General features: G+C 45.3%; 1 protein-coding gene across 1 annotated transcript; it reads right to left on the bottom strand.

The window, feature by feature from the left end:
• Positions 1 to 50,455: 50,455 nt before the first annotated feature.
• Positions 50,456 to 139,886, bottom strand: LOC147710208 (E3 ubiquitin-protein ligase TRIM39-like). Its single transcript, XM_086919951.1, has 6 exons — positions 139,409 to 139,886; positions 83,088 to 83,183; positions 81,772 to 82,002; positions 72,442 to 72,464; positions 62,782 to 62,831; positions 50,456 to 51,261 (listed from the first exon to the last, which is right to left on the bottom strand). The coding sequence occupies exons 1-6, from the start codon at positions 139,820 to 139,822 to the stop codon at positions 50,849 to 50,851; spliced, it is 1,227 nt and encodes a 408-aa protein (XP_086776077.1). The 5' UTR covers positions 139,823 to 139,886; the 3' UTR covers positions 50,456 to 50,848.
• Between the last annotated feature and the right edge of the window lie 4,293 nt (positions 139,887 to 144,179).

Raw genomic sequence — 144,179 nt, 5'->3', positions numbered from 1 at the left:
GATCCTAAAATAATTGATAAAAGCCAACAAGAAATTAACTCATTTATCTGGAACTATAAATCCACCAGACTTGCCTGGAAAAAGCTGAGGAGGAGAAGAGAGAAGGGAGGCCTTGCTTTGCCGGACCTACTATACTATGCTTGGGCCTTCCAGATGTCACACTCTAGGATGCTCCTAAATACTCCATCCAACATTCCAAACGGGTCAATGTACAGAGCCATGTTAATTGGGGCAAGCTTATCAGTAGACGGGTTTTTGTTTAAATTTGCTAGCCAGAAATTTTTCAAAAAAATCAAACTTAAAATACTACAATCATGGGCTAAGACGTGGCTTATCATCAGAAAAAAACTGGGTCTGTCTTATTATTCAAACTTTGCCCCAATTTGGGAATCCCCTGGGCTTCCACTATGTATGAAAGATAGCTTGTCACATATATTAGAACATGCAGGGATAACAAGATGGGGGTCAAATACTGAAGGAGGGTGCATTAATTACATGGGACGGGTTATACGACTATACCGGCCCCGCACTGTCCAGATTTAAGTACTTTCAACTGGAGAGTTGGATGAGAGCCCAGCGTAGTAAAGACAAACATTTGGGGAAAGTAAGCTCCTTGGAACAACAGCTAGTAGAAAAACCAGCAGGAAGTAAGGAGATAGCCCTATGGTACTGGCAGATTCTTGAAGAAATTGATGGTGACTTTACCCTCCCGGATCAGCTTTGGAGTTCAGTAACTGGCCTTCGCTGTGAGGAGAGATGGCTAAATTCCTTTGCTCTTTTACATAAGATTGTAAAACCATCTTGGCTAAAAGGAAATCATCTATTCTCAGTACATCGGGCATATATCACGCTACTTAAACTTTCCAAATTCCTCCCCGATAAAAAATGTAATAAATGTAACCTTATGGGAGCATCCGACATCCATATGTTTATGGAGTGTCCTGGAATAAGTCAGTTTTGGGAAGAAGTGAAGGTCACGATAAACTCTATCTTGAATATATCACTCGTGATATCACTATCACTCATCATTTTTGGTTTGGAAGACAATCTTACTGGTAAAGCAAGGTCATTCCTCTTCTATGCAATATTGCTGGCTAGAAGACAAATCTGCCTGCATTGGACAGAAAAAACAGCCCCATTACACTCAGGATGGCTCACATCGTTATATGAAACAGCTAAGGCAGACCTCAATAGATCATGCACTAAGCGCAATCTAGCATTTTGGGATGTGTTGTCCGAGTGGAGATAGAATCCAGGTTTTTTTTTTGTGGTTTTTTTTTTTTTTCCCCGGGTCCTATGATTATGCCGTAAACACTCCGTGGACTGGGTCTGGCCTCGATACGATATTTGGTCCCAAGGGTTGAAATAACCTTGATGGAGTCAGCTTAAACACCTCAAGTCTCTGGGATTTATCTTCCACTTCTAAATAACTCGAGTTCTGGTATAGGAAAGAGGGCACGAATACCACTTTGGCTTTAAATTGAAGGACTCGCTAGGTGGTTGGTATCTCATATACTGAGGGCATAACAAATGAGAACACAAAAAAAAACACAAAAAAAAAACGTTAAGTCTACGACAATTTGATCCATAACTATCCTATATAGTTCCACCGGAAGCCCATCTGGGCCTGCCGCTTTACCATTGACCATCTTCAAGATTTAAACCCTCACCTCTCCTCCCCTGATCTCAGAGCTGAGGAAAGATCTATCTACCTCTGATAATTCAGGAAGCTGCACCTTGCTCAGCCAGTTCCCTGCCTGCTGTCCGCTCTGGGATAAATTAGTTCTGTATAGGGATTGCATATAGATTTTGGCTTCTTCTCTAATGAGGTCATCATCATGCGTAATTTCCCCTGTACTAGCCCGGGATAGGCTATCAATCTGGTTCCTGGTTTTATCAGCTCGAGCTTTCCACGCCAAAAGGCGGCCACATTTATCCCCGTCCGAGAAATGTTGGACCTTACTCACGTCCCATCTGTCTTTTAAAACGTTATCGAGTGCTGCTTGGTACTCTGCCCGCAGGGTGTCTAATTCCTTTTGTAGAATGAGTCTAGTCTCAGACTGGTCTATTGACGCTCTCTGGAGCTCCTGTTCCTTTAATTTAAGTTTGAGGAGGCGTTCTTCCCTCTTCTCCCCGTCAGTTTATTCCTCCTTATCATTAGGGTGCTCAACAAGCCTCTAGTAGTAGCTTTGAATGTCTCCCAAACTATCTGTTTACTGGTTGACCCATTGTTGAGCCTAAAGAACTCCTCCGTCTGGGTTACTAGATCCTGCCTGACCCCCTCTTCCAGTAGGAGTGTTCTATCTAAAGTCCACCTCCTCTGCTGTGCCTTTTGTTTGAACTGAATTACCGTCTCGACGGCTGAGTGATCAGACAGAATAGCAGGGGTATAAGATATGGAGTCTACTGCCGAAAAGAGAGTTTTATCTAATAAAAAGAAATCGATTCTTGAATGGTGGCCATGTCTTCTGCTGTAAAAAGAATAGTCCCTTTTCCCTGTGTTTTTGAGTCTCCAGATATCTATCAGGTTAAAGTCCCGCATGATGTTTTTAAGCTCCAATCTGGATTTTTGGGGAGGGGTAAATCTTACTCCAGAAGTACGGTCTAGGTTTTCATCAAAGATCTGATTAAAATCACCACCCAATATTACGGGTCCATCGGTTTCTACAAGGCTAGTTTTAAGTTTCGTGAGAGCCCCTGGAGCATCCTGATTAGTAATACACTGCACATACGAAGGGAGTCTGACCAACTATTAAGGAGGCCACCAACCATCTCCCAGAGTGGTCTGTCTCAGATTTCGTAAGCCTGATCCCAGCGTTTGCTCTGATTAATATGGCCACACCTCTCGTGCTGTCGCTTTGTTCTGAGCAGAGAACATCCTGAATCCATTTTTTAAATGCGGACTTACATTCCTCTCTTTCTAGATGTGTCTCCTCAAGCAAACAGATATGTGCTCCTGAGTTCTATACATAGTCGATTTTTCTACGTAACTTCCTCCTATCCCTTAAGCCATTCACATTCCAACTGATAAGTTTTATCTTACTTGTCATGTTGGCCAGGTAGACCATCTTTCCACAGAATGGCTAACTGCTTAGCTCCCAACGAAAGTATAGTGGATATCTTTGTGTACATGAGGATTATTTTTACCTTTTTTTCCCCTACCACCCATACAGTTACCCACCTCCCCTGAGGAACCCCTCCCATACCTACGTTGGCGATCTTGTCGCCTGTTGGGGCTCCCCTGATCCGGCCTGGATCACTCCCACCGTTTAATGAGAGAAATCGGGCACCTGTGTGTAAAACTAGTATCTCCCTTACCGTATCTAATAACTAGTGATAAAGTTTTTTGTTTTTTTTCTCCAATTCAGTGTGTGAGTGAGTTTATTTTTATTCGCATCAGCTGTATCATCGCTCCCCTTTTTTTGTTTTATTTTTATTCTATTCTTCTTTTTTTTTTCCTTCCTACCTTACTTCCTACATTTTCCCACCTAAGTGCTACAGAGCGTTCCTTCTTTTTTAGCCCAGGCCCTCCCTGCTCCCTTCTCTCTCTCTCTCTCTCTCTCTTTCTTTCAGTTTTTTTCTGCAGGGAAGCTCTACTGGGAGTTCTCTCTCATTAAAGTTATGAAGGAATCAACTTCATGGGCTGATAAAAAATTATGAGTTTTATTCCTCCAAACAACTTTTAGAAATGCAGGGAATTTTATTTGAACCTGGGCGCCCAGGCTCCTCAGGTCAGGCATCCTGTTGCCCAACTCCCACTGCCTTTGCGCTGTGGCCTTCCCTACATCTAACCGTATTAAATATTTGGTGGAATCTACCTGAAGAGTTGTGTCAGATAGCGCTCTACCCAGAATTAGCTCCTTGACTGTCTAAGTAAGGAAATTGACAAGGATCTTCCTAGGCGCTTTCCTCTCTTTTTGTAGCCTGAAAGGGTCCCTGTGGGCTCTCTGGATTTCGGCCTCCAGATCTATGTCCGGCCTGTCCTTTAATATTAACCCTGGGCGTAGTTCGCGTAGTAGTGCTACGCGAAGCTACGCGAAGTGCACTTCGCACTACGCAAACTTCACGTAGCACTACGCGAACTGCGTAGTAGCATGTTCGCACTGTGCAAGATGCATTTTCAATGACTGCACAGTGCGAACAAGCATCCGGCACTGTGCAATCATTGAGAACGGCATCTTGCACAGTGCGAGCTGTAGTTTTCTGCTGCTCGAGTAGATTTTTACTCGAGCGGCAGCTTTCTCAACGCGAACTGGTAGTTTCTCATCACGAGCTGTCGCGAGCATGCACGACCACTTGCAATGAGAAACCTGACCTCCCCGCATTGAGAGTCTCGCCGGGATGTCATTTTGCTTGCTCGCGGTCGCAAACATGACGTTGAGGACCGCGAACAAGCAAAAAATGACCGCTGCACTACGCTATGCTGCGCTACGCGTGTTCGCGCTGTGCTACGTGCAGCTCGTGTAGTGCGAAGTTGCACATACTCGTGAACTACGCGAGCGTAGCGTAGTGCTTCGCCCAGGGTTATTTAATATCCCTTCCCTAAGGAGTTTACAAATAAATAATTTGACATCCCCATTCTCGGCTCCCTCAGGAATCTTTAGAAATTTCAAATTATTCCTTCTGGAATGTATCTCAAGTCTCTCAATATCCATTTGGAGGTTTTTGTTTTGAGATCTAAGAGCCTCTAGGTCTCTCTCGTGCCGCTGTGAAGCCCCTGTGAGCATTGACACCTCTTCTTCCAGTATGCCAGTCCTTTTAATTACTTCGTCCAATTTGGCCTCCAAACTCGTACATTGTTCATGTATGCTTCTCTGATTTGCCTCAGATATTTCAAATTTAGATAGCAAATCCTCCCTCATAGTATGTAGTAGGGACTCTAAATGGGAGAGCGCGGGACCAACGGGGCTATCTATTAAAACACGTGGGGCCTCCTCGTCTACAGGGGGGGTCTCCTCTACTGCCACATCGCAAGCCAGGACAGAATATCTATTGGTTAAAGGAATTGGTCTCGGGGCCGTGGCAGAAGCAAGAGGCTGTGGGGGTTGTGAGATAGAAGTGGAGCCCTTTGGCGGTTGGACCGGGATTTGCGAGGTAGGCGGAGAGGCCATTGGTGAAGGTAAAGGGGGGGTAGACAAAAGGGGCGGATTGCCTCCCTTAGAGTCCATCGCCTGCTCTAAGATTTTGAAATAAGATTTTAATGAAGGAGTCGGTTTACCTTGGAGAGGCAGATTCTTCTGTAATCTCAGCTTAGGCTCCCCAGTCCCTGCCTTTGGGTTTCTCCCCTTTTTCTCCTTCCTCCTCCCCTTAGGTGAAGATGCAGCTATCCCAGATTCTAATGAGGTGCCTGTCGCCAAGAGACCCACCTTGTGTAGCTCGGAGTTGGATCTGAGCTGATATCTATTTCTATTTCTTGAAACCCCTGCTATAGGGGCAGTAGAAGCTAGAGGTACTGTTGTTCCTTTCTTACTGCTTCTCTCAGGTAAAGGTAAAGGAGCACCTGGCACTCCGGGATAGGCTGATAGTAATGAGCTAGGGGATTGCGGACAATCCGAGCTCATCCCCCTTTGTGGTTCCAGCTGCAGGGTAGCAAAGGCAGACACGGCGAGGAGGTGTTTATTATCAAATTTACTTATGCAAAGCCCAACATCACAATGCCCTGAGGATATCTCATTATGATTTTTGTGTCCCAGTACACTACCCCTCCCTGTCTTGACTGACCTTAGAAGATGAGCTCCTGCAGAAGTGTGATGGCTGACCCTAGCCAGCACCGACCTTACCCTGTGCCAAAGTTTTGCTCGCCCATGCAACCAATTTTCATGCCCCCCCTCGGGGTCGGTCGCTTGTACTCGTGCTCGTGGTTGTGCTTGGGTTGTAGAGCTGTTGCTGCCGCTGTCGCTGCTGATGCCACTGCCCCCCGGCGCTCTCACAGCCAGTTGTGCAGGTTCTCTACCGGATGCAACAACCATTAGGAATGGGCCCCCTTCGGACGCCCCGTGGTCCTAGCGCCACCGTTAACTTTCTCTACCAGTGCAGATGCGCTGGCAAACGAAGCTGACAAGACATCGCAGCGTCCCAATGGAGTAGGTCGCAGATAAGGAGCGAGGCCAGTGGGGGAGCGGTACAAAAACAGAGAAAAAAAAGGCAGGAAATTAGGGAGTAGAATCATACACGAGGGGGGAGATCGCAATCATCCGCTCACCGTTTAGGCTGCCCCTGCAAACCGCGTTCTCATGGGGAGATCACTCGGCCGGATCGGAGCTCCCGCGGACGGCGTCAGCCCTCCGCCATGTTCCTCTGGACACGCCCCCTCCCAGAAACAGAACCAGTCAATTCGCCACCGAGCAAACGCTCATGTTTCAGTTTTGTTCCTCTTGTGAAGCGCTCGCCTTACCCAAGCAGGACTTCTATCAGATTGGCCAATTCCCCCATGTCATAGGATGCATAGATGGGACACATGTGGCAATCTCCCCTCCCTCCCAGTCCAAGTACGTGTACAGGAATTGCAAAAGCTACTATTCCCTCAACATACAGGTGGTGTGTGATGCCAAACACATAATCACAGACATGGTTGCAAAATATCCAGGCAGCACGCACAACACTTTCATCTTCCGCCATAGTGGGATACACTGTAGACTCACAAGTGGGGAGTTTGGCGAGGGATATTTACTAGGTAAATTCATTTGAACAGAGGCCACATTTTGTAGAACTAGCATGTGCAGAACTGTGTGTAACCATATCCATTCCACCTCACAGGTGACAGTGTGTATGCGGTCCGGGACTTCATACTGACGCCCTACCTCAATCCTTCCAATGCAGCGGAGCGGCGATACAACAGTGCACCCATAGCCACCAGAGGCACCATTGAACGTACATTTGGGATTCTGAAGAGCAGATTCAGATGCCTCCACAAAAGCGGAGGGGCACTAAAATAGAGCCCCCAGACCAGTTGCAAGATAATTGTAGCATGTGCCATGCTGCACAACATCGCCACCAGGAAAGGCACACCGGTGGAGCTCACTGAATCCAATTCATCTGACGTAGAGGGGCCTGGCCCAGGACGTATGCCAGCTGGTGGAGCTGGTGCAGCAGCTGGGCGCCAGAGGCGAGATGAGATTAAGCGCAACTATTTCTAGGTAAGAATTAATTCCACAATGCCAGATCTCATGTGTGCGACTGTTTTCAATTCCTCAACTGCAGGATCCAATTTTTTCACACAGCCTGAATGCCACTCAATCACACTCCATATTTTCTGCATATGTTAAAGTCACAGTGCAAGTCTGTAAACATGAGGTAGTGTACAAGTCAAGTAGCTAGCTGCCCCCTTCCAGTGGTCACAGAATTTGCACCTCACATGTGGCGCTGGTGAGATGAAGCCCCTGTTGGTTGTTGCACAGTGTCCTCTGCATTAGCCGTGGTAGGCTGACTGTTTTGGCCACCACGGCGCCTCTCCATGATGGGTGGGGGGGTGCTGCTCCGCCCTGACAGTGCGTCCTCTTCAATGGGTGTTAGGACTCCTGGCCCAGTAGTACGCACTGCCCGCAGCTCGTCTACACAAGCTGTAACCTGCAACAGTGCCCTAGCTACGTCCTGGCTACCGTGTGCGACCTTGCGCTGCACCTGTATGCTGCGCCTGGAGAGGACATTGGTGCAGAGGCCAGGCGGTTCATGGCCCGTGTGTAGAGGTCCATGAGCTGCAATTTCGGGCGCCTTGCAGCACGGTCTGCTCTTACTTCTTCACAGAGTGCCTGCAGGGCACCCGTCAGTTCAGCCGTCATGCCCCTGAAGCCTGCCCTCGCTTCTCTCTGTAATGATTTTATGTTTTTTGCTTGAAGGCGCTGCACCTGCAACATATGCATCTCCAGGCCGGCAAAGACTGTTCCCTCCCCCGGATCTGCAGCACTGCTGGATGTGTGAGGCCTGAGCCTGGTTGTGCCTTGTGGGAGTTGGTCAGCACGTGCACGGACTTGTTGCTGTGGCTGTGGCTCTGGGTGCACATTGACATCGCTGTCCTCTGCCTCGCCCTCCAATGGGGGTAGTGGTCTGACTACATGTCTCCTGCGTTGCTTCGGAGGGATGACGGGATTGTCCTCCCCATCTGTGTTCTCCTCATGCCCTGCGTCTCCTAAGTTTGGACTTTCGGCCAGTGTCCCACTGCCTGTAGGCTGTGTTCCAGATGGTGCTGTGGACGTAAATGCACACATTTATTAACTGTTCTCACTTTCACTTGGCAATTAATACATTTCACTGTTTGGTGTTACATGTGTCATGTACTTTCCTTTCCGGACGTGCACATGCAATTGGGGACTGGCTGGGTGACAAGGCACCACTTCACTGTTCATGTTACTACATCTCCCATAATGCATTGCTGTGTGTGCCTGTGTACCTGCTCTGGACTACAAATTTACTCCTGCCCCTAGGTCGCTGCTGGGGGGTGTTTGGGGGGTGTCAGGGGTCGCTGCTGATGCCACTGCCCCCTGGCGCTCTCACAGCCAGTTGTGCAGGTTCTCTACCGGATGCAACAACTATTAGGAATGGGCCCCCTTCGGACGCCCCGTGGTCCTAGCGCCGCCGTTAACTTTCTCTACCAGTGCAGATGCGCTGGCAAACGAAGCTGACAAGACATCGCAGCGTCCCAATGGAGTAGGTCGCAGATAAGGAGCGAGGCCAGTGGGGGAGCGGTACAAAAACAGAGAATGCTTCTTACCTGGTCCTGGTACTTGTTGCTCGGAGCTGTCGAGACCAGCCACGCCCATGACACTTTCTGGTTGCAGGGTCCCCTCCACCAGTTCCTCCAGAGGTGGAGAGTCAGAGACTGTTGAGGTCCCTCCACCGGTTGTCCTGGACTGCTCCAGCCTGGTAGCCAACTTCTCCTTCGAGCGCTGGCGCAGATCATACCATCGCTTTCTCAGTTCATTGACACGCCTGTGTGTCACCCCCACTGCATTGACTTTCTGCTGGATTTCAGCCCAAATGCGCCTCTTGCGAGTCTCCGCAAAAACAACAACGGGTATGGCTCGAATCAGTAAGGCTGAGCCCATAAGCAATTAAACAACCAGAAATGCCAATACTGATAACTAGTCAACACAACTTAAACGGACACGAAAGCCACTGGTCAGTCTGTGTACTGAATAATCAATAATCTTTATTTCATTTGAAAAGACAATACCTGACCGTTTTTAGGTCGAGCCTAGGCAGCGCACATGTATTGTCTGCAAGACCTTTTGTTTTCAACAAAACAACTTTATTCCCGCCTGCTATTAATCATTGGCTCACTGCTCTGTTGCTCTTTTTTGATGGACCCGGAGTCGTTCACTCAGATGATATGTCACTTCCGGTTAAGGCTGAGGAGCACCGACTGAGCACAGTCTCCTTACTCTTAATGTCCTTATCTGGGTATTAGCTAACTTTTTTTTTTTAAGTCCCTGTACCTCCGTTGCTGCTTCCGCCCTCCTTCCACCGTTGGACACCAACTGCAGAGTTCAAACATTGCAGGCTGATTACTGCCTGTAAAGAAGCTTAATACAGTTTATTACTTGTGGGCGGACAAATATAGGACTCGAGGAGAGACAGAACAAAACAAGCATTTGCAATGCAATAGGTCTCGCATTTGCGAGAGTTTAAGCTATTGGCATTGTAAATGACAATGCCTTTTATTTATGTTTTAAAAACCAACACGTAAATAGAAGGCATTGCCATTTACAATGCCAATAGCTCAAACTCACAACTGCGAGTTCTATTGCATTGAAAATGCTTGTTACTGAAAGTGGCAGGAACTATTGATGGCTCGAAGAAGCCTCCTGAAATACAATAAGGAATCTCTCACAGAAAAATTGACTCCTTCCTCACTCCTGGTTTTCTTTATGGTGTATGGATTGTCTTTAAGGTGAATAAACCAGAATTTTAACTTTACTTCTCTTTCCCTTCATTCATTTGCATATTTATTTCATTCAGCATAATGGATCTCCTCAAAGCCTCTTAAGAAAGATGCTATCAACTAAAGACCGACTGCTTCAAAATGGATGTATGGCTAAGAAAAACAGAAGCTACTTACCTCAACAGAGATTGGGGGGGGGAAATCACCAAATGAGTGAGAAAATAGACTTTAGAACAGTATACAATTTACAAAGTAGTCATCAGGGCAGCTAAAAGATCTCAATTCTCACCACATCTTAAACGCAGAACATCAAAAGAACTCTCAAAATTGTCTCGAAATGCACCAACCTGCCTTGGAAACACCACAACTCCTTCCCAGAACATTTCATCAGAAAAGCTATTAATTTGGACTTAGGCAGTCTCTAGAACGAAGGCAATGAAGTCATTCTCTTGTCATCATCACCCTACTGTGCCACTTCGACCACACAGCCTAAAATCTGTTCTTTGGAATTGTTGCAGCCAAAGAAAATAATTGAAGTAATCAAAGCTATAACCATTGCAGGCTGCCCCCCCCCCCTCCGGTACCCGCCAAACGTATTGAAAAGCATTCCCCTAACTTCATGTGCTGCAGTGCAACCTCGAGTGGCTATTCCCTATTTCTTACCAACTGGAGCTTCACCTAGTAACCTGACAACTTCTTACACCGGACAATTCTAAGGCAGCGTGTATGGCGCAGCGACCTGAGCAGCCTCCTGTCCCCTCCAAACGTATTGAAAAGCATTCCCCTAACGTCATGTGCTGCCATGCAACCTTAAGTCGCTATTAACTCTTTGTTACCTGCTGGAGCATCACCTAGTGACCTGATAACATCTTACACCGATCACGTTCTATGGCAGCGTGTGGCGCAGCAACCAGAGCGGCTGATCCCGGAACGCCGGGCTCCCGGTTCGACCCCCAGCTCGGCAACATGTCACTGTGGGCAATAGCTCACTTAATCTCCCTGGCGGGCCCTAGCGCCTTGAGAGCTGATATGTTCGCACTTTACAGATGCCAATTATTATTATGAAGCAGCACGGACTTACAATCCTGTAATACACATCAATATATCCAAAAGACCAAAGCAAGGTTGTCCTTCAGCTGACCTTGCACTACCGCATTTTCTGTAGTATGTGAGTTGCAGGAGGGTACCAGACAGGCTTTTTGGGTGTTAATGCCTACACTAAAACGAACAACATTGTTTTTGAACATACATGCCCGAAATGTAACTGCATTTCACAATAATAACCAGCCCTGCACTGCTCCAGGAAGGACTTCAGAGGACTCACCTGACGGCGGCGCCGCTCGCTGTCACTGGGGTCCCGCTGCTGGGGGGCTGCTGTGTGCGGGCCCCGCTGCTCAGCTCCCGTCGCTGCTCTGCCCGCAGCTGGAGGTAGCCCCCGAGGGTGACGAGGTGCAGCGCCAGAGATAGCGCCAGGAAGCCCAGCAGCAGCCGTCCTTCGCCGGCTGGGAGCCTCGGGGGCGGGTCGGGGGGGTCATGGCACCAGGATGCAGGGGGGCTCTCCGGGATCTGCTTCAACCAGCAGCTACTGCCCCATGTCGCAGAGCCGTGGAGACACTGCTGGGAGAGCCTGGGAGCCGGGACGCCAGGGGGTGGGAGAGATAGGGAGAGGGGAGGAGACCGCAGGGAGGAGCTAAGGGAGGGACGTGAAGTTAAGAGGGTGGGGCCCTGCTGGAGCCGAGGACGGGGCAGCGGCGACTTCCTGCAGAGGAAAGTTAGCAGCTAGGACGGGAAACGACACCGAAGAGATAGAGGAGCACCGCGGCCCACGAGACAGAGAGCGGAGCATGGAGAGGCAGGTATAGAAAGGACCTGGAGAGAGCCTTAGGCAGAGGGAGGACAGTAAACTACAGAAGGGGAGGCGAGAGACGCCGAGGGAAGGATGCAGGCGAGAGAGACGCTGAGGGAAGGGGACACGAGAGAGGCGGAGGGAAGGGGACACGAGAGAAGCGGAGGGAAATAAACGGGAAAGACACTAACGCGGCATGGATGCGAGGCACTGCAGCCAGTTTCACTTTCATTCATTGAAGAGCGCGCACCAGGCAGGGGATGTGCACGGCGCCGGCTGGGCGTGCACGCTCACGAGGTCAAATCTCGGCCTGAAAAAACGCGTGGCACTTTGCTGTCCACATTCCCCCAAAAGTAACATTAGTTGTCTTGCCCTAGACAGCAAAGCTTCGCTTTGTTTTCGTCTAGGCGAGACCTAAACATGGGCATGAGCCTGAAGAACATTTCACAGATTGCTGCAGTCAAAGGGAAAGATGGTAGTGTTGGCAGAGAAAGGAGGAAGAGCTAGTAGGAAGCAGAGCTGATAGTTGTCCGTCTGTTTTCACATTAGTTGCTTTTACTTATTACTTTCCCTCGGACTGCAGATAAACCAAACCGTGTAAATGTGCTTTAGGTGATGGATGGAGCGTTGAACAATGCAAGCACTCACCCCCAGTCAAGCGATCTGTGTTTAATACATCATTATTTTTTAGCTCACTCCGCCACCCCAGTTCAGACAAGGCCGTATGCAAATCAGTCTGACCCTGTGCCTCATGGGAACAGTCCAGCCCGAACTGTCAAGTCATGTCTTTCCTGTAACGGAAACAAGCATCCTGGGACTGGTTTCTGGCTAATCAGCCGTCATCAGCCAGGCTAGCTTGAATAGAGTGTCAAAATGAGCAAGGGACCCACGTCTGGGCATACCCTGCCAACTTATGGAGAACAAAGCAAAACCAAAGGGGCTGATGGACGGAGCGTTGAAAAATGGAAGCACTCACCCCCAGTCAACTGATCTGGGTTTAATCCATCATCATTCTTTAGCTCACTCCACAACCCCCAGTTCAGACATGGCCATATGCAAATCCATGGGCGTAGGAAGTGTGGGGGATGAGGGGGATATATCCCCCCCAGATTTTAAAGTGGGGGAACACGGGGGACAAGCGTGGGGGGGAGGCAAGGGGGACAAAAGAATTTCCCCTCTCCCTTCTGTTATTCACAGGGCCATTAGCACGCGAAATCGCTACCTAATGGCCCTGCACTTGACCTGCCTGGAGTCAAGGAGGCCACCCGCCCTCTGCTCTTTGTTATGCTGCAGGAAGGCTCAGCGTCCTGGGAAGGGCAGAGAAGGAAAAAAAACTCTGTCTCTTTTCTTTCATACTCAGAGAAGGCAAGGACAGTGTCAACTTCTCCTGAGTCCTGATCTGCCTCTGGCAGCGGCCCTCCTCCCCTCTCTCTTTCTTTTTCCTCTATCTCTTTCTGTCTCAGTCTTCCTCCTCGTTAAGTTCTGATTTTGAGACAGCTCTTATGTTCTCTCTCTTGCCTCTCTTTGTCTTTATTTGTTTCCCTGTGAAATGGATCCAAAATAGGAAGAACACTTTGGCTGGAAATGTCCCCATTTGCTGATCGTTTTATAATTCCAAAGAAAAACCTCAGGACGGAGAGAAAAAATTATTAAATACCTAAATAAAGCGATACAGAGTGGTCAGCAGACAGGCCAGATTGTTATTTACACCCACACACATTAGCACCACTTTACATAGTTTGCCAGTGAAAGCGCTACTTTCTTTTTTTCTTCTTTCTTTGAAGAACATTGTTTTCCCAGGGTGGGGAAGTGCACCATCCCTAAAGGAACTGCAATACCTGGTTGATGAGTGGAGTAGAAACGTTTAATAGGATCGTTTTCAACTGTTTTAATTATTTTAGCTTATAAAATGTGTACTGCGGCTCTGTGTTCGGGGATGTGGTCTTTTTTTAAACCAAACTGCTTACATTTTGAAAGGATATAAGCAATGGACATTGAAACGGGTCCCTTCCTGACTGGTCCTGTAGCCATGTCCTGAAATTTACAGGCAAATTCACTTACTGATTTCTAAATAATGAGTTTAAAACTGTTAAGGTAACCATGTTGTTCCTGAATACATTTCACATGTTTTGCTTATTCTTGCATTCCTTTTGAGTGTTTGCTTTTTCCAGGGTGTTCTTTGTTTTTTTTTCAGGCCGCATTTTACTGTTGTCTAGTGCATGATTTAAATTTACTTGCAGCACAATTGAGTTGTAGCTTAAGGCAGTGCAAGTTTCTCTCAGTGGGGCAGTATGGTGTTCAGTGTGGGAGAGGATGTGGCACTCTGACCAGAGCTGCTGAATTTGGAACTTGAGCACCATTTTTAGCCTTCATGACCAGTACACCAGACGACACTCCTGACAGAGCTCATTCTGATGCTACACCTTAGAAGGCCCGATAGACCTTAGAAGCCCTGGTGTCTTAGCACCCGTAGGTGGACCCTAATGGTGGCAAGTGTGAGTTAACCTTGAAGGCCTGTCCACCACAATCCATACTGCAGTTCACCTCCAGTCTTGCGAGTAGGCATACAAAGAAGCACACCCTAGACACACCATCGACAGTGACTGTCACTGAGGTCACAAGATCCTTGAGGCCAGTTCCCCGCACCCATTGGTACCTCCATTGGCCTTTTTTAGCAGTAGCGGTGAAACTCACCAGGGATCAGTAATGAAGGATTTGCATGCACACCAAACTTAGGGGGTGATTTTAATGGAGGTGGGACTGCCTTGTCACCCTGTCAGTGGCGCTTCCACCTCCATCGTTGACTGCATTACCGCCAGCAATATTACAATGGCGGGTGGTTCCCTGGCAGTCGGAAAGACCACCGCCACACATCCAACTGGCACCTTGAGCCCGCCAGTGTGGCGGAGGGGCTTGTGGTTTCTACAATGCTGGTGGTGCCTACCAGCTACCACAGTAGGGATTACGATACCCCTTACCCGCCAGCCTATCCATGGCGGTTCACCCCCCATGAAAAAAGTTGGTGGAAAGGGTCATTGGGGGCCCGTAGCAGACCCCTATCCCCTCAGCCCCCAGACATGGGACCCAGGTGATATCTAAGATGCCCCCCTACATATCACTCCACGATGTGGCAGGCACCTGATTGTGCCTGCCACCTAGTGCAGTGATATATGTAACATGTCCTTTTTCACATTGCGGCGGATGATGCAGCCATCAGCACCTGCTGCAATGTAAAAGATAGGCACTGCGAATGCCATAGTGGCGGTCACATTGTAATGCCTAGCGTGTGGCCGCCACCTTGAAGGCCAGCGGTCCCATTCCCCAATTCGATGGCGGATGGACTGAAGTCCTCCTGCCATCGTAATCAGCTTCTAAAATTGCAAACTTCATGGTCTCTGCTTCATGCACAAACACTTTTAACATGTGCAGCCTGCTTTCGGTCCACTGGAGTTATGCAGCAATGGAGGCCAAAAAGATTTTGCAGTGTTGACTAAATTATGCAACAATAAAAAGGCTGCAGCGTAATGCAGTGCATTTTATGATACTTTATTATTTTGACATATTTATACATACTAACAGCCTCTGCAAAGCTTTTGCCTCATTAGTACCTGTGTAACATACAAATGCAGCAGTAGGAAAGGTGACCAGTCAACCTTTGCAAAGGGCCCTACACTTTACAGAAACATAAGTCACATTTCTCTAAGTAATTTTTGATCCGTTTGAGCAACAAAATTGTTTTGGGTCAAATCGTTAGATTATGCAGCAGATGATGTATTATGTGGCAAATATGATACAGCCATAGTAAAGTGGAAAACATTTTTCCACTTAACTTAATTTTGCCCTAGCATTGTAGTTGATCAATTTGCAAGTTCCCCAAACCCAAACGTCGAGTTTGGGCACAATTTTCATTTTAAAAGCAGTCCTACAACACAGGGCTACTTGTAAACTGACCTCAGGCTTCAGCAGTGCACACATGAAAATGCAGAAAGGGCTGCTGGCCTCAAAACTGCCATGCCCTATTATATTCTAGGGACTTAAAGGTAGTTCTAATCCCCCTGCCCTATTATGTAATAGGACCTTATAGGAGCGGCCATGCCAATCATAGGGGTACCCTAACCCATAGTGCACCCTAGTGTATGTAGGTGTTTTCACAGTATCTTTAGGTGTCTCTTTCAGAATAGCACTGGCCCTGTGCCTGTTCAGGCAGAGGCCAGGGTCAGTCAGGTACCACCAGTACCAGTCAGCAAAACGTTGGGGAGTGCCCAGGGCAGAGGATGGCTTTGCAACACTAAAGTAGCACAAACTCAGAATTTAAAACATAACACCATGGTTGTGGGGTTCTCTTTAATAATCAGAATTGATTTCTATCCTAATGAACCCATTTTCTAACATTAGGATAAGGAAAGACTGGGGAAAATCATAACGTTCTAATCTATACCTTGAAGTTTTCATGCAGCTCTTTGATGACGCTTAATAGCTCACTGTTCAACGTTAGGATTTTAACTTATAAACTGCAAATAGCAAAAGAATCTCTCAGACAAAAGCAGTAACTCACTGACCTATTTACATGATATGCATTTTGTGATCTGCATGGTACACCTTCTTTGCAGCAGGCATATTACTCCACTGTGGCTACCTTACCAAGAGTCAAAACTTCCACTAGACAAACCTTCGATCTCTCTCAATAAAGGACATTAATCACCAAAGTTATCTTCACATTTTTATTGTTGCCTGAAAATTGCTGGAGAACAGGAATGCAGCAGGTATTTTTCAAACCATAATGCACTTGCAAACACGACGCCCCACCCTAAGTCCGGGACCTTTGTTTGCTTGGTGCATGAAGATGCAGGATTCATATACATGTTTTTTTAACATTTGGTCTGATTACTATATGAAATAACAAACAAGCATACATGCAAACTGTGACAACATTCCCGATTTTCTTAATATTTCACTTCAAAAGTATGCAATTGTATTTGTTTAATGGGCGGTGATTTGTATAGGGTCACTGGGAAGTCCACAAGGTTGTCCCTGTCCCCCCCAGAATGTTAGTGTCTCCTAGCCCCTGTGCAAATAAGTCTGACCCTGTGCCTCATGGGAACAGTCCAGCCCGAACTGCCAAGCCATGCGTTCCCTGGACCGGAAACAAGCATCCTGGGACCAGCTTTTTTGAAGACGGGCGTTTTCTTCATTCAACTAAGTGGGCTAGGAAAGGAGGGTGTTCGATAGATAAGGAAGTATGTTTACAATAGATGTAACTTTCTTCATGGAGGCAACTACCTTGTTCCCATTCATTCTAACTACTTCAATTTACGGAAGAGTTTTATCCCGCTGGGCCAATCATGTGCATGTTTACTTCAAGTCTATGCCCGAAGTGTATGATGAGTAACAGAAACGGATGAAAGGTGCGTGTTGCAAGCGGATGGAATGCGCCTGGCTGAACTCTGCGAATAGAGGCGCTAGATCCCAGCACAGCTTGCCGCGGCCCGGGCCGTAGTGCCACCGATCAGGCTGGCATTCAGTTCCACTGGGCTTTGCTGCCATGTAGAGGTGCGCCAGGGAGGTCATGGGCATAGCTGGGCCATGGCGGAGCCATGGTCTGGCTTGGCTCTAAGAGCCTAAGATCAAGCCAAGCCAATAAAATATGTTGCACATAGCAAAACATTACTCACAAGCTACCTTGTGCTAAGTATGTATTGTAAATGCATATTACATTTTTTTATTATGAAAACACATTTTTGAACATCTGGGTGCCTTATTTGCAAAGGCGCCACATGTTTCCCACAGAGAGTTACACTTCCCTTGCCGCGATATTTAATCCAGGGAGTATAATGAAAAGGGGGGGCCCTCGGCCCCCCCGCACGCATGGCGGCGCGGCGACCGTCGCCCCCCCTTTCCCCTTTGTTGTCATTCGGCGGTGGGGGCGTGCCCTGGGGGGCGCGACCCACCGCCGATTGGCCGGCGGCCTCCCTGACCCGGAGCCAAGGTAGAAGGTCCGGGTCAGGGGGGGCGGGCTATAGGAGGGGCTGTTGTGTAGTGCGCGAGTCAGCGCGAGTACATGCTTGGCACGAGGTTTCCCTCGTGTGCTCACCACATGGACTCGCGCCGACTCGTGCCATTGTTTTTATTCAGTTTGGTCTCGAGTGATATTATTGTTCAATTGTGCATCACTCGAGACCATCCCCAGTTGGTTACTGCTGTACTGTATGCCCTAACTGTATTGTGATCAGTTACTGGATATTCTCTCTGTGACCGGAGCTGCATGCAGGGAGTGCTTCATTTCCATGAATAAACTTATATCTTTGACTTCATTTTGTTGATATTTACTCAACAAACTTGGCGACGAGGGACGGAGCACTGAACCTGTTCCTGAACGAAGCACTTCCTGTCCATTTAAATACTTATTTACCATTTTTTTTGGTTCTTCAAAAAAAAAAAAAATATTTAAAGCATTTAAATGCTTTCGCTTATGCTCCAACTTACATTGAAAGCGGCGCACAGTCTCTTGAAGAGCTGATTCCTCGAAGGATTTGAGGATTTGAATTTCTTCTGAAAGCCGATTTCTTTTCACTCGCGTGTGGAGGTGCGCGTTTCATCGTGCTGGTTAATCAAAGCCGACTTTCTTTTACTTGCGTGTGGAGGTGCGCGTTTGATCGCGCTGGTTAATCCTTCCTGTACACGCATTGGCTGCCTGTTAAGTGGAACGGCTGGCTGTCCATTAAGCGGTTCTGCTACATTTTCTACGCTGTGGCTAATTGGATAAAACGTAACCAATTGCTGCATTTCCTGTGGATATTACAGACGCCGCTCTCTATTGGTTTTCTATTTTTAATGAAACTGACAAGGTGACTTCGTTTTTCTTGTCCTACTAAAAAACGGAGAGATTTATTCAAATTACGGAGCAAAAACCTTGAGGACAGAGGAATGGATTGTTTTTAAGATCTTGAAAAACAGAGAAAAAGATGGATGGTGATTAATAGACACAGGAATTTTTTTTTTTATTCTTCCATTATTCCTTGTGACTGCTTTGTTTTCCTCTGCAATGCTCTAATATTTCTTTATTTTTGCTAAGACTATTTTTGATTGTTATTCCATTTGCCATTAGTATTCAGTATAAAGTATTCTGTTTATTTACTTACTTCTTTTACAATGTGTGCTCAAGGATATACACTTTCACCTCCACAAAGTTATTGGTCAGCTGGTAGTTCTCCTTGCATGCCTTGTATTGAATGGAAAGCTTACTTCTTAAACTATATTGAGACTTTAGATGCAAATGGCAAAATGAAAGCCCCAGAAAAAAAAGGTATTTTCTTACACAGTTTGGGACCAGAAGGACTAAAAGCCTTCAATCAACTTCCTATTTCACAAGCAAGTGGTGACATGAATGTATTTGATAAGGCGGTATATGATTTTGATAAGTACTGTTCTCCTAAAGTATGCATAGGAATTTCGAGGTTTAAGTTTTTTCAAAGAAAACAATTAAGTGAGGAGACTGTGGATAATTTTGTTTCATCCCTTAAAACATTGGCGCTAGATTGTAAATTTGGTAACTTACAGGAAGATCTTATTAGGGATCAAGTGGTCATGCACTCTAAAAATGAAACCATACAGGAGAGACTTTGGATTAATGGTGATGAGAATTTAGATTTTGTTTTATCCATTGTCAGAAAAGCTGAACTTTCCTGTAGAAGTGCACTACAAGTTAAAGGGAAAGAAATTTCCGTCAGTAAAAATATTGTTGCCAAAATTAATCAAAAGTATGACAGTAATAATAGGGATGCTCTCAAAAAGAAGCAGACATTTTCTTCCAAACCTAATTCGGAAGTTTCAAGGAGTAATTTGAAATGTTTTAGATGTAACAGCAAATCACATTTAGCAAACGATAAAACTTGTCCTGGTTTGAGACAAAAATGTTCAAAATGTGGGTTAAAAGGGCATTTCACTTCTGCTTGCAGAAGAGGTAATGTCAATCAAAAAGTCAAGTGTATTGAGTTGAATGAGAATAGTGATGAGGATGATTTTACAGATGATTCCAACGACTGTTTGTTTGTTTTGAACATAAAGGATGCCGATGTTTTAAATGTAAATGACCATTCCATCAAGAAAAAGCCTTTGTGTGATATGGTTATTGGAGGTGTAAAGATTAACATGTATGCAGATTCTGGATCACCCTATTCTATAGTGTGTGAATCTGTTTGGAAAAAATTATTTGTACCTAGACTTGGCAGTCATTTAGAAGAGAGTGATATCAATCCTGAAGGATATTCTGGTGGAAGGATAGATATCTTAGGATTCAGAACCTTAGTTTTCAGATTTAAGAACAGAAAATGCATTGCAAAATTATATGTTTCAAAGAAGGGTCCCTCAGTCCTTAGCTGGTTTGATTTTGGCAAACTTGACATTGTATTGGATCCTAATAGTCCTACTCCAGTGATGTTGATTGATGAACAAAATGGTATTTCTTCTCTGATGTTAAGTAAATTTCCAAATGTTTTTTCCAAAGACATTGGAAAGTTAACCAGTTTTAAACATGAAATCCGTTTAAAGGACAATGCTTGTCCTAAAATACATACGGCTCGCAACATTCCCTTTGCTGTCAGAGAGGAGGTTAGGAATGAATTAAATGCCTTAGTGGAAGGAGGAATAATAGAGAGAATAGAGTCCTCTGAGTGGGTTTCGCCCATAGTAGTTGCCAGGCGAGCTAATGGCAAGGTGAGATTATGCATTGACCTTCGCCATCTCAACAATAATATTGTTGTAGATCAATTTCCCCTTCCTCGCATTTCCGAAATGTTATCTGTGGTTGGGGGGTCTAATATTTTTTCAACAATTGACCTATCTGCTGCGTATCACCAGATAGAGTTAAGTGAGAAGAGTAAGGATTTGACGGCATTTATTACACCATTTGGGTGTTTCAGATTCAATAGGATGCCTTTTGGACTAGCGTCCGCAGCAGCTATTTTTCAGAGGGTCATGCAAGATATTTTGAAGGATTGTAACAGTGCCATTTGTTTTCAGGACGACATTTTGGTGTTCAATGATGACAAAGATAAACATATTATGGCTTTAGAGGAAGTTTTGAATGCACTTAACGTACATGGCCTTACCATTAAGCATGAGAAATGCAAGTTTGGTGTTCATTCTGTAAATTATCTAGGTCATGAATTGTGTGCAGAGGGTGTCAAACCCAAACCTTCACTTTTAGAAGCGATTAAATCAGCTCCTCACCCTTTATCTAAGGATGACGTAAGGTCCTTTTTAGGGTTAGTTGAATTCTACGCTAGGTATGTACCTGACTTCTCGTGCAGGACATATAATATCAGGCAGTTAATTAAAAATAGGGTTGTTTTCGAATGGACTAGTGAATGTGAGAAAGAGTTCAGTGATGTGAAGAATGCAATCTGCTCTGCAAGCGCATTATCTTGTTTTGATCCTTCTCTGGAAAACATTATTACTACCGATGCTAGCGCAAAAGGTCTAGGTGCTGTGTTTTCGCAAAAGAATAAGGAGGGAAAAGAGGTTATCATTGCGCATGCTTCAAGGGCACTTACTCCTGCCGAGGAAAAGTATTCCACGATAGAAAGGGAGACTTTAGCGTGCATCTGGGCGTTGGAACATTTCAGAGTGTTTGTCTGGGGTAAGGAATGCACTCTTAGGAGTGATCATAAACCGTTAGTACGGCTACTTACTACAGAAGGTATGTTAAGAGCTTCAGCACGCATTGCACGCATGTCCATGCGTTTGCAGGATTTTATTTACAACATACAATATTTACCGGGAAGAGAGAATGTCTCTGCGGATTTCTTGTCTAGAATGCCTTTACCTATTCAAGAGGATTTACATAATGAATGGGACAATTTCCAGATTGCCATGATACATGATGAGGGTCCCATTTCTATTGATCAGACTTTGTGGAAAGAGAAATTTGAGAGTGATGATATTTTAAAAAGTGTTGCCAGATATATAGTTAGCACTTGGCCTGAAAAGAAGTGTTTGAGTCCGGAGTTGAGAAGCTTCTGGGAAGTAAGGTCAGAACTTTCATGTTGTGGGGACATCATTAAAAGAGGTGAGCGCATAGTACCACCAGTAGGTGTAAGGAAAATTATAGTTTTACAGGGTCATGAGGGTCATAGTGGCATGGTTAGAACCAAGCAACAAGTTAAACATTTATTTTGGTGGCCAGGGATGGACATGTTTATTGAAAGGTTGGTCAGAAATTGTGTGACATGTGCCAATTCTGATAAGTCTTTAGTTACTTTGAAACCCAATATGGGTACACATAGTATTCCAAATAATCCCTGGGAAACCATTGCTATAGACATTATGGGTCCCATTGGCTGCGATTCCAAGTATGTTATAGCAGCTATTGACGTTTTCTCAAAATGGCCTATTATCAAAATTGTCCAGAAGATAGATACAGATTCAGTCCTGTGTTTCCTAGATAAAGTCTTCATTGAAGAAGGGTTACCAGTAAAGATAATATCTGACAATGGTGTACAATTTATCTCCAAGAAAGCTAATGACTATTTTTCAAGACTTGGCATTGTCCACTCTACCACTTCTTTATATAATCCCAGTGGGAATGGGGTTATAGAGAGATTCAATAGGGTTCTGAAAGGGGCCATACAGATCACTAGTAATGATGACAAAACATGGGAAGTAGAGATTTTTAAGAAGGTGTGGATGTACAGAACAACCACAAACTCAATGACTGGGTATTCTCCTTTTGAGATCATGAGAGGAAGAGTTCCTAGGACAAAGGCGAATCCCTCGTGGTTGGTGAAGTCCACTCCTTCCAAAGTGGATTTGGGTATAGTCAAGGAAAACCTTATTCGCACCCATTGTTCAAACAAAAAATACTTTGATGAGAAATGTGGTTCAAAAAAAGATCCCAAGGTAGAAGTGGGCATGATGGTAAAGGTCAAGAAACCGTGGAAGGTCAAGAAAGGTGAAAGTTAATTTATGGGTCCTTTTGAAGTTTCAGAAGTTTTGAAAAACTCTGTGAGACTTTCTAATAATAAAGTTTGGAATTTGGGTAGAATTGCTGTCCTCAAGGCTGACAAGGATGTCTACTGTAAGGAAGTTATTCCTGAACATCCTGATTTTTCCTTTTTGGATGAGGATTCTTGTACTGCTGACGTATCACCTTGCTGTTCAAATAGTTGTCTTACCAACCAAGATACTGTTCCTACTGTAACTCCCTGTCCAGATAGCAGTGTCATCAACCAAGATGTTATTGTCCAGCATGGGGTTTCTTTACCTAAAAGAGTCACTAAAAAACCGAAGTGGTTGTCTGATTTTGTTGCTTTCATTACCAGAAAAGTGTAATTTATTGTGTTTTTTTTTCCTCTTCTTCTCTTCTCTCTTTAAGGGGGGAAGGTGTGTTGTGTTGTGCGCGAGTCAGCGCGAGTACATGCTTGATGCGAGGTTTCCCTCGTGTGCTCACCACATGGACTCGCGCCGACTCGTGCCATTGTTTTTATTCAGTTTGGTCTCGAGTGATATTATTGTTCAATTGTGCATCACTCGAGACCATCCCCAGTTGGTTACTGCTGTACTGTATGCCCTAACTGTATTGTGATCAGTTACTGGATATTCTCTCTGTGACCGGAGCTGCATGCAGGGAGTGCTTCATTTCCATGAATAAACTTATATCTTTGACTTCATTTTGTTGATATTTACTCAACAGGGGCCACCTGGCCCCTCGGGAATAAAGAGGTGGGGAGCGCCCAGGAGACCCCCCTTGTCCCTGGACGCTCCCTCGCTGAACGGTGTGCCCCGCGCTCGGGGCTTCTTTGTCTCTATGATTATCTCGCTTTCTTTTCCAGGTGCCGATTCGGTCGGCGTTGCAGAGCGGGACCTCGCTGGAAGCTAACCCCTTGTTTACAGGAGGAACATTGCCTGAACGTCGTGATCTCTGTTTTTGTGTTTACAGGCGGAGCAGCTTCGGGGGAGCTACAGGCCGTCGGATCGAACGAAGCGGAGGTCGTCCGGCGTTTTTTTACAAGCAGAGGTGGAGGTCGTCCTGTGTTTAACAAGTAGAGGCGGCGTTGACCAGGGTGCGGGATCGACGGTGGTCGGAGCGCGAGCATAGGGTGCGGAGCTCGGAGGAAGGCTGCGCATCGGAGGAGCGGGTCGACTTGTGATTCCGGAAAAGTTAAGTTGGGGAGCACAGCTGTTTCAAGTGTACGGTTGAGAGGCCGGTTATTTTATAATTGCTTCTTGGATGGGATGCAGGGCAGAGCCTCTCCCCGGTTTCTCCTCGCTAGCCCCCGGCTCTGCTTTGTTGTTTACCCTTCAGCATTACAACGAGCCTAGGTGGGGCGGGAGTGGCGAGTTAAACGATTGCGCGCTGAAGTGGGTTAAAGGGTTGGGAAAAGCTCTCTGTGTAAATGAACATGGAAATGAGGTTTGTTTCGATTTTTAGATGGTTGTTTTAAAATGTCAGCATGTTTGAAAATATGAAATTCGCAGTATCTGCCCCTTCACACCCCCCACATGCTATGTCTAGTACTCCAATGCGTGCTTGGATGGGAGATGCACAGTTGTTATGTATGGACAATGAACACGTATTTTAGTGAAGGATTGACAAAGTGTAATACAGCACAAGGATAAATCCAGAGTGGATTTTGTTAGCCCGCCTCACACCCGTAATTTTCGCACACGGTGACGTTGCGTTGCAATTTTCAAATCACAGAATTAATGTCAGGGGCATTGTGAATAGGGCACATAGATTGGTGTGTTGCGCCTTTTGTCCGGACAGTGCGGGGCCATATCGGAGGTTCTGTGGTACGTACCCCGGTGGCTTTGAATAGTTGGCATCAGCCCCACATTTATTGGCAGTTTATTTAGTCAGATAGTTACCGGGTCCATATAGTTTAGCCGGTTTCAGTCCAAATTAATGCCCACCAGCACTCGCATTCATGGCACATTTTATCACTTCGTTAGTGGTGTTGCACTTGCAGTGATAAGAAATTAAAGAGAGTTATGAACTCTTTTTAGTGTTACATCGGTCGGGTCAGTTAAGCATAAGTCCAAGGTTATGTCTTTCATCCCAGTACAGCTCAGAAGGCAATACTTCCCTCCCTTCAGAATTCAATATCCCTCTTCGTTAGCTGAGTGTGTTCACCCGGGTGTTTTTAATTTAGTTTGGTTCAACTTCTAAATAATATGTCAACGCTTTATTAAATTAACGATACTAAATATGTTTCCTGACCTCTGTAAATAGATATAGCTCTCTGCCCCTTATCTCAATGTTGGTTCTTTGTTATCTGGCCTGCGTTCTCCCTCCTCCCCCTCCATAGGTGCTTTCCGGAGGTCAGTAAGAGGAATTTATGCATGTTCCTCTAGCATAAGTTCTCGTTTAAAAGCCCACCAGGTGCCGCACAAATTATTCATCGGCGCGAGTGGCGTTCACGGGGTGCCTTTGTTGCTTCCTCGGGCCAGGGAGCAGTGTGTAAGAAGCCTCGCAAAGCCCATCTCCTACCTGTCTGCAGAACAATTAAGCCTGGCAGGGGGTTAGAGGCAGCCTTGATTTTAATCATTAATGGCGGGGAATGGGTGGAGGAGCGGAGAGCCCAGGCCTAAATTTTTACCGATGCCGCCGCCGGTGATACGGTTTAGTTGAGGCATTTGAACCCCGGTTGCAGTCTTGATGCTGGGGTGTCTGTGCGCGCCTCTTCAGGGAGGCCTCTGTGTTTTCTTACATACTCCTCGTAGGATGAGGAGCCACAGCGGCAGTGCCCACCTTTACCCTGACTTTCGAGTGATGAACACAAGAGGTGTACCCAGCACGACGGCGCTCTGATTCATGTACACGGCATACGAACGGGGGTGTGGGTTCGAACCTCGGTACATCCTGTGAGTCATTAAAGAGGGATGTAAGGTCCCAAAGGGAAGGTTTTTTAGGTAAGGTAACTGGCGCTTTGTACGGCGCTCTTATGCATGATTCCTATAAAAACCATAGCTATCAGGTTTTTCAGATTGCTATGGGTAACGTTAAACACTGATTTCATGTGTGAGGCAGGTTGTGGCCATGTACTAATTTTTATTAAGCAACTTCATGGTGGGGAAGGATGATTTTTAAACACAGCGCAGTTTGCACTGCCTTTTGCGAGATTCATGAACCACCCGTCTGCTCCATAGGACATTTTTGGCATAGATATGGGGACAGGGCACTGTTATCAATGCGTATTGGGGTTACAGCTTGATAAGTGGCTGTGCAGGTATTTCAAGGATTTCGCCAATGCGTATGTATGGGATGCAGGTTTAGTAGTGGACTGTATCTGAACGTGCTGAAGGATTCCCCTGCACAGCGAGCGTATAATGCATTAATATAGCATAGAAGGTTTAGTGCTAGGGACATTTACAAAAATAATTCCCCCCCTTCTCAGACCTTGCCTGGAAATGCGCTTTTGTCCTTCGGGTAAAATAAGCGCTTTGTGTTCATTCCTGGGCTTCTTTATTGATGTCCGCCAGGCACTTGCAATATTTTATCCAAGCCATGGTTGCCGCTTATTTATCTTACGCAAGGAACAGCCATTGACGTAAGTTAAATTTTGAAACTCTATAATTACTATTATTGGTGTCTGCTGAGGTGATAGTTAGAACAATCGTGGAACGATTCACGAATAGGGTATACCCCCCTTCTCTTGGGGTCCTCCTGGGGATTAATGCACATCTAAGGGTAGGGCGGGACGAGACTGGGGAAGCCAGTTGACCAGGGCCCACATTCCTTGGCGAGCTAAAGCAGAAAGCCAAACGAGGGACTTATTCCATTGTGAAGGTTATAAACATCTGAGGTGCTGTTCACTATTCTAGGGGGGACATTACACCAGTCCAAACGACCCTTCATGGATGATATGTTAAAGTCAACATTATTAGTAAGCTATCCTAGTGGTAGCTGTATTGCGTGCAGCCTTCAGGCTAAGTCTTGGGGGAATGTAGAGCAGCTTGTTTTACCAGTCTATAATCTCAGTAATGAGTAAATGAAAAAAGGAACAGGTGTATAACAAATATATGTATTTGTTCCAAACACATCCCTTTAGTTCCTTTTACGAGGCTAAAGGCACTGAATTACAGTCAGTAAACTTATTTAACACACAAGTAAATTGGCACAATATACGTTGAGCCTATGATGACATTAGAGGCGAATAATCACTGTGTGTAAACTTATATAGCACACAGTAATTTAGCACCATATACGTGGAGCTCTAGGGGTATACCAACGCCATATATTAACAATGTGGTAGGGGAACCACGAATGGCATAGAGACGGGGCCTAGAGCCTGTAGAAAGTCTACTTGGGGTCCTGATAATCATACACACCCTGATGTCACACATAAAAGGTGCCCATGAGCCTAGTTGCGGCATCACATAGTTCTGGGGATGCATGTGATCATGTCCGGTTGGTTAGGATGAGATTTCCCAGAGGCCAAAGTGGCGAGCGAAAAAGGCCCTTGGGCCAGCTTATGGACTGGCGGAGTTAGGGCTTTGCTAATTCTTTTAGCTAAAGACTGTGATGCTGCACTAATAAGTAGACTGTCTTGTTGCACACATAAGATCCTATGCAAGAAACGTAGGTCGAAAAATAGGACTAAGAGGCGATGTCCTCGCCTGCGGCACAACTTTCTTGTAGTAACAATGAATGTGAAATTAGGAAGCCAATTGTACAGCCTAGCAGGGTTAGGGCGGTGCTGATCCTATGCTTAAACGACCTAGTTGCTGCACTAGCAAACAGACGGGCCTTTTTTAAACCTAGACCCGATGGCCTAAAGATTTGGGTGGAAAACCAGGAATAGGAGGTGAAGTCCTGGTCTACAGCAGAATTTTTAGTAGCCATAAATGTGCCGTGGCACTGCCACTGGGTCACTGTACTGCACACGGGATATGGTGACACTGCCGCTGGGTCACTGTACTGCACACGGGATATTATTCCTGATAGAGGTCATTCTACAGGGCACTCTCTGTAACACTAATTCAATCACAATACATGGGACACAAACTGAGGCTCTGCTTAACATTTACTGTCGACGTGTTAAGGAGTAGTCATCTGGCGCTAATCTTATCTACAACTTAGCAACTGATGGTGATGTAAGACTAGCACATGTACAGCAGTTATCGCCAGAAACACTAATGGTGTGTGTTTATCTTTCCATTTTATGTATGACCGGGTTCATGGTGGATACCGGGAGTGCTCCACATCACAACAGCTCCAACAGGTGGACAGCCCAAAGGATGCTTACGTCAGTCACGGCTGGGTCCATGGCGGATATCTGAGGGGTGCTCCACACCGCAACATCACCAGCGGGTGGACGTCAAAAGGGAAGCATATGTCAAGAAAGAGGACACCTAGGGCCCAAGTATTGCAGGCAGGTGTAAGTGCTACCCATTCCCTAAGGTGGAAGTGGGAATTGTCCCCCTGGCAGGTGTAAGTGCTACCCATTCCCTAAGGTGGAAGTGGGAATTGTCCCCCGGGTTTTCTTGGTCTTTTTCTGGTTATTGCAGTTTTTCAAACCTGTGACGCAGGGGAGGAATGCATCACCAGAAGTGGAGGAGCTACAACGTGCCAGCACAAGCAACAGGCTGGACGTGGGACAGGGAAAGATTTGGTTTGGGGGTCTGTGCCTTGGTCAGTTCAGGAACTTCTTTCAGGGACTCTTAGCGCAGCAGCCCGACCCCCCGTCAGTGGTGATACTTCACCTAGGGGGGAATGACTTGGCCAAACTTGGGGGGCGAATACTCAGTGATGAGCTCATCTCCACTGCAGGTGGGTCTCCTGGACATCTCATTCTTCGGGAGAGGGGGGGTTATGTCTCAACCAGTTTAGGGATTACTTCCAAGGGCTGTTAGCGCGCCTGCACTTTCCCCCGTCAGTGGTGATACTTCACCTGGGGGAGAATGATTTGGGCTAAACTGGGAAGGCGCATTCTGATGGAGGAGATTATCTCAACTGCAGGGTGGAGTGCCAGGATCTGCCCGGGTTGCACGGTAGTATGGTCGCAACTCATACCTCTATTGCTGTGGCGGGCGGGGGATTCGGTCAGGGCGTCGAATCACTCGGTAAAGAGGATCAACACACAGTTGGACTAGCTGTTTGGAGCCCCCCCTGTTGCAGACGATACCTCATGGGCGTGTCGGGGGTGGACGGTATTACTTGGAGGATGGAGTTCACTTGAATGGAGCAGGGAATGTCTTGTGGTCTGACAATATCTGGGCCTGGTGGGAGGGATTTCCAGGCGGAGGAAGGGAAGGTCCCGGGGTCTGACAATGTCAGGGCCTGGTTGGAAGGTTTTCCTAAAGTGAGAATTTTCTAGGGTAGGTCAAGGCAGGGGGAGGCCAGATCGTCGGTTAACAATGCTGGCCTGTGGCGATAAGGTCATTATCGGTGAGCACATATTTGAGGTCTGAGGGGGCGGGCATCATCCTATGGAGGTTCCCGCCCAGGGGGAGGGGCCTGCGGGCCACTCCCAGAACTCCAGGGGCAAGGTAATGGATGCTGCAAAGCAAAGGAGCGCGGGTAGGAGTAGTTCACGCTTTCCTTAGGCTGGTAGCCACCCCGCGCGCGTGGACTCATGACGCCACCGGCGCAGAGTAAGGGCCCTCCTTTAGTGGGTAAATGGAGTTCAGGGCGTAGACCGGGCAATTCCCGGGGTAACACTGCGCATGCGCACGTCTCTAGGGGAGGCGCAGCTTGTAGGACCCGACACCGGTAGTGACCCTGCCATATGGCCAGAAATGTACAAAAATCAAGATGAGGATGTTTAGTCTCGGTTAGGAAACAACATGTATTAGAGTTTTGTTAAGGTCAGGCTCTCAAACTTGTTGATAAGAATTGTGTATCTAAATGTCCTGCTGATTTTTGTATAAATTGTTGATTATGCAATTAAAAACCTTTTTAATTTCATACTTTAATAAATACGGCCGGGCGACTAGCGCCCGCCTTCCAAAAAGTAAAGACGTCTCGTGTCCACGTTCCTGGGTGTTGGGTGCCGGATTGGGGGGGAGGCGGCAGCTAGTCTCTGACCATGTGAAAAGGGGGGGCCCTCGGCCCCCTGCACGCATGGCGGCGCGGCGACCGTCGCCCCCCCTTTCCCCTTTGTTGTCATTCGGCGGTGGGGGCGTGCCCTGGGGGGCGCGACCCACCGCCGATTGGCCGGCGGCCTCCCTGACCCGGAGCCAAGGTAGAAGGTCTGGGTCAGGGGGGGCGGGCTATAGGAGGGGCCGCCTGGCCCCTCGGGAATAAAGAGGTGGGGAGCGCCCAGGAGACCCCCTTGTCCCTGGACGCTCCCTCGCTGAACGGGGTGCCCCGCGCTCGGGGCTTCTTTGTTTCCCACCCACCATCCCTTGGAACGAAAAGTTTTGTAGCAGTTCTTATGTCTGGTTGAATGGTAAGTTTGAAGGTACGGTCCACAGGTCTCACAGGGTAGTAGAGATGGAACTGTTGGTATATTTTGTTGATGCTTTTGTTTAGGAATTTTTTCCCCTTTTTAGCAAACCATGTGTGAAGTGAATTGTATTTGATGCCATGTGTCTTTAGGCCTTTTTTCCCTTTGTAGCTATACGTTGATACTGTTATTTATTAGCCAGTGTAGCTGTCCTTTAGAATTTTTCCCATAGGTCGTCGTATTTATTAGGTATGGGGCATGCGGTAAGGTCATTATCGGTGAGCACATATTTGAGGTCTGAGGGGGCGGGCATCATCCTATGGAGGTTCCCGCCCAAGGGGAGGGGCCTGCGGGCCACTCCCAGAACTCCAGGGGCAAGGTAATGGATGCTGCAAAGCAAAGGAGCGCGGGTAGGAGTAGTTCACGCTTTCCTTAGGCTGGTAGCCACCCCGCGCGCGTGGACTCAAGACGCCACCGGCGCAGAGTAAGGGCCCTCCTTTAGTGGGTAAATGGAGTTCAGGGCGTAGACCGGGCAATTCCCGGGGTAACACTGCGCATGCGCACGTCTCTAGGGGAGGCGCAGCTTGTAGGACCTGACACCGGTAGTGACCCTGCCATATGGCCAGAAATGTACAAAAATCAAGATGAGGATGTTTAGTCTCGGTTAGGAAACAACATGTATTAGAGTTTTGTTAAGGTCAGGCTCTCAAACTTGTTGATAAGAATTGTGTATCTAAATGTCCTGCTGATTTTTGTATAAATTGTTGATTATGCAATTAAAAACCTTTTTAATTTCATACTTTAATAAATACGGCCGGGCGACTAGCGCCCGCCTTCCAAAAAGTAAAGACGTCTCGTGTCCACGTTCCTGGGTGTTGGGTGCCGGATTGGGGGGGAGGTGGCAGCTAGTCGCTGACCATGTGAGAAATATTAAAAACTGCAAGTCCCTGAGTGCGAAGTGCTGTTTGGCAAGAACCAGGGTTGACTGAAAGTGTCACACAGCAGGGGTCCTCTTCGTATCTTAAGCAGGAGATATCACAGACAGGCTCACGAGTGTCACTTTTGCCTCATGTAACTTAACGTTTGCTTTTGTAATTTGTTCACTTGTAATAGTTCTCATGTATCAGTTCTGTTCCTATTGTGAAGCGCTCTGACGCCTTCTAAAGTCCGCGCTATATAAAAACGCATAAATAAATAAGTAAATAAACACAGACATAGTCATTAGGTCGAGCCTCTGCAGCGCGCACATGTGATCCCATGTGGCAGCAGCCTCCTCATATTGTCAGTTTACTGCCCAGTAAGTCATCCCTTTCTATGAGCAGAGGCACTGGGCTTTGTGTACTGTTTGGGGAGGGGAGAGCCTGTGCTACCCTACTTTTGTCCCCACCCTCGTGTTGGTTCCACCGTTCCGGGCCCGGCCATCCCTGCACACACACATCACCTCCTGCTAGTCGCGACTTTACACAGGCATCTACCTGTCATTCTAACGGCAGCCGCGCACTAAGGCCCCGATGTAGGTAATCCTCATTTACCGACTCTAAAATACCGAATTTTACCGATTCGGTATTCTGGATTCGGTAAATGAGATGTAGATAAAAAATCGGTATTTTTTACCGAATCGTTAGGAGTCGGTAATTACCCAATCGTTATTTACAGATTCGGTAATTGCCATTGATTCCTATGGGCCTTGAGGCCCATAGGCATCAATGTCAATTACCGAATCGGTAAATACCGATTCGGTAAAATTACTGATTTTGCAAGGGGGACAGGGTGCCACTTTGACACCCTGTTGCACCCCTGGTTTTGGCTTGTGTGCCATGTGGCACACAGACATGCCCTTACGGCATGTCTGTGTGCCACATGGCACAGGTGTACATGCACAGGTGTGCATGTACACCAGAATTTGTTATTTACCATGCAATGTTATTACATGGTAAATAACAAATCGGTAAGGGCCTGTGGCACTGTTTGAAGTGCCACCTAAATCTGGATTTACCGATTCAGTAAATTTACCGATTCTGTATTTTACAGAATCGGTAAATTTACCGAATCGGTAAGTATACCGATTCTGTAACTTACAGTCCCCCTACATGTCAAATCCCAAATACCGGTCGGTAACGGCCGAAATTGGCCGTTACCGACTGGTATTTGGCGACCTACATCTGGCCCCCAGTGATTCTCAGCAGATAGGTGGCAGGTTCTTGCGTTGGGTTGTCTTGTTTGGGAGATTTCTGGAAGCTTATACGGGAGTGAACCACTGTGAATCTGGTGAGGTCCTCCATTAGGGAGTAGCCAGGTCCTTACTGCCGTCATGATTCACAGATGGTCTTTAGTGTGTCTTATCTGGAAAACGGTCCAGAATTTTGCTCCCTGCACGGAGTACAAAGTACCACCACTGCGCATCCTTTTAAAGGAGAGGCATTTGGTGGGGGTTCTGGTTTTTATGTAGCACCAAACTTTTGTGGTCCAGGTTCATGAATATCCCAATGGGCAATGCAAAGAGCTAAAGAGGAGGAGCACTTAGACACAGGGAGCCGGTGAAGTGCTTGGGGAGCTGTAAGGAATGATGTGATGCAGGTGTAGGTGAAACGTTTGGTGGCTGATGCACTCTGTATTCTTTGTTTGCTTCGGAGCAGGCAGAGTGGTGAACACATGAAAGCGTTTCTTCTGCTAAATAAATTGTGCGGACAAGGGACACTTGTAGGCAATGGCTTAGCGAGCTGAAGCACAAAATATGCAGCTACGTGAAACCTCGGGATAGGGCGCTTCGCACCGGATGTTCAGTTGGGGTTATGGTGCAAAGATGGCGCTTGATACGATGTTGGTGGCACAGACCTCGAAAAAGCTTCATGGAGGGCAACTGTTTTCAGAGTATTAAGAAGAGCAAGGCTGATGCTTGGCTTCCACCATCATCACGTGCTATCATTGTTGGGTAACAGCCAAAGCTGCAGACTTTGAAGGTGGGGAGCCAGGTTCGAGTCGCGACGTCGGCTCAGCATCCTGTAATTCTGGGCAAATCACTTAATCTCCCGATACCTAATAAAAAATAATCTGTCCTTTTGTAATGTGACTGGTGCTCATGTAAAGCATTCAAATACCCTCAGGTTGAATTCACACTATACAAAACTAACAAAAAAGCATTTTCAATGCAATAGGTCTCGCATTAGTGAGAGTTTGAGCTATTGGCATTCTAAAGAGTATTGCCTTTATCTTATCTTTCTTTTTAAAACATAAATAAAAGGCATTGTCATTTACAATGCCAATAGATTAAACTCTCACAAACGTGAGACCTATTGCATTGCAAATGCTGGTTTTACTGATTTTTCCTTCGTTTTCCTTGTTTTTAGGTCTCGCCTGGCATCGCAGCGCCAAGCCCTGATCGCTGGGAGAGAGATATTATGAGAGAGATTTCAGAAGGGGACTTGAAGCCCCGCCCATCATCTTCGGGTGCTTGCGGCAGGATTATGGAACTCGCTCCCGGTTCACATTCGAGCTCTTGACGACCTGCTTGCTTTCAGGCAGGCGATTAAAACCTTCTTGTTTCCCATATCTGAATAGTTGCCCTTTCTTTTACTGTGTGTTATGTTGTAGTCTCTGTCAAAGCGCCAGGACGCCCCTTTGCTGGGGCAGCTGTGCGCGATAAAAATATAATTAACATAACATAACATTGGGTCGCAGCAGTGTTTATGCTAAACGCTAGCTTCCCATTGAAAAGGATGCTTTTTGGCCACTGCCCTTTCTCCCTTTCGTCTGGCCCATCTAGACTGGATTGTATGCTTCACCGCTGTCGTGATGCAATTTCTTATCTTTATAGCGCCATCTGTTTCTAATTAGTGCACCTGGTTCACGGCAGACAATAAAGTTGCTCGGCTTACTCTGCTCTCTCCACCCCCCCTCTCCTCACATTGGCTCTGGAGTTGCTCGGCCTGCCCTCTCCACCCCCCTCCCTCTCCTCACACTGTCTCACCAAACCCAGGCTTCTGCAGGCACAGATATGTCAGAGCCATTCAGTTGAGACCGATTAGGATTTTGTCCCTGCTTGTCTCCTTGAATCGGTCATTATCTTTCGCCTCTTTGTGTGTTTTAGAACTTTATTTTCTCTCCCTCCCTCAATGTCTTCCTCTTCCCTGTGCATCCCGTCTTTCTTTCTCTCAGTTTTCGTTTCTCTCCTAGTGTTGTCGTCCTCCCCACCATTTTCGTCTCTCCGCCCCTCCTGTATTGTCACTCCTCAAGCAAGGCCTCCCCGGGGCCCCGGTTGTGTCATGGGCTGAGTCAGCCCCCATCCATTCCTCACCCGCCTCTTGCTGGATAAACAATATCCACAGTAGCCATGTGCGTCACCCCATGTTGGGTGGTGCATGTTGGAAAGAAAGTTCTGGTCATGTGTAATCTATTGAAAAGGAGCCATTCAGTTGAGACTGATTATGTCCCTGCTTGTCTCCTTAAGTCGGTCGTTATCTTTCGCCTCCTTTTGTGTTTTAGAACTTCATTTAATCTCCCTCTCTCATTCAGTCTCTTCCTCTTCTCTGTGCATCCCCTGTCTTTCTTTCTCTCAGTTATCGCATCTCTCCCACTGTTGTCGTCCTCCCCGCTGTTTTCGTCTCTCTCCCTCCTGCATTGTCACTCCTCAGGCAAGGCCTCCTGGGGCCCTGGTTGTGTCATGGGCTGAGTCAGCCCCCCATCCATTCCTCACCCTCCTCTTGCTGCATAAACAATATCCACAGTAGCCATGGTGTGTAATCCTTAAACAAAGGAAACAGAGGTGGGGAGGGGGAGTAGCAGCTGGACTAATATGGTCAGGCCAAGTGGTGCCTGGAAAGAAGGGAGGATACACTGGTCTGCTTGGGGTCGGGAGGAGGGGGGGTGGACGGAAACTGCTGAAACTCAAGACACCTGCAAATATTGCTGAGAGACAAGAAGGTGGAGTGTTTGTCTAGGATCACACAGCTCGGTCGTGATGGGAAGAATTAATTACAATTGGGTCTCCTGGTTCCAAGTTCAATACCAGGGCTATACTCATTATCCTAACCCAGAACCCCCCTCCCCTCACCAACCCCCCTGCCCCCCCCCATGTCACTGCACCACACCTCAGTAGCTGTTCGCCATTAGACCCCCTCTCTATCTCCTCCAGTAGAGCCGCCTTCCCCTCGGCGACACTGGCATTCGGCAGCGCTAGCAGTGGGTTCCTAACAGAATCTCTGAGACCCTGTGTTAGATTGTTCATGTGTGACCTGTGTTGACCAGTGCATGCTGAGGGCTGGCGATGCGGGGTGCTGTTTTTTATTGTGTGTTGCACAAAGCATTTTGGGAGGGTTGGGAGGGGCTTCCTCTCTGCGGGGCATATGCGTCACCCCTTGTTGAATGGTGCATGTTGTAAAGGAAGGGCTGGTCATGTGTAGTCTGTTGTAAAGGACTCGCCATGCAGTGCACTGATGTAAGTGTCGGAATGGTGACTACCACAGGATAGAACTGTGTGTATTGTTGAGAAGTTTGGATGGGGGCTGATAGCTTGTTATTAGGTCCTGTTCTGGGGGGGGGGGGGGGGGGGGGGAGTTGAGGGTGTTACATGGGATGTTGGTATTTGGGGGTTCAGTGGTGGTGTGGGCGCATACAACATGTACAGGTTGAGGCTGCAAAGCACGCGCAATGGCAACATTACCGGATTTCAAATGCATCACATGGAACGTGAGGGGTTTGCATACAATGACTAGGCGCCACAAGGTTCATGCATACTTGATGAGTAGAGGAATCCACATAGCTCTGCTTCAAGAGACGCATCTTACTAGAGCGGAGGGTCAGGCGCTGCAGCGCAGATGGAGAAGACAGGTGTTTAGCACAGCGTACTCGGCGTTTGCTAGGGGAGTGCTCATATGGGTAAGGGCGGGTGTCCCTTTTCAGGCCACAAGACATGTGTTGGACCCAGAGGGCAGGTATGCTGCAGTGGAGGGAAGGCTTTATGGTAGGGATGTTGTGTTATGTAGTATATACGCCCCAAATGTAGACCAGGCTTGTTTATTGGACAGCTTATCAGGCATGCTGGCGCTTTACTTGGCTGCCCCTGCAGTGGTGGGTGGGGATTTTAATGCCATAGCAGACGTAGAGATGGACAGATCACATCCTCCTCTAACTAACGCGCCGGTTCAGAAATTGGCTAAAATTAGGTCTGACTGGCAGGAAAGATGGGGGCTAGTGGATGTATGGCGGGTGCAACACCCGCGAGACAGAGATTATTCTTTCTTTTCATCCATGCATGAGCTTCATGTCAGAATTGATGCAATTCTCTGTTCCCACTCGATCGCCCACGTGGCAGCACACACTGAATACCTCACAAGGACTATCTCTGATCACAACCCAGTGTTGCTGTCGATTAACTGGCAGCGAGCGAGGTCCGCGATTCCGATGTGGTAACTGCGCCCCGAAACTCTGGAAGATCAGATCATTAGAACCGAGATAGGAGAGGGCATCTAACATTATTTTTAGGAAAATCAGGGCACAACCTCTACAAGAGCAATTGAATGGGACGCATTTAAGGTCGTCGTCAGGGGCTTATGTATTAGTAAATACTCAGGAACCAGGAAGGCTGTGCTTGAGGACATAAGGAAAGCGGAGTAGAAATTGAGGGAATTAGAAAAGAGGAGGCCGGGACAGCCGGCGCTACAGGCGCAACTACTGGAGGCGAAGGAAAAGCTTGCGGTTGACATCAAGCGGTTGCGCAGCTTTGATCATGGGGGCTACCTGACGAAAGTTCACGCAGAAGGGGATAAAGTCGGTACATTGTTGGCAAAGCTGGCAGACCCAGTATCGAAGAGTGGCCCGATTATGAGAATAGAATCGGACTGCGGCATATTGGTTCACTCACAGGCACAGGTGCTCTCTCGGTTTCTCACTTATTATGAGTCTCTATATAGCAGTAAGCTGGATGTTGCAGAAACGGACATAGAGGGGTATTTAGCAGAGATCCCGCTGCCCCATTAGACGCAGACCAGGCTAAATTACTAGGGCAAGACATAACTCTAGCTGAGATTCGCAGTGCAATTAAACAAATGGCCCGGAACAAGACGCCGGGCCTGATGGGCTGCCCATTGAATTTTATGCACAATATAGTGATACTTTAGCACCCCGTTTAGTGTAGGTCTACAAGGAGGCGGGGGAGGAAGGCCATCGACCAAGGTCGATGCGTGAAGCATTGATTATTCCTCTACTGAAACCGGGGCGGGCGGACATGGATGTAACCTCTTATAGACCGTTATCTATGCTAACGGTGGACTATAAGATTCTGAGCCGGATACTGGCGACCCGACTCCTGCCGTACATGACATCGTTGGTGCACACGGACCAAGCGGGATTTATTTCGACTAGGAACACTGCTTCGAATATACGACGCTTCCTGAGGGTTCTCGCTGGAGACCACGATGACTTACTGTCACCAGCGGTCCTCTCTATAGACATAGAGAAAGCGTTTGACAGTCTGGAGTGGGATTTCCTACACAAAGTACTGGAACGATTCGGACTGGGTGACCAGTTCGGAAACTGGACGAGAGTGTTGTATTACTCGGCAACTGCCAGAGTAAGACTGGGGGAGGTGATATCCAACCAATATCCGGTTATGAGGGGGACGAGGCAGGGCTGTTCGTTATCGCCTCTGCTATTTGCGCTGGCGATAGAGCCCCTTGCGGTTCAGGCACGATCGGGAGTGATCTACCGGGGGCTGCAGCTCGGTGGCATGCCACACTATATATCACTGTACGCAGATGATTTGCTTCTTTTCTTGAGAGATACTGAGGAAGCTCTACGAGGGGCGACCGCTTTGCTGTCACAATACGGAGCAGTGTCAGGACTCAAGGTAAACTGGAACAAGACGTGCCTCTTCCCGGTCCGACAGGGTTTGAACCCGCCACTTTCACTTGGTGAGATCACCTGGGAACCGACATGCCTCACCTATTTGGGGGTTCGGATCTATCATGACAGCATGGATTTGCTGGAAGGAAATGTAGGGCGCTGTATCAGGGCCCTGAAGGGCTGTATGGCGTTCTGGTCGACACTCCCTCTATCGGTGGTGGGCAGAATCGTTTTACTTAAGATGGTGGCACTCCTCAGGCTGCTTTACTACTTCCGCACTTTGCCGATTTGGATCCCACCACGACTATTTAAAGAATTGCGGTCATTGACCGTCGGCTTCCTATGGGGCAATGGCAGACGGCGGGTAGCACTGACAACTTTGATGAGGCCTAAAAAAGATGGAGGATTGGCGGTACCCGATTTTGAGCTCTACTACCTGGCAGCACAGCTGCAGGTCCTTACACAAGGTATAGCGCAGGAATTCCGTGGTCCTGAACATAAGCGAGGACAAGGAATACAACGACACGTCCTCTCTTACATAGTCCTACAACAAAAGCCCGATTTGAGGGACCCGACAATGGAGGAGCGGAGCCTGAGGCTCTGTTGGAATAGACGCCAGCGTAAGGCAAGAGCTTCCCACCCATATGCGCCTGAGATTCCACTGGGGATGCTGACGGCGCTTCCACACGGAGGGGACTGGACTCCCCAAGCGGATTGGGAGCAACTAGGTATCCACATGGTAGGGGATTTATACGTGAATGAGGAACTGATGCCCTTTCAAGTGCTACAAGACATGTATGGCCTCCCTGAGGGTGACTTTCTGATTCATGCAGCGGTTACAACCGTGATTCAAAAGCACTGGGGGGGTGGACGAACGGAACTAGTGACCACATTGGCCTGTCAGTATGTCGTAATGGCCGCAGGGACCATTAAGGCGATCACGTGCCTCCAGTCTCGGATGATGCGTGAGGGATTGCGCCCATTGGCGGACCTCAAGGCAAAATGGGAAGCAGGTATAGGCCGCCCGATCCCGGACTCAACATGGGAACACATTCTTGAGAGGACATGGAAAGGGAGCAGAAATGCTCGATTCCAACAAATACAGTTTTTTATTCTACATCGGGCTTACGTGACGCCGGGAAAGATCCGGAAATACTTTCGGGTCCAAAATGCGGCGTGTCCCAGATGTTTGGAGGAGGATGTCGAACTGGAAAACATGCTATGGCTTTGCCCGAATATTGGGAGTTTTTAGGTAGATGTAGGAGACATTTTGAATGCAGTCACGGATCAACAGCTAGATTACGACATGGCTGCCTGCTTGTTGCATTGGTTCCCGCACACGACTAAAACTAAAATAACCAGCAAGTTTATTGATTTGGGACTATTGTTGGCCAAACGAGAAATAACTTGGCATTGGAAGTCTAGGGAGGGACTTTCGAGCAAGCGCTGGCGCACGGAATTCTGTAAGTGGTCAAAGTGTGAGAGTAAAGTCAGGCTCCGACAAGCGACAGGTCTTGGTAATGATAAGGCTTTGGAGATGGCAAGAGCGTGGGAGGCCCTGGCTCAGGCTTTGGAGGACTATCAGCAGGATGAGGGGGATGAATGAGCAATACTCGTGCATGTGATAACCACACAAAGAACAATGTTGTGCAAGCTTTCTCTACAATTAGTACTATAATGGGTTATGAGATTCTGAACGTGCCCACACCACCGAGTATGTAGGGGGGAGGCCATTAAGGGGTGAGTTGGGTATTAAACTGGAGACATATTTGACAGATTTGAAGGATATGATACATGTTTTTGTGGTATGGTGACCTTATAAAAATTCAATAAAATATGTTTTCAAAAAATGATAGAAAAGGCTGGTCACATGGCGTCCGTGGGCATAAGTGGAATGATGCGCATTGGAAAGGAATGCAATAACTATGACAGGCCTGAAAGGTACATGCTGTAAAGGGGTGACCATCAGGGTCTGTAGGTCCGCACATTGGAACGGACACATTTCAGAAAGGGCCTGGCTGTCACTTATGTTTTAAAAACCAGAACAAAAATAAAAGGCATTATCATTTACAATGCCAATAGCTCAAACTCGCGTAATAGCGAGACCTATTGCATTGCAAATGCTTGTTTTCTGAGTGCTTTCTCCTGCTTTTGTCTTGTTTCTACTTCCTTTCCTCCCATTTTCCCATTTTTGGAGTATTCTAACTAGGGTCCTCCAGGCAACATGTGTTATTCTAACTAGGGTCCTCCAGGCAACATGTGACGTGGGCCTTATTGATTCATGGTCCCAATCCATCCTCGTGCCCATATTTTAAAAAGGGGATTGTCAATTACCATCTTGCTTTCGGCCTATTTCCCTCTTGGACTCGCTGGGGAAAGTGGCTGGTCGCATTATCTTAGATCGACTCCAGCAGTGGGCTTTAGACTACAAAGTTCTGTGTGATTTGCAGTTCGGGTTTCGTGAGGGTTTGGGCACAATAGAGCAAGCCCTTAATTTATCCCTATTAGTTGATAAATATGTAAAGGCGAAGGGGGGGGGGGGGCATTTGCATGGCATACGTTGACCTTTCAGCAGCATTTGACTGCGTTATTCATAATAGGCTGTGGACCACTCTAGCTGACATGGGAATAGAGAAGTCTCTTTTAACATTCTTGCAAGAACTATATTCAAATGCCACAGCTAGAGTTAGATACGGAGTGGGGGGCGAGCTAACAAAGCCGTTTCGAGTAGAGCGCGGGGTAAGGCAGGGTTGTGTACTAGCCCCATTTTTATTTAATCTCTACACCAATGGCCTGGAAAAGGCCATGGTTACGGGTTGCAAGGACCTCCCCACTATAAATAAACGCCCTATACCGATCCTACTCTATGCGGATGACGCTGTCATATTAGCCCGTACCCCCATGGAGCTACAGCGTGCCCTTGTAAAGTATCACAATTTCATGGCTAACCTGGACCTAAAGATAAACATTAAAAAGACATTTGTTATGTCCGCAGGTCCAAGGACGAAGAACATTAAGCCTATGTATATTGAAAACCCAAAAATAGATACTACAACCACCTATCCTTACTTGGGCGTAGTATTTGACAACAAATGCTCCCGGAAGCCTGCCATTGAATCAAGGAAGCTTACTTTTAAGAGGACAACAGCCGCCTTGGTTAACTTTGCTAATAAATTAGGGAGGCGCCCCCCGGTAGAATTCCTTGAAATCTATAGGGCTAAATGCATTTCAAGCACAATATATGGGGCTGGGTCTAGGGTTTTGCCAAGGTTGAGGCGGTGCAAAGGGTGGAAAACAACTTCTTAAGATTCATGGCTGTCCCACAGGGAACTTCAACCTATGCTTGCCAATTGGGATTGACTTTTATAACTGATCTGATAAGGATCCAACCCCTTCTTTTGTGGCACCGCATATGGTCCTCCACCGAAACCTCTCTTTGTAGGGAGTTCATTGAGGACTGTATTTCCCTTGACAAGGGACACAAAATTACCTGGATAGCCTATGTTCGGCAATTCTTTAGCGACCTTGGCATGCAACAGTTTTACACTTCTCCCCCCACAATTGCAGCAATACCAAGGAAGCGGTTCAAAAAGGCCTGCTTGACTCATCTTGAATCCCTACGACTGTCTAGTGAGGTTTAAAACCAACTGTGCAATACTCACTACAAATTCAAACAACAACGACGGTCCAGCCTTATTTAACTTTTGAGTTTTCGGGATATAACCAGGTTAAGATTAAACATCTTCCACCATCTAGTCACCTTCCCTAAGATTAATTCCTGGGAAAAATTCCCTCAACCATGTCCCTGTGACGATAGTTCCCCACAAACCACGATCCACACATTACTCTTCTGCAAATTCTATCAGGATTTGAGGAAACAGTGGCTCATTCCTATTTTAAAAATCATGGGCCTACGTAGGTGTCGCCCGGCATTCCTCGCCCTTCAATTTCTAGATGTTGAACCTTTTGCTAAATCGATAGTAAACTTCCTGAAATTGGCTATTAAGCACAGGCAGAATCTAGAGCAACATTGACCCGTTCCTTCTGTGATAGTAAAGTTGATTTGTTTTTTCATTCCCTATATTCTGCTGCACTTTTGTATTAACTTTGACACTTTGATTGTTTCTTATTTTAACTTATAAGCTTGTCACGTTGATTGTATTGCTTCATTCCTTATACTCCCATGGTTGTAGCTTCCATATCAGGAGTAAAAAGTCCTTCCCTATGGGAGGAATGGAATATTGAGAAAACCCACCTTTGGTTAACCTTTTTTACTCTAAAAAAGAAATAAAAAACCGTCATTTTTAAGATTTTTAACTATTTATCAGTATAATCTTTTTTAATTGTACCTTTTTTTACTTAGATGTAACATATATTGTGCTTTTATGGATGTTTTCTCTACAACCGAATAAAGCTTAATTTGATTGGTTTGATTGATTGAGTGCTCTCTCCTGCTTTTGCCTCGTTTTTTATTGCTTTCTCCTTCCCTTCCCACTATTTCTCTGAGTGCTTTCTCCTGCTTTTGCAGCATTTATTTTTTACTTCTTTCGCCTTCCTTTCCCAAGCTTTTCTTAGTGCTTTTTCCTGCGTTCGCCTCGCTTTTTACTGCTGCCTTCTTTTCCGCCCTGATTTAGGAGTGCTTTCTACTTCTCCTGGCTAGTTTTTCTACTGCTTTTACCTTCTTTTCCACCCATTTTCTGAGTGCTTTTTCCTGCTTTTCACAGCTTCTCCTTGTGTTTTAATCATTTTCCGCTCCTTCCTTTCCACCCATTTTTCTGAGTGCTTCCTTCTGATTCAGCCTTGTTTTTTTTACTGCTTTCTCCTTCCTTTCCCCTTGTTTTTCTGAGTGCTTTCTCCTGCTTTTGCCTCGTTTTTTTTACTCTTTATCCTCCTTTCTACTCGTTTTTTTGAGTGCTTTATCCTGCTATTGCCTCGTTTTTTACTGCTTTCTCCTTCTTTTCCCCCTCGTTTTTCTGAGGGCTTTCTCTTTTCTCACTACGAAGCAGCATTCACCTCCAGCACCTCGAGTCCCTCATGGGTGGTTTGCCACGCTTTATAAATCTTGATTAATTGATTGAAAAATAGTAAGCAGCTGAAGCAACCGGGAGCTCTGCTGTGAGTAAACTATACATGTTCCTGGTGCTGTCTGTGTGAACTTCACAATCAAATCACATCACTGCATCATTCAGAGGAACTGTATATAAAATCCACCTCTCTTGCAATAAACACAGTTCTGCCCCCTCAATATATCGCTGCTGCACCTTGTCTCAGCGGTGACCCCCACCTGCTCTCTCTCACCATCACTGTGAGCCCCCACCCCCTTCCCTGGACTCCTCACTATCTCTGTCCTCAGGGAAACAAGCCTGCTGTGGGTGCAGTGCAGAGGGCTGGGACGGAGACCTTTCTAATGCTTGAACAAACATCCTAAAATGTGGCCTTTACTAAGAGACATCCTCAGAAAGAGTCTTTTATTATTTAAAAACATCTCTGCTTCTGCTCCTTGTTGCATTTTTACAACTATGCGTGGGGCTAGGGGGACACAGCCACTACACAAGCCTCAACTCTGCTTCTTCCCAGAGAAATGCATCATTATCACTATTTTGTTAATATTGGAAATAAGATATGGGGTTATTATGACTGAACTAAGGTGTGAAACATGGGGTGTATATGATCTGAAAACAACAATAAAAAAAATTAAAAAAAGAAAAAAAGCCTCACATGCCGAAGAATCTGGTTACCAAACAGGACAGTTTATTACATGGATGGATTCAGTATACTTGGATATGTACAAGTCATTATAAGGGATTTTTCGCTGTGAATTAGTCCCACTTTGGCCCCCAGATTCCAAGGCTCTCATTCATACAGTCATAGAAAGTGAAAGTTCAGGCACATGAACACTCAGCTCTTTCTCCTTTGTCGCCTCTCTACAGGAACAAGTTTGGGTTCTCCTGGCAGCACGAAGCACTAACACCTCACCCTAGGAATCTTATTCTAAAACCACCTAGAACTAGAAACTACTTTACGCATCAAGGAAGCTTTTGTGCCTCCTGACTGGAACATGAGGGCAGACGCGGCTGGGAAGCAGCAGTGGGGTGGGGAGGGGAAACGGGGGGTTGGGGGGGGGGGGGGGTTCCTGCGTTCACTTCCTGGCTTCTTCTCTGCAAAGGAAGGATGAAGCACTCGGCTCCCAGCCTCCTGATAGCCAATCACAATGCAGCGTTGTGATTGGTCTGAGCGCCATGGTTCGGTGCTCAGCCCGGGAATGGGAGGCTGCGCATGTTCTCCATGCAGGCTGTAATGCAGCCCCAGAGGGCTGGTCAAACATTCATGCACACTTACATAGAGTCCACCACTCCTCCCCCTGCTCTGAGAGCAGAGCAGATCTGCCCCGCCCGTGCGCCGAGAAGCTGCAGATGGAAAAATAAAATGAGAATAACGTAGAGTTATTAGCATTTAGTTTTTAACCACTGCAAAAAGCAGTGAAGCGATGCTCCTCCGCCTTAGTGGAGGAGTCACCACTGTATGTGCGCACCCTCCTGCGCTTTGGTGCAATTTAACTGGGCTGCCATGATCCTCAGGCCGGGAACCTATGCACTAGATTACAGACCCTGCTAGTCCATTGTGTCTTGGTGGCCAGGTCATATGCATTGCATCCTCTTAATGCAGCTGTGAAAGGATCAGGTCACCTCAGTCCATCACAGGCGGTGGGAGCCGGACAACCCTCAGACGAGCAGCGCCTTCATCTGAGCAGACCCTCGTCCTATAGGCTGACTGCTGGCAGCCTCTCTCTCTCTCTCTCCACCCACTCTCTTTCTCTATCACACTCACTCTCTCACCACTTCCAACCCCCGCACTTTCTCCTTGAGTAAGCCTTGGACCGCTCGACTTCGCTACTCTGAGAGTCAAGGGCGAGGGATTCACTTGGTGCTCAGTCTTGGACCGCACAGTAAGGTGAAGCCCCAGGACACCAGTGGCAACAGGCTCTCTTTGTTATAGTTTGCGTCCAATTACCTCAGATTGCCACGGCACTCCTGAAAAAAGTTTGACAACTACAATTATTGTAAACTGACCTGTTTATTATGTTTTTGTAAAATGTTACACCTGTAATATTATTTTATCACCAGCGAAACTGTTATAATGATGAGTCTTGAAGTAAAGGTAAATGAAAGCGGTCTTTATTCGGTCACCTGCTCTCCAGAACTGCCTGAAGAAGTGCCAACATTCTAAGCCAAACTCTAGTGGGGCCTACCAAGAGGGGAAGGGTACAGGGGGGGGGGGCGGAATGTACCACCCGCATATATATATATATATCGGAAAGAAGATTACAAATCATCTCCTTTCGCTAATGAATAAAGGAAATTGAAGTCAGAGGAGACAAGATGAACAGCATACAACCTGGAGAAACCTACAGGGTGAGGGCGGGAGGGAAGAAAACAAGGCATCCACCACTGGCTAAATACAGTGGCGAGATGAGCACACAGATAGACAGGAGAGAGATAGTTCATAGGTCACCTAAGTACAATATAATTTCATAAACTTCCTAACAAGTAGATTAGAAACAGACTGAAAGGTATCCTTTACATTCCTCCTCCTTGCAACACCCACCCTACAACAAGTAAAGGCAGATAAAAGTTACATTCCCTTATTGAGACATACTGGTCTTCATCAAAAGGTCAAAATATTCCTAGATTACAACCAATAAACATTCGGGATACAGAAATTGCACAGTATCACTCTGGAAGACTCCACATCCACACTTCCCACTAAAATACATACCGAGGAGAGTGTTCCTCTCCACTGCTAACAAGTTTTACCTGGCTGTTCTCTCCCTCTCTACATACTCTTGCAAAGTGTCCCTTCCTATTACATTTCATACATGTTGCGTTGCGGGCAGTACAATGAACGTTGTTCGCAAGGTGGTTACTGCTCCCACACCTAAAACATTTTAACCCTTCGGTAACACTCGTGGGTTTACCTGTTTTGACTTCTCTTGCTTTGACTTTTAAAACTTCACTGTCATTGATGTCATCCTGATACCCTATAGTATTCACTAGACTGCAATCCGGTTCTTTGGGTGGGTTAATTTTGAAAATGCACTTAGCCGTGTGTTCAATGGACTGTGCTATACTAATAGCTTCTCTCAAGGATGGGTTCTTGGATAGAAGTTTCTCTCTAATGCGGGAATTGTGGGTGCACCTCACCAACTGATCCCTTATAAGGGAGTCGTTAAGTTCCCCAAACTCACATAATGGAGTTAGACCTCTAAGAGCCGCAATGTAATTGCTGACTGACTCTTGTTTTCCCTGCACTCGAGTGAAGAATTTATGCCTTTCTAGGACGACGTTTACTTTGTCACCAAAATGACTTTCCAACTTGATAAGAGTGATTTTGAAAACATCCAAGTCATCCTCGTCATCTTCTAGTTCTGGATCAGGTAGGGTATCATATCTTCCTACCTTGGACCCCAAGGTTGTGCAACAGGACATGTTTCCGAACAGCAGAGAACTTTTCCCCTCCAATAGCGATAAGGTAGGAATCAAATACGTGGATCCAATTCTTCCAATGGATCTCAGGATCCACAATATCATTCAAAAATGAAGGAGGTTGACTCATGGATGAAGCAGCCATGGAGGAAAGCTTCACTAAAATATGAGGACGGAGGCAAGGTACAATGTGGTGCTCACTGAAAAGATTCTAGAGGAGTATGGCCTGAATGACAGAGATTCCTACCCAAAGAATTCCTACAGATGGGTAGATAAGGGAAGTATACCTAATGGGAGAGGGGCGCGCTAAATATGAGCACAAAAATACTATATAAAATACTATATAAAGGCACTGACAGTTCAAAACTGACTATATGAGAAGTACTGGGAAACCATGTAAATCCTAAATGAATTGTACTATGTCACTGCACATGGAACAAAGATGTACAGAAAAGGTAAAAAAAAAACCTTAATACATGAAAATACAATAGGGCACGGTAACTTGAGAAAATAAATGCTTCTTTGAATGAGAAGGAAGAAATGAGAACGTTCACTTGCAATTCTCACTTAGAAGGACTTCTCAACTCTATAAAACACCACTAGAGTGTAATATGTAAACTCAGAAAAAAACCGACCTGAAACTGAGAGTTTAAATGTGTGCATTAACAACCCCACTTAATTCTAATACATTTACAACCATAAAAACCTGCAGATAGAACTCAGTAAGCACAATACATTACGTATATTTACAATAAAAGCAGGAAGCTAATCATGTCGTGGAACTCGTAATCACAGATAATCTCTGGATCCCTCAAGCTGAATGGCAGAAATTCCACTTAGGAAATAGAGAATGAAAGAAATACAAGAACCTAGCTTGTGAATTAACTAAAATGCCAGAACAATACCATGAAAGAGGTGTGCGTTTCACCGTGTAGAGGTACACACACCATGCATGAGTGAGGGGGGGGGGGGGGTCAGGGGAGATAAAAGTCTTAAGGAATAACACTCTTGGGGCAATGTATCACGAAGGTGCAGTACTCTTCTATTTGTCCTGATAACAGCCGATGAACAGTGGGGAAAACTGTGGAACTTGGTAAGTACCAGGTGTGAAATAAAATCTTGCCAAAGGATACACCAAATGTGCCTTGGCTGAAGAAACTGTTCCCAGGGAGAAACGATCGTTGTTGGGCAGTTTTGAACGCAGGGAGACTGAAACCAGAGGAAAGGGCCGGTTCTACTGCAGCTGGTGCGCCGGGAAACTGACGAGGATCGCTCCTGAGGGAAATTGACGAGCGGCGCTCTGGATGTCTTGAACTCCGGAAAACTGACAAGCTGGAATGAAACCAGAGGAAAGGGCCGGTTCTACTGCAGCTGGTGCGCCGGGAAACTGACGAGGAGCGCTCTGAGGGAAATTGACGAGCGGCGCTCTGGACGACTGGAACTCCTGAAAACTGACAAGCTGCGCCCTGTGAGGAACTAACGAGTGACACACAGATGCAAAATGAGGACGAAGGGCGCCGGAGGAACTGCTAGCGTTGTCCGTCGGGCCACTCTGAGGGAAGTTTGCCGAACGGAGCTCCGAAGTAGGACAAGGGGAACAGAACGTCAGAGGAAACAGCAGGCAAAATTATCGACCATAAGGAACAGTCGACTGTCAGCACGCAGGAACCAAGCACAGTTCTGGAAGTACGAGAAGCACTGCTGGCACAGTGGTGGGCTCACACAGGATAAGTCAATGACCTCACCTGGAACGGGGAGAGGACAAACTTGCTGGAAAACTCCACTGAACTCTGTGAGAAATGATGGATAAACCATTTTAATCTGATAATGTTAATCTTAAATTAATGTCTAGGGCTTGGAGGTCCATTTCTCATTTACATCAGCTGGTAGCCTTTGGTAACAGCATGAAGGTTTATATAAATGTTACAATACAGTGCAATGATTTGAAAGTCGCAGAAGTCACTGACAGGGTTTTAACCTGTGATATCTACATTATGAGTCTTGCAGATGTGCCTCAACCCACTGAGCTACCTTATAAACAAGACACTAAAGCTGAAAGAGAACACAATCAGCCCAAGTCTTACTCAAGCGACAAAAATTACAACCATTCTAAATCAAGCAGAGACCCGGATATTAAGAAGCAGAAACCCCAAAAAGGATAAAGAGGTGACAGGTGTTACACGTCATTCCTGGTCTCCCAGGAGCAGCATTTAAAGGTCAATAGCAAAATCATTCTGGTTTCAAAACCTCACTCAATGTGACCCTCCCTCCCTACCCCTCCTTTTTGTGTAAATAGCACATTGCATTTTGGGAAATGTAGCTTGTTGCTTTCTATTAAGTACCTTGTCATCTTAGTCCCAGCATGCACTGGTGTTGGCTTGAGCGGCATATTTGCCTCAGAGTGTCCCATCTAGCTGCTGCTCTTAAGGTTTCACATCAAACATAAATTCTGCTTTTAATACAGAAAGGTCTGTATATATAAAATAACATCTGGAAATAATGGGCAGACACAGGATAATCCTACCTAATATGTCTGCACAACCTGGAAATGTTTGTGGAGTCATGGAAGCACTGCAGGAGGCTGATATTGTATTTTAGCCGTGCTGGAATATAACATTATTGCACATTGTTCACAGAGTCTGCATATCTTTGCACAATACACATTTTGTCAATTACAGTAGTGGCTTGTGCAGCAGGGCAAATGTTTCACAAGAAAACAGCTTATACACGGCGGTCCATAATTGTGATGGAATCCTAACAGTTTAGGAAATGTAAGCTTTTAAAAATAGCTCTGTATTGTGGCATATCTTCACTGGCCTTGTCATGCTCACATGTTACAAAAACGCTGTCCACAGAAAGACGTTTTAAACTCTGGCAAAGAAATATCGGCTTAACTCAGTGGTGATGGAACACAAAAACATTAACATTTAAGGTAAAAAGGAGACACAAATAGAAACCCATTTAGTAGCGGAGTTGAACAAAGTGAAACAAGAAAACCTGGATTGATCACGGCTTCCCTGCTTAACCATATTGTGTGATCTTCGGTAAATATTTGACTTCAGCCATCCGCAATTTTCTTCCCAATTTAATGGACTATACTGTTGCTTTATCTATAAGAATCAGGCCAGGGCCCACTTTAGAGTGAGAGAGCCAGGTGTGAATCTTTTATGCTGCCCCTCCCCATTCCTGTGGCCAACTTCTCCAAGGATTCCTTTACCCCCACCTTCCAACAGTTCCACTCATCTGTACACAGCCCCCGTCACATACGCATTACCTTTTAGTGCTACTCATACTAACCCTAGGGTGTCAGAGCACTTACATCACACACATTATACAGAGGCAATGAAAATGATGTTGGCAAATCAGTCTATAGGAAATGTTACACAAATCAATGAGGATTACCGTTGTGTGATCTGCATGTAGGATTACCGTTGTGTGATCTCCCACGAAGGTCGTCAGCATCAGAAGCTCTGAAAACTCTTCATTGGCTCCCGCTACACAAGAGAATTTTATTCAAACTCTTGGTTATTACCTTCAGAGCTACCCGCCAAATTGGATCAGAATATCTCTCTAGGAGATTCACACTACACACCACAGGGAGGATACTTAGATCTACATCGGCTAACCTCCTCAAACTGCCTGGCTTTAAACTTAAAACCAGGGGAGGGAAGACTGCTGCAGTATTGGGTGTAAACGCATGGAATCTTATGCCTAACAAATTGAGAGTGATGGTATCGGAAAAACAGTTCTGGAAAGCTCTAAAGACCTGGATTTATGGAATAAGTGATGAATCCTGTCTCGCCCTTATCTAGTTCCTAACTCCTCACTAGTTTGCCTGTTATCTGTATAGCACCAGGAGGCTCCTTTGGGAGCTACAGTTTGCGCTCCTTAAATGCCACATTTCATTTCATTTCATGTACACGTTCTTTGCAGCCAGCATATTAACCCTCTACGCTACTTTATGATGAGTCGAAACTGCCACTAGACAAAACTTTGATCTCTCTTCAGCAGAAACAATAATCACTTTCATTATCTTGATATTTTTATTGATGTCGGAAAACTGCTAGACACACGAGGAAACAACAAGTGCTTTTAAAACCCAAAGTTATCCCTGAACACAGCACTTCTTGTCGCACCACACTTAAGCCGGTTGGGGCAGAGGACCCTTTAAAGCTGAAATAAACATCCTAATAACTGGGACCCTGCCAAGAGACTTATCCCCAACCAGAGTGTTTTATTATTAAAAAAAAGATTAAGTTACATTGTTATCAGTGCAGAAGACGGTTGTGGGATGAGTGGCTGAGCTTCCTGCAGCTCTCAGACTAGCTTCAGCTCCGCTCCTCCCCAGAGATAGAAGTACGGAAAGAGCCTCTGTGTGAAGGGGGCCTGCGGGAAGGAGTAGAGAAGCTCCATGGAGTCAGCATTGTACAGGGACAGCCGCCCCCCCCTCGTAGTCCAGATACACCCCCAGCTTATGGGGTTTCTCACGGGGGTACAGAGTGGTCTCAGGATAGGAGAGAGCCTTGTAGAGACTTTTCCACCCCCGCACAGCCCAGACTCCCCCCTCAGGTGACCATGAGAAGACACCCTTCCTGTTCACAGACTCTGCTGCGACTCCCACATGCCACGTTCCCCCCTTCTGCAGCACCTGCACCTCCCAGTAATGTCTGCCGGATGTGAACCCCTCGCTCCCCAGCACACAGTAGTAGTTAGTGAATCTCTTGGGGGTGTTTGGCAGGGGTTGTGCTGTGTCTGTGCCTCTCACACGTCTCTGCACCTCAGACAGGAGGAGCCGAGGATGAGCTGTGTCAGGATCCAGAGTCACCATCACTGCAGAGAAGAGATTCAGAATTAGAGATTTAATTACACAAATAAAGACTGTAATTACCATTTTCTGTTTTTATACGATTAATTTAAACTCTTCATACAAAAGCATGCATTCATCTACAGCACACACTAAACTGCACTATATAGACAGGGAATTCTACTACATACTACACAACCCCACACATGAAGCATACTATACCACACCACACTACCACACATGATGCATACTACACTGCATCACACTACCACACATGAAGCATACCACACTACATCACACTGCCAGAAATGGAAAACACTACACTACTCCACACATGATGCATGCTACACTACATCACACTACCACACATAGCATACCACACTACACTACACCACACATGACACACACTACTCTACATCTCACCACACATGAAACTTACTACACTACCACACATGATCCAAACAACACTACTACACACGTGACTCTTCTTCACTTCTTTACTTTATTCGGATTGAAATATATCCATGAAAGAACAAATCACATTTCAGCATATAAAATACACAATTGCATCATAATATCAGATATAAAATCAAATACGTTAAAACATTGTTCATAAAAGTGCACTTTGTATTGAGAGCACAAACAGAGATTTTCAAAAAGTAGCCTACGCGGAAAACCAATTTTTCATCTTCCAAATGGAGGATAGACCTGTATACAGCTACAAGGTGAACAGGTGAATTATTAAAAAAAAAAAGGTATTGAAAGCCATTTAGCTTATATAAAACTTACAAAAGAATAAAAAATGTAATGTAGTTTGCCTGCTTTGTCCATCACACAGGCATGGCAAAAGATCGATATTAGCATCAAAACCAAGTCAAAATTTCACATGACTCAAACTACACTACACCAGACTACCACATGACTCGTACAACACTACACAATACATGGATCAAACTACACTACACCACTCTACCACACATGGTGCATGCTACAACACACCACACTACCACAGACACTACACACGTGACACATACTACACTACACTCCACTACCACACATAACACATACTATAGTACACACTACCACACATGATGCATACTGAACTATAACGCACTACCACACATGATGCATACTACACTACACCGCACTACCACACATGAAGCATACATCACTACACCATACTACCACAAATGTAATGTAATGTAAATGTAATGTAAAACATACTTATATAGCGCGTACTGTCACCCAAAGGGTATCCTGGCGCTTTGACTCAGCATACATCACAAGCAGAGAGGGATCACACAGCCCTAGGAAAGAGATGGGACTTCAGCCCCTTTTTGAAGAGAGACAGTTCGTTCAAACTCCTTAAAGAGAGTGGAAGGGAATTCCAGAGTTTAGCAGCAGTGAAACTGAAGGAACGGCCACCCATCCGTGTCCTCAGGATTCGGGGAACTGCCACCAAATAAGCAGAGGAGGAGCGTAGGAGTCTGGCTGCCGAGTACCATTTAAATAGAGTCTGGAGTGCCCTGGGCCCCAACCCATGAAGTGCCCTGAAGACAATGCAAGATGCCTTGAAGCAGATGCGTTGATGTATAGGCAGCCAGTGAAGGTCTTAGTGCCAAGGATGACGAAGCTGAACACACCCGTGAAAGGGCCAACTTGGCTGCCATATTCTGGATCTGCTGTAATTGTCTAATCAGGGAACTAGGGCCACCTAGAATCAGTGCATTGCAATAATTAAGTCTGCTGAGTATCATACTACCCACTACCTGAGGTCTGGTCGCTGCAGGTAACATGGGGAGGGTCTTACGCAACATTCGTAGTAGCATCATACAGGTGCCAATGGTCTTATTCACAAAGGCATCCAACTGTAGATGTGGGCCAAAAATAACACCCAGATAGCGGGCAGCATCCGCTGATTCCACAATAACTGAGGTTATGGGAGGCCAGAAGTCAACAGGCAGAGGGTGAGGAATTTTATCCAATGAGCAATGCAATACCTCTGTCTTTGATCCATTGAACTGGAGGGAATTTTGTCTCAACCAGTCTGCAGTGGCTAGCATACAACGATGAAAGGTCTCTATAGAGACAGCATCCTTACCTTCAAAGGAGAAGATAAGTTGCGTGTCATCGGCGTAGTTTACTACAGTGATGCCAAAGGATTTAATCAGCCTGATCAGGGGGCAGAGGTAAAGGTTAAATAAAATGGGGCTGATCGCTGACCCCTGGGGTACGCCTTGCCCTACCATTCTGGTGTCCGATCTAAATGGAGGCAGAGTCTCCACTTGATGTCTATTGTGGAGGTAGGAGACTAGCCAATCCCGGGCCAAGCCGACCACCCCATAGTCTTCCAGTCTTCTGATTAGGGTAGCGTGGTTCACCGTGTCGAACGAGGCCGACATGTCGAGCAGCACCAAAAATGCTGCTCGGCCACTGTCGACACGCGAGCGAAGATCATCCAAAACAACCACCAGTGCAGATTCCGTGCAATAAGCTTGCCGGAAGACAAACTGGGCTACATTCGCCTCTATGAAACCTGATAGAGACTTAGTGACATATTTTCCCAAGATTTTAATTGGAAAGGGCAGTAAAGAGATGGGCCTATAGTTTACAGGACAAAGGGGGTCTAATGTGGCTTTCTTCAATAAAGGCGATACCACCGCCAATTTCCAGCTGTCAGGAACCGTGGCAGTGCTAAGAGACTGTCAGCAGATTGAATATAAGGGAGGAAAAAGCTCTGCTTGGAACAGCTTCCAAAACTTATGTGGCAGCGGGTCCAATGGAGAGCCCGATGAGACACTGTTGGCCAAAGTACAGAAATCCTCATAAGATGGAAGAGTAAAGCTAGACAGCACCGAGTGCGCAGTAAACTCCCTTGTGTCAACTGGGGTCTGTATAGGTAATGATTCAATAGTAGGCTGGATGTTAAAAGTACTTGAAGCAGAGAGACCACTCAAAATGGCGGTGATCTTGTCCTCAAAAGTAGAGGCCAAGGAATCACACAGTGCCTGCGAAACAGGAATGCTATTGATGGCACATGCAGGGTTGGAAAGATTGTTAACAATTTTAAACAGGGGTTGTGACTTATTGGCCGCATGTGCTAGGGGTAACCTCTAAGTACTTGGCTTTAGCGCTTTTTATCTGCGCTTTATAACCCAGGAGCAGCTTCTTAACCCCTTCCATGCTCATGACGAGCTGAGCTCGTCATGAGTTGCGCCGCTCAGCTCAGCTCAGCTCGTCATGTAACGCGTTTTAAAAAAAAAGCTGCACAGCGCGAAAATCGCGGCCGCACGCATGCGGTTAAAAAGGATTTTATCTGACTCGAGCATACTATACTACACCGCACTATCACACATGACACATACTACACTACATCCCACTACAATGCATGAGGCATAGCACACCACACCACCACACTAGGCATTCTACACTCAATCAATCAATCAATCAATCAGGGGTGTCTAAAGCGTGCTACTCACCCGTAAGGGTCTCAAGGCGCTGGGGGGTGAGGGGGAGGAGGCGGCTCCAAATCAGTAAAAGAGCCAGTTTTTGAGGTCCTTCCTGAACCTGTGTAGGGTCGGGGAGCGTCTGATGTTCACAGGGAGTTTGTTCCAGGTTTTAGCCGTGAAATAAGAGAAAGCTCTCCTGCCGGTTCAGTTTCTGCGGATGCAGGAGGCCTCTGCCAGGGCAAGGTCGGCTGAGCCGAGGCTCCTCATGGGTACGTGGAAGGATACTCTCTCGTTGAGGTATTTGGGTCCGATGTTGTGGAGGGATTTTTAGGCGTGGGTGAGGAGTTTGACGGAGGCCCTCTTCTTGACCGGGAGCCAGTGGAGGACTCGTAGATGGTGGGTCATGTGCTCATGGCAAGATGTCCCGAGGAGGAGTCTGGCAGCAGTGTTCTGCATGGTCTGGAGCCTGCGCAGAAGAGTATTGTTGATTCCGGCGTAGAGGGCGTTGCCATAGTCCATTCAGCTAGTAATGAGTGCATGGGTGACGGTCCTTCTGCAGTCTGGGAGATCGAATTAAAGGTCTTATGGAGGGTTGATCTGGTGGTTCATGGAGATGGAGGAGTCAAGGATGATGACGATGTTCCGTTCGTGGTCTGTAGGGGTGGGTGGTCTCCCTAGGGCGGAGGGCTACCAGGTGTTGTCCCAGGTGGAGGTGCAGGGATGGAGGATGAGGACCTACCACACATGGAGCATACTACACTACACCACACTACAATACGTGAAGCATGCTACACTATGCCCCACTACCTCATGAGGCATACTACATTACACCACCACATATGAAGCATATTACTCTACACCACACATGAAGCATACGTCACAACACACTGCATTAGACAACACACTGTACTAGCTAGAACACTGCACTAAATAGTACATACTAATAGGCAATGCACTATCAATGTAAGTACACTGCATTATACAGTTTACTGTCCTAGAATGTAAACTGTTCTAGAATTAATACTATACTAGCTGGCACCACCCACTAGACAGCACACTGCACTACAGAGCACACTGCTTTAACAGCACTTTACACTATAGATGATACTAAACTACGAAGTATACTTCACTACAATACACACTACACTAGACAGCATACTACAACAAACACAACACAGTTACAGACTGCACACTGTATTATGTGGTACACTGCATAAGACCATACACTGTATGTATTAGCCAAACTCAGGGTTAGATAGAAAATTGTATTGGCTAGTGCAATACAGACTGCACTAGTGACCACTGTACTAGAACAGGTACACTGTATTCATACTGTGACTGCCATGCACTGAGTACCTGCACTTTTCTAATGTGATAGGACGAGCACCAGCACTTCTCAGAGGGTTGTACTATTTATAATAGGGGAGCAAACAGGTACTGAGGGATGGCAAGTAACTACACTATCAACATACAGCACACTGTATTAGATGGTGCAGTGTAACAGACAGCTAGTAGAAGGAACACTGTTCTAGTCAGTACATTGTATCAGGTATCTCCCTTTACGAAACTGCAAGCTACACTGCACATCACTATGCACGAGAGAGGATGCTGTACTATACTGCTGTCTACACTGCACAACATACTAGCCTGTTCACTATACTATATGTAGGCTTTCCTGTTTTCAGTTTCTATTTTTGGTAAATTCTGGTGGGGTTTTTTCAGTGTTTTCAATAGCTTAAAAAACAGTTGTTATCAGTGGTTACACATTTTTGCGCCACTAAAAACAACAGAAAAAGTGTTTTTCCGGTGCTTATGGAACGTTTTGCTTTTATTATTGCTTGCTTTCTGCACTGAAAGAACATGGTATATAGACAGTGTACTTATAGTGTATTTGAGGTCCAAATAGATTTTTGCAAATTAATCTTATTGTAGTACACCATACAATACTTCTTCAGTGAGTCTTTGTGCGCTCGCTCTTTCCTTCCCATGTAATCTTCTGTGAAAAGGCCCTCTCAGCATTCATAGCCCCTTGGGCTGAGACCCATCAGCTAAGGGACACAGTTGAGATGACTCTTTCTTTGATGCCACATAAAGCACGAAATGATATATATTTGCGTTTTGGTTCCTGTGCATAAGAAAACAGTGCACCAGAATCGACTAAAAAGTCAATAGCATCCCTCATTAACTCTAAAGATGGTAAAGATGCTTTCAGCATACCATCTAACAAGTGGCAAGGATCTCCTACAGGGATTCACTTCAGCTCAGGTATCAATTTTGACAGGTCATCACACAACTTTTTTTATATATGTAGCTGAATCACTGCAAATACAAACAATATCACTCAAATCTTTGTGGAACTTGGAAAGAACCTTTTTTTGCAGAGCATTACAAGTGACCCTGCGTTCAATGCTTTCCAAAAGTCTGGTGTCATGTTTTCACCACTATCCCAGATGCTTGGTGATAGCGCTCTTTTCATATATACTTGTCACTATACCTTGCATTGAATGTTTTAAGCCTGGGGTGTTGGCAATTCACCTACTATCAATACTGACCCACTAGAAACGATGGTCTGATGTATTAAGGGTTTTTACCCATTCTCTGTGGGTAAATGTGATGACACATATTAGGAAAGATTTTTATGAAACCAGCCATTTTACCTATCAGTTAAAGAATCAAATGCAGCTAAAACATCAAATATGAGTTCGATATTTTCTGATTCTCTACAGTTTATAAAATAATTAAACTAGACCTAAAACATGAAAGTAAACCCTGCATCTTTAGATCAAAGGCCACAAAACTGAAAAAAGTAAAAGGAAGAAGAAACAATATTTTAGAGGCATCCCTAAAGAACAAAACTCACGCAGAATAATGTTAGCCAGCCTTCCTTACTGCTAGCTTGTATAACAAAGTTACATTGTATTGACAAAAAATGTCTATTTCACTCTCTTTTTCCTTTCTTTGAATGGCATTTAGTTTGTGGTTGTGCAGGTGTTTTTTCAGTGTTTATATGTTTTTACCGGTTAGGGCTATTTATCTTTCAGTGGGGTTTTATCAGTTATTATAGGTTTAAACCTAAAACCCCACAGCCTAACTATATGGCACACTGCACCAGAGAGCACATTTTAGCAGATGCTATGTTACACTGCACTAGGCAGCACATTTAATTAACCAGTACACTACATACCATAGCAAAGTACACCAGACAGCACACTGCCCTCGACAGAGCAGGACAACAGGGAGGACACAGTAATAAGTAGTACTGCACCATGCAGTACACTTGAGTACATACTATACATGGTACACACAAGACTGGACAGCAAATCACACTGTACAAGAGTACTAAACAGCACACTGTGCTACACTGTGCTCAGCACAGGGGGGCCCACTAAACTGATGGCACACAGCACCATATAATTAATTGCAATGCATAGCATACAGTGCTAGACAACACACTGCACACAAGAGAAGAATGTTCTAGGTGTTAGTACCAGACAGCAAACTGCACTAGAAAGCATTGAGTGTCAGAAGCTAGTACAGCACACAGAACTGGAAGGTACAATGTACTAGACCACACTTTGCAGAAGAATATTGAACTAGGGGGCACATTGTACTAGATGGGACATAACTTTTTAGACAATGGACACAATAATGACTAGACGGCACCTCATACTGGAAGCCACACCGAAATGCCCAGCACACTGTAGTAGACAGTATACTGCACTAGTGACCCTACAGAACCTGATGGTATACTGTACTGGGCAGGGAGCACACAGTACTTTATGACACTATGCACTGAACACACAGTGCAGTAGTTGGCACACTGCACTAGACAGAATGCTGTACTGGGTGGTATTCTGTTGTAGTTGATACACTGTACTGGATAGCATACTGTATTAAACTGCGCTCTCTTCTAGTCAGTAAACTGTACTAAAAAGCCCACTGATGGTGCAGTGAACTAGACAGCACAGCGTACGCATCAGAGCTCTGTACCAGACAGTAAACTTTGCTACAAAGCAAATGGTATTAGACAATCCGTCTAGTACACTGGGTAAGGTACACTGTACTAGACTGCACTGGATGGTACAGTGTGCTAGACAGCACACCATACTGCACAACACACGATACAGAACACTACATCAGACAGTGGGAAACTGCCTTTACAACATAGTCTTTACCACACATGCCTTTACCCATCAGGTATTTGTGCCTTTACCACTCATGCCTTTACCCATCAGATATTTGTGCATTTCCCACGCATGCCTTTACCCATCAGGTATATGTGCCTTTACCACACATGCCTTTACCCATCAGGTATTTGTGCCTTTACCACTCATGCCTTTACCCATCAGGTATTTGTGCCTTTACCACTCATGCCTTTACCCATCAGGTATTTGTGCATTTACCACACATGCCTTTACCCATCAGGTATTTGTGCATTTCCCACGCATGCCTTTACCCATCAGGTATATGTGCCTTTACCACTCATGCCTTTACCCATCAGGTATTTGTGCATTTCCCACGCATGCCTTTACCCATCAGGTATTTGTGCATTTCCCACGCATGCCTTTACCCATCAGGTATTTGTGCATTTCCGACGCATGCCTTTACCCATCAGGTATTTGTGCATTTCCCACGCATGCCTTTACCCATCAGGTATTTGTGCCTTTCCCACGCATGCCTTTACCCATCAGGTATTTGTGCCTTTACCACTCATGCCTTTACCCATCAGGTATTTGTGCCTTTACCACTCATGCCTTTACCCATCAGGTATTTGTGCCTTTACCACTCATGCCTTTACCCATCAGGTATTTGTGCATTTCCCACGCATGCCTTTACCCATCAGGTATTTGTGCATTTCCGACGCATGCCTTTACCCATCAGGTATTTGTGCATTTCCCACGCATGCCTTTACCCATCAGGTATTTGTGCCTTTACCACACATGCCTTTACCCATCAGGTATTTGTGCCTTTACCACACATGCCTTTACCCATCAGGTATTTGTGCTTTTACCACACATGCCTTTACCCATCAGGTATTTGTGCCTTTACCACACATGCCTTTACCCATCAGGTATTTGTGCTTTTACCACCCATGCCTTTACCCATCAGGTATTTGTGCATTTCCCACGCATGCCTTTACCCATCAGGTATTTGTGCCTTTACCACACATGCCTTTACCCATCAGGTATTTGTGCTTTTACCACACATGCCTTTACCCATCAGGTATTTGTGCCTTTCCCACGCATGCCTTTACCCATCAGGTATTTGTGCCTTTCCCACGCATGCCTTTACCCATCAGGTATTTGTGCCTTTACCACTCATGCCTTTACCCATCAGGTATTTGTGCCTTTACCACTCATGCCTTTACCCATCAGGTATTTGTGCCTTTACCACTCATGCCTTTACCCATCAGGTATTTGTGCATTTCCCACGCATGCCTTTACCCATCAGGTATTTGTGCATTTCCGACGCATGCCTTTACCCATCAGGTATTTGTGCATTTCCCACGCATGCCTTTACCCATCAGGTATTTGTGCCTTTACCACACATGCCTTTACCCATCAGGTATTTGTGCTTTTACCACACATGCCTTTACCCATCAGGTATTTGTGCTTTTACCACACATGCCTTTACCCATCAGGTATTTGTGCCTTTACCACACATGCCTTTACCCATCAGGTATTTGTGCTTTTACCACCCATGCCTTTACCCATCAGGTATTTGTGCATTTCCCACGCATGCCTTTACCCATCAGGTATTTGTGCCTTTACCACACATGCCTTTACCCATCAGGTATTTGTGCTTTTACCACACATGCCTTTACCCATCAGGTATTTGTGCCTTTCCCACGCATGCCTTTACCCATCAGGTATTTGTGCCTTTACCACTCATGCCTTTACCCATCAGGTATTTGTGCCTTTACCACTCATGCCTTTACCCATCAGGTATTTGTGCATTTCCCACGCATGCCTTTACCCATCAGGTATTTGTGCATTTCCCACGCATGCCTTTACCCATCAGGTATTTGTGCATTTCCCACGCATGCCTTTACCCATCAGGTATTTGTGCCTTTACCACACATGCCTTTACCCATCAGGTATTTGTGCTTTTACCACACATGCCTTTACCCATCAGGTATTTGTGCTTTTACCACACATGCCTTTACCCATCAGGTATTTTTGCCTTTACCACACATGCCTTTACCCATCAGGTATTTGTGCTTTTACCACCCATGCCTTTACCCATCAGGTATTTGTGCTTTTACCACACATGCCTTTACCCATCAGGTATTTGTGCTTTTACCACACATGCCTTTACCCATCCGGTATTTGTGCATTTCCCACGCATGCCTTTACCCATCAGGTATATGTGCCTTTACCACACATGCCTTTACCCATCCGGTATTTGTGCATTTCCCACACATGCCTTTACCCATCAGGTATTTGTGCCTTTTCCACTCATGCCTTTACCTATCAGGTATTTGTGCATTTCCCACGCATGCCTTTACCCATTAGGTATTTGTGCATTTCCCACGCATGCCTTTACCCATCAGGTATTTGTGCATTTCCGACGCATGCCTTTACCCATCAGGTATTTGTGCTTTTACCACACATGCCTTTACCCATCAGGTATTTGTGCATTTCCCACGCATGCCTTTACCCATCAGGTATTTGTGCATTTCCCACGCATGCCTTTACTTCTCGTATGTGTGCCTTTAGCACACATGCTTTTACTTCTCAGGAATGTGTGTCTTTACCACACATGCCTTTACTCATCAGGTATTTGTGGCTTTACCACACAGGTATTTGTACCTTTACAATGCAGGCCTTTACCACTCGGAAATGTGTTCCTTTACCACTCATGCCTTTATCACACAAGTATTTTTATACATGCCGAAGAAAGAGCTAAATGTAGCGAGTGCCTATTTAGGTTCATGAAGTAAGCAGAAACACAGAGCCAGAATATCTTGCTGAACTTTCCCTGCCACGTTACAAAATGTGCTATTCTCAAATAGGTATGAATATCGATTTAGTTGAAGATTACATTTTCCGGGTGAATCATTATTTTCAGAGTGCATTACCAGGATGGCAGAATCAAATCTTAATAGGGTCATATGTCCCTCCGGAAATTTGTACCTGAAAAGTGGAGGGAGGGACAGAGGAAGAGATGAAGAAGAAAAGAGAGAGAGAGAGAGAGGGAAAGAGGGGTGAGTGTGGCAGGGTGAAGCTGCGAGTGCATGATGTGAGTGCAGAATGTTAGATAAGGAGGTAATCTCAGCAAATGAGTGCATGTGCTAGGTCATTGAAGAAGCATGCACTAGGTCAGGGAAGGTGCATGCGCTGGGTCAGTGTAGATGCATGTGCTAGTTCCGTGTAGGTGAATGTGCTAGGTCAGAGTAGGTGCATGCGCTAGGTCAGTGTAGGTGCATGTGCTAGTTCCGTGTAGGTGCATGTGCTAGGTCAGAGTAGGTGCATGCGCCGGGTCAGTGTAGGTGCATGTGCTTGTTCCATGTAGGTGCATGTGCTAGGTCAGTGTAGATACACACACTAGGTCACTGTAGATGCATGCACTAGGTGCATGTATGTGCATGCGCTAAGTCAGTGTATGTGCATGCGCTAATTCAGTGTATGTGCATGAGCTAGGTCAGTGTAGGTGTATGTGCTAGGTTGTGTAGAGGTCCTGTAGGTGCATATGATAGGTCAGTGTAGATGTAGGCACTTTGCCGGTGTAGATGCACTAGAGAACATAGAATGTGTTATGCAGCAAATACCGATTTCTGAGGTAAAAATCACGCCAACTGAATGTCCAATGGACAGAATGATTTAAACCCGGGAAATGCAGCAGCATTTATACAGAATAGAGAGAAGTAAAAATCTGAAAAAGACAAAGTTTACAGACACAAATCAAGTAACTGTACCCTGAATCGAGTGCACATTACCATTAAATAGCACACCATACCATCCCATAACATGCCATACTGCCACCCCATCCCATCCCATCCCAGATCAGATCATACCATCCCATCCCATATCATACCATGCCATGCCCTTTTCATGAACAGTAACATACAGAGCTAATCAGCACAATGATATTTACCTTTATAACTCTTCACCACCTCTGGGCACTGCATCTTTACATTATTACACCTGTAATAACACACATTATTGTTGTATTAAAAAATAATGGCAGTTTACAGGAACAAAGGATGAACATCACATAGGACCTGTATTTGCAATAATATTGAGTATTAACCCCTTTGGTGCTCAGGACGGCCCCAGGTCGTCACGCGTCACAGTGGATGTGTGCTAACGACGGATCCCGGCCGTCCGAACTCCGCCCACTCTCTATTTTGCCCGCACAGCGTGAAAATTCGTCCAGCGCGCAAGGGGTTAGGAGCAGCGCCTGCGGACTAGTGCTCAGTGTGAGTTACTGTTTATACACAGGTCAAAGCTCTAACGATATCCAAAAGTACCTTCAATATCCTATGGCAGGGTGTGGCTGTTCGAAGGCAGATAGCTAAGTGTGCATCATGTGATGCTATGGAGGGCTACATCGTGGGTTTTCTAGGAGCGGCGGTTAACTAAGTGAGAGCAGGGCTGACTAACAGGTTACATATGCTCGTGGTGGAGTCTCGAGTGCATACTTAATAAATGTATATTCCTGCCAGCACCCAAAACACAACACTACTACACCCAATACCTGCCAGTGTAAACCTAGTCACTACTCCTCTACAACCTTGGAAGGATTAGCACACAACCTCTGTTGCTGCAAACTCCATCATCACTGCGCTAGAATTTTAGAGCACAACCACTCTAAAAACATATTCTCAGGTTTACAAGAGGGCTCAGTGAGGTAAGTGCTCACTGCTGGCATCTGTCTGACCTGTAAGACACAAATGTGATTCCAGCAGAGCAAACTCACCCTTTCATCCTTCTCGGGTTGTTACGCTGCACACAATCAAAGTGGGGTGATTTCTATTTTATCATCAGCAATGATGAATGCTCAAAAGCTCCAGTACTTGGGGAGATCTCTGCCCACAGATACCTGCCCACAGATCTCTGCCCACAGATCCCTGTTCACAGATCTCTGCCCACAGATCCCTGCCCACAGATCTCTGCCCACAGATCCCTGCCCACAGAGGGAGGCAGACACACGATCCCTGCCACTGTAATCACCATCATCACTTTTCTAGAACCTCGGAGGGATTAGCGCACAATACCCACAACTTGGATCAATAAACACACAATCCCTGCCACTGTAAACCCCATCTTCCCCGTTCTAGAAATTTTTATGGGATTAGCGCACCGTGATACCTCTCTGGAGAGGAGAATTCATGTCACTGTACGCTGTCACCTCTAGGCACTGTTACTAATTAGGATTCTTCCTTTCATCTTTGCTGAACCTGTCTGTGGCATCCATAGGATCTATCTCTGCATTTATCCTATGGGGGATCCATAGGATCAGCATGGCCATTTATTTTATTAGTGATATATATTATTACTGTCTGGAATCTTTCTTTATGTATATAATTATGTAGAATGAGATACGTTAAATAAGAACCCCACTGTGCACTGGAAGTCCCCAGGTGAGGAGGATGTGCATCCAAAGCAATTTATTCAATCCCAGGCTGGAGTTGTGTTACACCTAAAATCCATCCATCGGATTAACTTTAATGGGTAAAAAGTGGGATATAACCCATTGTGCTAACCATTAAAGTCGCCTTTTAAAACATGCCTCAAGCCTGTCACTGCTGTTTTAATTTGAAAACGTGACTAGGAAAAATAAACCTTTTGCAAGGCCTAACCCTTCCTTTTTAATACTTATAAGGGCAGGGTGCAATTTTCACTGTGCATCTCTCCCATACTGGGTTACCTTATTAAACTTAATAAATGATAACTTCAGTTTGGGAACAGATAGAGAATAGCGTTTATACTTAAATGTATTATAAGTTAAAATCCTCTTTAACAGTAAAGTTGAATTTAAAGTTATTTTGAAAAGGCCACTTTTAGAAAGTTGGCATTTTTCTGCCCAAACTATTTTTGTGCCTTTCTGCCATTGTCCTGAGTCATGTGACTGAATGTCTCTCCTACTGTGAGTTGTGTATTCCTTAAAACGTTGAGCAAAGGATGCCCATGTGTGAGGGGTCTTCATGACAGGACGGCTTAGGATATGCTGGACTCTGCCCCAATTACTTTTCTAAAGACTCTGCCTGCAGCACACACAAAGGAACCAGACATCACGCCTGTTCATGCCTTTGCCACTCTGGGAAGTTGGAGATAAGACCAGGGAATGGGGAAGAACGGACCAGAATCAGTTTTGGTGGTTGGTCAGGGAATTTCCCCAATAAAGCTGGCACCAGTGTGAAAACGGGACATTCAAAATACTATCAGATTACTCTAGGACGTGTGGAGGTTTCAGAAGAAGGACTGTCCCACTGCTGGAAGGACTGCATTACTGTCTGAAGAAGGGCTGGACCTGCTTGCCTGGTTCACAGGCTACCCAGAGGGACTCCAAAGGATAGTTGGCTGACCTTCGGTGTGAGCTACACTGACACAACATGCTTCCAGAGGCCTCCCTATAACTGCTCTGCCTACCAGAGCCTACTTGACCTGCTTTGGCCTATTGTCGGCCTCTGCCTGGAGCGAGTCCTGATCCACAATAGGTGGGGGGGGCGAAGGGTACCTCACGGTAAACGGGCCCTCTGCGCATGCGCACTCTAACTGGAGGGCGTGGTTAATTGATAAAGATCTGACACCAGTTAGTGACCTTGCCGTAGGCCCAAATAGGATACGCAGAAAAGTAATTGCTATATGATTATGGATCAGATGTTAGATTCGGATAGGAAATACCTTGAACTATAATTATGTTACATCTGATATCTGTATATATCAATTGTAATCAAACGTCATGGAACGTTTTCTGCATAATTGTGTAAATATTGTTTATTTCAATTTTTGTTTTATTTTATGTTTTAATAAATACGGCCGGGGCTTGTACGACCCCCCCCCCCCCCAAAGAAATCCCTCTCATGTCAATTTTTAATAATGTTGGTTAACGTGGGGGGGTTTCTGGTAGTCCCTGGCGGTGGGCACACCTTATCACGGATTGGACCCCGGGTTCCATAATGACCAGGTAGTGATCGAATCACTTCCGGGTCACTGGGGAGCAAAGGACAGGCCGGTTTGAACCGGCCTGGCTAGTGAGGGGTTAAAAGGCTGGGGAGCGCGGGGGTCTACCTCTTTGACTCCGCGTTCCACGGCCTGCCCCCAAGCCTCCAGGAGGCTGTCATTCTTTTTCCCCACCCACCATCCCATAAAGCAGATGATTTGAATTGCGTTTATGAAGGTTGTTTCACATGTTGTTCCGAATGTATATGGATGATAGGTGTGTCGTACTAATAGGTTTTGTTCCTTAGAACTTTATCCCGTTTACAGGTCATCAATCGTCATATTTATTGCTATTCCTTGGTCAGGCGGTACGGTCATGATTGGTGAGCAGTAAATTTAAGGTCCTTAGAGGGCGGCACCATTCTTGAATGGGTCGCCCGAGGGAAGGGACAAGTGGTCTCTCCTAGAACTCCAGGGTCAGTACAGCCGATAAAAACTGTAATTCATACATCTAATCATACCAAACATCCAAACATTCATCCAAGGACTACCAACCACAACTCAACCACCATACAATGAAACAAAAGCATTACAATAAAAAGATACATAAATATATACACATAACAGAGCAACTAAGAAAAGGCGCCGACAAACGTTTCGGAAACAGGACCCGTGTCCACAGTTCCTTCGTCAGGGCACAGTTGATACAGTTCTTGGTAGACACAATTCTTGATAGACATACTTTTTTCTTCTTTCAATATTATGAAATAAATCCATCAAATAGAATAAAACGGGGGGGCTTAATCTTGAAGTTACATCTGATATGGTAATGTCATCATGTAATTCACTGGCATCCAAATATATCAAAGGGCAGTAATCTTCCACCACGTAGAATGTTCGTATAGCATACCCTGCAAACCTGATCCTTGTAAGTGACAGGCCGCAGTCATCAATGAAATATCCAAGATGAATTCGGAGTGGAGCAAAGAGCCTCTGCATAAAAGCACAATGATAGATGTCCCAATAAACTATTAAAACACAAGATATCGTCGTACAGGATAATCACTACACGAATAGTTGACGGGGTCCAAGGGTACACCTCCGTTAGATTTATTTATTTATTTATTTTGGAGTTTTCTATAGCGCTAGCCAGACCCGGAGGTATCGGAGCGCTTTACAACATTTGTTCTAACAGTTTAGTACATCAAGAGTGTTCAGGTAGATAGTGAGTCCAAGGAGGTTCATTAATCCGTAAGCGTCTGGTAGTAATCGATGCCGAGTTGAGAGTTTGGTGTTCAAGTAGGGGGAGTAGTGTTCAGAATAGGGGGGAAGTGATGGCAGGAGTGACTTTAACGTAGTTGCTGGGTCTCTTGTCTTGTGGTCGGAAATTAAAGTAGATCCGATGTCACTTTGTGAGGACTCGATTGAGGGAGAGAGCTTGGAGCTGGCTCTTGAAAGCTTTGTAGGAAGAGTTCGTCCTAATAACTACAGCTTATCTCCGGCTGGCAGGACGTCCACAGATGGCGAAAATAGCAGCAGTGGGGGAGGGAGGAGTCACACTTTCTCTAGGCCGGTTGGACACCCCGCACATGCACAACAACGTCAATAAACGGCGCAGAGATGCAAGGGCCCCCTTTAATGGAGTTAATAGAGCATACGGGGATAACCGGGTTTGGGGGGTGGAGGGGCTGGGTTGGGGGTAGTACCCTCACGGTAAACGGGCCCTCTGCGCATGCACACTCCAACTGGAGGGTGTGGTTCATTGATAAGGATCTGAAACCAGTTAGTGACCTTGCCGTGGGCCCAAATAGGATACGCAGAAAAGTAATTACTGTATGATTATGGTTCATATGTTAGATTCGGATAGGAAATACCTTGTACTAGAATTATGTTAAGGTTAGCCATCTGATATATGTATATATCAATTGTAAGTTTTCTGCGTAATTGTGTAAATATTGTTTATTTCAATTTTGGTTTTATTTAATAAATACGGCCGGGGGCTGTACAACCCCAGCCTCCAAAGAAATCCCTCTCATGTCAATTTTTATTAATGTTGGTTAACGCAAGGGGGGGGGGGGTCCAGCAGTCCCTGACCATATTGAGGCCAGAGACTCTGGTCTGCCGCTGCTCGCTCACGTGGTGAGGAGACAAAACAAGACGCAGAGGAGACAATAAGGCCCGCAAGACCCTGGGGCAGACATGCAGAGAGGGGGGAGACCTCCATACATGCCCCAACATAGCACGGGAACAATGGCAAGGATGAAGCGGGCTACCTAGAAGCTGGACAAAACAAGGAGGTGAGGCAAAACCCCCGGTGCTGCGATAGTCACTCCTAGACCCAAGAAGCGCAGTCGACGGGACTATAACAGGGCAGTGGCACTGGCAGATACCTTCCCAGAGTAAAGGAGCAAAATGTGAAGGGACAGCCATAGCAAGAACAAGCCTGGGCACTGACATGGAAGCAGACTGGGTATACTCCTAGCATCAAAGCCTAGAGGGGCGAAAAGGAGCAGGCGCAGCACACAGTGAATGAGAGGCCGAGCCCCGTCGCTGCAGAACTTCCAGGGACATACACCCAAGTAGCAATAACCAATAATACTTACGTAGAATGGAAGTAACACTCCACCCTTGCCAGCAAGCCTCCCTGCCTGACCAATCTACTCCAGGAGGGTTCGAAGGAGCAAAGAGCCCCGAGGCAAATACAGGGTTAACTCCTGATGGTACAAAGGCCGGCTATCAAGACTCTTGCAGACTTTGACCATAACTGGGGGCTTTGACGCAGAGACTCGAGCTTGACCTGCCCTGAACCAACAGTAAGGGGTGACAACTGGAATCACCAACTGGGCAACAAAAGTAACGCCAATACCCTGGAAACCAAGCACTCTGGAAGGAAGATGTTGTGATGGCATTTATACACAAAGTCTTGTTCCAGAAGAAAGTATTTATTTATAACATTGGTTGAAAGCCACAGCCATCTTGCAAGGCACCGCAGTAAACTCCAACTGCCGAAACAACAGCATCTCCATTACATCATCATGGAACACAATGACATCATAATGAACGGCAGTCTCAGCCTAGCTGAGACTGCCCTAAGCTCATTAAGTACATTACAACACATCCCCCTTCCTTACCCATTGCAAAGACTTGTTGCCATGCAGTAATGAAGTTGCAGTGGCTGTGCAAAATAAACAAATAATAATAAAAAACAATATGGATAAATAACATGCCAAAAGCTAGCAAAGGAAAAATGAAACTAAAGCAGCTAGAAATATTTCACCGATACCCAAGTGAGCAGAAGACCTGCGAGAAACAAATAAGATTATTCGTAAACATATTCATTTAAGTAGGCAGGAGGCCTTCTTGCCCTTACCTCCTTCTCAGCCTGTGGCATATAACTTAACCATCTCGCCTCCTTGCAACAGGTTCATCACAACCCTGCACCTGATCTCCAAATTGCTGGCCATTTGCCCCTTGTTGTGATTTCAAAAATAAAGTGTCACTCATCAGCAACCAAGGTGAACAAGTGTCACCCACACCATGCTTTACCTGCTCATGGTCAATAACACAACTTTTCTTCTGGTATAGCGCACTGGCTTTCAGGGCAAGAAGCGGGCAGGACTAGAGAGGGTTGCAGCTTGGAGAAATGAGGCATCACATAGGCCTGTACAAAGATGATCTCCTGTTGTTTCTCCGGAATACAATCACGAATCAGAAAGGAGCACGATCCATGCTGGCGCAATTTGGTAGACTATCCAGCCCCAATGTCAATTGGCAGAAATTGAAATTGCTTCCCATGACGGACCCCCACTGCTTGATCTAAGGGACCTACAATAGGAACCTAGATCATACTTGGGAGTAAAAATATACCATGGCCCTGCTGAGCTGCTATAAGGCAATGTGGGTAGAGCAATACGATACAATATGATTTTTGGAGAACTTGTGGCTCTCGGTAGTTGGACAAACAGCTGTCCTACAGATGTTGGCACTCCCACGCCTGCTGTACTTATTCGGAACCCTCCCGGTGTGAATACCGCCGCGACATTCAAGGATTTCAACTCAATGATTGTATCCTTGATCTGGGGAGCAGGACACAGGAGGGTAGCGCTGACCACACTACAGCGCCCCATGAGGGAGGGAGTCCCGAACTTTGAGGATACTACATAGCAGCTCAACTGTACTGGATGATCCAATGGTTGGCAGCCGGGCACACTGGAGGCAACTGTTAGCATAACAGGCACCTGATCATTGGGCGGGGCTGGAGAGCTGGGAAGAGGCAGGTCGGAAAGGGTTATATGACATTACCACGCCTTCCTTCACCTCGCACGTCTTTACATCGCACATTTCACAACGCATACCACTACCACAAATTGACATTCATTCACATTACAAACACCTTCACAACGCATTCCACTACCACACACACTTTTACCACGCGTACTGCCTCTGAAACATTCTAGCACAGTGTAACACTGCCACTTACTGTTGAAAATCTATACATTAACTCTTAATGCATTTTTTAATTCCATTTGTCGTTTACACATAGGCTAATAATTGAACAAATTATATTTATGGGGAAAGACCCCCCCCCCCCCCCAAGCCTACCTTTTTAATTATACTCAAATGCGTGGTTTTGTCTTGCGATGTAAAAACATGCATGCCAACAGTCTTTACGATCTAAAAAATGCGTGAAAAATGTACTACGAATTAAAAACTTCGGAGTAAAGGCTGTTTCCCTGAAAGTGATGGGGGGCCAGTTTTTAAAACACAGGCTCTCACGCGGAGGATAGGGAAGCATTGGGGCACGTGCAACACAGAACCCGGAGAGCTTGCGGTATGCCGGTACGTCCCACTCTCGGCAGGAATGATTAAAACGTTTTCCTGTCTATACAAGACGATCGCACAGGACATACAGAAACCATTAGAGCGATTGCAAGTGCAATGGGAGGAGGACCTGGGAAGAAAGATCGCAGAGACAGATTGGGATGCGATAGTAGAGAGAACCATGAAGGCGTCCAGAAATGCACGGTTCAAACGAATACATTATTATGTGCTTAACAGAGCATATCTTACCCCGTCCCATATAAAACGATATTTTGGTGTAGAATCGGCAGTATGCCCCATTTGCGGGGAGAGAGAAACCATATTCTACATATGTTCTGGGACTGCCCTAACTTGCTCACCTTTTGGGAGGAAGTACAACATACAATAGGAGACGCCATAGACAAGGAACTGTCGCACACACCAGACCATTACCTGCTAGGGTGGTTCCCGCCCATGGCCAACAAAAAAACAACTGGGAAATTTCAAGACTTACCATACGTCCTGGCCAGATGAGAGATAGCCAGACATTGGAAAACACCAGGGGGACTGTGGGTATGAACACGGAGAAAGGAATTGGAAAAATGGGCGGGGGAAGTAGGTAAACTCTTACTCAGAGAAGTGAAGCGGGGAATAGGTAACATAAACCGAGCAAGAGCATGGGAGCGCCTAGTGGGATCCATTAGAGCAGTATCCCCGCAGCCAATAGCATCAGACCGAGAAGAAGGGGAAAATGAATTGGTAGACCCGGGGCAGATTGACCAGATGATGCCACTATAGTGATATGAGCACTATAACACCAAGAATTAAAGTAAGGTCAATAGCATGTGCGTAATAGCTGATGAGACAACTATTCAGAACTGAATGCAACTCAAGGAAAGGAAAGGGGAGGGGTGGTTTATTAGTGTTAAGGTAAGGGCACACCAGAGGGTATATACCTAACTGTATATGAATAATGTTGATGAGACAATGTACATTATGAATGCCTGAAAACCCAATAAAATCAGGTTTTTAAAAAAATGATTGAGATTTGGAAACTTATTTACAGGTTTAAGGATTGAAATGAGGCTTTGGAAAACACACAAAGAAGTCCCTGAAGACTTGAAAGGAAATTTGCTGCCTGGAATGAGTGGTCAGTGACCTGGGCAGAGGTTTGAGGATTGAAATGAGGCTTCTAAAGACTCAAGAGGCTTCTATGGACTGGAGGGAAGTCACTGCAGACAGATGATATTTCTTAGGACTGGGAACAGATCTAAGGATTACAATGAAGTTTATGAGAACTGGATGTGGCCTCTTCTGATTGGAGGGAATTTACTAAAGAATGAGGCCCGAATATGGCTTTAATAAAATTCCAAAGATATTGGAAGGCACTAAAGGGATGCTGTGAGGACTGACATCATAGTTAGGAAATTTTGAATGAGTTTGTGCACAACCACTGGAGACGTTCGTTGCTTCTATTTTCTGTGTGTTTAGGCTACTTTTCTTAGGATTCAGGTAGGTTTTAAAGATGCAGGTACGTTTTGAGAGGACAGACGCTTGTTCCTGTAGCAATTACTTCAGGACTCAAAGGAGTTTTCTGGTGACTCACAGTGATTTTAAAAAAGGTATCGAGTTTCTTGATGGCGCAAGGGAATTTTCCAAAGACTTACTTTTTCAGGGGAATCAAAGGTATTTTCTGAGGACTTGAGGGGATTTTTGAGGATGCAAAGTGAATATATTAGGATCTGAAAGTTTCCTAACACTTTGTGTGAGCTCTGTAGTGGCATTTACACATGTACGCAGCAAGAACTGATCCTTACACACTGAGAGGAGGATAATAATTCAGCCTTACCTGCTTAGGGTGCTTCTGACATCCTGCAAAACAGAGAAACAAACACAGTAAAATCAGTTTCCAGAGAAGTTGTTACAGGTATGGCAGTATTTTTCAGGAGTGAAACACTTCTAGCCGTCTATGGTTAGAACACATTAGGGAGCTATTCCTCTTGCAGTCTGTAATCTTGTGAACTGAGTCACATGGCAGCACAATCTGTAATAATTTGACTGGGGTCACCTGGCACAGCACAGTCTACGACATCGCATGACAAAGCACAGAATGTGAAATTCTGAATGAGCTCATGACATACAAGAAACTGACATTCGGAATGGTTATTACTCAACACAATGCCATATTTGTAATGGAGTCACATAACATAGCACATTCTGATATTCGGTAAGGGGTCGCTTGACGCATTGTATGATGTTCTCTACAGGGTCACATGAATGGACGCCATTTGGGGGTTGCCAGGGGTCGAGTTGTGACCACTGGCTTCAGAGGTAGAAAAATCAGTGCCAAGAAGGGAGGCAGCTCGCCCTTATAGGAGTCATGCTCCACCATTGTTTTCTGCCAACTTTTTATTACACAAATAGTGAATAATGGTTTATTATTCACTATTAGTATAAAAAATGGAGCATTAGAATCTAGGATGAATACCTCAGTGTCGCATGTTGCAGGTAAAAATGTTTTTGTTTTTTTCTTGTTTACATTTTTTTATTAATTTAAAAGATAGAGTATAAATAATTAAGGTACTACAACATGTAATACATACATAAAAACATCTTGAAAAATAAATAATTAATAAAAAGAATAAATATGAGCAATAATATATATAATGGATAAACCCTAATAAAAACAGATAAATAAGAACCTAATCATGTCATTTCATTTGTATCACAGAAAAGATAAATAAGAAGACCCACAAGAAAAAAGAAAAACGGAGAGAAAGAAGAGAAAAAGGAAAGAAAAGAATAAAAAGATAAAGCGAAAGAAGAAGAGAAAAAGAGAAAGGTACTCCAGCCGTACTAAAAGAAAAGGGAAAATCAATCAGCAGTGATAAAAGGATATTGAGCCACCAGACCCTGAGAGGTTAAATGGATATATTTATCAAGCGATCTCCAGACACCAGAAGAGATAAAAGGGGTATACTGTCCCTCCTCCACCGAAGTGTGAGCTCCGCGGAGAAACGATAACCATGCCCACCATGTGTGATACGAAAAGGAATTAAATGATTTCCATTCTGACAATATAATCTTAACAGCTATTGATAACAATAGATCCAGAAGTTGTAAAACTAACTCGTCTAAAGGAAGTGGAGGTGAAGCTGCCCAAGGACCCAACAAAGCTAGAGGAAAGGAAAGCTCAAACTGGATATTAGAAATTAGTAATAAATGCTTTTGGATTAACTCCCAAAACGTTTGGAGAAGGGAGCACTCAAACACATATATTGAGAGGTAACAGCAGCCCTTTTACAGTTCCAGCAAAGATTATCATCTTTAAGTTTGAGTGTATACAGACGAGCTGGGGTCCAATGTAGAAGATTGATGGTGAAAAACTTTGATTGAATCAGAGAAGGAGCAATTTTATTACGTAGGGCAAATTTCCCATTGGTTTTCCAAGTGTCCAGTGTAATATGTTTGAATACATCAGAATCAAAATGGTGTATCCATTTGAGCTGTGTAACCGTAGAAAGTGATGTCGGGGTGATACACAATAACTTATTATATATGTTTTTAAATGCATGTAGTGTGCGTGCTTGTGGATGAGAGTGTGTTATGTGGTAGTGTGCGTGCTTGTGGATGAGAGTGTGTTATGTGGTAGTGTGCGTGCTTGTGGATGAGAGTGTGTTATGTGGTAGAGTGTGTGGTTGTGATTGCGTGTCTGTATATGTGAGCATAGGTGTGTGTGAGCAAGGGTGAGGGAGAGTCAGTGGCAGGTGTAGAGTGAGAGCCAGTAAAAGTTAGTGGGTGAGAATATAGACATTGAGTGTCAGTGAATATACGTGAGTCTGAATGAGTGGCAATAAGAGTGAGTGCACATGAGTGAGAAAGAATGAGATATTAAGAGTTAGAGTGACTGTGGGTGAGAGTCAATTTAGGCGAGAGAATGAATGAATGAATGAATGAGGGTGTGTGAATGACTCAGTTAGTGCAAGTGACTAGGAGCAAGTATGTTTGAGTCGGAGTAAGAATGAGGGAGAGTGAGTTAGAGTGAGTGTGAATAAATGAGTGCAAGTGAGAATGAATGATGGAGTGTGAGAGTGAATGTAAGGGAATGTGAGTGGGAATGTAAGGTTATGCTTGCTAGTCTGCCATTGGCCCTGACATACTGAAGGTAATGTGTGGCTCATGGCATTTATGGCCCATGTTAAAATGCTAACACTGGCACACTGGAGGCAACTGTTAGCATAACAGGCACCTGAGAAAAATATTGGTACTGGAATGCTGGAGGTAACTCTTGGCATAATGGAAACCCATTGAAAAATACTGGAACACTTGAGGAAATTGTTGGCATAAGGGGCACCCATGGCAGAATGTTGGCACTAGCTCTTTGGAGATGTTCTTGGCATAAGGGAGCAAAACAGTGGCATATGGGATATGCAATCAGGACAACATTCTAGTAATGATGTAATAGATGTATTCCCAAAGCATTATTTGGCACAAGGGGACACACATTGCATATGAGGGGCATATCTGACTAAATACTAGCCCTGGCACAATGAGGTGATTTTTGACCTGGGAGGGCATCCATAGCACATTCTGAAAACAATGGGATGAACCCCTTCAGAGGGTCAGGCTTCATTGGGTTGACACACCTTGAACGTACTTAAATATAAAAGAGTGCCCTTTCAGAACTGCTGGTTTTTTAACAAACATATTTGAAAATGTTGCTTTTTAATACACTATTAGCTCCCATTTAAAAAAAAAAACATTTCTCGTTGGGAGAATCCTCCCTGAGCCCAGGAGAAGAGATATGGCTCAATACAATTCCGGGTAAGTATTACATCCCACCACTTTCTAAAATGGCCACTTCTCAATGTTGTGTTATACTAATCGTGCAGATATTGCAGAACTTCAGTGATGTCAATTATTTCAATGTCTTCAGGGTTATGGTCATTTGAAAACTTCCTGGGGACATATAGGGTCAAAGATTATATGATAACATTTCCTCTGATGTCATTAGGATCAAAGAGTGTGTGATTAAGATCAAAGAGTGTGTGATTAGGATCAAAGAGTGTGTGATGTCACTTCCGCTACCCCTAGCATTTTGGTGAATTGACGTCCATGGTCAGATGACACAGCAGTGGGTGATATGAATGAGTTTCCATGACAGTCTGATAGTCTAAAAAAAGGTCACATGACAATTTTCTGAATGAGGCCACCTGAGAGTCTGTAATATTTTGAATGAGGTCACATGAAACTGCATTGTCTGTTTTATTCTAATCTGTGTCAAATGACTCAGCACATAGCAAACTTCACATAATATTACAAGTCATGAATGATTTCCACCCGTAGAGGAGACATTTTAGAAGACCTACAGGTGAAATCACACACTCAGAGCACAGCTGGAGTGGCAAATGGACACTGGTTTCTGCCCATGAACACTGTATTTTGCTCTTTGAATACAGGTATTTGGACCTCTGCAGTGATGGCAGCCTTCCTAATGGAGTCTCATCCACATAGTCGTATTTACAATTCAGCTGCTAACTGTAATCTATAGCGACTGGACACTTACGGAGAGAGTGCCACAGAGTGAGTCTATTGTGATTTAATGTATATGAACAGGACTCTATTTTGGATCCTGTGTGTGAATAGTACATATGATGGAGGATGGAGGGAGCCTGCCAGATAGGGAGGTAGATTGTGGAAACCTTTCAGAGGTCTTTGAAGTGGACCAGACGTCTGTGAAAGGAAAGGGATGAGGGAGACAAGTGATGTTCTGAAAGAGATTCGCAGCCAACTTCCTGCATCCTTAATCCCCAGAAGAGTTGATGCAGTTCTGTGTAGCAGCTGAGATGGAAGGCCTCTCTTCTGAGCCTTTGCCTCAGATTCCTCTGTCACGGCACACACAGCTCTGCTCTCTCTTCCTGCAAAGATTGAGCAACAAAGACTTTAACCTGACCAGTCTGTGCTAATAAATAAAATGTCAGAATTGCCTGAAACCAGCTCCAGAGAAGGAGCTCTCGAATTTAAATCTACATCCAAAAAAAACTAGGACAAATATTAGGTAGAAACCCAGATCACTGTGCCAGGATTATTTCATGTCAGGGCCTACAAAGCACTAATGGGGATACATATTTCAGTTCCAGAGCCAGGACGACTGATTGCTGCTTCCTTACAGGTGAGGGCAACCTAGAAAGGACTCCTGCAAGGAGAGCTGTAGGATCTCTATAGAATAGAGGAGCTGTCTGATGCAGAGAGGCGGTTGGTGAATTACAACCCCCAGGTGAGAAGCCAGCCTTGTGACGTCATCGGTCCTTTTGACTGGTGAGTAAGGAGGGGTGCAAGGGGCTTGGGTCCTAACCCTGCTAAACGAGCTGGACCTACCTTGGTGGACGAGGCCAACTCACTGAGAAGAAGAGGCACTGGAAGTGTGCCAGGAGGAGGTATGAGCAGAAGAGGTACTGGAAGTGTGCCAGGAGGAGGTATGAGCAGAAGAGGTACTGGAAGTGTGCACAAGAGGAGGAGGTAAGAGCAGAAGAGGTACTGGAAGTGTGCCTAGGAGGAAGAAGTACGTGCAAAAGGGATACTAGAAAAGCGTTCTTCAGAAGAAGGAGGTACAAACAGAAGGATTGCCAGACGAGTGCCCTGAAGTAGTAGTTAAGAGCCGAAGGGGTAATCGAAGACGTCCAGGAGAAGGTATGAGCAGAAGGGGTTCTAGAAGAGTACTCTGCAGGAGGAGGTACGGGCAGAAGGAGTACCAGAAGAGTGCATGTAAGAGGAAGCCATCTACAAAAGGAGATCACAGCTGATCAGTAAAAATCTTGTGCAGTTGCGGACTTTTAAAGGGTCTGCTTGGGTGAATCTCCCGCCAATTTCTAGATTAGTTCATCACACAATGGCATGCGCTGTTGGAGTGAACAAAGCTGGGATGAGAGGTCTTCCATAAATGTCTGGAGAAGAACCAGACATGTGCAATGGATTTGGAATATTGGACTCTTTATAATAAGTTGTATATGACCCGCATGCAGTGGGGCTGAATTACAAGTGTATGTCAGTATAAGGATTTAAACGTACTGTGTAGAGGGTGACACCAGGGCCATAATTAATCGTAAGGCGCACATTTCCTGTTTGTGCTATGGTGAACCATTAAATAGGGAATGTGCACAGAATAAGAGTGAATGCGCTGGCTTCAGGTCAGTCCTGAACTCGTGCTGCCCTGGGGGCAGCGCATTCAAGTGAAATAAGGAACCACTGCTTCAAAGCTGCTCCATGTTAAACAGTGCAGGCGGCAACCCACCTGCACTTTGAGGAGGGATTAGCGGTTCCTTTGCAGGTGGGTGCAGTGAGTGATTGCACCTGCCTGGAAGGGATGCATGGGGGTCCATGTGACTCTCTTCCCCCTCAATAGGGCTACCAACGGGGGGCTCACTGGCAGAGCACCACCTTTTTGTAGTGCACTTTGAGTGCGCTTCCTGACAGCTTCTTTTGCCTTTGTGCCCATATTTGTGTATAATATGGTGCGGGAGCAGAGGCAAAGAAATTGCCTCATTTGCGTCTGTCCATGCCCTCATGCAAATGAGGGAAAGCCCTTGAGTTAGAGCTGATTCTACATGTGCACGAGAACTATCAATATTACAGAAGGGGTCACACAAACATCTGTAATACCAAAGTGCTCTGGGGCGCACAAAGCAGGCACATATGCCGGTTGCGTTGATGGAGCACTTTCTGTAATAGGGCCCCAGGTTGACAGCTGGTGAAGGGAAAGTGCCCGAAATAGAAAATAACTCAAAGAGAGTATGTAAACTATTAAAGAAATAATTGTGAAGGACTATATAATGTTTTAGCCCTGAATAAGCAGCTTAGAACTGCAAAACACGTGTTGGCTGATTTGGCTAGATTGATTCGCATCAAATGACTAAACATTGATGACCTCTCTCAGAGAACCAGCCTTTCTCATTGAAGACTCTGTGACATCAGAGCTTTTATGAAGAGCTGAACATGGGAGTACAATGGTAAACAACCCTGACCACGAAACCGTCACCCGCATGTTTTTACAAAACAGTTGTTACAACGACCGCGTTGTAACAACATGCGGGGTACGGGCAGCGGGAAAAAGAGGCATATACAAAACCATATTATTTGTTATCCACATTTCTCTGAAATGTTAAGCTCTTTAAGGGTACTGAAGTAAATTGCCTACAGAAATTAGAAGTCAGTAGGGCTGCTGACTTAGTGGGTAGTAGCAAGCAGGGGACCAATATTATAAGATAAACCAAACGCAATTGACGCTTTCAGGTTCATCAACAGGTCATGGGCTATCTTCTTTGACTGACACACGAGGTTAATCCACAGGTAAGGAGTCATCTTCCTGTATATTTACAAGAGAGGCTACATCTAACGGTCACGGAAGAGCATCCTGGAATGAGTCGTAAGGTCATATCAATGGGTCAGGGTCTGCCATTCTAGCAAAAGGCAAGAGTAGTCCTGGCTTGTAAGAAGGATGAGCTTCACTGTGGTGAGCAAAATCCCCGAATTGGTCACTCAGGGCCCACAGCGGCCCTTGCAGGTAAGAGCGGTGGGGCCGGGTTGGGGTTGGATTCGACAGACAACCACAAGGGAAAATTAAATAAATAATTCATTTTCCATTGTCGTTCTCTGTGGAAACCTCCCCCACCCATCTCTGTCACCCCTCAGAGGGATGATGTCTGCAATCCTGAAAGAAGCTCCCTGTGGCCTTCCGAGGAATGCTCTCTGTGGCCCTTAGAGGGATGCTCTCTGAGGTCCTGAGAAGGATGTCCTCTGTGACGCTCGAAAGGATGCCCTCGGAGAGATGCTCTCTGTGGCCCTCCGGGATATGCTCTCTGTGGCCCTCCGAGAGATGCTCTCTGTGGCCCTCCGAGAGATGCCCTCTGTGGCCCTCCGAGAGATGCCCTCTGTGGCCCTCCGAGAGATGCCCTCTGCGGCCCACGGAGGGAAGCTCTCTGTGGCCCTCGGGAGGATGCTCATGGTTGCCCTCGGAGGGATGCTTATTAGATGCTTGGAAGGATGCTCTTGGAGGGATGCTGTTTGTCACCCTCAGAAGAATGCTCTCTGTCGCCCTCTGAAAGATGCTCCTAGTCACCCTTGGAAGGATGCTCCCTGTCACCCTTGGGAGAGATGTGCTCTGTCACCCTTGGGAGAGATGTGCTCTGTCACCCTTGGGAGAGATGTGCTCTGTCACCCTTGGGAGAGATGTGCTCTGTCACCCTTGGGAGAGATGTGCTCTATCACCCTCAGAGGGATGGGCTCTATAACCCTCAGAGAGATGCACTCCAGCACCCTCAGAGGGATGCGCTCTATAACCCTCAGAGAGATGCGCTCCAGCACCCTCAGAGAGATGCGCTCCAGCACCCTCAGAGAGATGCGCTCCAGCACCCTCAGAGGGATGCGCTCCAGCACCCTCAGAGGGATGTGCACCAGCACCCTCAGAGGGATGTGCTCTATAACCCTCGGAGAGATGCACTCAGATGGAGCGCTCCGGCACCCTCAGAGGGAGCGCTCCGGCACCCTCAGAGGGAGCGCTCCGGCACCCTCAGAGGGAGCGCTCCGGCACCCTCAGAGGGAGCGCTCCGGCACCCTCAGAGGGAGCGCCCCGGCACCCTCAGAGGGAGCGCCCCGGCACCCTCAGAGAGAACGCCCCGGCACCCTCAGAGGGAACGCCCCGTCACCCTCAGAGGGAACGCCCCGTCACCCTCAGAGGGAACGCCCCGTCACCCTCAGAGGGAACGCTCCGTCACCCTCAGAGGGAACGCTCCGTCACCCTCAGAGGGAACGCTCCGTCACCCTCAGAGGGAGCGCTCCGTCACCCTCAGAGGGAGCGCTCCGTCACCCTCAGAGGGAAGCGCTCCTTCACCCTCAGAGGGAAGCGCTCCGTCACCCTCAGAGGGAAGCGCTCCGTCACCCTCAGAGGGAAGCGCTCCGTCACCCTCAGAGGGAAGCGCTCCGTCACCCTCAGAGGGAAGCGCTGCGTCACCTTCAGAGGGAAGCGCTGCGTCACCCTCAGAGGGAAGCGCTGCGTCACCCTCAGAGGGAAGCGCTCCGTCACCCTCAGAGGGAAGCGCTCCGTCACCCTCAGAGGGAAGCGCTCCGTCACCCTCAGAGGGAAGCGCTCCGTCACCCTCAGAGGGAAGCGCTCCGTCACCCTCAGAGGGAAGCGCTCCGTCACCCTCAGAGGGAAGCGCTCCGTCACCCTCAGAGGAAGCGCTCCGTCACCCTCAGAGGGAAGCGCTCCGTCACCCTCAGAGGGAAGCGCTCCGTCACCCTCAGAGGGAAGCGCTCCGTCACCCTCAGAGGGAAGCGCTCCGTCACCCTCAGAGGGAAGCGCTCCGTCACCCTCAGAGGGAAGCGCTCCGTCACCCTCAGAGGGAAGCGCTCCGTCACCCTCAGAGGGAAGCGCTTTATATTGAGCTATTTCTCACAAAACGTCTCGGCTGTAAACGAATCCAACTATTTAAGCCGAGCATCACTGCTAAATTAACAGCATATGACCATCCATATGCTACCAGAATTTTCCTGTTTCATTAATTTTGTGAGCCTAAATAGTAAAAATGATATCTTCATGCAAATTATACAGCTTTTCAGTCTGTTACCACTTTGTTTCTATGTGGCAATCTCTATCTTTATCTGGGGCCACTTAAAAAGTGGGTTTAAGATTACCTACTCTGAATGCCCATTGATATAGCTCACTGTTAACATACGTAAAGATCGGGGCAAGTGTAAGTTGCGGCCATCAGCATTGGGATAAATGTAACCGCTTCAGAACAAAGAGGGTTTCAAACTTCTTAGAAAAGTGAGGAATTTGTTTTTTTTCTTATTCTATAAGATTTTGGCTCTCACTATGCTTTTTCACATTTTGTTTATTGGTCTCCATACGTTAATTACTGTCTTTGAAATTTTTTGGTGTATTGAACTCTCCCTTGTAGGAAAAAAAAATACAAATAATTTATACACAAGTTAGTGACATGTTTGTGACAATGTAAGAAGTCACTGTAAGTTCCCCTGTCTGTATATTGAATTAGGTTTTCAGTATCAAGTAGCCTTGGCCCTTTCAGGAGGTCATTTGTGTTCCGCTCATATATCTAATAATGCACCCAAATATGAATATTTCACTTCCTTCTATTGTTTTATTTACCAAACAGTATCTCACCTTTAGGAGTTCCCACACTGGCATCTCACATTTCTGTTCTATCTCTGTTATTAAGGCATTGAGAGAGGTGATTTCATTGGACAGTTTGGAGATCTTTGCATTTTCTACCATGGTGATTTTCTTCTCCATCTCCTCCAGTTTTTCATGAAGTGTTTGCTCATTTTCTTTCAGGAGCTGCCGCAGTTTCTCAAACTCAGATTCATATTTCTTCTTCTCAGTTCTTAACTTGCTCTGTCAGAAGCAAAGAAAATCTGGTTAGATATCAATAAAGTTTCCCACAAGCCGTCCTAAGAGTAGGAGTCCAGGAGGAGGGAGGAGGGGTTGATAGTCTTGGTAAAAAAAAAATCAACCCACTAGAGTGCTTTTCTTAATTTCCTTACTGCAGCCTCTTACTATCTTTCCTTCTACCATCTCCCGTCCTTCTCCGACTCCTGCCTTCCCGCCTTTCCTCAGACACCCATGAACTGTAGAGAGGTCAGGATTTTCAGCAGAGAAGCTCCATCCACGGAGAGAGTACAAGGAAGAGAACTCACCACAGTCAGATCTAGAGACAGAATGAGTGGAGAGACTAGCTGAAGTTAAATGTGAGTCAATGTGACTGACAGCTGAGAATGTAAAAGATGTGTTCTCCCAGGAGACGCTGAAGGGGTATCCTACTATGGCACTCATTCAGAGTGATGGGGAATCACTCATCTGGTAATTTCACATTTAAAGTTATGTGTATTCTGTTACGGAATGGAGAATTACAAGATAAATCAAGGTTACTGCACCAGATTCTGCAGGTTAGTCAGCGATTCATAGAGGAAAGGAGAGGAGGTTGGATAGACAGCTTGTCCTTAAGACAGGAGCCTGTGTGTTATCAGGTGAAGTAAGGTTAGGGACTGGCAAGTGTGTGCACTTGCCAAGTCAACATGGCAGTCTCAGACTGCACACAGTCTCTGCAAACACGGGCCTGTGCCACACTTTACTGGCTGTTTGCGTGGGTGGCACAATCCAGCGCTGCAGCCCACCAACAGCATTGAATTTACAGGCCCTGGCGCATGCAGTGCACTTTACTAGGGACTTACACATAAAGCAAATAGGTCAATCATGGAAACACCAATCCATAACACATTTTACCAGAGGAGCACTTGCACTTTACCACTGGTCAGCCGTGAGAAAAGTCCGCAGAAACATTACGCCAGCAAAAACAGAGTCAAAACCAGGAGGTCAGAAAGCAAAAACTCATGGGAAACACGGCAAAAGATGCCAAGTCTAACACATGGGTACATCCATATAAAGAAACACAGGGCACCGATCTCAGTGCAGCCACTCACCCTCATGGTTTTATATTGTTCCTCTTCCTTGACTTTAGACTCCAGAATATATTCCTCCTCTTTCTTTAAAAGACGCAGCCACTCTTGAAGATTTACCTACAGAGATGAGAGTGAAAGAAATTAGGGCAGATCTGCACAGTGCGGTCTTACTTATAAAAAAAGTCACTTCAGTGCCAGCGACACATGCCCAGACAGAACGTACCAGTCATGCATTAATATTTTAAGTATCAGCCACATCTATCCAGAATGTACGTACCGGTCGCACATATGAGGATTGTGAGCACCAGCTCCAAGTATCACAGACAAGGACACAGACACCAGTGTCTCTTTGTTGGACCTTTTCTTGCATAGAAGGGGCAGACTCTCTGAGCTCCAGGTAAACATGCTTTATCATTTGCACTTACTGCTACTTTATAACGACACCGTGCACACCTTATGCCTAACATCATGAAAACATTTCAACTTGGCACTACTCTAAAGAATAAACTTTGTCATAGTGACACTATCAAATAATCCAGAACACCACAACATTTTGTGTATATATCAATTCACATAAGTTTTTATAAGTGCAATAACCATTTATACTGCACATACACCAAAACATGGTCACTAGCCGTGAATTTCTAAATTGACGCTCATTAGTGGATACTGTGCAGTGATAGAACCTAGTTCCAACATTCAACCTGGTTCACATGCACGAACATCCTGGACGTCCTGATCTCTGAAATTAAACCCTTCCACACACAGATCACTCGTTAAAAACAGGACAGGGGTGGCTTGCAGTCATACACAGGACATTCTGACCCTCACTCTCAGTAACTACAGTACCCAGGCCTTTCAAGCTCCTTTCCTGCCTCTTCCTTCTGTCAATCTCCAAAATACCTCATTTCAACTGATCTACAGATCACCTAGACCAAAGTTAATAGATGAAATCTCAAACATCCCACCTCTGACTCCATCCAACGCAGCCACCCACATTCCTTGGCGTCTTCTGCCTCCCCCACAACGCCGACATAAAATGCATGAATCAAGCCTTCAACGCACTTCTCAATACATTGGGAAAACAAGCATTTACAATGCAATGGTCTCAGCATTGTTAACGTTAGAGCTATTGGCATTGCTCATGACATTATTTTTGTACATGTTTTTGTTTTTAAAACATTTAAAGAAACGGCATTGTCATTTACAATGTCAATAGCTTAATCTCTCTCAAATGCGAGACCTATTGCATTTGCACCCACACAGAGCCACACACACACACAAAGCCACCCACCCACACAGAGCCCCCCACACAGAGCTATTCACATAGAGCAACTCACACACAAATAGAGCCACCCACACAGAGCCACCTACACACACACACACAGTGACCCACACACAGACAGAGCCACCCTCGCATAGAGCCACCTACAAAAAAGCCACCCACACAGCCACACACACAGATCTCAACACACACAGAGCCACACACACACAGAGACAGCCACACACACACACACAGAGAGACACACACATACACAGAGAGCCACACACACAGAGACAGCCACACACACAGAGACAGCCACACACACAAACACAGAGCCACACACACACAGAGCCACACACACACACACACACATTGAAAATGCAATAGGTCTCGTCTTTAGTAAAGTTTAAGCAATTCTGTTTGTAATTAGGTGGCTTTTTAGTTTTGCTTTTATTAGTGTTTTTTAAAGTCCCATGTACATAACATGCATATGTGTGCATCTATGTATATGTAAGCATGCATTAATATTGGTATTCATATAGATATGCAGATGTATAAATGTTTATATATGTATGTATATATACATACATATATGTACATATATATCTACGCATATATATGTACGTTATGTCCATGAAAGTTTGAAAAACACTAATAAAGTTAAAGCTAAAAAGCCACCTGATTACAAACAGAATTGCTTTATGTGTAACTAGCAGCCCGTCCCGACGTTGTCCGGGTATGAATTGCTGCCGGCCTGTAGTATACTGTTTTGTATAATTTTGTTTTGATAGCATTTCTTATCTGTGACAGGCCTGTGAAACGCTCTGATTCACAGTGCACTGCTGATGCACTTAAGAGTGCGTGTTCAGTAGTGTGTGAACTCGAGTTTCCCTACTTTATTTTTCCTTGCAATATTATATAGCGCGAACTCGACAACATGGCAGGAGCACAATTTACATTACAGAAGAACACATTAATTTGTGGTAGGCACTGGGAGACAAAGCGATTTGCCTGGAATCACAGGATGTTGAGCTGATGCCGAGATTCGAACATAGCTCCCCAGCTCTAAAGTTCGCAATTCTAGAACTTGTGGCGGGAGGTGTGTCTAAAAGTGTATGTCGGTGCTGGCCATCAATGAGAGAGACCTGTGCATTTTTCAAATCGGTGGTGAAAAAACATGAGTATGTTGCTGGAGATGTGGGCCGCCGTGCCACCAATGTACTTGCCGTGGGAGGGTAAACACCCATTATTCCGCAACTTTCTTTCCACATACTATCACTCCGCATACTTTCATTACAAAAGTACCATGACTCCGCAATGCCATTATAACGCATGGCATTACATTTTATATGCTTTTACCACGCATACATTTACAACGAAATTCGTTGTAAATGCATGAATGGTAAAAGCATGTTTTTTTTTAATGTTTGGATAAGGTAAGTATGGGTATAGGGGTATATGTTTTGGGGTACTGAGGTATATGTTTTGGGGTGTTTGGGTATTTTAAGGGTTCAGATATAGTTTTGGGTTATGGGGTACAGGGGTAGTTTTAGGGTTTAGGGATAGGTATGGATTTTGGGGTACAGGGGTATTTTTAGGGTTCAGGGCTAGGTTTGGGTTGGGGTATAGGGGTATTTTTAGGGTTCAGGGGTAGGTTTGGGTTTTGGGGTACAGGTGTATTTTTAGGGTTCAGGGCTAGGTTTGGGTTACAGGGGTATTTTAGGGTTCAGGGGTAGGTTTGGGTTTTGGGGTACAGGGTTATTTTAAGGGATCAGGGCAAGGTTTGGGTTTTGGGATACAGGGGTATTTTTAGGGTTCAGGGGTAGTTTGGGGTTTTGGGGTACAGGGGTATTTATAGGGTTCAGGGCTAGGTTTGGGTTTTGGGGTACAGGGGTATTTTTAGGGTTTAGGGATAGGTTTGGGTTTTGGGGTACAGGGTATATTTATAGGGTTAAGATGGGTTAGTGTTTAAGGGTGTTGGGGTATTTTAAGGAGTAAGGGTGGGTTATGATTATGGGGTGCAGGGGTATTTAAAGGGAGCTGGGTGGACACCCGGAGCTGGAATGTACAGAACCTGGGAAGAAAAAACAATGAAATATTGGGCACAACGCTCGCTTTTTTTCCCCGTAATCCCGTGCCCCGCACACACCTACGTCCCCAGCACACGCCCACAGCACACGATATGAGACATGGCATTAAGGGCGGAACGTACCACACGCCCCCAGCGTTTGTCACGCCCCCCAGCACACACCCACAGCACAACGCAGACACGCCCACAAGGGACTACTTTGCTGGCATGATTCTTTTACCTTTTAAATGTATATGGTGGGCGTTTGCATAGCCTATGTCCTTCTGCTGCAACTACCCTTTCCAACGCTGTATTGGGTGTTGTGATTGGTGCTGTGGTTACTGAGATTACCCGCCTCAAAGGTTTGGGCTCTCTCTTTATTATATTAGTATGGATAAAAAGGAGACCTATGGCATTTTGTTCACTAGTGCCTTTAGGCAAAGAGTAAAGGGTTGGAGTAAGGTCAGGCTGTTTTTGCAGATTGAGTAGTAGAGCGTGAGTGGTCCTGTTGGGCAGGCTGTCAAATGAGACACAAAACACAGGCACGTATATGTACACAAAAAGTGGGTCACCCACCTCAAATCCCTATATTCTACATTGCACTAATTAACTATTGAACAGAGTTTTAGCAAAGAGAAAGGGGCGAACTGACATCATTGCCTCATTCATTCACACCAGGCTACATTTCTGTGATGATATGTGTGTGTATTCTTAGTAATTGGTCTTTGTACGCACCCCGAATTTGGCTGTGATGGGATTTGTGGCACAGGATGTGCTATTTGCTCAGGATTAAATAATTTGGTGAAGTGGAGAAGCCGGGATTACAATGCAGGCCTCTTGGTTCCAGGGACACTACCTCAGCCACGGTCGAGGGAATGTTCCACAGACCTTGGTAGACTACCAGGATGTGTGTGTGCAGTCAGGGGACACAAACCCGAGACACTCTCCTCCTGTCCCTTGCGCCCCCGCCCTCGGGTTGTGACACAGCTCTACATTTACAAACGCATCACCTTTTAAGTATTTGGCTAAGCAATACATTTAGCGCACATTACTGCAAAGTAGCTTCGCTTACATGTATTTGTAGCACAATGACATTCCTAGATGAAGGTAATTCACACATCATATTCAACCACTGAGACCTACGCCCCAGATTCAGGGGAGCAAATTGTTAGTTATAAGAATGGCTTTGTTACCTTGTTCTTAATAGCTTATTACTTATCCTTTGTCATTCCAGTAGGAATAGCCTTGGCATCTTATTGTTATGTTAAATAGAATCTTCATTTTTGCTTATGTATTTCTGTACTGAACCTGTATTAACATAATCAAGAGTTGTTTGGACAATGATTATTACGAATGATTCTAGAAGCATTGTTCCATATTTTCCATCCATCACCTGGAAGAGAATGAGACCTGTACCTAGGTAGATTAAATTATTTGTCATTCGTTTGTGCACTGAGCTTTTCTATAAAAACTCAATAAAATATTTGCAACATAAAAAAGCAAATGTTCAAATCCCAGAATACTAGGTCTATAAAGATAGGAATTACTTAGGGAGTTATGACATGGGGCCCCTTGGCAGCTGAGTGAATTTTTAAATGTAGATGCATAGGTTAACGGCGCTTAAATTGCATAATGTATGTATTACATGCATTTTAGACTGTCCTATACACTCTGAAGATCTGCTGTCCAGAAATATGCAGTCCTATTGTCGAAGTAGGAACCATATAACACCACACTCCTTCTGCTTCCAACCATCCCCCATTCCCACACCACCCAATGGATCGTCTTCAATCTAGTCTCGCACATGGATCTCGGCAATATTCTAAACTGTTGTAAGGACCTCTTGGACAAGAGTTTGTTCACCCCGTTTTGTCCTGTAGTTCCTAGAAATACACAGGACATTTGTTGGCCACCATAAACTAAGGGCTTGGTGTCAAGACTGATTCCGGACACCCCCGCAGGATATGTCAGCCTGAACACCAGCTAGCTCACAGTGCCACCATAAGCTCCCTAATCCTTACCAAGGAGCGAATAGCTACTGGCAACCACTGAACATGACAACCCTTCACCAATCAGGAATCATGGAAACAGTACAGTACAAACATAAGAGATTACAAGCACAAAAAAGTGTAAACAGTAGATATATTTCTACCATAGAGCTAAAGCAATGAATATATGCAAGTATATAGAATATATATTATATAAAATATATATATATATTTATATATCAGTAATCTCAGTGTACTCCTACTAATGCAGACCCTATGTAAGTGTACCTAGATGTACCTAACTGCATATAGATGTAAAAGCATGAATGCCGATGGACTAATGCAGATATGAGGGCAATATGCCAAGACTAAACTTGAGGAATTTAATACATACCTAACCAAGGAACCATCCAACCGAGAAGTTTACTCAACACGCCCTGAGGAAGCCCAGGCCGAATGACCATGTAAAAGGGCTGAAACACGTGTTGGCTGTCACTCTTCTTTTCCTCTGTGACACAAATCTGTGCAAACGAGTCACAAACACGAAAAAATCAACAATTAAATATCTCTATCCTGCACACCCTGTCATATAGTTACTGCTTACCTATATACCGTGTTAAGTTAGTATGAGCGTATTAAATGTTTAAACGCCATTTTTCCTTTTGCTGCTTTTTCACACAACACATAATTGTTATTTTAGCTTTCAACCTAGAAGAGCGTTGTGATTTACATGAGAATAATATGTTATTGCTCTGATATCAGCTTTGCTTGGTAAAAAATGTCTGCACAGTGAGTGCTGAAGTCTCCAAGGATAACTCGATACAGTGTTTTTGTGAGGTCTGATCTTCGCACCTTCCTAGACATAACAGGAATGCAGCTGCTTCCAAAATCTGTCTTTACGCGTGTTTTATATTGCTTTGCTTAGAGCACACGTAACACACTTGTTGGTGCTTCGCATGCAGAGAGCTGGTGAAAGATGATGTGATACTCGGACACTGAGATCTTGAGGTATGGGTCCGCCCTGCTGAAACCCAAAGAGACCTTCATAGATATAATGTCCTATGCTAGTTAGGGAGGGTGAGAATTAGGTGTTGTTAACTCCTATTCATTTCAGCATTTTAGCATGCTGTCACCTTTTGCTTTCTATGGACTAGTAACTATGCTGATAACTTTGTTTCTTATAATATGTTTGCTTGTATTATATAAGATACTGCGTTTGAGAACCCTGCATTAGTAAATAAATATTTCAAATATGCACGTGTCCTCTTTTACTCCACGTTCTGGTTTGAAATCATTGTATAGCGAAAGAGTGTTCATGTGTTCCACGATACCTGAGGTATTCTAAGTTCATGTTCTGGTTTGTCTAAACATTGGGAGTTTGTTATGACCAATGAGACACTGGAGCTAGCTCGGTAAGGGGATTTTGGGTACTAAGGTGAGTTTTGGGCCACCCTAATTCACTGAGGTTCCAAATCTCTATGCACAGTTCTGTAGGAGAACGGAATTCCCGCTACATGGCGCCCATACGTTGGTGGTCTTATATCATGACACTCGAGTAGTATATCATTCAATCCTTAACCCCTTCGCTGTTGTTTCCGGAAAACGGTGGTGTCGGAAAAAACCTACCTATTTTTGAAATAGGTCTTTTCAAGCTTGAATCTTTCTAAAACGGTTTCCTTGAATTACTACCCAGTTGTGCTACAAAGTTTACTTTGTCTTTCTACATTTCTGTGCTGTCATGGCCAATCCCGTGGACATTCCGCAGCATAGTCGCACTGTGGTGCGCAATCATTTGCTGACTTACAATTTACCCGTGGAAGGCTTGGCTGTGATAATGGTGGTGAGTGCGGAAGCAGCTTACCCGTACAAACTCTTTTATTCGTGGGTGACATTTCCGGCTGTGGATGCTAATTCTGGTGTGTTCCACAATTACACTCCCTCTCCTGTACCGAATGAATATACTCCGTACAGGGCACAGGAAGTACCTATTGATACTTGGCAGCATCGCGTTTGGTTTGGTGGCGCCCTACCCCATTCGTTGACCGCTCCGAGGTTAGGTCGTTTGTCCATTCCAGGAGCAAATTGGCCTGTTTTGGCTGGATTTACTCCTCATCCTCTACACGGCAATTGTACCCTTGCTGAAGTTCGTAGACTACATGTAGTCTCGATTGCCGTGATTCAAGCTTTAGTGCAATACATAGCCCGCAATCTTCCGGGTGGGCCCCCGGGGGGTGCTCAGTCCCGTGATGGTCAATGCTGTAATGGGCAGGCATCCCCAGGAAAAGGATGATTTTCCTTTCTGGCTTGCCAAAAAATGTGACCAGCTGGAAGCTGTATTTCCTAATACAACTCCTGGTGAAAAACACAGGATTCTGACACTTAGTTTGCCAAAAGATTTGGCCCCTGAACTCGATGACTGTGAGACCTGGGGTAAAACATTTGCGGCGGTCTATGCGAGGTGTTACGGCACTCCGTCTATGGCTGTCCTGCCTACGGTCCTTAAGCCTGTTCAGGATGATCACGGACCGGAGGCAGCGGTTGAATTGGGTATGCGCCTGTGTGGCACCTTTGATGTGGTTTGCGATCTCATTGTTGCTAATGTCAAGGGGGATGCAGTGAACTTTCAGGTAGCTAATGCTTTGGCAGCTATTCCCGATGCCGAGGAACCCCGACAGTTAGCGAGGATTATTGTGGCGGCTTAGAAAACCGTGGGTCGCAATAGTAGGGGTCTCAAACCTTTTTCTGTTAAAGAGAAAAAACAACCCCAAGGGCAGAATTCAGAAACAGACGTTCAGCCCAAGTCCAAAAAACAAAATTGGCCTAAAAAACAGAAACCGGGAAAGCAACAGCAGCAACAACAGGCACAGGAATCTCGTCCTGCGTCTCCGTTACCTGCGCAAGCAGAACGTGTTTATGACTTGCGCGATCGCGCGAAGATTAAATCACCTGATCGATTTCAGGTTTCTGATCAACGCTCTCCTCGTTCCTTTCAGGACTCATCGGCCTCGACGACCGGTGGTGGAGGAGGCGGAAGGGGATGGGGTGGTCAGCAAGGACGTGACCAGCCCCGCCCGAAAGACGGTGCAGGAAAGCAGGACGGCTCAACGCCGAAGAGACCGCAATTTGCCAAGAAGAAAGTCGCTGCTTTAACAGCACACAGATATGCCACAGATAGTGAGAGCGCGGCTTCGGAATCTGACATGGGCTCTGACCTTGCTGGACAGCGCGGCTGAGATTACCATTGTGCGAGAGGCCCTGCGTCCACTACTGAAGGTGACAGCGACTGATATTTATGTTGTGATCGAAACAGCTGATACAAGAGTTGCTTCCCCTGATAGACTTTATGAAATTGTCCTGTTAATCGAAGGGGACATACAACGTACCATAAAAGGGGTATTTTAGGAAAATCTTTTGTCTACGTATGACATTTTGCTTTCGGAGGCTGACTGGCCCCCACCTTTTGTTCTCGCAGCACCGCGAGGGGAGGAGGTAATCCTCCCCAGTTTCGCGCACACAGTCTCCAAAGAGCATGCGCTGCACTTTGCAGAAGAGTGGGCTAAGGCTCTAGCGCCGGCTCTGTACCGTAACCAATGTGGTTGGGATAAATTGTCCCCAAACCACGAGATTCCTTTACGGTCTCAACCGCAGCCTCAACCTCAATATCCTATACGGCGTGAAGCCAAGGCTTTCGTCGCGGCAATCCTTGAACAATTGGAATATCAGGGAGTAATTGAAACATGTGTGTCACCAATGAATAACCCTCTTTTTACTGTAACCAAGCCTGACGGTTCATATCGTTTGGTGTTGGATTACCGGCATTTAAACTCGCATTGCCGTAACTGTGCAGTACAGAATACTCACAGCTCTGCCCTAGTGGATAGTCTTGTGCGTAAGCGTTTTAAGACCACGCTTGACATTTTCAACGGTTTTTATGCCCATCGATTGGATGGTCTAAGTTCCCAAAGGACCTCCTTTACTTGCGGCGGTGTGCTAAAACAATTTCGGCGTTTACCTATGGGCTATAAGAATAGTCCTGGGATTTTTACTGCCCGCATTGTCTCTCTTTTGGAGAGATCGACCCAGATGCATGCTTGTATGTGGATGACATATATCTCACAGACGACGAACTTTGGGAGCATCTGTGTCGAGTAAACAGCATAATTTGTAACTTTGCAAACATGGGTTACAAATTTAACTTTGCAAAATCGCACATTGCTGAGTACATAGTGTTGTTCCTGGGCTACGAGCTCAACAATGAAGGTAGAGGTTTGGCTCCTCACTTCCTGGAGAAATATGCAGTACCTATTGCTTACAAGTCACACTTGTACACGTCGGCTGAAATGCGGTTTTCCACTGTGGAGAAAGTTTTAACGGCTGTGCAGATGGCGATTCTTAAGGAACGTGCCCTGTCACAGGGAAAACAAATGTTGGTTGTTACCCCGTGTCCTGCTTTAGAAGCAGTTACGAAGGCCAGTGTACCTAATTCAAAAGCTTTGCACCCTCGGTGGATTCAATGGGCGGCTTCACTGACGTCCTCGGATGTTACTTTTGTGTTTGACACATCCTTACGGTCACAGGAGTATTTACAGTATGAATTCGTTCATCCAGCTCCGTTAGCAATGCGACCTTTGGAGGATTTCCATTGCATCATTTACACTGATGGTTTGGCGCAGGTTGCGCATGGCTCTAAACATGCCTACGTTTCCGCATGCGCCATTGTGGTCGGTGCCATGGTGAACGATGAGTTCAAGTCCAGAGTCGTGCACACGCAGACTCTAGGGGACTGCACCGCATAATTGGCGGAGCTTCGTGCTCTGATGCTTGCGTTAGAGTACGCAGATCCTAGTGTGACGACTCTTATTGTGAGTCATTCCTATTACTGTGTCCAGTCTTACAATGATAACTTGTTCTTTTGGATTCAAAATGACTTTCGTGATTCCAAAGGTAGCACAATAAAACATAAAATGATCTGGGTTCGAGTGGCTGAGCTTAAAGAGCAGTTGCCACTCGTGTTTGTAATTCATACTCTTGGCCGTCAGCGTGTGGGAGTTCACGCTGTGGGTAACTCGCTTGCTGATGAGGTAGCGAAATCAGCGGTATCTACATATTTAGTTGCAGCAGTTACACGGTCCAAAAGTAAGATTGATGATGACATCTTGGCGGCGGTTGCTGCCAATGAGAAGGGAGGTAAACATCCTACGGGGTTCCCGTCGAAGTACACATACCACTTAAGTCCCAATAAGGTTCCTTATGTGAAAATTCCTGAAGTTGGAGAACGTTTGATTCCCAACTCGGATCGCAGGGCTAGCTTGATTACAGCGGCGCATGAAGGTGTGGCGTCTGCGCATGCGGGCGTCTCGGCCATTGTAGCTCAATTACAACAACGTTTCTGGTGGCGGGGACTGTACAAACAGACGCGCGACTATGTCCTTCAATGTGACATTTGCCAGCAGATTAAACCTTCGACTGCTGCGCGTCCGCCACAGACACAGTTGTACATATCTAATAAACCGCTAGGTTGTATTTATTTAGATCACTGCGGTCCTTTTTCTTCTGATACTGCGTATAAGTACATCTTAGTAGCAGTTGATTCATGCACACGCTTTGTGTGGGTATGGCCCCATCGCAGCGCTGATTCACGGACTGTCATAAGAGATTTGCGTGTCTTTGTAGGGATTTTTGCCTGTGGTACCTTCCATTCGGATCAGGGTCCGGCTTTCGCCTCTAAGGCGTATAAGGGTGCCATGACTTCGATGGGGATCCAAGTCAAGTTTTCGTCTCCCTACAGACCTGAGGGTAACAGTGTAGTAGAACGAATGAACTGTGACTTAAAGCAATCATTGACAGCTCGAGTTATAGGCACTGGCAGAAACTGGCTGGTCCACCTCAATGGCGTGCAGCGTGCTCCTAATAATCTCCCTAGAAGGTCTCTGGGTGGGCGGACCCCATACGAAATGCTCTTTGGTATCAAGATGTTTGTCCCGGACCTTGACGGTCTAGACGGCGTGGCCCGAGCCACAACCTTTGACCTAGATGAACATTTCAATGTTTTACAGGATTTACAAAAGACCAGAGACCGTCTTGCAAAGGAACATTTGCCCTCCACATCGGATGATGCATTGCAGATCCCGGTAGTAGGCTGGCTACTTCAAGTTGGAGAACTGGTTCGAGAGAAGATCGAAAACAAGAAAGAGTTTGGTCCCTCCTATCGAGCTCCGGTTCCCGTGCTTGGAGTGAAGGGCACAAGAACAGTCATTTTACCACCACTTCCAGGTCGCAAGGAAAACAGGTTTATCTCTATTGACAATGTCAAGATACACAGAGTGGCCGATTTTTCTTAATATGAGCCTGGCGGTCCCCTGTCCCTCGATGGTGAGAAATTTTGTTTTGGCCACTACTTCTAATACTGAGCCTGAAGTGGCCCTCGAGATGCCTGCTGTTTCCAGTCCTTTATTAAGTACTTTACCTGTTGATAAGGTTGATTAACTTGATTACACTTACCCAACTGACTTATCGATGCCTGATTTGCAAACACGTTTGGCCACAGAATCCAGATTCTCTTTTGACACGGTTTCACAAAATTCAAAAAAGCCCTCATGTTTTGCAATTTATGCCACATTATTTAAAAACCATTTTTTGATCCCCCTTTGGACATATATTTGGCTGGTACTTTTTTCAATTTACCTTTTTATGTCAATTGGTTTTGTGTTTTATTTTTTTCGTCTTGTCGATGGACATTATGTGGAGGAGAGAACATGCATTCGGCATCTTAATGGAACTTTGTCCCCTCTTTCCTCGTCACATTCAGCATACAGACTGAAGAGAGACTTGAATTTTGTTAACATCACTGCTTGGCCTGTTCTTGATGGGATTGTGTGGGATGCGGTTACATTTCAAATCCATGGCCCTACTGAAGTTGTTAATGTCCCTAATGTGCTCAGGGTAAACATGGGAGATGTGGTGAAACAAAACATACGTTCTGATGATTGGGATGTTCAGGCCGTGGAAGCATTATTCTCGGATTTGAAATATTATGCTGCCTTTGATGCTGAAGATTTGTACTTAGATTCTGCTAATTATGGTGAATTATTTTGCTTCCAACATTTTGGCAACCATTATCTGCATAAAACAAGTTCCAGAAGGAGTATTGTAAATTACACACAGTGGGAACATTGCCCAGCTCCTTTACAAGGCAGTTCGAGTACTTTTTTGAAAAAGTACACTTATTTTACCGACTTTAATCAGTCCAATCCCGAGTCTTTTTATTTTAAAATGACACAGAAGTCCATGTCCAAGGTTAGACTTACTGATACTAAATTGTTGTATTCGAAGTCCTTTCCAGACAAGTTGGCTGTAGAGGGCTAGGAGTTATGGAAGGAAACCATTGACCTTAAATCTGTTTGGGGTTCTAAAAGTTGGCAGGTACAAGGCACTGAGGCTTTGCACCGAGCATGTCTCATCCCAAATCAAGTGTTTTTGAATTCTAGCATTTCGCAAACAACATGCTTTGGATTGGCTACTTCTAAACAATTAAATACACCTACCGTCCCTGATTTAGAGGAATATTCTTGTTGGAATAATATTACACAGTTTTCCATTAGTGAATTGCAAGCTCTATTGCAAAATGCGTCCTTTAACATTTCCAGTTTGGATCCAAAGGTTGGCTGATGTGGCACAGAAGTTCTGATTCATGCCAACGTCGTTTTCTGGGTTTAGCTGATGGGTTTACACGAGTCAGGCCTGATCCCCGTTTTGATACTGACCATTCTGTCACCACTTATTCAGTAGGCAAATTATGTCAAAATTGGCTGAAACATTCTACCTTGGCTGCGGTTAAGCTGTATCTATCTAAGCTCACTGATGATGTAGATTTAAACGATTTCATAAAGGGCCCGGCTAGTGGTAGATCTATAAGATGGATATATGCGATTTACAATGAAATCTGGAAGACGTCACAAATTGAGGCTGCTACACGCCTTAGAGCTATTGATCAAGCTAATTTAGAAAAAGTACTTGCAGTTGTAGTTAACAGTATTAACATGCTTTCTTCCCGCATTTACACGTTAAATAACATTGTGTCTTCTGTTGTTGATATTGTGCAAGATGAGGTGTCTGTGTTATACCATGGTCAGAATCAATTGCGTTCCATTATGCAATTTGCGTGGACCCTGCAGACGCTTAAGTCTGTTAAGGTGCCTTGGACTTACATGAACGTGTCCTCCCTCTTTGCCCCTTTTAATTTGACTGACAAGCAGCGCATGCTTTCAATGCGGAATGCTTATTTTTCCATGTTACACATTGAAAAATTAGAGTCTTCACCGTTCTCTGTGGCAGAAGCCACTGCTGCGACGTGGCTTATCCACGGGTTGATTACATTACCATTTGCTTTGTACAAATTTACAAATTGTATGCGATATATATCGCGATAGGCAGATATGAACCACTAGGTAGTTTGTTTCTCCATGAGGCGTGGTCGCTTCCATTCACTTATCGATGCCCGAAAGACGAGAAGGAAGTTTATCTTAAAGGGGAGGAGTGCACAGAAACACCAGATCACTCATTTATATATAGACACATTCAATTGCACGGTTCTTGTAACCAGGACCGGCCAAATTTAGCCTGTGTTTTGAAAGGTACTCCAGTTCCCGCAATCGTTCCTACTTTCACATTACTGGCAAACAGCAGTTATTTACTTTTGAATAACGAGGACTGTTGTGGGTTAATTAGAGGTATCGCTTATGTGGTAACAGTATCGAAACGTGTTGTGTGTTGCGAAAACGTTTTGTATCCTCCTACACATGGGAATTCAGATGTTTCCATCTGGCCATGAATCCCAACCTTGAAGGCAGAGTTCAATGGTATGAGTAGAATAAGAGCCCTTTTGTCTCAAAAAGAGGTGGCCCTGAGTTTGGCTCGTGAAACATTTGTCCTTCACATAGCTAACACGCGCACAGAAGTGCAGGCGCTATTGAATACTGATTTGCCATTGCATTTCAGCGAGCTGATTCATCAAATCTTTAATGCCTCCTCCACTTCTGGCCTCACACACTTTTTTAAAATAGTTAGCAGTGGTCTCGTGACTTCATTCGAGAAGATATTTGGAGTAATCCCTGCTTTCTTTCATTCTATATTTTCGAGCCTATTTAGTGGTTTTCCTGTTTTGCTGGCGCTAGCTGCAGGCGTTCTGGTGATATTTTGTTTTCTTAAAAATGGATGCCCGTCTTGTGTTACACGCCGCACAGCCCCACCTGGCTCTGTTTCGCAACCGGATGCTTGAATACTATGGCACACTGCCGCTTGCGACCTTAAGCACGGCATATGGATTATCGTTTTAATTTTCCTATTTCACATGTGTCCAGCCTGTGTTTCATTGCCTGAGCTGCGATTTCGACTGGGCCCTTGATTTGTGTCTCTGCAAGACGGTGTCTCCTGACGTCGATTTTAATCACCTGATGAGTCCCGTAGTTACTCACGAGTTGGTTTGTTCTGGCGAAAGGATTATGGCCTTGGCAGCGATGCATGGACTAATGGGTCATTGGAACATACTCGCAGCAGCGCAAGATTTCTTGGCACAGAGCTATATTGAGAACCCGCCGAGTTGTCCTCTGATGATGCTAGAGGCTCCGGTCCTGGAGGAGCACGTATGTTCTTTCCCACTAATGAATTGGATGGCTGAACTGTTTTCGGATGATGACAGTGATTTCATGCTGGAGGCTGTTGCTGCATATTTTGCATATTCAGTCCTGTCCTGAAAGCCTTCGAAACTTTTGCTAATACCCCGTCCCAGATTACAATTTTTTTTTAACCTTTTGCGCACAATTTTTTTTACAAACCCAGACCTATTGACTTGAGTGGAAGTGAGCCATAGATTGGCAGGTTGAAAATTGAAAAGTTTGAAAATTGACCTAGCTCTTTATTATTGAACTCTGCTTTCATAATGTGCCCCTATTCTGGTCTTATCTTACTTTATTTTGTCCGTGCTCGGATCATTGGGGGGGGTGTCATATAGTTACTGCTTACCTATATACCGTGTTAAGTTAGCATGAGCTTATTAAATGTTTAAACGCCATTTTTCCTTTTGCTGCCTTTGCACACAACACAAAATTGTTATTTTAGCTTTCAACCTAGAAGAGCGTTGTGATTTACATGAGAATAATATGTTATTGCTCTGATATCAGCTTTGCTTGGTAAAATATGTCTGCACAGTGAGTGCTGAAGCCTCCAAGGATAACTCGACACAGTGTTGTTGTGAGGTCTGATCTTTGCACCTTCCTAGACATAACATGAATGCAGCTGCTGCCAAAATCTGCCTTTACGCGCGTTTTATATTGCTTTGCTTAGAGCACACGTAACACACTTGATGGTGCTTCGCATGCAGAGAGCTGGTGGAAGATGATTTGATCCTCGGACACAGATCTTGAGGTATGGGCCCGCCCTGCTAAAACCCAAAGAGACCTTCATAGATATAATATCCTATGCTAGTTAGGGAGTGTGAGAATTAGGTGTTGTTAACTCCTATTCATTTCCGCATTTTCGCATGCTGTCACCTTTTGCTTTCTATGGACTAGTAACTATGCTGATAACTTTGTTTCTTATAATATGTTTGCTTGTATTATATAAGATACTGCGTTTGAGAACCCTGCATTAGTAAATAACTATTTCAAATATGCACGTGTCCTCTTTTACTCCACGTTCTGGTTTGAAATGATTGTATAGCGAAAGAGTGTTCATGTGTTCCACGATACCTGAGGTATTCTAAGTTCATGTTCTGGTTTGTCTAAACATTGGAAGTTTGTTATGACCAATGAGACACTGTAGCTAGCTCGGTAAGGGGATTTTGGGTACTAAGGTGAGTTTTGGGCCACCCTAATTCACTGAGGTTCCAAATCTCTATGTACAGTTCTGTAGGAGAACGGAATTCCCGCTACAACCCTGTTCCAGAATTTACTCCAGGAAAAGAAAATACCTAAAGCTTGTCCAGACATTCATTTGGAACCACTTTTTGGAACTAGGGGGTCAGGGGTCTCCCACTGTAACAGACATGCATCATCATTACTATTTGCTCCATTAAAACGGCTAGTAAGGGTTTGGGACAGATAACCCCTCTGTTTCCTACAAATGTAAAAGCATGTATGTGGGTGTGAAGCCACGTATCCCTGAGGAAAGAGCCAACCCCATTACCTGGTGGGAGAGAATGAAGGACCCAGTGTCAGCGTGGGAGTATCTCCTCTGTATGCCCAGTGAAGGTGTATTTCTTTTATAACAAAAAGGTGCCCACAGGGGTTCTACCTCAATCGAAATGTTATGATTGCAATTATGCAAATCAGCCTAAATCAATACTTGCAACTGTGCACAGTAGGCCTGACGATGGCGGTGATTTTTGTACAGAGTTATCATACAGAGTGTGCAGGGGATGAAGATATGGTACTAAGAATCCTCATTCATAATAAATGAGGAAAGTTTTCAGAGAAAACTACACAACAATTATTCAACTCATAACTGGGTAAAAGGTTAGCGCCAGAACTGTTATGTAGTAAAAGGTAGGACGAATGTAGGGGAAAGGTCGCCTTACTACTTAGGCCTAACTTATGAAGTATAACATCCACCGATCATCCGAAGGTCGATAATGTCAACTAATACTAAAATTAGCTTGCTAAAAGCATAAAAGAATTTATAAAATCATTATCTAAAAACATCTAAAAATATCATGTTAAAATTTGTTAAAAAAGATGCTGTTAAAGTTAAAAGAGCTCTAAAAGTCATCTAAGAGTAATAATAATAATAATAATAATAATAATAAACCATTTCTAAAGCGCCTGGCTACACAAAAAACAGTGTGTCCCCGCGCTAAATGCTGCTGATTCTCGAGAGGCAGATGTTAAAAGAAGAAGCCAGGGTAGGAAAAAGACAGGGAATTTAAATAAGAGGGAACAAAAGCGTTTTAAGTTTTCCACGGAATTTAGTTTCTGAGGGTTCCATTCGGAGGTCGAGCGGAAGTTCATTCCAATGTTTAGAAGCCAGGTACCTGAAAGAACAGCCACCCATCCTAGCTCTGGTGATACGAGGGGATTTAAACAGCATTGCGCCAGATGATCTCAAATTCTGGATGGGGCGATGCACAGTGAGGAGATTTTTCAGGTAACCTGGGCCTTTGCCCTGGGCGATACGGTGCGCGAAACAGAGGGCTTTAAATTTAATCCGTTCCCTGACTGGGAGCCAGTGAAGCTTAGCTAGAGCGGTCTTCCCAGATGCTCTGTGAGGAAGTTTGAGCACAAGGCGTGCAGCAGCGTTCTGAACGCACTGGAGTTGGTCTAGGCCTTTTTTACTCAAACCTAAAAGCAGAGCATTTCCATAGTCAAGGTGGGGGGTCACCAGGGCATGGACAATAGTCTTTCTAGTAGTCTGTGAAGTAGTGTGGCTCACTGGTTAGAGGCGGCAGACCCGAGAGCAGAGGACGGCCCGGGACCAGGGTTCGATTCCGGCGCGGCAGGTTTCTGGACCAGGGTCAGCGGACTCGATAATTCTCTCGCCTCGGTGCCCACTCTGATCAGCGTTCACACTCGGCAACTCTGGGCATTAGCTTGCCTCATCTTCACTAACGGCCCCACCAGACCGCCGGGGATGCCTGGTCTCACCCTGGAGATACCCATTAAGGGACCATCTCTCAGGGAAGCCAGGAAGGGTTTCGCAGCGGTCGAAGCGCCTTGGGACCCTACGGGTAAGTAGTGCGCTATATAAATGCCTATACATTTACATTTACATTTACATTTCTAGTACCAATAGGGAGGAGATCTAAAACCTTACGAAGAACTTTCAGTATGCTGAAACACCTGCCTGTCACTTTGCTAACATGAGACTTATAAGAGAGATCTGAGTCAAGCATTACGCCAAGATTTCTTACCGAATCCACAGGAAGGGGAGGGCTGCCCAATTCAGTAGGCCACCACATGTGTGGCCATGCTGAAGCTGATTTCCCAACCACCAGCAGTTCTCTTTTTTCGCCATTTAGGCGCAGGCAGTTATTGTTCATCCATGTTGCCACTGATGACAAACAGTTAGAAAAGTTAGTGGCATCTTCTCTGTGGTCGGGCGTAAGCTTGAACTTCAGTTGGGTGTCATCCGCATAACTGACAATGCCCACCCCAAACGCTTCCACTATGGGAGCCAGGGTCAATATATAATTAGGCTCACTGAGCACATCGAAAGCCATGGTGCTCAGTTAAGAGCAGAAAATAGAAACAAAACAAAAATTTCCATTCCAATTTAGATTGTTTTAGAAAAAGGCCGAATTTTACCCATCACTCGGAAAGCCGAGTTGTTTATGTGTCGTTTGAGGGAGACGTAACATCGTATTCAAGACGACAGTCCTTCCAATAATACCTCAAGTGTCAGGTCAATTGAGCAAACGTGGTCTTCTCTGGTTCCCACAGCAGCTGCTGAGGAAGCACTTGCCACCTGCGTGACTGTTGTAGAGCCGTTGTCCGTTCCACCAAGAGCTGAAGCATCCCGTGGAGGCTCTAAGAATGCCACCATTAACATGGGAGTACGCTGGGGACAACAATACACTTGGGCCTTTAAGGGGCCAAGGAGTAGGTCTATGTCTGGTGGCGCAAACAATAGAAGGGTCAGACACAAGTCCAATACGCATTCATATCCGCATAGTAGGCAGCGGAACACAGGCGAGATGCAGTCAAACCAGGCTGGTCTGGATGATAGGAAGCAATACTCGCTTAGTTCCTGAAGCCGAGGTATTCCCAGATGTAACACCATGCGTTCAAGACAACGTCGCACCAGCAGGGTTCGTTCCATCTCCCGATGAACTCATATGTCCATTGCGAAGCAGAACAATTCAAATTAGGATGCCCACTGGAAGTAGTAGGACCAGCGGAAGCCCTCCTAAAACGCTTCCCAATATGGAGTGTATCAAGGATGGAATTACTCCGAAGATGGTCTGAAAGGTGCTAACCAGTCCAGGATCTATACGTTTAGGTTGTAATGGTTAATTCCTCTCTTCTTTCTTTACATCAATCCTCTCTTTTCTGTTCAGTCTGCATAGCTGGAGAATGCTGTATGATGTCATGGAATGTTGGTGTGTGGACTGGTGGAAAGAGTGTCAGTTGAGGATGAGAGGCTGAGCACAGGGAGACTGCTCCTGGTGGGGCTATACTTCTATCTTATTTCTATCTTATTTCCATCTTACCTTCATCATTCTACATCTACAATTGAAACTAATAAAGGAACTACTTGGAACTTACCACCTGGTCTACAACTTGGATTTCTTACTAGAACAGTTTAAATAGGCGCATGATCCCCCTTCTATCAGATATGTTAAAGATATGATGAAACATTTCCTTGAAATGGAGCAGGAAGTTAGTACGGACTAGAGCTTGTATCTCAGACGAAGAAGTTGCAACCTAGAGATCAAAAGTCTTTCGTGCTGAGGTTAAGGCCAAATCTTGCTGAAAAAGCATGGCTTTCAGTCTGCTACGAGAATCAAACCATATAAAGGAAACATTCACTGAAGGACATAGTGGCGCCTCAATGACTGTGTGGGTCGGTGGAAACTATACTGGAATACAAGTACCTCTGGAATTTACTATCACCAGATATGCGATGCCTGGTACCCTCCCACAGCAGCCTTGATCATTTAGCATTAAGTAACTTACCGGAGCTCTTCTCGCCTTCACTCAAGCCCCCACAAGTGGCCGTTGCATTGCATGGTGTGCTTGACTGTCCTGCAAGTATGTTGTGGTGACCCCCAATGGTGCTGCCCCCAGGCCCTGCGCAGCCCTGGTCTTCACTCCCGCTGTAAGTCAGTTTTATTAATGCCTGCCGTTTGTCACCATTAGTACCGGGTATGGCGGGGCAACTCGCACGCAGTCACTCTGTTTTGCAGGAGGTCTCCGTCTGTGCTGACAATGGGAGCTTCCACCGCGTACTCTCACCTCTGGTATGCAGCACCGCACTGTCCTCGCGCTCAGCCGGCCGTATTGTACGAGCGTCAGGACACCTTCAAATTTGAGCCCGCGGCCTGAAACGTGCATACAGGCCGCAGTGGTTCGCCCGCCGTCACTCAATGGTCTGGGAACGGAGAGGCCTCAGACCGGGATCATCGGGTCCGCTTCACCTCCGCAATATAAATATCAGCTCTGGGATATACCAAAAGGATGAATGCCCGGATTTATGGGGGGGAAATCGGCCTCACCCTCGGAGCTCCTCTATGTTGCGGCAATCTTGGTTGGCTGTAAGCCACGCCCCCCAATTAACATTAAGCTATGACATTCTGTTGGCTGAAAAAAATCGGCCACTAGAGTTTGTTAGAGCTTTCCCATAAGGGGAAGATGTAATAATGCCGTCTTTTGGGGTCTTCGTTCCCGAAGAGGTAAAGAAAGCATACGCTGCAGACGGAGCTAAAGAGCGATGATGGATTCAACCCAGATCTGTGACCTGCGGTGAGTGTCGGAAAGGTTTCAGCGCTTCGTCAATCATCTCCTTGTGTTTGCTTTGTTAGCCCTAAGTTGGCAAGGTATGCCCAGATGTGGGTCCCGTGCTCACTTTCCCACTGGATTCAAGCAAGCCTGGCTGATGAGGGGTTGTTAGAGAGAAACATGGAAATGGGTGTTCCCTAAATACCAGAAGAACAAAGTTCTAATCACACATTCAGCTAACCCACACAACCACAAGGAAGATTTATTTATTCAAAGAAATTTTTAATTTTAATTTTTTATATATATACATTGTTTTCATAGAAAAATAATTTCATTTAGACAGTGAAATAATATCTGTAAAACTTTTCATGATCATATACAGAAATACAATATAAAAACTAGGACACGCAAAGATAATTCAAAAAAGGCACAAAATCCATTCACTCACACTCAAACACACCTTTTGTACAATCAAATTCATACACAAGGATTCACATACATATCATCACACACAAAAGCGCCGACGCGCGTTTCGGACAAGTGCCAATACAGGCTTCCTTCATCAGGGCGCACTTGGAATGGAAAACACGCAGACGCAGTAAATGACGTCTGACACAAGGTCCTGAGGAGCGGTCCTAGTAGCAGCAAAGGCTGAGGGTGGGTATTCTGTGGGCAGAAAAAGCAATATAAGAAAAACTGCAAAATGTCATTCATTAGAAAGAAAAGAAGGCCTTAATATGAGTCAGCAAAGAACAAAAATTCAAGTAACCAAGTCCACACATATCACAAGGGTAAAGTATCCTTATATCCCAGAATACGCGTCATGAAAACAGCCAAAGAAAATTGTGCACGGAATATAGCCAAGAATGGCAAAGTGTGTCAGGGAACCAGAAAGTGCATAGAAAGACCACCACATAAAAGGTACAACTACAAAAAAAGGTATGTTTAAAACAACAGGTCGGATGATGGCAGCCTACCTAGGGGCCCTCAAGAACGGGACCACTAAGATGTTTCAGAGGAATAGCAGGTAATTGGCAACAACAAGTATAAAAAGAATCCAGTCGGTGCATGCGCTCGCTAGACGATCGAAATTCGGAGCATCACAATTTCAGGGGCCTGTAGAGAGTCCAGGCGAGGTACAGGGAGGGAGCTGAGGTACCACTGCGGGTCAGGGGGGCAAAATAGACCAGCCCAATGTCTGAGAAGGCTACACCAAGCCTACAGCCCGGAACACCCTTTTGATGTACGACAGTTTCCATCCTCGTACACAAAGGAACAGCATACCTTTTAGCCAGTTCTTACGGCTGCGCCGGAACTGTACCGACCCTAGGGACTTTGAAGTCCATGCCACTGTCATGAAGAAAAAATTCCTTGATAGGGGATACCCTAACAGACTCATTAGGGATTCCTATAAAAGAGCCAAATACTACAACCGGGAGGCTTTGTTACAATCCAAGACCAAGGAAGATGATGACAGGTTAGTGTTGGTTACGACCCACTCCAACTTCAATGACAAGCTCCGATATATCATCAACTCACAGTGGCACCTCCTTAACATGGATAAAACTATGGAGAAATTTGAGAAACCTATCTTTGCGTTTCGTCGCAATAGGAATCTCAGAAATGTCCTGGTAAGAGCTTCCCTACCTGACATGCCCACGGCCAGCCAACGTAGCATCAAAGGGACAAACCAGATTACTGGGAGCCACAAATGTGGCGGATGCCACGCTTGCGATAATATCATGACTGCTCCCGAATTCAGCTGGGGCAAGAAAAGAATTGTTTTGAAAGACATGACCAATTGTAGGACGAGCAATGTTATTTACCTTATCATATGTCCTTGTTCCAGGGGCTATGTAGGAGAAACAGGAAGGGAATTCAGGACTAGGTTGTCGGAGCACAAATCGTGCATCAGAAACCTACACCCTGGAGCCCCACTTGTTGCACATTGGAAAGCCCTTAACCATACCCTGGAAGATCTTAAATGGCTTATTCTTGAAAAGATAAATCACCCCAAGGATGGTAATACTGATGCCATTAGAGCCAAAACAGAAGTCTTTTGGATTTTTTATCTTGAGACGGCTGTCTCAGGATTGAATGATTCCATTCCTTGGGAAAATGCCATCCACTGAATCTTCTGGAGACGCACCTATTTGCGTTTATCCCTCTTGGACCTTTTCCTTCTCTCTGCTATTCTCTGCACTTTACAGCTTGTGCCTGTTAGATTCTGGTTCCAGAGTTTTCGGGTTGGAGGCCCCCTCCTGTTATCCATTTTTGGACACTGTCTCTTTTCGACGCTTCCTAGCAAGCAATTGTATTGCTTCAGTTATTTTTGTGATCCTTTTCCCCTCCCCTCCCTCCCCTTTTTCATTATTTTCTATCCCCTTCTGGCATATCATCTTGTTTTTATTTTATGGCAAAATTGTCGTTCAACATTTATGAGGTTTATATATCTTTTTTCTTTTGAACCTCTTTCCCCGTGTAATTTATTGTATTTCACCCCATCTCGTTCGGTAACTAGTCTGTTTTTTATTTTCATTATTGTTGGCGGTCTATGTCCGCGAGTCCAGTTTTTATTTCTACCCAATTTGTTTTGCGGCTGTGCCCGTCTTCTATTTTTATCACGCCCAGGTGCTTGCAATCACGGCACCCGCCCGTTCTATAAATATCTTCGTTCCATCCGACTCTCTTTATCGGTGAATCCTACCGCCGCAGGGAGAAGGAGTCTTGCCGCTGCCTCCATCGTGGTCTCCATCTAGTTCGGACCTTCGGGTCGTTTCAGGTAAGTAGGGCACCTTTTTCGTTTTACCCTTTCTTTTTTCTTCATTTTTTTGCCCGGCTCCCTAACTCGTTATCGTTTTTTTGCAGGCTCTCTGCCTTTTTGTCTAAACTTTGCCTAAAGTTCGTGCCCATCGATGCTGCTTTCCCGTTTATAGAGGACATGAGCCGACCATATTACTGAGGTACTCTCGGGCCTTCTGTGCTTCACTTCGCACCACTTCGCATGCTCACTCTCTTCTAGCCAGTGATTTTTCTGTATAATTTTACAGGTCCACCGAATATTGATTCCTGGCCCATCTACTAATATTTTCACCTATCTGGAGAGTTTTTATCAGGCTCTTTTTGGAACCCTTTAAAAGGTAGACTTTTTTCGTCTTTCTGCAGTTGTGGTTTACACCTATATGCACTGCTGCCCCATTCTAGCTGCATGCACGGCTATCTTGTAAATCTTATTTTGTAATCTTTTACCTTTTTTCTTACTGAGCCTAATTGTGTATCGATATAGGCTTTGTATAGGCTTTGTATTGTGCTTGGCCTGCCTTTTATCTTTTGAGCCATGTTCATCTAGTTATAGTCTATTACATATTGCGCGCATTGCCTATTCTTAGACCCTTAGCCTAAACTCCATGCTTGCCCTGTTCATTCAATTTTCCTTTTTCCTTTGTTATTTACCTAGTTTCTAGATGTATAGGCCTAGCATTTTGCCTGTAGTGGTATGTTATTTATTTCTCCTCACATGTCCTTCTCAGACATTGGGCTGGTCTATTTTGCCCCCCTGACCCGCAGTGGTACCTCAGCTCCCTCCCTGAACCTCGCCTGGACTCTCTACAGGCCCCTGAAATTGTGATGCTCCGAATTTCGATCGTCTAGCGAGCGCATGCACCGACTGGATTCCTTTTATACTTGTTGTTGCCAATTACCTGCTATTCCTCTGAAACATCTTAGTGGTCCCGTTCTTGAGGGCCCCTAGGTAGGCTGCCATCCTCCGACCTGTTGTTTTAAACATACCTTTTTTTGTAGTTGTACCTTTTATGTGGTGGTCTTTCTATGCACTTTCTGGTTCCCTGACACACTTTGCCATTCTTGGCTATATTCCGTGCACAATTTTCTTTGGCTGTCTTCATGACGCGTATTCTGGGATATAAGGATACTTTACCCTTGTGATACGTGTGGACTTGGTTACTTGAATTTTTGTTCTTTGCTGACTCATATTAAGGCCTTCTTTTCTTTCTAATGAATGACATTTTGCAGTTTTTCTTATATTGCTTTTTCTGCCCACAGAATACCCACCCTCAGCCTTTGCTGCTACTAGGACCGCTCCTCAGGACCTTGTGTCAGACGTCATTTACTGCGTCTGCGTGTTTTCCATTCCAAGTGCGCCCTGATGAAGGAAGCCTGTATTGGCACTTGTCCGAAACGCGCGTCGGCGCTTTTGTGTGTGATGATATGTATGTGAATGCTTGTGTATGAATTTGATTGTACAAAAGGTGTGTTTGAGTGTATGAGTGAATGGATTTTGTGCCTTTTTTGAATTATCTTTGCGTGTCCTAGTTTTTATATTGTATTTCTGTATATGATCATGAAAAGTTTTACAGATATTATTTCACTGTCTAAATGAAATTATTTTTCTATGAAAACAAAGTATATATATAAAAAATTAAAATTAAAAATGTCTTTGAATAAATAAATCTTCCTTGTGGTTGTGTGGGTTAGCTGAATGTGTGATTAGAACTTTGTTCTTCTGGTATTTAGAGAACACCCATTTCCATGTTTCTCTCTAGTATTCTCGCCCTGGCGGGTTGTTTCCCTCTTGTCATTGATCTTTAGATTCAGGGTCCCTCTTTTGTTTTTCAATTGATGAGGGGTTGTTACCCGAAACCGGTCCCAGGATGCTTGTTTCCGGTCCAGAGAAGACCAGGCTTGGCAGTTCAGGCTGGACTGTTCCCATGAGGCACAGGGTCAAGGCTGATATGCATATAGCTTGGCCTGAACTGGGGTGGCGAAGTGAGCTCATGAACGATGATGGATTCAACCCAGATCTGTGAGTGGGGCGAGTGTCTGAAAAGTTTCAGCGCTCTATCCATCATCTCCTTGTGTTTGCTTTGTTTGCCCTAAGTTAGGCGAGTATGTCCAGACATGTGTCCCTTGCTCACTTTGCCAGTGGATTCAAGCTAGCCTGGCTGATGAGGGGTGTTGTGTCAAACAAATTGGAGGTTCCCCTGTGATTTATGGCAGGGAGGGGGGTCTTAGCAATAGGAAAAGTTAAAAAATCCCTGACTTTTTGACTAGCTGTTTGGAAATAGCTAGAAGTATTTTGGTGTATAATTTAGTCCCATGTATGACGACATAGGGAACTGTCCCTTTGAAGCTAGATCAGGTCCACCAAAAATACTTCTAGCTATTTCCAAACAGCTAGTCAAAAAGTCAGGGATTTTTTAACTTTTCCTATTGATGAGGGGTGTTACCCTGAAACTGGTCCCAGGAATCCAGAGAAGTCCAGGCATGGCAGTTCGGGCTGGACTGATCCCATGAGACTGAGAGAGCTAAAGAACGATGATGGATTCAACTTAGATCTGCGACTGGGGGTGTGTATCTGAAAATATTCCGTGTTCTGTCCATCAGCTCCTTGTGTTTGCGTTGACATGTATTTGATGCACAATTACTTAAACACTCATTGTTTTGGGATTTGCTGAGTATGGCTATAAATTCAATTTTGAGAACACAAAACTTGCTTTTCTCAGGGTCCTGTTTCTGGAATACGAGTAACCAAATGAGGGGTAAGAGCATGGCACCATGCTTCCTTGAGAAATGTGCTCATTTACAACAAACAAACACTATAAAAAAAACTACAATCCTCGTTAGGATTTTTCAATTTTGGCAGAACGTACATACCAGACTATGCACAACTCACAAAACCATTGTGCGTGTTTGATCCTAAATTACACACTCAAGAATTTCTCCAGTATGAACTGGAATACCCCATGCCCAATAACAATTTGCCACTTGATCTATTGGTGGATCGCCTCAGCCTACTACAGGCACTAAATATCAATACCATGTGGCTTGCGCAGCTGTAATGAGGGATGGAGAGTTTTACCCTAAACAAACGTTCAAGCAGTCTCTTGGAGATTGCACTACACAACTGGCTGAACAAAAAGCATTGATTTTTGCTCTGAAATATACGGATCCTGAATTCCTGCCACTTCTAGTGTGCAATATGCACTAATGAGTCTAATCTTTCAGTGAAAATCTACATTACTGGCGCTTCAGTGGATTCAGAGACTGTAAATGAAATACTATCAAGCATAAAGTGCTTTGGGGAAAGGTGGCAGAACTTAAACTTTTGGAATACATGATGTAGGAAATTCACTGGCTGATGGACCAGCCAACTCTGCAGTCATTACTGCAACTGTAGCTAAATACAACAGTAGCTGTGATTACTCGTTCCCATAAGAGGCCCATAAGAGGGCGGATGATGAAGTATTGGCTGCCGTGAATGCTTCAGATAATGGCGCACCTGTACAAACAAAATATTCCTACCACTTAATTGCCCAAAACATTCCTTATGTAACCATGCCAGGGGTGGGTGATCCCCAACCAAGACCACAAGCTAGAATTAATTAAAGCAGCACATGAGGGGTTTGCATCTGCCCATGCTGTTGTGGCGGCTACAGTTTCCTTGTTACAGAAACGCTATCGGTGGCATGGCATGTACAAACAGAAAAAACAGTATGTCCTTAGTTGTGACATTTGCCAACAAATTTAAGGTTAAACTCCCACCACTGACACCCCTCTTAGTCTCCAACAAGCCACTACGTTGTGTATGCCTATACCATAGGAGCCCCCAGGAGTTTGAATGATGCTTTCAAGTACAGTCTTCTTGCTGTAGAATCATGCTCCGGATTTCTTTGAGTGTGGCCACAGCGATTGGCTGAAGCTCACACTGTTATTAAAGATTTGCAAGTCTTCATAGGGACATATGCAGTAGCTGCATTCCACTCGGACCAGGACCCTTTGTTTGTTTCCAAAGTATACTGGGATACCATGGGAACCCTGGATGTTGCTGTGCATTATTCTTCTCCATGTCATCGGAAGGGAAATTTGATAGTAAAGAGGAAGAACCGAGACTTAAAGCAATCCTTAAAGGCTAGAGTATTAGGCACACGTTGTAGTTGGCTCCATCAACTTTATGGAGTCGAAGAGAGCTTTAAATAATCTTCCTAGAAGATCTTTGGGTAGCTAAAACCCTTATGAAGTCCTCTTTGGCATCCAGATGTATGTCACAGAGCTTGATTGTCCCTGCGCTGTGGCGGCAGAAACACCTTTTGACATAATAAACATTCCACTGTCTTACAGAAATGCCAAGACTTCAGAGATGAGCATTCTACTACGCATGATGCCACTGAGGGAATGAGGGATACACCAGCAACCACAGGCTGGAATCCAAAAGTTGGGGATCTAGTTCAAGAAAGGATTGAGGTGTAGAAAGTAGTTGGCCTGTCATATCATGCACCGGTGCGAGTCCTTACAAATCAAGGTACCAGATCTGTAATGTTTCCACTGCCTGCTGAAGATAAATGCTTTGTCTCCTTTGATCAAGTCAAATTGCATCACGTGGCAAATCCTACACTATTGGCCCCCGAGGACTTCTAGGTAGTTCCCCATCCCCTTTAACTACCATACAGGAAATTCCTTTTCATGCATTGAAAAATACTGAAATTGTTTCCCTTAGGTTGCGGAGGGCAGAGAAGCAGAAAGGTTCACAGGTTATAATGCCGCCGTTTTCCTGAAACCACTGCTTCTAGTCAATACCGCTATGAAGCAGAATATTGGTGCCAGATGGACTGCCTGGATTGAAACTTTTGATGATTTCATTGATGCACTGGAAGAAGTACATACCAAAAAGATAAAGTATCTCAAGAATCTTGCAGGTGAAGGAGTAAAGGAAGTAATAAAGAAAATACCAAAGTGCTGACAAACTCCCATACCGTCAAAATCAAAGAAGTTCTAAATACCAAGCTTAATCCAATGCCGAATGTAGATTACAAAAGATACATTTTAAACCAAGAAAGGTAGAAAGCTGGTGAAACAATTGACAAGTTGTCAGAGTCATAGATGGTTGCCTTTCTGATTCATTCAGACGACGAATGCTGTGAGAAACGCTCAGCCTAGAGTGAGTACTCATGGCTGTAAGAGAGGAGGAACATGCAGAACGAGAAGCTGCTGACAAGGAGACCGGAGGAGCCCAGAGTGAGTCAGCGCTGACCATGAAATGTAAGCAGAGGCACAAGATTGGAAGACACATTGTGATGTTTCCAAAGAAAAGAAACTGTGCTTCAGATGCGGATTTTCTTTCCCACATGACGGTACATGTCCCGCCATCGTACAAGTGAATATGCAAGGACTGTGAGAAAGAGAACCATTTTGTAACAGTTTACAAAGTGAACGAAAACATAAATGTGTAACATCGAGAAACCAAAATGGACGCACAAACGTTCCAGAAGCGAAGTTCTACTCATGACCACAAGGCCAAGCGGCAACATCACTTGAGGCAAATGGAAACTAAACAATCGTCTAAATCTTCATCCAAAAGTTCTTCAGTGTCATTGTCAAGTGAAAGCAAAGAAGATGGACATGTGATGTCGATAAACAACAACGAAGGAGTGACTAAGGTACAACCAGAGATCTACCAATTAGGATCAACAGAGCAGTCCAGGGCAAAAAACAGTGTATGTTAAAGAACCCTCACTCACCGACCTGGTCGGTGACATGCTTCATCCTAGGGTTCCACCAGGAGGGCCTAGTGCCTTCCTGGTGTGCTTCCACGCCAGGTTTACAGCGGAGCAGGAAAAAGCAAGTGTTTATGTGTGTGAAAAAAATTGTGAGGTTAAAAGGTTATTGGTGCTAGCCTATTCACTACTTTATTCAAGGCTGACCAGTAACCATTAAAAAGGGGTGAAACGGTCGTAAATGGATCTATAAAGTAACCAGTGGCATCCGATTTAGATTTATAAAATTGGTCGACATGTTTCTGCTCTTGTATGCAATTTGCTAAGCAATCTTCAGGACCTATTGTTGGTTCCTCGGCGGTATGCGCACCCTAACCTGAGGAACAATTTTGTGATACACAACTCACGGTTTATACCAGTGTAGTCTCTTGTGATTTCAGTTAACCATTTAAACATTCGATTCAGAAGTCAATTTCTTCATGGGTCCAGCAGAGAGGGGAAGCAGACACCTGGATATTTCCCGCTCAGTGCGCTCCCGTGGTTAACCTTACTCTATCCTCCCTGGCCCGAATGTCGATGTGAACTAAAGCGAAACATGCGCATGTCGGATTGGCCACATACAAGTAAGAATGCAAACCAAAAAAAACTCGACAAGTAAAGTCATGAAAATAATTTTGATATTGTCCTAAGATCACACTAAAGGTGAATGGATGTTATCACAGGCAGTGGTGCATCAATAAACATCCTGCCCACGTAGAAATATGAACTGTCTCCCATGCCCCGTTCCACACCTTTGAAGACTCAGGTGTATACATCGGCAGCATCAGCACCATTAAAAAGTCAAGCTTCTTTCATAGCAAACATGAAGCTTCTTCATCTAGGATTGCCTCAATCCCCTCTGTTCCTCTCTTTGGTCTCAGTAGGGCTGCTAGTGTCGCTCCCGGGCGCTCTCCCTCTCCATATATTCTAGCCGTGGCATATTTGCCCAGGTGTTTTACTGTTAGCTTTATCATGGTATTCTATCAGTTTATTTTTAATTTCTCCTAGCCGTATGTTTTCCCAGTTTGCCAATGTCGTTGTTCCAAGTCTGCTATCTCCTTCTCCAGCAAGGAGAGCCTTCCTCTTAGTGGTTTCAATACTCCTGCAAGTTTAGAAATAGCGATTCCCCGTATATATACCTTGAATGTTTCTCATACTGTGGCAACATTATCTATAGATTCCACATTGTATGTGAAGAAATCTTCTATTGACTCAGTTAAATCCACTCTAAAAGCAGGGTCTTGTAGAGAGTAGGGGGGAAAGCGCCATGTGAAAGCAGCAGCTGCTCGACTCTGCATGTCTATATCCAACATCACTGGTGAGTGATCAGAATATGTGTGTGGTAGCAGTTGACAGTAAAGGGCTCGCGCCACCAGGCTCAGAGATACCATGTATGTGTTTTGTGTCCAGCCGAATAGTGCATAAATCCGTTTCCCTGTGGGGCACGGGCTGCGGCAGCAGGGCGTTTGGGAGGGCCTTTTGATCGGTCGAGTTCTAGGGTTAATATGCAATTAAAATCACCTCCTCAGATTTGTGGTAAATGCCTCCATTGTAATAGCCTTGCTCCTAGCGTGTGGTACAATTTTGGGTCATCAAAGTTTGGGCCGTATATTCCAAATAGCAATACTTCCACATGGTCTATACGGCAGATTACCGCCACACATCTACCCCCCTGGGTCAATGTACACTTCTTTTAGCTGCATTTTTGATTTACAGACCATCCGGTTTAACACCCCACGGGCATGCGATGTGAACCCCGCAGCACAGAAGTGACCCCACAATCGGTGCTGTGAGAGTGTGCTACTATTGGGCTATAAATGTGTCTCCTGTGGAATGGCTACCAGTATTTCATGCCATTTAAGATATGCCACTATTTTGCGCGCCTTCCTTTGGTCATTGAGTCCTCTCAAGTTCCATGTAAGGAACCGTATCCGTGCGTTGGCTTTGCTATGTCCTATGTCTGGCTGTATGTTATGTTGCATACAGGTGTGTCTCGTGTTGAATGATCTTGCCTGACCATGTAGTGCATTTCACTAGTTTTAAATGTAAATTGGTGAAAACATTCCCTCTAAACATCCCTCCCATCCCATCCCATCCACTGTGAAACTTTGTATGGTTAAACTTCTCCCTCCCTCCTCCCATCCCAGCTGCTCTAAGAGGAACCCTCCTACGTCGATAGCAATGAAACTCTGCTTGGCTGAACTTTGTCCCTCCCCCTCCCATCATTGCATACCCCTATTAAACCAACTCCCTTTGGTAAATGATTGCGTTAAACACATGGGGATGGATGTTGCCTGCCACAAGTCTATCAGTAAACCCGGCCTGTCTTACAGAGACTTTAGAGGTTAGAATGTAACTTTGTGCTGCCTTCTTTGCTGTAGCCTGGACAGTGCGTTAATTCTCTAATTTTCCACAGTTTATGAGTGGCTGATGTTCGGGCACTGTAGGCTCAAATACCTGACCTTGCCTGTTACATTTAATGTTATTTATTGTATGTTTGTTAACAATTTCTGGTCTGTGCTATACAGCCTTAGACAGTCGTACCAGTGGCTGGAAGTGGCTTCCTTATCCCGCTGCTCCGAATTGGATAACAGCTGGGTGTCACTGGGCAGATACCACACAGCCACCTGCCAGCACTCTGAGTGTGTCCTTACTGTTCGTCGATGTTCTGGGTGCTTCCGTCACGGGTATAGGAATGTCTTGGGTATTTCTGCTGCATGCCTTTATTCTCTCGTTGGTTGAGGAAGTTTGAGACCTGTTTATGATCAGTGAAATAGCAGGCTTTCCAGTCTACCATCAGTCGAAGTTTGGCTGGGTACAGCATGCTGCATTCCAGCTGCAGGTCTCGGAGTTGACTCTTGACTGGTAAAAAGAGCCTAAAGGCATCTTAGTCAGTTTGAGTAAAACCCGGATATAGGGATAGCTCTGACCCCTTGTCATGTAGTGTTTTTAGTTCTCGTGCTTTACGTAAAGCAGCATGGCGGTCTCTGTAGTTCAAGAGTCGTTCTATGATTGGACGCGACCTGACTGGCACCTGGCACTGGCCTTGGCACCAGCGATCAGTGAGCTCGTTCTACCACAAATATCTCTGAGAAGCTGTCTCTTCCCAGGAGCGCCGTAAGGAGATTCGACAAATCTCTCCATGTTCTCAATGTTTATGGACACAAATCCCATTATGAGGACATTGTTCCTCCGTGAGCACGCTTCCAAGTCCTCCGCTTTTTGCTGCTGAGTATTGAGAAGCTTATCTGCCTTATTAGCCTTCATTGATTCCTCCACTAGAACATCCTTAGCATCTGATACCCTTTTCTCCACAGTGTCTAGCCTCTCTGTGTGTTTATCTAGCTGTTCTGTCATTCTATTCATTCTAAATGTAAGAGTGCCCCATCTATTTTGGTTAGGCTCCGCTGCATGGAGGTGAAGATTTGCTTCAGTTCCTTGTCCACTGGGGATCTGCCGTCTCTGAACCCAAGTCTGCAGGATTCAGGTCACTCTCTCTGTGCTTTGGGGTCCTGCGCGATTCAAATTGGGTTGTAATGTGTCTGGCTTACCCATCATGAGGGTCTCTTGGGAACGGGGCAGGTGTCACGGTTTGCTGTATAGCCCTTCTTTAAGCTGTATGGTCGTCTTGACACTTCAGTGGTAAGTGGCTGGCGCTAGCTGGTTCGAGTTAAGCTGTGTTTTGGCCCCTCTGGGCTGCTCAGTGTAAGGCACTTGGGTTTTCTCTGTAGACGGTTTGGGCATTGCGTTAGGCCCGTCTTATGCACCTCTCCCATCTCCGTGTCCAACAGGTTCACCCCTTGACTTCAGTTAGGTGGGGGCTACTTATCTTAATATTAGGCTCCCTTTATTGCATTTTGCTGGCTCTCTATTGGTTGTGATCTTCAGTCACAGCCACTCCCAGTGGTGCCCCAGCTTCCCATTCTGCTGCACTGCTTCTGCAGGTGTCGCCTGCCGATTTCCCCTTCCTCCTGTTTGATCCTACGTTCAGCCCTCAATTGTAATAGGCAAAATTGCTCTACAGTTCTTGCGTGTCGTGTGGGAGTTATCGCTATATGACCTGGCAACTGCACAGCTCCTCACTCCACTTCATTCATACTCCCTCCTGATTCACCACCATATCATGGAGCTGTCCGGTCGCTGCACTGTCCTCGTCTCTGCTCCTTCTCACAACTGGGCCGTCTTCGCAATCGGCATCTCTCCCGGGCCTAGCCTCTCCGCTCACTTTGCTGGGTCCCCGCCTCCAGTTCTTGCTGAGGAGTGCAAAACCTTCCGCAGCAGCGGGCAGGCCCCGCCGCGGTCTCCGTTGTACCCTGCCAATTCGGTGTGTGGCAGGCCACCCTCGCTGTCACCACTCTTCGCCACATAAAAAGACGGAGCCGCGACTGTTGCTTCCGTGAGCTCATTGTTCGTCACCAGGCCCGCCTCTCGAGTTCTCCGCTGCTCCGGCCCACCTCAGACGCTTACTTGGTGCAATTTCTTCCAGACACCCAGAGGGGAGTACCGTTTCAGAGGCAGACAGTTCACATTGATGGATTTCGGTACTCTGTTACTGCAGGATAATGTTAAATTATGTGCCAGTTCATCGGAGCTCAGTTACAATGCGGTCATCTTGGACTCAGGCCAGCTATGCCTCGCCCAAGGCCTATCATTTGTGCAACTACTTATTTCCCAAAACAACCCAGCATCCACAGAACATGCCAGATCTTCCAAAACATGTGTGGGAGAGAATCACTGTTGACTTCTTTGGCCCTCTCGACAATGGACGTCACTTAATGGTAGCCATTGATGGAAATTCTCATTTCCCCTAAGTAGAGAACCTCTTGTTAATCACTCAGGAAAAGTCATCAAGAGGAGAACTACCTGTTGTACACCAAAAGAAGTCCAGATGTAGCAAGTAATGGTTATAGTGAGGTGGTTTATTAAGTCCTGTTTTAGATAGTAACAATGGTAAGTAATATGGTAGATAGCCCCACCAGGAGCAGCTTCCCTCCTGCTCAGCCTGCACACTCCAACTGACTCTCACCAAATCGCCAGGCACCCATGCACTCAATGAAATCACCACAAATCCAGCATTCCACTGAACACCAAGCACTCCAGACCCACAGTTAAGTCACAACACTACCCCTGACCTGAGAGCCCCCCGCCTCCCGCCCTCCACCGAATCCCCCGAAGACATGCTTAAATATAACTTGTCTACCCGTCCGCGCAGCGGGTGGGCGCAGCGGGTGGGCGCAGCGGGCGCGCCGGCGGCACGCCAAAGGCGCGCCAAAGGCAAGCCCGTCTGCGCCCGTCCGCCCTGAGTCCGGGCCTAGGGTCACGACCCCTGGCCAGGCTCTACCGGATCAAAGGTTGGTTTACTCCCGCTCATCCTCGATAGAGCTTCGATCATTTTCCAATTCTCGCTGCACACGACATGATCCATCAAGCTTAATACAAAATGTGAATATTACATGTTCTGATTGTAACACCACGATTTGTATTAATAATCATAAGATCCAATCTAAGCCACAAACCCCTTATAGAGGAATAGACATCCTCATGGCTCTAATTAACGCACGTTCAGCATGCAAACACAGGCAGGAAATAGCGGACCTGATTATTGATAACAACCTAGATGTCCTGTTTATTACGGAGACATGGATGGATGATGCGTCAGACCCGGACTTAGTAATCGCCGTACCGCAGGGCTATAAGGCTTACCGACAGGACAGGGCATGGAAAAAAGGAGGCGGACTGGCAATTATAGCTCGAGAACGTTTTCCAGTTAGAATATCCCCTATTCCAACCACTGCATGTGAAGCCTTGCAGTTTGGCATTAAGCTCACTCCCCTTTTTAATTTTAAGGGAATGTTGTTATACCGACCACCTGGCACAAGGACCGCGTTTCTAGCTAATCTAAGCACTATAATGGAATCATTAGTACTGGAAGAGTCTTTTACTATTATGGGTGACATGAATTTCCATTTGGAGCAAGAAGACGATAGGGACACACGGGCACTTGTCACTGACATGGCCACACTGGGGCTTAGACAAATAGTTACCTCCCCTACCCATCAAGCCGGACACATCTTAGATGGTATTTTCTCTAATGTGGAGGGTCTATATATTTTCTAACATCCTACCTATGCCCTGGACTGACCACCATGTGATATTTAGCAGACTGACTATTAACGAAAACTTGAAGAATAAAACCAATAACCTGATCTCACGATCAGTTAAAGTCTGGAAAAATATAAACCAGACTAAATTAAAAACGATTTTGGACAGCACTTGTCCTTTGTGGTCTACTGATTCAAATATTTCCACTCAACAATATCTTGAATGGCTAGGTCATGCCACAAATATGTTAGTACCTATTAAAACTCTATCTAGGAATAGAATCACTCCCTCAGCCCCATGGTACACAGAGGAATTAAGGAGGCAAAAACAACTGAACAGAAATAGGGAAAGGCAGTGGCGAAAAAACTATGATACGGAGGATAAGGCCAAATATAAAGAGTCATTGACTGTTTATAAAGCTATGATCACAGAAGCAAAAAAAAAGTTCTTCTCAGATCAAATAGAAAAAGCCAAAAACTCAAGCAGGCAATTATATGACATTACTAGAACATTGTCAGGTAACGCCCCCGACCTCACCCCACCCCCTTCCCAATCACTTTGTGACGAATTGGCTAATTTCTTCTTTTCTAAAGTTAATGACATTTACCAGGCTTTTACCCCGCGTCCTACAACATTAGCTCCCTCTGACCTGCCTTTGGACAAAGCCTTGACAAGTTTCAAGGCGCTTACTGTAGACCAAATAAAGGTTATTGTCTCCTCTATTAAAACTGGATCGACATTGGACCCTTGTCCTTTCTCAGTGCTCCCACCGGTCATGGACACACTCATCCCGGTTATTACCTCAGTTTGCAACTCTATACTGGCCTCCGGAATTTATCCGGATTCCTTAAAGAATACGCTGGTGAAGCCCTTGCTGAAGAAAGCAACCCTTGATAAGGCTGAATTAAAGAATTACAGGCCTATCGCAAGCCTCCCATTCTTAGCCAAAGTGATAGAAAAGGCCATGAATCAACAGCTGGTCGATCATCTAGAGAAACATCATCTCCTAGATGAATCACAATTCGGTTTCCGAAGATACCATGGCACGGAAACCGCTTTAATCAAGGCCGCCGATGATATCAGGGCAATCCGAGATCATGGAGCAACAGCAGTACTTGTACTGTTGGACTTATCGGCGGCCTCCGACACGGTCGACCATAAGATCCTGGTCGACCGTGTCGAAAAGAAAGCCTTTCACCTTACTGCGAGAGATCTGATCGCATCCTTCCTGGCTGATAGATCTCAGGCAGTCACCTTGGGCCCATATCAATCTGTCAAGTTGTCACTACCGTGTGGGGTTCCTCAAGGCTCATCCCTAAGTCCGACACTATTTAACATCTATGTGTCGGACCTTGCTAATGTCATTAAAGCATACGGGATGAGCATAACCTCATACGCTGATGACACACAACTGGTTTTGGCCATCAAAGACAATGGACCCGAGGTGGCAGAGCGTTTCCAACGTGGAATGCTAGCAATCGTGGAGTGGATGGCAGCGAACTGCCTTAAGCTTAACTCCGAAAAAACGGAGGTGCTTATCTTTGGACCCCTTTTTCCCGATTGGTCAGCAACCTGGTGGCCTTCAGCTTTTGGTGATCCCCCCAGGCCAGCCCTTAAGGTTAGGAACCTGGGAGTAATCTTTGATGGTGACCTTAACTTTCTAGCACAAGGTAGCGGCAATAGCCCACCACAAATTAAGGTTGATCAGGAAAATCATTCAGTTTTTGCCTGATTCTGCCGCCAAAACTCTGGTTAGTTCCTTAGTGTTATCGTCCCTTGATTATTGTAATGGACTGTTTTTAAATGCACAGGTAAGGGTAACCACTAAGCTTCAGACAATTCAGAACGCAGCAGCACGCCTGCTTTCGAGAACACCCAAGTTCTCGTCCATATCAGATACCATCAGGAAATATCACTGGCTGACAATCCGTAATCGGATCAAATTTAAATCACTGTGTATAGTATACAAGACACTCCATGATCTAGGACCACAGTACTTTAAGGATCAGTTGAGACCTTATAAACCGGCCAGACAGCTTCGATCGGCCAATCTCAACCAACTAGTGATCCCACGATCTAAAACAGTTTCATGGGGTGATCGTCGCTTCTCAGTGGCCGCATCCAAGTTATGGAATACCTTGCCGCAGCACATCAGGACTTGCTCCTCCCTGTTGCAATTTCGCAGGGGACTGAAGACGTGGTTTTTCGATCAATAATTAATTACTCCTCTTATGAGCCTCTTGGGTAAAATTAGGTGAATTATCTAGCGCCGAGACGACTACGGGTATTCGTTCGCGCTTAACAAATTGCAAAAATAAATAAATAAATTTACCTTCCCCAAAAATTGTATGTTCCCATCCCCTCTGTTTAGTAGTCTGTATCCAGACTGTAAGAACTGCCTCTATATATTAAGATCATAAGTACCACAACAGATATCCACATTTTAAATTCTGGCCACACATACCCATATTGTTCTTGAAAATGTTATATCTACACAACCTTGACTGACCTTGTCCTATAGAGCGACATGCAGGGTCTGTGAAAGAACAGACAACCAAAGAAATAATCACTGTCTGTGGCAGAAAAACAGACACAGGAAGAGTTTAGACTCCAACCCCAGGAAGGTTATGTGACAGAACAGATAGATACAGCAAGAGAGCAACCTCATATAGGATCTGCAACAGAGAACACACAACCAGAACAGGAAACACGTACAGAGTCTGTGATATAGAACAGACATATTGAGATAGCAGGTACCAGACTCATACAGGATGTCTGATGGAGAATAGACGGACACAGCAGGAGAACAACTAGCCTCATAAAGGGTCTGTGACATGTAAAACAGACAGCCAAAGCGAGACAGAGCAGACATGAACCCCACACAGGGTTTGCTACAGAAAACACACAGTCACAGCAAGAGAACAGATGCCAGCCTCATACAGGGTCTGTGAGAGAGAACAGGCAGCCGGCACAATACAGAGTAGAAGACAAGGAACAAGAGAGCAGATTTCAGACCCTTGCAGGGTCTATGACAGGAATCGTGCACTAGTCAAGAGAGACAGTCTGCAACAGAGGAGGTTCCAGGTATTTTCATGGTCTGAAGCAAGAATCAGACATCAGCCTCTTGCGAGGTCTGCTATAGAAAATAGGCAACACACTCCTAAAGGGTCCGCGACAAGCAACCTGCCAGAATGAGAGAGGAGACACCAGCCTTTTACAGGTCTGCAACAGGTAGGATTAGTGAGAGAGCGGGCAACATGCTACTGCAGAGTCTACAACAAGGAACAGACAGCCAGACCAGGAGACCCCAGGCAGGGTCTATGATAGGAGAACAGCAATCAGAATGAGACCGTTAACAGTAGGGTCAAAGGTTTTGGCGTAGTGTCCATGTGACAAACGGCTTCCGTTTTACTAACCTGACCGGGAATATCTTCTTGTGCAGGAGACCCATACCACGAGTCCACAGACAAGTGGTTTACATCTGGCGCCCTGATCTCCAGCAGAGTACTAGATTAAGGTCCACTCAGCGTGGTCCTGCATTTAACCCGGTGGAACCCCCACCACATGACCAGTCCATGACACTACTAAAGGTTTGCAGCATCTGAATATAGTAGTGGGGTAGATGTTGCTTCAAACTCAGAGAGGAGAGCGCCTACTGACACTACCTTCTGAATCTGTGTAGTCTGTTGTCTCTGGGCTACATCTGACTGTATGTGTGCTATTCATGTTGAGACACAGATCTGTATAGTGCTGTATTACCATGAGCAGGGCCTCATGGTGCTATCAGGTTCAGGTACCTTAAGACACGTGGTCTACAGGATGGAGTGCTTGTGCACATGCGAGGTGAGGTTCCCCTGTGCAGCGATCGGGGCCTCGGGTGTAGGGAACGTTTTTTTTTGTTGTTGTTTTTTTTTATTATCCTCATCTGCCCGACACACGTCCCTTAGATGCGGGGAAGACCACCCAACCAGCTCACTGCCATTGGGAGCAACATCCTGGAAATTGAGCCACTACACACCTAGGCAGAGATTTTTATGAGTTGGTGGGAACAACCATACATCTTGTAACGATGTCTCAAGGCAACTTCGTGCCAGTAAAGCCAGTATGTAAATGTTGAAATCTGGGCAGACCACAATACTGAACTGTTGAGTAGGTGGGCTTAATCATCGGATATTTGGGGGGGGGGGGGGGGGAAACCCCAAAAGGACTTCACTTCCACTCTGTCAAAAATTTCCAAAATGTGAGGTTCTGGACTCTACATGATCTTTTCAAGTCTACCTTTGAGGTTTCATATAATGAGGTTAGCCATGCTGAGTGTGAGGGGCGGTGTCCACCCAATGTATGCATATCTGCCGTCTTGCCAACAGGATAGCATAAAACAAAAAGGACCGTGCTGCCCCTGTGATGTTCTGGCCGAAACCAAGAATGACAAATGGTAAGGATAAAGAAATGCTGGTTTTAATAATTGAATCCAAAGTTACTTTGATCTCCATCCAGTAAGTAGTTATGTAGGGGCAGTCCCAGAACATGTGTATGTCAGAAGCTGCTAACAGTTGGCATTTATTACAGCATTTCCCCTCTTGATATTTGGATAGACGTAAAGGGGTGAGATATGCCCGATGTAAAGTAAACAGGTGGTTTCGTCTAAGCCAAGCGGGTTTAACCAATTTATACAGAAGGGTAAAGGATTCTATCCACCTGTCCTCATCCAATGCCGCAATTTCTCTACCCCATAGCTCCATTGGGAGATGAAGGTCCCCATCTATCTCTTCCAGTATGGACCAATACCAAAGGGCCACCTCCTTACCTCCTATCTGTTTTTCGACTAGCTGTTGTTCTAGAGGGCTAATTCTACCGATATTAGGGTCTTTCCTGATTAATTCTCTGGCCCAGCTGCTAATTTGTGTGTATTTAAATCTTGACAGTGTCGGCCCTACTTTCTCCCTAAGGACTTCCCACGATATCAAGATACCTCCATATAACAATTCACCCCATCTAGTAAGCCCAGCTGTAATTAGGGGGGTTGCCAGAGAATCTTGCAGGCACAGTGGAAGCCCAGGGGAGTCCCAAATTTGAGCGTGATTAGAGTAGTACGCCAACCCCACTCTACGTTTAATTTGTACCCATGACTTCAGTTGTGTTAGTAGAGTCTTCTGCCTCATCTTCTTGAAAAACTTTCGATCTCCGAACTTGAATAAAAACCCGTCTAGTGGGAGTTTTGCCCCTACCAGCATAGCTTTAAATAGCTTCCCATTTGAAGTAAGATCTGGTGACTTCAAGAGCATTCTTGAATGGGAAAGCTGAAATGCCCAAGAATAGTACTGCAAATCTGGGAGGGCCAATCCACCTTTTTCCCTCCTCCTCCTCAATTTTTTCCAAGCCAACCTTGTGGCTTTGTAGCCCCAAATGAAAGAATTTATTTCTTGTTGGCACTTAAGAAGTTGCTTAGAGTCAAATGCAATGGGAATTGTGTTAAAGATAAAAGTCAGTTTCGGAAGGATAGACATCTTTACGATGTTAACCTTCCCAAAAGTTGATAATCTAAGACCTACCCAGGATCTCAAAAGGGCCCTGCACTCTTTGGCGACCAGGTCTAGGTTTGCTTTTGCTAAGACTTCGATATCTTGTGTTATTTTAACTCCGAGATAACGCATTGAATCAATTGAGGGCGTGTTATATTCTGCACTGCTTCTTTAACTGCATGCGCTGCGCAGGTCTTGCCTTGCATTCTGTGTTCTGAACAGAGCTTTGCTAATGTAGTATTCCACCCTTCTCTGTCAGTTACTGCTTGGATATTGCTGTACCTGTACCTGATGCTGTGCTGTCAATAAACAACTTAAATACAAGCTTCTACTGGATTCTTACAGGGCGTCACCCCAACACCCGGATTAGCAATGTTCCATGTCATTAGCTCAGTCTTATCGGCATTAATGTCGTAGCCTGAAATACTTCCGAATTCCTTGGCTTTTTCGACCACTATGGGAAAAGCATTTGCTGGATCACTGGTATAGATTACAATATCATTAGCGTATAGCCCTACTTTCTTTTCCCAGCCGCCAAATTTAAATGAAGAAATTCTTGAATCGTCCCTAAAAAATTGTGCAAGTGGCTCAATGTATATGTTAAAAAGTAAAGGGGATAGGGGACACCCCTGTCTTGTCCCCCTAGTAATCAGAAAGGGCTGGGTACATACACCATTAACCATAATACTTGCACTAGGATTTGCATAAAGGAGTCCAATTGATCTCCGAAAATTTGGGCCAAATGCGAATTTCTTCATGGTTTCAGCTAGGTATGTCCAATTTACTCGATCGAACGCTTTGGTAGCGTCGAGAGTCATAATGGCCAAAGGAAGAGAGAACGTAGAGGCTAAGGGCCCGATGTAGGTCGGTCGGTAACGGCCGAAAATCGGTATTTTCGGCCGTTACCGATCGGTATACATGATTTGACATGTAGGTGCACTATTTTACCGAATCGGTAACTTTACCGAATCGGTAAAGTTACCGATTCTGTAAAATACAGAATCGGTAACTTTACCGATTCGGTAAAGTTACCGATTCGGTAGAATACCGATTCGGTAATTTTACCGATTCGGAGCCACCCATATGTAGGTGGGACTCTTCAGAGTCCCAATAGCCTTAACGAATCGGTATTTTACCATCAAATCCTATTTGATGGTAAAATAACGATTCCGGTGTGCATGCACATGTGTGCATGCACACCTATGCCATGTGACAGGCAGACCTGCCCTTAGGGCAGGTATGCCTGCCACATGGCACCCGTGCCTGTTTTGGGGGTGCCAGAGGGTGTCAAAGTGACACCCCCTGCACCCTTGAGAAATTCGGTATTTACCGATTCGGTAAATACCGAATCGGTAATGTCCATTCATTCCTATGGGCTTCAAAGCCCATAGGAATGAATGGACATTACCGATTCGGTATTTACCGAATCGGTAAATACCGAATTCATCCGATTCGGTATTCCAGCACATCTGGAATACCTACATATCGGACCCATTGATTTACCGATTTTAAATTACCGAATCGGTAAAATTCGGTAATTTAAAAATCGGTAAATCAATTTTACCTACATCGGGGCCTATATCCACTGCCCCAATTAAGTCATATGTAAGGTCCGAGAGTTGTCTACACTTTATGAAGCCCTTTTGGTCAGTATGGATTATTGAGCCAACCTCACGTCCCAACCGGTTTGCCAACACGGCTGAGAAAAGCTTATAATCGCTGTTTAGCAGCGAGATTGGCCTATATGAGCCACACTTAGCTGGGTCTTTCCCGGGTTTCGGGATCAGGACAATAATCGCCTCGCCCCATGATTTAGGAGGGGTCACACCGTTTATTAAGATGTCATTAAAAAGCCTGGTCAGTACCGAAACTATTTCAGGTGCTAAGACGCGTAATAGTTCGCCAGGGAGACCATCCGGGCCAGTTGCCTTACCCCTCTTCACCTTTTTGATACTTTCCCTCACTTCTTCCTCTGAAATAGGCCTATCAAGACGATCTCTTTGTTCAGAGCTAAGAGTGGGAAGACTAATCTTCTCCAACCATCTGGATTTTGAAATTGGGTCCTCCAAGGTCTCTTCCTTATATATTTGCTGGAAAAACTCCAAAAATGCTTCTCCGATATCTTTGACAGACGATCTTTCAAATGTCTCGCCCTCTACAATAATATGTTTTATATGTTTTTTTGCCTGCTCCGATTTAATTTTCCAGGCGAGGACCTTTCCTGCGGACTCACCATATTCAAAGTTGGAGAGCTTACTTACTTCCCATCTCAGTGCAACCCTTTCCTGGAGAATATTTTCTAGCTTCTCTTTTAGATCTTTACGCTGTTCTTGTTCCATGTTAGTCCCATTTCCGGAACCAATACGTTGGTCCAATGATGCAATATCCCTTTCGATATTGGCGATCTTTGCCCTATATATTTTCCCTCGATAAGATGCCCTGTTAGTTATATAGCCTCTCAAATAGGCTTTATAGGCCTCCCATACTATATTTAGCCGAGTAGAATTTATATTGGTATCCATGAAAAATGTTGTTTCTTGAATGAGGAGGTCAGTTTCTTCTTCTAAGAGAATTGTGCGATCAAATGACCATAAAGTCTGAGAGGATTGCTGAGCGGCGTGATCCGATAAGTGTGAGGGCAAATATGTTAGGTCCTTTAGGGGGTCTCTTAATGAGTAACTGAAAAGAGCGTAGTCTATTCTCGACTTATGGTTATATTTATAATTATGGTATGATACACCGAGTGCCTCACCAGCTCTCTCCCTCCATGGATCTGCCAATCCAAGTACCGACATAACATCCCCCAATACCTGCCTGGATTTCTTAAAGGTTAGTGCCCTTGAGTTGGGGGATTTATCCAATTTTGGGTTAAGTACCAAATTAAAATCTCCCATCCAAATTATTGGACCTTGAGTTGTTAGTAGCTGACTCTGAATTTTATTCAAATATGAGGGGTCATCCTGATTGGGGCCATAATAACCAACCAAATTATATATACTGTTCTCTAAACTAACTTTAGCGTATAGCCATTTCCCACTAAAGTCCTCCTCATATGCAAGAATCTGAGCTTTTATTTGTTTTTTGAAAATAATTAATTTACCACGAATATTCGCATTGTGGTTAGTGCAAATAAAACAATCTACCCATCTGATTTTACTCAACATTTCCCTTACTTCATGTTGAAGAAGATGTGTTTCCTGAATAACAATGACCTGCGCTGGAGGTATATTTCTTTCATATATTTATTCTATTTTTCCCACTTTTTTTCCCCATATTGTTTATCTCTGTTTTCTCAGTGTCTCCTTACTGTTTTTTACCTGAAAGCTACCACTAGATGTTGCCCTGTTGATGGTCATTAATAGATGTCAGAAGTTCATCTGCCTCCAATGGGGAGTGAATATTATGCATTTTATTGTTATACATAACCCTCAAGAAGGCAGGGAACCTCATCTGGACAGTGGCTCCCAGGGCCCTAAACTTTTCCATTTTCTGGCCTAACTCCCATTGTCTATCAAGAGTAGTTTTAGATAGGTCAGATCTAACAACATAAGAGAAGTCTGGAGATTTTAAAGCTGTGGATTTTAGAGCTAAATTTAATATTTTCTTTTTAACAGAGTAGGTCAAAAAGTTAACCAGGATCTTCCTTGGTTTAGTTCTCCCCTGTTTTAAACGGAAAGGATCTCTGTGAGCTCGTTGAATATCTTTTTCCAGATCTTCCACAGATTCCTCCAGGTTCAGGGACTCTTTAAGCAGGGAAGCAACACATTTTTTCATTTCACTCCCCTCTTTTCCTTCTGGAACTTTTAAGATTCTGATGTTATTCCTCCGTGAATAGTTCTCCAAAGATTCCACTCTCTCTTTTGTTGCGACTCCATCGCGCTTTAAGTAGTATATCTTCTCATTTGCAGAATCTAATTTAGTTTTTAATTCACTTACTGTGCTTTCAATAGTATCTGTCCTCTCAGAGAGAAGATCAACTTTCTTATCAAGGGCATCAAACGCCGCTTTTATCTCCTGCTGGTTGCGCTTGGATTCAGCGAACCCACTTTTGATTTCGTGTAGTAGATCTTCCAATGAAATCTTCTCCTGTATCTCCAGGGTCTCACCCACCTTGACCTGAGGAGCTGAAAGCCCAACTTCCTCCGAGATATTATGAACAGGAACCCCTGAATCTACTTCCACCACTTCCACGGGGGCGGATCCTTGGGTATCTTCTATACCACTCATCTTTTTAGTCTCCTCTTGAGGTCTGCTGGGAATTTCTAAGACTTGAGGCAACACCTTAAAGTATGTTCTAAGTGAAGGGGTGAGCCTCACTACACTATTTTTAGTGTCTTTGGCTTTTGGTTTAGCGCCTAATTTTAAGTCTTTTAGGCCTTTTAGAACAGACAGTCGAGGAGTTATAGCCGCAGTGGCTGTAGTGGCAGAATTAGCGATATGGACACCGGAAAAAACTAAAATAGAAGAGCCCTGGATTATCTCACTAGAACCACAAACTGAATCTTTAGCTCCCTCCTTTGCGCTATCAGGATCAGGACCCACTTTAGTGAAAGTATCAATGGGAATGTTATCATCAACAATGTCTTTATCTAGAGTCTGTATCTCATCATCTCTTTTACCACCTTTAGCACCCTCACACCCCTGCCCAAACACCTTACTTGTAGGTAGCGCTTGAACGAGTGTTTTTCCTGCAGTATCTTCCTCTGGTGCAGCCCTATTCCTGGCTTTTGGTTTAGGACGACGGATCCTCTGGTTTTTATTTTTTTCCACGTTGGGAGCACCACCTGATTGAGCTCCTTTAGTTGTAGTAGGGCACTTTGATGAGGAGTGGAGGCTGCTAGGTTCCCCAAAAACACCACGAGCAGCCGCTCTGCGGCTCCTTCGCAGCTCCACGGCTGCCTCTGTCCACCGGGAAAGTGAAGCGGAGGGCGGGATCTTGGAACCGCACATCCATACACCCATACACTCGCCAGATAGGCGTTTTCACTCGGAGCTGGGCTGGAGACTGAGATATCTGAGAAATCTGTGCGGACCTACCCAGACCCCCACGGCAATCCAATGACCCCCCAGAGATAGCTAACAAAACAGCCGACAAGCCTGTAGGCCGACAAGCAGCTCAGCGGCGAGGCAGATGCGAGCGGGTGGAGCCAGGAACCGCCTGTGCCTTTCACAGAACGCCCGCTCGCTCAGCGCGGCTCCCACCACGGGAAGGGCACCGGACACCAAACGCCGGGAAACAAGCAAGGTAAAGCACCGAATAGGTTTTCGTGAGGTTAGAGCTTCTCAGGGCGTATTTTCGTCAAGGAGAGAACTACTGATCGTGCCGATTTAGTTATAAATCACTGGGCTTGCAGGAGCTCCGTAGGAGAGACGCGACCTGCCCTAGCCGGCGGCCGCCATGTTTTCCTTCAGCGTAGGGAACGCTTTCTGTTCAATGTCTTAGTTGTAGTCAGTGCCTGCAGCCTCCCTTCTCTTTGTATCCCCCCCACACTTTACTGCTCCCTCTATCCCTCTGCCCTCCATTAGAATATTGTTAGGCCCTAGTACAACATTCTGGGTTGAATATCTATCCTGAAGGAAGGAGAGATTCTTTGTCGCTCGCTAGCAAGTTCGTTGGTTCCCACTTGAAGTCTATGGCTAACTATGTATCTGGGTGGACAGTTGAATTGGGGCCAATAATCCCAGGACAGGATATAAACTGTCCCGGTTCAACTTTATGGAGCTCTACACAGCACTGAGGAGGAGAACGCCCTAAACTTTTCCATTTTCTGGCCTAACTCCCATTGTCTATCAAGAGTAGTTTTAGATAGGTCAGATCTAACAACATAAGAGAAGTCTGGAGATTTTAAAGCTGTGGATTTTAGAGCTAAATTTAATATCTTCTCTTTAACAGAGTAGGTCAAAAAGTTAACCAGGATCTTCCTTGGTTTAGTTCTCCCCTGTTTTAAACGGAAAGGATCTCTGTGAGCTCGTTGAATATCTTTTTCCAGATCTTCCACAGATTCCTCTAGGTTCAGGGACTCTTTAAGCAGGGAAGCAACACATTTTTTCATTTCACTCCCCTCTTTTCCTTCTGGAACTTTTAAGATTCTGATGTTATTCCTCCGTGAATAATTCTCCAAAGATTCCACTCTCTCTTTTGTTGCGACTCCATCGCGCTTTAAGTAGTATATCTTCTCATTTGCAGAATCTAATTTAGTTTTTAATTCACTTACTGTGCTTTCAATAGTATCTGTCCTCTCAGAGAGAAGATCAACTTTCTTATCAAGGGCATCAAACGCCGCTTTTATCTCCTGCTGGTTGCGCTTGGATTCAGCGAACCCACTTTTGATTTCGTGTAGTAGATCTTCCAATGAAATCTTCTCCTGTATCTCCAGGGTCTCACCCACCTTGACTCACAACCCTTCACCTTACGCACCCTCTTCCAAATACCCTTCACCCTGGTCTCACCTTCACCGACTTGCCAATGCACCCGAATTCATTTGGATGTCACATTTTCACACGCATGCTTCACAAAGTTCACTTTAAATGAGGTTATGTAATTTAAAGGAATTTGCTTATGCCGTTCTTTGATGAGCCCGTAATTTTGTATTATTTTACAGTGCTCCTTGACAAAGGGCAACTCCAGCCCGAAATGCATCGGAGCTCGCATGGTTAACTTTGATTGAACAGCAAATTATGAACTATGAATTAATGAACATATACACTTGAAAAATTGAGAAGCCATCAATTTGAAAATGTATCAATAAATAGTGAATCAGCTACACTACATTCTCTGGAGTCGGTGGTTGTTTCAACTACGAACCATTACAGTGTGCCCAACGCAGGGATGCATTTACACGTGAGGTAATGCACTCAACCCGTTAATTTAGAATCCAGCGTTCCCGGGCAGTAACGCCACCTGCAGGTGCACCTGAAAACTTCTACTAAAACTTCTTAAAAATCCAACATACCCCTTGCATACAACTATTAACTCAGCTGTGCGCCGCGCCTATTAACCCTTGCAAGTGTGCTCTGGCCCATGTTAGAGCCAGCTGTGTTCTGTAGAGAGTCTTGCCCTGATGACCGTGAATAATTTTTAAACCTATTATTTTTACTATTGTTCACCTTTAATTTACTTTTTATGTGGCTGATGTGCAAGTCTATAATTGTAAACAACAAGGACCCCCTGAGAGACGGATACATTCCCTGGGTCAGGGCATAAAGTATAATGACAAATAACACACCCAGGCAAACAACCAAAGTTTAACAATACAATGAAGACCAGCAAGCTAAAAATAACACTGACTTAAAAGGAATTTTTGTATAAAAACAATCAAATGTTTTAATAATTTTCATATGCACATTAATAAAAAATACATAAAAACCAATTTATATATTTTGATAACACATTACATTATAATCAAAATACATAAAGTACAGTATAAAAAGATTGCAAAGTTGAGGTAGTAATGGTTTCTTCAACGCGTTTCGACACAAAGTGTCTTCGTCCGGAAAGTACCACCAAATTTTTTAATCTGAATAAAGTAAAAATACAACACCACAGTAAACGATTTTTGAAATATTTGTGATGTCTTTAAATGAGCGAGCAAATAGATCTCAACTGGAGCGCTAATTGAGCGTCTGCAACTTGTGCGTTAACTTGATAAAGCACCTCTGAACCGGAGGGTGAAATGACGGGCGCGCTAACTGGATGCTTCGTGTTCAGTTCAAGTCACAACCATTTTCAACTTAGGCTGAGTTATCTAAATGAACAGTTGTATTAGGATATCTGTTGTTAATAGTGCTGAGAAAACTTCAGTTACTTCAATTAGGTAGCGCTCAAGCTTAAAAGTCGGAGGACACGATTCTCGATTGTCTTAGACCCTGGTAAAAATTGTCACAAAAAGCCAACTGATGGTCTGTAGATTACGTCACACCACGGATATGGCAGGTTCAGCGTAAATTTGAGAGGGGCAACGATGGCCTCCTGGTAACTTCAGAGTGCGAGTAGGTTACAGACCAGCATCTACTCGCACTCGAAAGTTATTAGGAGGCCAATAGATAAAGACATCAAAAATATTTCAAAAATCGTTTACTGTGGTGTTGTATTTTTACTTTATCCAGGTTAAAAAATTTGGCGGTACTTTCCTGACGAAGACACTGTGTCGAAATGCGTTGAAGAAACCGTCACTACCTCAACTTTGCAATCTTTTTATACTGCACTTTATGTATTTTGATTATAATGTAATATGTTATCAAAATATATAAATTGTTTTTTATGTATTTTTTATTAATGTGCATATGAAAATTATTAAAACATTTGATTGTTTTTATACAAAAATTCCTTTTAGGTCAGTGCTATTTTCAGCTTGCTGGTCTTCATTGTATTGTTAAACTTTGGTTGTTTGCCATGATGTGCAAGTCTGTTACAGGCATTTTATAGACAAATGTCTTTATGTTTCATGTAACATCCATAAAAAAGTTCCTTTTTGATCAAAACAGGACATCACATATGAGAAATGGGAAGGTGTAACAGAGATTATTTGCAGTAATATTTGTGAGCTGCTTACAATATTGAAATCTCAAGTCATACTGGGCGGACACACTGCAGGATGGAAACATACAATCTCTGTGGACAGATTCTTTGAAATTAATATATGTTACAGTAATACCCGCCAATTTTAAACAGCATAATTTCTTTGTCATTCATAGGTTGCATTGGACCACGCAAAGATTGGCCAAGTTTGTGTTACAGCCGGTCCCCAGATGTAAGAGATGCAATCATTTAAGTGCCAATGATGTTCATGTTTTTTTCACATGCCCAGTAATGAAAGAATTCTGGAACACTGTGGAAGCTACTAGGAGGGCTTTTCTACAAGAGCATGTAGTTTTGACGGAAACCTTGGTACATTTTAGGGTAGATAGTGCCATGCAACACTCCCTAAATAGTAAGCAAAGGGACTTAGTATTCTACTTGCTGCTCTTGGCCAGACAGGAGATCTGCAAACGTTGGTTGGACCCCCTTCCTCCACACCCCACAGCATGGTTAAGTGTAGTTAAGTGGACATGTAATATAGACATCAAATGCAATCCACAGCGGTCAGAAGAAATTTAGGGGACTTTCTGAAGTGGTCAGGTTAGGGCCTAAGATAAGCCCTAGGGTGGATGTAAACATCGACATATGGTCCAATGATTACACCAGGCCATGGACTTGGGGGACTTTTGCTCCCCCCCCCCAATAAAAAGATCAGTCCCGTGGAGGTTAATGGCGTGAATCTGCAATGGACCACAGAAGGACCGAGGGTGTTTACATAAGGCCCAGAGTGCAGTAGCCATGGTGAAATGGGGACAACAAAAAAAAGAAATCTCAAGTCGCTATCACTGAATATTAGCCTGTGCACTGTCAGTGAGAGACCTGTCCGAAGACGGCATGAAAGAGCTGAAATTGGATAAGAAATTCAAAGCTATTCAATCCTCTCGAGAAGCCCTCGAGGGACGGATCGGGGAGGTCCAGTCGTAAATATCCTTCCTACGACAGGATCTACAGAATATATTGGAGAGGGTCACCATAGCGGAGGCTAGGATCTCGGTAGTGGAGAACACAAGTCACGGACTATGGAAGTAAGTATCGTAGATCAGTGCTGCAGTAAAAGACTTAACTTTGAGGGTGGATGACGCGGAAAACCGTGCTAGAATGAACGACCTATGTTTTGTGGGATTTCCAGAGTGGGTTGAGGGTCCCAACATGGGAACCTTTCTGGCCAAATAGCTACAGGATATCCTTCTATTGGAACAGTTCCCCTCCTGCTTTATTATAGAGCGCCCACAGGGCCTTAACAGCCAATCCGGCAAGGGGCGCTTCTCCTCATCCAGTGATAGCCCGCTTTTTGAATTTCCTAGAAAGGGACATGAAATTACAAGAAGTCAACTGCCTAAGAGAGGTCCATTCTGAAAACAGTAAAATCATAGTGTTCCCGCACTATTATTGTGAGGTGAGGAGACAAGGGCGCATCTTTGACTCCGTCACAGTTAAATTGAGAGCCCTCCAGCTAAACTATATATTGTTTTTCCCTTCAAAGCTCAAGATTATATTCAAGAGCAAATCATTTTTCTTTTACTCCTCAGAAGAGGCTTGGAGTTGGCTATAGGATCGCCCCACCAGGCGAAATACTGGGTACGGTCAACAAAATGGAGTTACCACTTATCCAGAAGGGGCGTGACTGAAGACACGCCGGTATGGGAAAAGGAAACAGAACTGAACTGATGGGCCTTGGCGAAGGCGGACTTCACTGGCAGAGCGCCAGCGGGAGTGGAGGCCGGGGATGTCCTCTGACACCAAAGGTGATGGATGAACCCCCTTTTGCACTGAGTCAAAATCTGCTTGTGAATGGAGTGGCTGAACTCTGCATGTGTCAGCCGGGGAGAAACGGATGACCCACATACACGGGCGAAAGAGTTTGCACTTCTGGAATGGGGACAGCCGGGTCGTGAATACCCCATGAGGAATGACGCAATGGAAAGAGATGTGTCTGGCGCTTGAATGGTGGTACAGTCAATATCATTCCTAATGAGGGGAATTGTAGCCTCTAACCTGCTCCTCTCTGCCTCTCCGAGGCTTCTGGCAGTGGCTGTTTTTCAACTTATTATTGTTTCTGTTTTCAACATTTTGGAAGTTGTGAAGTTGTAGAGGGGGAGTTCCCTTGGGAAGGGGGAACTGCAGATCTCTCTGGCTTGCCCTGTAACATGGTTGCCAGATTGGCGAGTTGGGGAGAATGTGCGGGTGGCAGGGGAGAAGAGGAGGGAGTTGGAGTGGAGGGAGGGGATCTAGTTAGGGAGTGTACGTTGATGCTACAAATGGGAAAAAATCATGAGTTGGACAGGTGCAGCCGGTGGGGCCTACTGAGGAAAGGTCAGATATTACTGCAGAATGTAACTGATGGGGCCAGGCGAGCAAGGTAACGAGAGGTACTCAATATTGTTGTGGAATGTGAATGGCCACGGCAACAGGAGAGGACTGGTCGCCAAGTGTACTAATAGACATAAACTCATCTTGCCAATTACTCATTGCAGTTTCCTAGGAAGAGGGGCATATACAACACTGGCACATGCTGATTTCACCACAGGATCCCATGGAGGGGCCATCCTGGTTAGGAAGACCCCTCCCTTCTATATGGGCTGACTCACAAGGGATTTATGTGGCAGAGAAGGGCCTTTGAGGTAGGAGGGATGTTACTTTGGTCAGCGTATATGCTCCAAGGACTTCAAAAGGTGACTCTAGATGCAGTGGTAATAATATTGTTGGTGGGGATTTTAATGACATAATGAACCCGACACTGGACTGCACCAGCCCGACTAGCCCGATACCCACAGTGCCCAGACGTAGACTCCTCTATAACAACCTGGGCGTTGTGGTGGCGAAGCGAGACATGGACAAACACTGGGTTGCTCCTGACCCAGCCACACCCCAGGATTGGAAAGTAGGATAGGACCTTTATATGGTCCCTGAGACGAGTCGCATCCTAGACTAGAGGATGCCCCAAGAAGGTCAGTAAAGTGTAGGGGTCCTGCCTCAGACACTACGATATAGTTATAGGAGAGGATGGAGAGAGACCTGCTGCTACATAGTGTCCCAGAATAGTACCAATATGGTAGGAGGAATCTTAGATGCATTGGAGGTAGGTCATGGCGGTTATGACACTACTTTACTGCGCTATTGTAACACTGTCTGACTTGTCTGCTGATCCTGCCTAGTGTTGTTGGATGTGCTTTGGTAACATGTCTTGTATCACAGAAAGATCAAATACAAATATTTTATTTAGAAAAATAATAAAAAGAAATTCAAAGCTGTTCCTAACGGTGCTCGCAAAATACATTTGGCACAGGGCCCCCAAAATCCTTAAGATGTCCCTGCACACATATCCGCTCTGCTCTTTTGTGGCTGCCTCTGTGGCTCACGGTATATGGCCTGTGATTTCAGCACTCTGGCAGTCATACTCTGTGCTCTTTTGTACTTTCTTATTAAGGTCTCACAGACTGTATCTACTTAAGAATCCTAAACAACAAGAAACGTATCTTGGAACTTTCAGCAGCCTTCCATAGGGACACATAACACCCCAAAATATACATTGTATCCTCTTAAAGACTTAACAAGTGTAATGCACTTGTGAATCATGAATGCCCACAGACATGCCTTGTGCTCCTCTGCAGCTTCTTCCTCCGTGGAACTTACACTGTCTTCACTTGTGAATCTTGAACACCCACACAGAATACTTGCAGAGACTTCTCTTAGGGGTCCACAAGTGCATATTGAACTGTAAATATTCACACACATACCTAACGCTCTTTATTAGCCCGCTCTAAGGACTCTTGGGGTGCCTTGTGCTCGCCTGAACATCCGCAGACACACCCTGTTCTCTTCTGCAGCCTTCTAAATGGGATACACAGGTACTGTGAACAGATGACTTATAGTACATGTAAGGAATAATAAAATTCAAGAGACTTTGGTTTATGGGCAATCCAGATTTATCTGAAGCTATTGCAATGGCTAAATCCATAGAAATGTCTGAGAAATGGATAAATACTGTCAAACGGAGTGCTGAAAAAAATACAACGGAAGAAGAAATGTGTAATTAAACCTAAAAATGACTTCAAAAGTGAAATTCCTCAAGGACAAATGTTTCCTAGATACAATAATAATTCATACAAAATAAATGATAATTCCACTATGCGTATATGGTGTTATAGATGTGGTAGTAAATTCCATGTTGCCTCTTTTCAGGGGTGTCAGGCTATTAACAGAGTATAAAATTTGTGGCAGAGTTGACCATTTCGGGAGTGTTTGTAGAGACACAAGAGTCAATCAATCTAGAAATACTAATGTCGGCACTTCTGAACTTAACAAAGTTACCGCCATCAAAGACATTCCTGATTTCAAAAAAGGTTATGTCGTATCCATTACGGATAGGAGGTGAGTGTGCTACTGGGGTGTAAGCACATCCCTGCGGAGGGCACACTTATATGGTTCAAGGTGCGGGAAGCAGCAATGAATTCCAAAAAGTAGTTCAATAAAGTTCCATGAATTCAAAGTTTTCGAATTTTATTCATTCTTTAGTGTTCTAATGTATCTCATATTTCGATCATATGGATCATCAAACGGTCAATTTTAGCAACTGGCTCCAATGCATTTCGGACGAAGGTCCTTTGTCAAGGAGCACTACAACAAAAGAATATACAATGAATACAAATCAATGCGGAGACTGGGATAACAGCGTGTAAAAAGCGTGAGGAAACGTTGAAGTGAGTAAACCTCATGCACCCTTGATGCAAGTTAAAAAAACAATAAACAATGAAGTTACAGAGGTGGGTGAAAAGAGAGTCTTCCTGGTATATTGGGAGTGATGGGAGTGTGAACGAAGCTGTAAAACGGGAAAACGTGCTGTGTAAGAGACAAACCGTAAAAGATGTGCAGCTTAAATCAGGTTGTGAAAAATAAAACTGTGAAACGTGAAAACTAACGGCTCGATGAAACGAGGCTTACGTAATCATCGGTAGAGGTGCGATCATGCGTGGAATTCTAAACCGCAAGGTAACAAAATGAAAGCTTAAGGAGAACTTACTGAGTCGGAGGGTTAACCGGTGGCTCCAAGAAGCCGGTACGGGTGCTACGCGAAGTGCATGCGGAGTGCTAAAAACAGTGAAAAAGGAGCGTGGAAATAGAAGACGGGTGAAAGGGATGGGCTAGAACAATGAACCGCGGGGCGGCCATCTTAGAAGTGCCCATGCGGCAAAATTTATGTGGGAAAGACCAGTAGGAAAATCAAGACCAGGTTGAACGAACAAAAATCTAATATTGGTACTAACAACTCCAAATCCAACGTCACCATGCACTTCAATGAGGCCAACCACAACGTGGCCCAGCTCAAATTCCTGGTTCTTGAAATAGTTGCCAAAACCGAAGGGAGGGACAATAACAAAACCCTTCTACAAAGAGAAACATCCTCGATGTACAGATTGCAGTCACAGAAACCATTTGGGCTTAATGACCGTACTGAACTAAGCTGCTACCTGTAAAATGAATGTTTATTGTTGCATTATATTCCGTTCTGCTGCATGTCTTTACCCTAGTCATGCACCACCTGCTTGTTCACTGTATCACTTGCCCCCTTCTAAGATGGCCGCCCCGCGGTTAATTGTTCTAGCCCATCCCTTTCACCCGTCTTCTATTTCCACGCTCCTTTTTCACTGTTTTTAGCACTCCGCATGCACTTCGCGTAGCACCCGTACCGGCTTCTTGGAGCCACCGGTTAACCCTCCGACTCAGTAAGTTCTCCTTAAGCTTTCATTTTGTTACCTTGCGGTTTAGAATTCCACGCATGATCGCACCTCTACCGATGATTACGTAAGCCTCGTTTCATCGAGCCGTTAGTTTTCACGTTTCACAGTTTTATTTTTCACAACCTGATTTAAGCTGCACATCTTTTACGGTTTGTCTCTTACACAGCACGTTTTCCCGTTTTACAGCTTCGTTCACACTCCCATCACTCCCAATATACCAGGAAGACTCTCTTTTCACCCACCTCTGTAACTTCATTGTTTATTGTTTTTTTAACTTGCATCAAGGGTGCATGAGGTTTACTCACTTCAACGTTTCCTCACGCTTTTTACACGCTGTTATCCCAGTCTCCGCATTGATTTGTATTCATTGTATATTCTTTTGTTGTAGTGCTCCTTGACAAAGGACCTTCGTCCGAAATGCATTGGAGCCAGTTGCTAAAATTGACCGTTTGATGATCCATATGATCGAAATATGAGATACATTAGAACACTAAAGAATGAATAAAATTCGAAAACTTTGAATTCATGGAACTTTATTGAACTACTTTTTGGAATTCATTGCTGCTTCCCGCACCTTGAACCATATAAGTGTGCCCTCCGCAGGGATGTGCTTACACCCCAGTAGCACACTCACCTCCTAACCTTTTCGGACGCACTTGAACAGTTGCATCACCTGCAGGAGCACCTTTACTTTGCACGTTAAACTTGATTACCTCTCTCATCTAACCTTGTTTGCGTCAACCACTGCGCGCCTTGGCCTTACCCACTTAGTAGTATCCATTATGGATAACACACAAGTGGAAGAACAGGATATAACATTTCCTTTTCGGGCTTTTGATATAACATATCAGTGCATTCTGGGAGTTGTAGTCTTGGTTAATTTTACTTGACCCTATTGCTTCAACCCATTTGATACAAATGATATTGAAAGCACAATCCAGGAATGGAATAGTGGTGTCCAAGTGACATGGAAGCCATCTGGCCACCTTATAAAAAGGGTGACTTGTGATCTCTGAACACTCTCACACACAGCGTGTGCTCTTCGACTGTTCCTTGGTGTGGCTCACCAAGCGACTCTGTGATCCCTGAATGCCCACAGACGTACCTTGTGCTCCTCTGCAGCCTCCTCTATTGGACTTGCTGCGTGAGTTTTATGCTCCTTGGACTCCCGGCAGACCCAGCATATCATCCTCTGATCCTCTGCACAAAACAGCCTCAGTTTCTCTTCATGTTTCTCGCACAGATTCTCCTCCGGTGGCTTCACTGGAGGCAGCTGAAGCTCTTTTGCAATTTCCACCACGTTCCCCAGTTGCCTGTTGGGTCGGAGGTTTTTCCCAGAAGATGTTTCCCTGCACTGTGGACAGGAGAAGTTTCCATCTCTTCCCTCCCAGCTCTGGGTGATGCAGGAGCGGCAGAAGTTGTGTCCACAATCAATCATCACCGGATCAGTAAAATATTCCAAACATATGGAACAAGTGGCCTCTTCCTGGAGCTTCCCGAGCTGAGCTGCTGCCGCCATGATTCAGAAATGCAGGAAGTGAAGGTAAGTTTCAGTTTCTCTCTCTTTATGAAGTGGGTGTGTCTGTGCGTCTGCCCCTCTCTGTGCGCAGTGGGTGTGTCTGTGCGTCTGTCCCTCTCTGTGTGCAGTGGGTGTGTCTGTGCGTCTGCCCCTCTCTGTGCGCAGTGGGTGTGTCTGTGCGTCTGTCCCTCTCTGTGTGCAGTGGGTGTGTCTGTGCGTCTGTGTGCAGTGTGACTTCCGGGTTCAGTCAGAGCAGAGAACTGACTCCTCTGTTGTCTGTGCTCTGACTCGAGGTTTCCCTCCTTTCTCGGCAAAGAAACCAGCGATATGGTTTTGTTCTAATCTCAGATTCTGTAAATACCAGGAGCGGTCACCTAAATGTGGATTTCTATAAAATCATCTGTGCTATTTTTAACGTGGCTGTGTTGTAATATTTGTTTTAGAACTGTCTTGACATCTCAAAAATAATTATGAAACAATTTCTTCCTGCATTTGCTGTTTTAATTAATGTTTCAAAGGCTAAAAAATGACTGCTTTTCTCAATTCTTCACATGTAATAATTCATAATCGGTGTCACTTGCATTACATGCAATCGGAGGACCGTAGGCTTTACTAAATTATACGGCAAGACCATGTAAATTATGCGGCGTAACAACGTTTGATAGCATTATTTCAATATAGTGCAATTGTATCTAACACAATCATTGTCTGAGCGGAGGTTTCATCTCTTTAGTGCAGTTAAACACCTCACTACAAACTTCATCAGATAAATGGTGACCAGTGAAGCCTTGAAAAGGGGTTGTCACTGTGGAGCACATGTGGTGCTTTTTAGTCATTTTTCATCTATTTGAGGTGACACCGTTTTATGCGGTATATGTGGCATAGCCTTCAACCGTTGCAAAATTCCTTAACTCCATTGGTTCTGATCACAAAATGTTTGCACAAAAACAAGCTTCTATTCCGTTCGGAGAATTATTAGTTTTAAAAACGTGTCCTGGTTATAACTACACATACCATTTTCCTTTGTACACCATAGTATTTCATTTGTATTCAATATTTACATGGCTCGTATTAGTTACTTTTGTGCTCAAACAGGAGCTGTTCTTTGAAAGATCAGAGGTCTGAACCACCTAGTGACTGAAATAACAAGCAATGGTAAATGCATTAGGTTTCGCCTATGTGATGAATAATATTTTTGGGGGAGTAGGTTTTAAGTTGGTTAACATTTGTGCAATATACCGGGTGGTGAAAGCAAAACCTAAATAAGAGGCCCCTTCAGTGCCAGTAACTACTTGAATTGCGTAGAGACACTAAACCAGCTAAAACAGAGTCAACATCAGGTCCAGCTCACCTACACTTGATAGCAGAGTGTACCTGCTGCTGAATGACTGCCTCCAGCGTCACTGAGAGCCATGTTCTGGGCTGCTGGTGGAGACTGATTTCAGTGCCTTGGAGGTTACAAAGCATCCCCGCTGCTGAATGACTGCCTCCAGCCACACCAAGAGCCATATTCTGGCCTGCTAGCGAAGACTGATTCCAGTGCCTTGGAGGTTACAAACCGTCCCTGCTGCTGAATGACTGCCTCCAGCCACACCAAGAGCCATATTCTGGCCTGCTAGCGAAGACTGATCCCAGTGCCTTGGAGGTTACAAAGCATCCCCGCTGCTGAATGACTGCCTCCAGCCGCACAAGAGCATGTTCTGGCCTGCTAGCGAAGACTGATTCTTGTGCCTTGGAGGTTACAAAGCGTCCCCGCTGCTGAATGACTGCCTCCAGCTGCACTGAGAGCCTTGTTCTGGGCTGCTAGCGAAGACTGATTCCAGTGCCTTGGAGGTTACAAAGCGTCCCTGCTGCTGAATGACTGCCTCCAGCCGCACAAGAGCATGTTCTGGCCTGCTAGCGAAGACTGATTCAAGTGCCTTGGAGGTTACAAAGTGTCCCCGCTGCTGAATGACTGCCTCCAGCTGCACTGAGAGCCTTGTTCTGGGCTGCTAGCGAAGACTGATTCTAGTACCTTGGAGGTTACAAAGCATCCCCGCTGCTGAATGACTACCTCCAGCCTCACCAAGAGCCATGTTCAGGGCTGCTAGTGGATACTGATTCCAGTGCCTTGGATGTTACAAAGCATCCCCGCTGCTGAATGACTGTCTCCAGCCGCACCAAGAGCCATTTTCTGGGCTGCTAGTGGAGACTGATTCCAGTGCCTTGGAGGTTACAACGCTTACCTGCTGCTGAATGACTGAGAGCCATTGTTAGAAATGGGGGTCTCTAGTTGGCAGTAGCTGGCCACAGTCCAAGTAGGGAACCTTCTTCCTAAGTCAGAGTAAGGGGGCTACACCCTTTGATAACCCCTGCTCAACCCTGTGGTAACGTAGCACGATAAGCTAGGCTTATCTCAGAGGCAGTGTGTAAAGCATTTATGATCATACACAGTAACACAGTGAAGGATACTACAAAGGGACACCACACAAGTAGTTATAAAAAATAAGTATCTTTACATATAGACTTAACACAATACCAATAACGGTATAAAAGCCACAATACTGGAAAAGGGGTACTCTTGAAAAGCTGGAAAAATAGTTCAAAGTGTTCAAATAGGGGTTCAGTTCATAGCAGGGGCCTCTGCGACCCTTAAAGTACCTGGATTTCGTAGCAAAACCAACAAAATGTCGCAAAAGAGCTGTAGCGAGGATTTTCCCAAAGCTAGGCCGATGATGCGATGAATCCTTGCCGCAATGGAGGATGATGCGCCGGGCTGCGGGTGCGTGCGGGACAAAGCAACAGATTTTCTCATGCTAGGCCAGCGATGCGTTGAATCCTTACCGCGAGGGGGGATGATGCGCTGATCCTGTTGCGTGTGCGATCTTGTTGCAATGAAAGAAAATTGCGCTCCGCGGGGGAGCGACGATCCGGGTGCGATGCGAGGAAAATGGCGGACGCACGGCGTCTGCACTGCGATAATCTCAATGCGATGATCCGGGGTCAGCGAGCCTTTGAAAAGCCCGCAAACGTGTGATGCGATGAGCTTTGGTTTGCGAGCGCTCGGCAGCAGCAGCAGGTGGATTTGTCTTACGCTCTTCAGCTGCAGCGGCTCGTAAACGGCGTTCGCAACGATTTTCAACTCTCTTTTCTCTGTAGTAGAACTAGAGGCCCTGGAACTAACAGGGGCCTCACCTGCAGATAGAAATCCTCGCTGAGAGGAATCAGGAGGCTGGTGGGGAAGTCAGATGTGCCTGTGACTCCAGCAGGAGGCTAGCTCTCTTCTAGCCCTTGGGTGATTGCTGAGCAAAAATAACAAGTCTCTCAAAAGTCCTTTTCCCTCTTCTTCCAAGTCCAAGGGGAATTACTGCAGGACAATCCGAGAAACAGCACACAAGCACAAGGACAGTCCTCTCCTTCAGATTCCTTCAGTAACACGGACAGAGTTTCCTCTTGATATCCAGAAGCAATACCAATATCAGGGTTTGGGGCATAAATATTTAAACCCCAAAAGTCTTTGTTCTCAGAAGTCTCTAGTCACTGAACCCAGCCGGAACAAGTTCTGCTCAGGCCTGGAGCACATTGTTTACCAGGCTGTATCCTTCCTTTCAGGAAGAGGGGGTCTGCCATAAGACGCACAGTAGGAGGTGGAGCCAGCATTCACCTTGCCAGGCACAGCTCTATTCAGGACAAGGACTACCCCTCCCCAGTACTCAATGCAGATCTCTCTATTCAACCCAGGTCTGACTCAGCCTGTCTTGCCCCGCTAAACCCAGACAGCCAATACACATAACAGCAGAGCACACTGGAGGCTTAGGCAAAAAAATACCTACTTTCTAAAAGTGGTATTTTCAAACACAGAAAATTAAAATCAACTTCACTAAAAGATGCATTTTATTATTCTGAGCTCAGGCATACTAAATTCGAATTTCTTCCATGTTCCCGGAATCAGATAGGACTATCAGATGTAATAGCCAGTCTGCCCATTCTAGCCTTTGGAGAACAGGTAGCCTTGCAGCAGTGAAAACAAAATGGAGGGGGATTCACTTACCAGGACATGCTACACATATCGAGCCATGTCCTACCTTATGCCCACAATGCACCTACCCTTGTGGTGACTGACATGAGGCTAAGGGAAGGGTCAGGGGCTGGGAAGTGTGGGCACTTCACAGCCAAGATGGCAGTTCTGGACTGCGCGCAGACACTGCAGTGGCAGGTCTGAGGTACACTTTACAAGCTACTTCTGTGGGTGGCGTAAACCAGCGGTGCAGGCCCACCAGCAGCATTTGGGTTACCAGCCCTGGGCACACACAGGCCACACTACAGGTAGACCAAATAAACCAATCAGGGATATACCAATTCACAGTAGTATTTACAC

This window comes from Lissotriton vulgaris, chromosome 5, assembly GCF_964263255.1.
Source record: "Lissotriton vulgaris chromosome 5, aLisVul1.2, whole genome shotgun sequence".
Lineage (NCBI taxonomy): Eukaryota > Metazoa > Chordata > Amphibia > Caudata > Salamandridae > Lissotriton > Lissotriton vulgaris.
The sequence above is the reverse complement of the archived record's forward strand: the minus strand, read 5'-3'. Positions and strand labels throughout refer to the sequence as shown.

What these genes read in the sequence shown, in the direction of transcription:
- LOC147710208 (XM_086919951.1), bottom strand. Translation starts at nt 139,822, where the DNA reads ATGGCGGCAGCAGCTCAGCTCGGGAAGCTCCAGGAAGAGGCCACTTGT. An exon ending in AGGCTGCAGAGGAGCACAAG is followed by an intron (nt 83,184 to 139,408) that starts GTACGTCTGTGG and finishes TCATCTCTGTAG; the next exon opens with GTAAATCTTCAAGAGTGGCT. An exon ending in CAGTGTGGGAACTCCTAAAG is followed by an intron (nt 72,465 to 81,771) that starts GTGAGATACTGT and finishes TCTGTTTTGCAG; the next exon opens with GATGTCAGAAGCACCCTAAG.